The following is a 114491-nucleotide window of genomic DNA, read 5'->3' as shown; positions in this document are numbered from 1 at the left end:
AAAAAAAAAAAAAAATATTTATAATTATGGTAAAATATGGGGCCCCCAATTGTTTAAATAATATTTCCGGTAAAACGGTAGGCCCGATTAAATTTAAACGTAATAACCGTTATAATTTGTAAAAATAAAACCTTTTATTAATATAAAAATTTATTCCGGAAACGGGCCTTTTTTTATTAAATTTACCCACGGTCGCCTAAATATTTAAAACGTAAAATATTAAATTAATATTATTTCGTTAAATAATCCTAATATTACCGTAATTTTTTTTACGAACGGTAAATTTATTTACGACGGGTGTAACGATACGGGCCGCGGTTACGTAAAATTTATATAATATTCCGATTATTTGCAATATTCGCCCAAAAAAAATAGGGCCGCGGCTACGTTAAATCCATATAATATTCCAAATTTTCGAAATATATGCCCAAAACCAAAACGATCGGACGGTTAATTTCGGCGGGAATAAGGCCCAATTTATTTAATATAATACCAATAATATAATAATATTTATTCGCGTAAAAAACCCCGTAACCGTACCCAACTTTTTTACCCCCGTAATAATAAAAACGGTAAAAAGATTATTCCTATTTAAAAAATTAAATCTTTTTAAATAATATATAAAGGGTTTAACTTTTTTATCCCCGTAATAATAAGAACGGTAAATAAATTATTTTTACCCAGGGCGTTAAATCTTTTTAAATAAAATATAAAAAACGGATTATAAACGAAATATAAAATAATTTCGCGTTATTATAAAATTATATATATAATAAAAATATAACGGGGCAAATATTATTTTTTGGGAATTATAAATAAATTGGCGTTAACCTTTTTTGGGGTTTTTTTCGTATTTATATTTATTTATAAAAACGTAACGTAATATAATTATATATATATAATTTATATAATCGATTGGCCGTTTCCCCGTAATTTTTATATTATTACAAATACCGTAACGATTATTATAATCGGGCTATATTTTATTTTTTTATTAGGCCGTTAAAAAAATACCTTCGCCGTTGTATAAAAATAACGTTTTAACGTTTTCGTATATATTTATATAAAAAATATAAAAAATATATATTAATTTCCATAAATATTTTTTCGTAATATTAGCATTAAAAAAACCGTTAGGAAATTTTTAAAAATTCGCCGTATTACCCGTAAATATAATGGTAAATTGGACTATTAACGAAAAAAAATCGGGATTTTATATCTGTATTTTTACGGAATTATACCTGGTTCGATAATTCCGTTATTAATTTCGTATTATTAACGAATTTATATATAATTATAATATTTATCGTCTAATCCATTATCGTTTACGCCGTTCTTTTCCGTTTTAATTATTTAATTAATTGGCCGGTTACGAAAATCCTACAATATTTATATTTCCGCACTTTTTCGCCCGTTTTTATTAAATATAAAATTCGTAATTTTTTACACTATATTCGTAAATTTTAGGGAATTTAATTAAAAAATAATCGCCGTATTATTTAAACTATAAATATAATTATATAATTGGAAAATATTCCAATAAATTTTTTTTCGTCCAAACCCTATTATAAAAATAAACGAATATTTTGGCGAAAATACCGGTTTTTAATTATAATAACGCCAATTACGAAGGTAAATCGTATAAGCGTCGCGGGTTTGGGAATAACGTAATTATTATAAAATAAATACCCCATTTTTCCAATTATTAAAATATATAAACTTTTTTAAAATCTTTTTTAAATAATTTATACGGTTATTTTTTTATAGGTAAAGTTAGTAAAACCCCGATATTATACTGGTAAACGTTATAGCAATTTTTAAAATAATTTATTATATTGGATAATATCGTTTTTTGTATAAAATTTAAAATAACGCGCCGAAAATAAAAGGCGTTCGCGAAAACGTATATATTTAATACCTATTATTTTAATCTTTTTTTATTAATTATATCCTATAACGACCAATAAAAAAAAATTTATAATTTAAATATACCGAAAAGGCCGGTTTGGGGAAATTTTACCGGTTATAAACTATTATTTTCGTTTAAATTTAATTTAAATATATTTTAAAGGTTTATAAGGAAAAATCGCGCCTATAAATACGTCGAAAAATCCAACTGCGTAGTTTATAAATTATTACCATTTTTTCGTAATACCGCGAACGTTTTGGCTAATTTGGTTATAAATTTTGGCCTAATTGGTTTATATTTTGCGGTTAAATTTTAAATGTCGAAATACTAATAAAACGCAAAAAAATATACGGTTTTTTTAAAATTAGGCCCGTATACGGCTTTTCCAAACCTTTACTACAAATTCGCGGAATCGTTTAATATTAACGTTTTATATTATATTACGCGTTTTACGTTTTATATATTTATATTTATACCCAAAAATAAAATTGCAAATATAATTCGGATTTTGGATTCCGGTTTGGAAAAATCTTTATAAATTTTAATTTTATCGATTTTTGGTATAAATAAATCGTACCGAATAATAATATCGATAGCGTTTTATTTATTAAAATCCCGGAAAATAAGGTTTTTTATTAGGAATTGGCGTATTTAAATAATACGGTTTTTACTATTTATATATACGATAATTTTAAAAATTTAAAAGGCGGTTAATAGGGTAATATCCGAGGTTAAAAAAAAAAACGTTTATAATTATTAGCGAATAATTTACGTTCCAAATATTATATTATAATTTTTATATCGGGCCTATTAAAAGAAATACGGATAAATTGCATTATTTTTTTATAATAAAATTGGTCGAAAATATAAACTTTAATTTTTGTTATAAAGGTTACGGTATATCCAAATATAGGTACGGTTTTTAATATAATTGTATAAACTATACGTAATATAAAAAACGTTTTTTTAAAATTTTTCTACTGTAAAACCATATAAAATTCGTTAATAATAAATAACGTAATACGTTAATAAAAAATAGGATTTCGTAAAAATTTAAAAAATCGGTAATTGGTAATTTATTTTGGACCCAATAAAATATATATATATTCGCAAACAATATACGGATTTTAAAAATTATCGTATTATAAACGGTTAATTTTGGTAATTGGCCCGGGGTATTTATATTTATATTTATTATAAATTAGTCGATTAATTTGGGGTTAACGGCGGAATACCGTTATATATTACGGAATTATTTTTCCCCCAATTTGTTTAATAGGATTATTTGGATAATAATCGCGTTATTCCAAATAACGGATATAATTTGCAATATTAAATTTTTACCGTAATCCGTTTTCGCGAATAATATAACGTTTATTATATAATAAAAAACGCGGTATATATAATTAACTTAATCGTAATAAAGGATTCGCGGGGGGATATTAAATAATATTTATATATTTAAAAAACGTATAATAATTACAAAAATAAATTTGTATTGGAATATTGGGTTATTTAATATTTTGGTTTATTTATATAATTCCGGAAAAGTATTAATAATGGTTAAACCGTGGTTCGAACCGGTAACGAAATTAGGATCGTTTAAAATTGCGTTAATTTGGTTTAAAAAAAAATATATACGGAAAAATATTTAGGTATAATATATATATAATTTCGTCGATATAACGAAAGGTTTAGGGGAATAATAATTTTTTTTTTGAAAATTATACCGTATATACGCTATTATATCGCCCTACGAGCTAAAAATAATAAATCCCTTTATTTGTTAATAAATATTTTTATATATAGGTATTACCTTCGTTTTTACGATTTTTTATATATTATTTTCGACGGGTTTTATGTGGTTAAAGGAAAATAAAAGGTTAATATCGATATTATTAGCGGTTTGAAAAATACCAACCTCCATTTAAAAATAATAAAAGGCCTATATTAAATTTTTAATCGAGCGGAAATATCGTAAATTTTTCAATTTAAGGTAAAAACCCTGCTAATTCCTATTTTTAACGATATATTTAATTGCTTTTATTATACGTTATCGCGAAATTATTGCGTAGTAAAGCTGTTTAAAATGGCGAAATTACTTCCATTTGAGCCCAAAATAAACAAATTGTTCTCAGATCTAAACCAAAGTGATTTTTGGTTGGACCCACAGGTACAAGCAAAGCTACGAATTGAGCCACGGCTTAATTAGTGGAGCTCGCGTTTAGGGATGAGCCCTGAGACTATAAGACTAGGTCTAAGGTCGATTTGTCGATTTTCGTCGTTTGTAAAGGTAATTGCGCCAGTTCGGCGACCGACACTCCGTTATAATAAATTAAATAGAAATCCTAAAAATAAACGATTTGTACGTTAAATATAATAATTACCAAAATAATAAATAACAATTTATTTTATATTGTTAATATTTTGATTGGTGGAATTGGGAAATATATGTTTTTAATTGGTTTGTAAAGATTAATTTATAACAAATTTTGAAATTTTATTTAAGTTCGTTTATTTGTGAATATAATTTAGAAGTTTATACACCTGGGGGGTAATATTAGACGATTTATATTAAGATATAAATTCAGGTTAATATATTACGTAGTATAACGTATTAAATATCCGGGTAGGTAAATTAATACCCTGTTTTATATAATTTGTAATTTGTAATTAAAACGGTTTTATACTTTTACCAATTCTTTTAATATAAATGCCAGACTTTTAACAATTAAACAATTAATATAAGGAAAGATTTATATAAAATCCCCTTTTGAAAATATACTTTATTAAATATTTTATTTTTATTTTATATTTATTTTAAATAAAAGTATAAAAAAACAAATTTTATTTGCAAGATTTTATTTTTTAAATAAGATTATAAATATTTAATTGAATTAATATCCAAGTAAATACATAATTAATAATTATAGGGTTTTTACTTTATTTATACGAAATAAATAAAATAAAAAAGCGTACTAAATATATAAAATTAATAATTATTGTTTTATTATTTTATATATAACGGGTGAGTAAACTTAAACATAATAAAAAAGTCCGAGCTCGCGGCTTGTAATAATTTATTTTTCATATTATTACCATTTTTATTTAATTATACTTATTACATTTTGCAAATATAATATATATAAAATGCGTATACGGTGCAACCTCCGTTACGCGGTACTAATCGATAAAATGTCCTCAGATTAAAACGGGCGCGGTTTTTTCGGCCCATTTAATTGGTCGAAACGCCATATGGCTTTAAAGGTATCTGGTGCGCCCCGGTCCACCTCGGCGAAGTAGGGGTGGTTTATAATCTCAGTGCTCAGACTAGACCCCCCTGCGTTGCAGGGTGGACCGGGCGCTCCATATACCTTTTAGCCACACGGCTTTTCGGCCAATTAAATTGGCCAAAAAAATTAGTCTCAGTGCTTAGACTAAACCACCCCTGCTTCGCAATAGTGGACCGGACGTTTTATATACCTTTTAGCCATACGGTTTTTCGGCCAATTAAATTGGCCAAAAAAATCGCGCCCGTTTTAATTTAAAAACATTTTGTCGATTTTCGTCGCAAACGATATAAATTTTATTATATTGCGAATAATAATTTTACCCGTTATAAAAAAAAAAAAAAAAAAAATTTACGCTTTTATTACCCATTACCGAATTTAAACCAAAATTCCTTTTATTATTTTATACGAATAATTCGTTATATATTTTAAAAAAAAATATATCGGTAATAATATCGAATTTAATATTTACGGAAATATTCCTATTTACGTAATTCATAATATATTATTTTCCGTCGTTAAATTTAAATATTTTATTATTTATACTTTCGTTTTTTTTATTATTTAATCCCGTATTAAAAAATAAATAAAAGTTTACGCGTTTTTCGTATAAATAACGTTAATGTTTAAATAAACCTAATTCCAAACGCGATAATATTATCCCCGAAACCGACCCCGAAATCCTTTTTATCCGAAATATTTTTAAATTTTGGCGTAACGGTAACCAACGTACCAATTTTTACCAATTTATCCACGTTTAAATAATAACGCCAAATATTTATAATATTTTCCGTTCCGCCGCGCGACGGATATATTATTTTAAAAAAATATTAAAAAATTTTATTATTCGAAAACGTTTACGTAATAACGGGATAAAATGCCGTTTTAACGAAAAACAAAAATTAATTTTATTAATACCGCCTTATTTCGTTAAAAATTCCGGGGTTTAATATAATATTTTTTTAATTTTAAACGTTTTAAATTAATAAATTTCTAATTCCCGGGAACGGAAAAATATTTCGCCAAAAATATTTATAATATAAATTGGTTTAAATAAATATTCGATACGTTTTTCCAAAATATTTTAATTAGGGTTTTAATATTATTTGTATTTATAATATTATTATTTTCGCATTTTCGAAATTACCGCCCGTTTTATATATTATTATAAACCGCGAATTTACTATATTAGGCCCCGAATACCTTTTCCGAAATTATAAACCCCTTAACGTCGACGGATTAACGCGTTACGTTAATATTAGCCATTTTAATTTACGGATATTTTCCGTAAAAAAACAATTATTTATTACGCGTATTTACGATATATTTTATATATAACGGGGTTTTAAAACGTATTATAAATACGTTATCCGGGTTTGGAATATATTTATTATATAAAATTATTAAACGGTAAACGTAATAATTTATTACCGTTACCTAAATACGTAACAAATAATAATTATTTATATACCTAATACCAAAAATAATAATAATAATATATATATATATATAAACTAATTTGAAAAAAATCGCCCGTAATCCAACTTTATTTTTCGTATATAATAATTTTAATTTTCTGGAAAAAATGCAAAATTTTGGTTATAAAAAGTATAACCGAATATAAAATTTAATTTCGTACCTCCTTATATTAACGCCAAAATTTAAAAAATATACGTAATCCTAATAGTACGCCATTATACCTTTTTATTAAAAATAGTTATAAACGTTTAACTTTTTACAATATCCGGATATTTATTATAAAAACGCCAAATATTATATTTTGGGCCAAATTTGCGATTTTTTATTTCCCGATAACCTTTTTTTACCCGATATAATCCTATAATATCCTATATTCGTATAAATTATACCAATATTTTATTTTATCCAAATTCCCGCTGTTATAAAAAACGAAAAAGATTATACAAACGTTATCCAAATTTATAAAATCCTATTTTAAACATTTTTTAAATTTAAAAACCACCCATTTCGATTATTTATCCGTCCTAATCTTCGTTTATAAAAATTAAAAAACGATATTATATATCCGCGTTATATAAAAAACTTATATTAAATTATCCCAGTTTTTCGATAGGAAATAATGGATATTACCCGTATTAAAATTTTTCCATATCGAATTTAATTTTATTAATTATTTTTAATATATATATATATACCCATTATATTTATAAATATAACGGGATTGGGAAAAAATAACAAATTCCAAGAAAATAAAAAAAAATTTTACCACGTTTTACGGTTTTTATAAAATATTTTCCGTTTTTATATTTTATATATTATTATTACCGTTTTAATGTAAAATAGGCTATTAAAAAGGGATTATATATTGAAAAACGCCTTAAAACAGGCTTTTGCCGATATATTACCTAATATATACGCTTTTATAATAAACCGCGTTTATAATAATATATTTGCCGGTTATATTAACGGTTTAATGGGTATAGGATTATGAAATTTAAAACCCAAAATTAACCTTGTTTTCCGTACGTAACGCCGCTATTTACAAATAATCGCCTTTTTATAAATAATATTTAGCGCGTTTTAAAAAAAAAACTACGGTATATTAAAAACCATAATACCGCAATTAATCCTGTTTTTTTACGGGTATAAAACCAAAAATTATAAACCGGAAATATTATATTTAATTTGGTTATTGCGACCAAAGGTTATAAATTAACCGTTACGGACGGCGATTTTAAAATTAACTTTTGTAAAATATATTACGGCCGGAAACGGATATAAATTAACAGATTTGGCAATTAAATATATTAATAGGGGTTTCGTTTTAAATATTAAAAATAACCGCAATTTAACGTACGATTTACAAAAAACCTTTATAATTTGCGCAATTTTAAAACCAATCGCGAATACGTTACGCAAAATTTTGGAAAATATTTTCCGTATTCGCATTAATAATAAACATTATATAATATTAACTAATAACGATATTATATATTATATATATTTATTATTCCAAAATAGTTGGGGAAACGAAAAAAATAAGGTAACGCCCAATTTTAATTTTAACGCCCCCGACCTATTATATTTGGGTATAAAAAAATTAATAGGCGATAAATTAGCGGCGTTTGACCAAAAAATTGTATATTCCGATAACGTATTAAATCAAATAAATATTAAAAAAATAGGGAAATATTTGGAAAAAGGAAATAATAGGCCAAATGGGTTAAATATAAATGGAATAATAAATGTTAAAGGAAAATTAATTTACGGGATATACGTAAAATCCGACGAAAAAAAGGTATAAATATTTTAAAAATAAATAATACAATATAAAAAGCAAATTAATTAAAAATAAATAGGTTTTTATTTAAAATAAAACGTAAATAAAAGCCCGAAAATTACCTTTCCCGCGAATAACGAAATAAAGCAAAATACCGGGATATATATTAATATAATAATCCTAATTATAATAACCAAAATATATATTACCCCCTTTAAACCCTTAATAAAACGATAAACCGTTTTTCCACTAATTTTATCCCTTTTATTAAACCTTTTTATTATAAACCCAAAAATAAAACCAAATAAAAAAAAACCCCATTTGTAATTTTCGTTATAATAATATATATATATAAATTTTATTTTTCCACTAATAAACCCCAATACCAAATTATAAAAAAAAATAAAAACAAATTAAAAAAAATAAAACGTTTAACAACGGCCAATTTTTTTTTAAAAGTAAAATTTTTAGGGCCACGTTTTTTTTTGCGGGTAGGGGTCCGGGTAAACGAGCCAAACGTTTTTTCGCCTTTTTCCTTATTTTCGACCAAAACGGGCATATAAGGTTTTTTAAATAAATCGAAATTAATTTTATTATAATCGTTATTAAATTTGACCGATAAAAAGGGTGGAATAATAACGGTTAAAAGGTCGTATTCGCCGTTATTTTAAATATCTTTTTTAAAAAACGCGTTAATTTTCCGACGTTCAATTACCCAAATACTAAAATCCCTTATAAACGCCCCGATTACCCGCATATTTTCGGCAATTTCGTAATATCCGTTATTATTTTTAATCCATTTTATTAATTTAATTATAAACCTTTAATCCATAGTAGTAAAACCGAAATAAAATAAATATATACGATTAATATAATTGCCAATCGTATTACGTTTACCATTTTAATTTTAATATTAATAATTAATATAAATTGGACCAAATAATAAAATAAATACCGAAGTTTTTTCGATTAAATTTTATTTGTTAAACGGGGTAGGAATATTAAAAACGAATATAAAAATAAAACGGGAATAAAATTCGTTTATATGGCGCGTTTTATCGGAATAAAAATCGTTAAAACGTTATAAAAATTCCGTTATCCAAATAAAATAATTAAATGGCCAGGAAAATATAACCGTTATTATTTTGTACGTCAAAAACTAATTTATAATAGGAAAAACGATAATTTCCGGCAAACGTATACGCGTAATATATTCCAATAATATTTAATATATATTAATAAAATTCGCAAAAAAAAGATTCGGGAAATTAACCTTTCGGAATATCCGGTTTTTTACCCAATTAAAAAAGGTACCCCGTATTTCGAAAATTTTCCAAATAATAGGTTTAAATTAACCCAAATAAATTAACCGATTATAAATTTGCAATTAAATATTGGCGTTCCATATTAAAAAAACAATAATACCGGTATAATAATTATAATGCAAATTAAAACCGGCGTTCGAAATATTAATGTTTAAAACGTAAACGTTAAAGGTAAAATTCAATTCGATAAAATCGGTAATTATTTTATTACGTTCGGTTTAGGATAAATTAAACCGGATAATAATTACGCCGAAACTGGCTTTTTTTAAAATAATAACGATTAAATTAAAAAAATTAGCAATAAAATTTAAAATTATAATAATCGTTATATAAAAAACCAAAATTGGAATTTATAATAATTATTATAAATAAATAAAAAATAAAAAAGCGATTATAATTATTATTATAATAAAAATAATTTACGATTAAACCTATGGATTCGGCGTTATAATTAAAACGCGTTAACCCTTTTTTTTTCCTTTATATAAATTTCCATTACGCGGGCGATAAAAGGAAATTCGTTTAATATAAAATGGATTATTTCGGCCCTGTTAAAAAAAATAATATTCGGAAATTAATATAAATTTTCGAATAAACCTAATTAAAAGGACCGTCGCCGTTATATTAAATTAAAACGTTAACGGTAACCGATCCGAAACGGGTTTTTTCTTTTTACAAGTTTCTTTTAAGGTTTTATTGGACGTTACGGTATTTGGCTTTAAATTCCATATTTTTTAACGTTAAAATTTTACCCAATTCGGCCGAATTTGTATTCCGGATATTATTTTCGGCGTAAATTATAAATTAAAAAAAATAATTTATTATTAAAAATTGCAATAATCGGATTAATCCTATATTTAAAAAAAACGAAATCTTTCGCCTTAAATCCGCGTTATTCCCGTTTACGTTATTCCCAAATAAAACGGTATTAATATCGTTTATATTTTCGTTTACGAAAAAAATGGAAATATTTTTTAAAATAATTTTCGTATTTATTATTATATTTTTAAATCGGTAGCCAAATTGCAATTTTTTCGTAATAATATAATAAAAGGGGATTTTTTCGCGGAAATAAATAATAATACCGTTCGGTAACGTTAATTTAATATTTATACCGCGACATATAGTAAAAATACCGGTATAATAAATAATAAACGTCGATTTGGCGTCGGGCGTCGTTATAAATATAATAAATTCCAAAATACGAAGGTAAAAAAATTATTATTTTTAATTTATCGATTTAAATTCCATTAACGAAATTTTAATATTAAAATCGATATATAAAACGACGAAATAATTATTACCGTCCCAAATATACGTCGTTAAAAATATATTTTCCTAAAATAAACCTTTAAAACGGGCGAAAAAAATTTAAATTTTATTTTATATTAATATACCGGGTTTAATAACGTTTCTAATTTTATTAGTGGTCGAAATTACGGTAATTAAACCCCGATTAATATAAAATACGAGGCGAAATACGCGGTATATTATAAATTCCCGGTAACGGAAATATTAAATTTTATTTCCAATTACCCGTTAAAATAAAGTCCCAAAAAAAAATATACAATTAAACGTCGGATTTATTTGGTATTTTCGCTAATGGAAAAATCGCTTTTACGGCCGTTTTTACGTTAACGGGATTTAATAAAATTATCAAATTTAAATAAAATATTATTAAAAAATAAAATTGTAATAATTATTACGAAAAAAAAATTTATTGGAAATTATTAATTACGTCGAAATCGTCGTTAATTTCCTTAATATTAACGGTACGTAATTAAAAGGTAATATTAATAAATTCGTCCATATACCATAAATTAAATATTTTATTTATATTATAAATTTTATCCAATTATTCGGTTTCGCGGATAAAAAAGGTCGAATAAAACGTAATAATTACGGTACCGGCGGATTTAAAATCGGATTTACTAATAACGAATTTCGTTAATATTTTATAAAATTACAATTAGGTTAAAATAATAACCGCCCGCGCCGGGTTAATAACGTACGTTTCCGCCAAACCGTAACAATATTTAATATCGAGGGCAGGGAAATTTATTACGGCCTTTTTAAAAATTTACGAAACGAAATTAACGGGGACGATAATTAGGGTGGGAAAATAGCCGTTAAAATTTTAAATGGTTTTATCGTATAAATAATAAAAATATTATATATAAATAACCGTAAAATAAATAATCGTTTTGCCTATACCCATTTTATTTGCAAATAACCAATTTTTAAAAACCGATTATTCGAATTTAAAAAGGGTATAAACGTTTATAAATAAACAAAATTAATTTTTTAAAATTAAAAATTATAATAATAATTACAAAAAAAAAGGAAAAAACAAAATTAAAAAAACTAATAATTATAATTATAATTACAATTTTTATAAGTAATATATAAAAAACTTATTAACGAATTAATAGGAAAATTAATAACGACCGGAAAAAATATTGGGAAAATCCCAATTCGACCAAAAATATTTGCCTTTAATTTTTGGGTAATTAAGGCCTATTTTACCATTAACGTTTAACCCGTTAATAGGAAAATCGTTTTTAAAAAATCGCAAATTTTGGACGGTAGTTTAAATCGCGTCCGAATTAAATATCCGACCAAATTAAAGGTAACTTTTAATTAAAATGGAAAATTGGGTATAATAGGCCAATAATATTTTAAAAATCCTTACGCGGGCCTTTTCGAAAATTTTTTCGTTACCGCGGTTAATTTCGGCCAAGCAATCGGCGATAATCGATTGGGTTTATATAAAATTAAAAAAATCGGCCTATTAATTATTATTAAAAAACTTGGAATAAAATTTAATAATATTAATTTTAAATTTAATAATAATGGGATAATAAAAGCGACTTTCGTAATATAAATTATTAATAATACCCTTAAACGTTAGTAAATTTAACGGGTATATTTAAATTTAATCCGTACATTTTTTCTTTTTTTTTAACCGTCCGACTTCGGTAAATTTAAAACGGGACCAAATATTTACAATTAATATTATTATCGTCCTATTATAATAAATATAATTTAAAACCGACAAATTTATAACGTCGATAATTTAATTTATTCGCGAACGAATATCCAAACAATATTGGAATTTTATTAAATGGAAATTATTTAAAACGATAATATTATCGGTAATTATTAAATAATTAACCGCGGTAAATAGGGTAAACGATTATTCGATATTAAGTTTAAATAAATTCCGGTAATTCCCGCCGAAATCGCTAAAATTCTTTTTATTACCGACGATAATTTTACCCTACCGGTAAAATACGAAATAAAAAAAATAATAATAGGTTTTAAACCAATTGTCGATATAAAAACCGCCGTATATATAAAATTTTAAATCCGCGGGTTTAAATTTTAAAATTCCGGATCGGAAATTAGGGCCAATTGTTATTTTCCGTAAATAAAATAATATCGTAACGAAAATAATAAAAATTATAACCGGCCTAAATTTTTCCGCGAATATTTTTAAACCGGGGACGTTAATATCGCTTTAACGTATAAAAGGGAAAATGGCGGGTAAATATCGTTAAATAGCCAAATCGTTAAAAATAAATTTAATACCCTTATTACGGAATATATTTGGGATAAAAACCAAGGTTTTTTACCAAACGGGCATTTTATTACCTTTAATAAATTTACCGGGGTTACCGGCCTTAAAATAGGCCAAATAACCGAATATATTCGCCATTAAATAAAAATTAATTAAAAAATATAAATTATAATTATTATTACAAAAAAAAAAAACCAAAAAATTTAAATTATAATAATAATTACAAAAATTTAGAAAATTAAAAAATTTAAATTGTAATAATTATTATAATAAAAGGGGGAATTATAACCTATAAAATATAATAATTATTATAATTTCCAAAAAATGTAAAAAACTTTTACCTAAAATATTTATATATTATACCAAAATATTGGTCGTTTCGTAACCGAGGATAATTATAATTTCGTTTATATTCGACGAATTGCTATTAAAATAATATATTAAAATTTGGCCGTTAATACGCGTTTTCGCCGCGGAAATTCCAACGTTCGATTAAATATATTCGGGTATTTAAACGATCGGAATTTTTTAAATATTACGAAAAATATTATTTCCGGTTCCAAATTAAACCGGGGATCGGATATTATTATTAACGTTAAAACAATTAACGTAATCCAAATAAAGGTAAATATAAACCATTTTAATAATATTAATATTCCCGGTTTTACGTTAAATTATAATCGTTATCGCCGTCGGTATTACGCCTTTTTTAATTTAAAATTTTTTTTAAAACGGGGCGGACAAATAATCCAATAAACCGGTATTTTTATACGACGGAAAATAATATTCCGGTTAAACGTAATTTACCGGTTTATTATCGGGGTTACCGTCGGGTTTGGAACGTAATTTTATTATTTTCGTAAAAACGGTTTTGGCGGGTAAAATAATATTATTAAATCGTCGTTAGGGTAGCGGCGGTTTTTAACTAATACCGTTCGCGTTAATAAGGTTGGACGCGTTAATTAAATTAATACCGGAACTAATACCGTTTTTATTAATAAAATCGGGCGCGTTAATTAAACCCGTACCGGAATTAATACCGTTTTCGGTGGTAAAATTAGCCGGTTTATTAATAGTAAAATTAACCGGTTTATTAATAGTAAAATTAACCGGCGTATTAATAGTAAAATTAACCGGTTTATTAATAATAAAATTAACCGGCGTATTAATAGTAAAATTAGCCGGCTCGTTAATAATAGGATCGACCTATATATTAATAATATAATTGGCCGGTTTGTTAATAATGGGATAATTAACCGGTTCGTTATTAGTAAATTCGACTTATATATTATTAATTTGTTAAAATATATTGGAAAAACCCGTATTATTATCGTTAAAATTACCGGCCCTGTTATCGGTAATATTATCGTTTTTAAAATTAAGGATAAAAGGCAAATTTAACTTTACGTTTATCGTATTAAAATAATTTTATAATAAAACGCGGTTTTTACGCGTAATTTAAAATTTTATATTTGCCCGGTAAATTGGTTTATATTACCCCAAATTTTTTATATTTTAATTTAATACCTTCGTTCGGATTATTTTTTACAATATAATTATAAAACCGGTCGGTAAATCCGTATTTAAAAAAATATACCCGGATATAAATTATACGGGCGCGTTAATTTTTTGACCCTTTTTACCGCCTTTTTTCGGAAATATTGCGATTTGCAATCGTAATTATAATTATTATTATAATTTTTTGGGGTTTAATACAAAAATTGTAATTATTATTATAATAAAATTAATTAGGTTATTCCGGATTTAACCGAATAAAATTATAATTATATTACGTTTACGTTAATAAAAACCTATTTTCGTTATAATGGAACTAATCCCTTAATAATTAGGTAAATGCGGATAATTTTATCCAATTAAAATATATTTAAATAATGCCTAATAATTTTAATTCGGCTAATATAAAATATTTTTACAATTATAATAATTATTACGTTTAACGACGAATTTAAATATTGGTTTAATTATTACAATTTTAAATTAATAATTACAAAATCGAATTGGTAATAATTAGCAAATTAATAATAAAAAAAAAAAAAATTGGAAAAAAAAAAAAGGAAATATTTATAATCGTGGCAGGGTATAGGGCCCCCAATTATTTAAATAATATTTTCGGTAAGGCGGTGGGCCCGATTGGGTTTGGGCGTAATAACCGTTATAATTTGCAAAAATAAAACCTTTTATTAATATAAACATTTATTCCGGAAACGGGTTTTTTTTTATTAAATTTACCTACGGTCGCCCAAATACCTAAAACGTAAAATATTAAGTTAGCGTTATTTCGTTAAATAATTTTAATATTACCGTAATTTTTTTTACGAACGGTAAATTTATTTATAACGGATATAATAATACGGGCCGCGATTACGTAAAATTTATATAATATTCCGATTATTTGTAATACCCGTTTAAAGGGAATAGGGCCGCGGTTACGTTAAACCCATATAATATTTTAAATTTTCGAAATATATGCCCAAAATTAAAACGATTGGACGGTTAATTTCGGCGGAAATAAAGTTTAATTTATTTAATATAATATTAATAATATAATAATATTTGTTCGCGTAAATAATCCCGTAACCGTATCCAGTTTTTTTACCCCCGTAATAATAAAAACGGTAAAAAAATTATTCCTATCCAAAAAATTGGATTTTTTTAAATGGTATATAAAGGGTTTAACCCTTTTACCCCCGTAATAATAAAAACGGCAAATAAATTATTTTTACCCAAAACGTTGGATTTTTTTAAATGGAATATAAAAAACGGATTATAAATAAAATACGGAATAATTTCGCGTTACTATAAAATTATATATATAATAAAAATATAACGGGGTAAATATTATTTTTTGGAAATTGTGGATAAATTGGCGTTAATTTTTTTTAAAGTTTTTTTCGTATTTATATTTATTTATAAAAACGTGGCGTAATACGATTATATATATATAATTTATATGGTCGATTGGCCGTTTTCCCGCAATTTTTATATTATTACAAATACCGTAATAATTATTATAATCGGGCTATATTTTATTTTTTTATTGGGCCGTTAAAAAAATACCTTCGCCGTTATATAAAGATAATATTTTAACGTTTTCGTATATATTTATATAAAAAATATAAAAAATATATATTAATTTTTATAAATATTTTTTCGTGGTATTAATATTAAAAAAACCGTTGGGAAATTTTTAAAAATTTGCCGTATTACCCGTAAATATAGTGGTAAATTGGGCTATTAACGAAAAAAAATCGGAATTTTATACCTATATTTTTACGAAATTATACCTAATTTAATAATTCCGTTATTAATTTTATATTATTAATAAATTCGTATATGGTTATAATATTTATCGTTTGGTCCATTATCGTTTGCGCCGTTTTTTTCCGTTTTAATTATTTAATTAATTGGCCGGTTGCGAAAATTTTATAATATTTATATTTCCGCGTTTTTTCGCCCGTTTTTATTAAATATAGGATTTGTAATTTTTTACGCTATATTCGTAAATTTTGGGAAATTTGATTAAAAAATAATCGCCGTATTATTTAAATTATAAATATAATTATATAATTAAAAAATATTTTAATAAATTTTTTTTCGTCCAGGCCTTATTATAAAAATGGACGAATATTTTGGCGAAAATACCGGTTTTTAATTATAATAATACCAATTATGAAAGTAAATTGTATAGGCGTCGCGGGTTTGAAAATAACGTAATTATTATAAAATAAATGCCCCATTTTTCCAATTATTGGAATATATAAACTTTTTTAAAATCTTTTTTGGGTAATTTATACGGTTATTTTTTTATAAATAAAATTAATAAAACCCCGATATTATATTGGTAAACGTTATAATAATTTTTAAAATAATTTATTATATTGGATAATATCGTTTTTTATATAAAATTTAAAATAACGCGCCGAAAATAAAGGACGTTCGCAAAAACGTATATATTTGGTACCTATTATTTTAATTTTTGTTTATTAATTATATTTTATAACGATTAATAAAAAAAATTCGTAATTTAAATATACCGAAAAGGCCGGTTTGGGGGGATTTTACCGGTTATAGGCTATTATTTTCGTTTAAATTTAATTTAAATATATTTTAAAAATTTATAAAAAAAAGTCGCGTTTATAAATACGTCGAAAAGTCCGAATACGTAATTTATAAATTATTATTATTTTTTCGTAATACCGCGGGCGTTTTAGCTAATTTGGCTGTAAATTTTGGCCTAATTAATTTATATTTCGCGGTTAAACCTTAGGTGTTAAAATATTAATAAAACGCAAAAAAATATACGGTTTTTTTAAAATTAGGCCCGCGTACGGCTTTTTTAAACTTTTATTATAAATCCGCGGGATTATTTAATATTAACGTTCTATATTATATTACGTATTTTACGTTTTATATATTTATACCCATACCCAAAAATAAAATCGCAAATATAATTTGGATTTTAAATTCCGGTTTGGAAAAATCCTTATAAATTTTGGTTTTATCGATTTTTAATATAAATCAATCGTACCGAATAATAGTATCGATAACGTTTCGTTTATTAAAACCCCGGGAAATAAAGTTTTTTATTAGAAATTGGCGTATTTAAATAATACGGTTCCTATTATTTATATATACGATAATTTTAAAAATTTAAAAAACGGTTAATGGGGTAATATCCGCGGTTAAAAAAAGGAAACGTTTATAATTATTAGCGAATAATTTACGTTTTAAATATTATATTATAATTTTTATATCGGGCCTATTAAAGGGAATACGGACAAATTGCATTATTTTTTTATAATAAAATTAGTCGAAAATATAAATTTTAATTTTTATTATAAGGGTTACGGTATATTTAAATATAAATACGGTTTCTGGTATAATTGTACGAATTATACGTAATATAAAAAACGTTTCCCTGAAATTTTTTTATTGTAAAACCATATAAAATTCGTTAATAATAAATAACGCGATACGTTAATAAAAAATAAGATTTCGTAAAAGTTTAAAAAATTGGTAATTGGTAATTTATTTTGGATTTAATAAAATATATATATATTTGTAAATAATATACGGATTTTAAAAATTATCGTATTATAAACGGTTAATTTTGGTAATTGGCCCGGGGTATTTATATTTACATTTATTGTGGATTGGTCGATTAATTTGGGATTGGCGGCGGAATACCGTTATATATTACGGAATTATTTTTCCCCCAATTTATTTAATAAAATTATTTAAATAATAATCGCGTTATTCCGAATAACGGATATAGTTTACAATATTAAATTTTTACCGTAACCCGTTTTCGCGAATAATATAACGTTTACTATATGGTAAAAAACGCGGTATATACAATTAATTTAATCGTAATAAAAGATTCGCGGGGGGATATTGGGTAATATTTATATATTTAAAAAACGTATAATAATTAAAAAAATAAATTTATATTAAAATATTAGGTTATTTAATATTTTGGTTTGTTTATATAATTTCGGAAAGGTATTAATAATGGTTAAACCGTGGTTCGAACCGGTAACGAAATTGGGGTCGTTTGGAATTACGTTAATTTGGTTTAAAAAAAAGGTATATACGGAAAAATATCTAGGTATAATATATATATAATTTCGTTAATATAATAAAAGGTTTAAAGGAATAATAATTTTTTTTTTTTAAAGATTATACCGTATATACGCTATTATATCGCTTTACGAACTAAGGATAATAAATCCCTTTATTTGTTAATAAATATTTTTATATATAAATATTACCCTCGTTTTTACGATTTTTATATATTATTTTCGACGGATTTTATATGGTTAAAAAAAAATAAAAGGTTAATATCGATATTATTAACGGTTTAAAAAATACCAACCTCCATTTAAAAATAATAAAAAACCTATATTAAATTTTTAATCGAACGGAAATATCGTAAATTTTTCAATTTAAAGTAAAAACCTTGTTAATTTTTATTTTTAACGATATATTTAATTGCCTTTATTATACCTTATCGCGAAATTATTACGTAGTAAAATTGTTTAAAATGGCGAAATTATTTCCATTTAAACCCAAAATAAACAAATTATCCTTAAACCTAAACCAAAGTAATTTTTGGTTAGACCCATAGGTACAATAGTCTCAGTGCTCAAACTAGACCCCCCTGCGTTATAGTTTCAGTGTTCAAACTAGACCCCCCTGCGTTGCAGGGTGGACCGGGCGCTCCATGTACCTTTTAGCCACACGGCTTTTCGGCCAATCAAATTGGCCAAAAAGATCGCGCCCGTTCTAGTTTGAGGATATGTTGTCGATTATCGGCGCAAATGGAGGTTATCGCACAGTACACGCACTGTGTATGCACTGTGTGCGCATGAGCGATACAGTTAAAACACTGTGTATTTATTTATTAATAAATATTTGATTAAATAAAAATGGTAAAAATATAATAAAAATATCGTTATAAAGCTTGGAATTAAGGCTTTTTAATGGTTACAGCCTGATATTTATATACGTTATACAAAAATTAAAATAGAATTAAATAATAATATTATTATTTTTAACGCCCTATTTAAAAATTTATATATAAATAATAATATATATAAGTTTTTTATTTTTAAATAATAATTGGTATAATTATATTAGCCCCCACGTACAGTTTTTTTTTCCAAATTATCGTTCGTTATTTTTTTATTTATATAAATATACGTTAAATTTAATATTTTATATAAATATTTAATAATTAATATATTTATTAATAAACGGTTTTATAATAAAAAATGTCGATATAATAAACTTTTATATTAATTATATATAATAATAAAAAAACGTTTATTTTTTTATTTAATTTAAAATAAATATAAAATAGAATTTAAAAATATATAAATTTTATTAAATTTAAATATAAAATACGCAATTTTAATAATAATAAAAAAAATTTTAAACGTGGACGTTTGTTTATACCGGTTATTTAATCGTTAAAATTTTGGTGTTAATATCGTTAAAATTGGTAAAATTATAAACCCGTTTCAATTGCAAAATTTATTAAAAATATTTAATATTTTACCTATTTAAATATTTAATATTTTATATTACGTAATATATTAATAAAAATTTATATATATAATATCTACGTATATATTACCTTCCACGTACAAAAACTTTTAAATTATATTTAAAAATAAAAATATTATTAAAAGAAATCGAAAAAATCCAATATTTATTAAAAAACCAACCTCCATTTGAAAATCAAGGGCACCCATATCCCAATTCGACCAATATAACCATTAAAAATATAAATTAAATCGTTGTTAATTATTTCGTTAATTCCTATATCCAACGTATAAACCGTTTATTTTTGCGATTTTTATTTAATTAATTATAACGGAATGTCGGTCGCCGAATTGCCGAAATTACCTCCACTTGAGCCCAAAATGAACAAGTTGTCCTCAGACCTAAACCAGAGTGATTTTTGGTTGGACCTACAGGTACAAGTAAAGCTACAAATTGAGCCACGCGGCTCAATTGGTGGAGCTCGCGTTCAGGGATGAGCCCTGAGACTAGGTGGTTTAGTCTGAACACTGAGATTACACGGCGGGCGCAAATGGGCAGTCGTCCGATTAAAGTTTGGTGGTGGACTGGGAAATGGGGCGTTACTTGCAAAAAGAGCCAATGGGGACGGGGATAAAACCGGGGCGTCACGGCACTCGGGGGAAGGGCAAAAATAAGGACCAGGCCAATAAAATAAATATTTCACAGTTATCAGGTATATTGTTTGATTTTTATCCCCAGTAATTTACCTTTAAACCAGCATTCCGACGTTTCCTACCTAGACTTAAGTAAAAGTTTGGATCTAGATTAGATCGCTGCCCCTTGAAAATTTTATTGCCCAAAATAAAGATTATAGTCAGCAATATAAACTCTGCAGGTAATGATAAAAGTCTTGCCCCGGTAACCTGCGCTGGGTATAAATTAATGGAATGAGGTTTTATAAGTGAGGAAGCTATCTACGTATTGGCTGTGCTTCCGCCATATGTACTACTTGTAATATGCGCCTGGCTAGGTAGGCCGGTGCGCCGCCGGCATCAGCTTTAGGGGCTATCCCCTGACAGCTCCCAGTATAATACCCAGTATATATACATAATTTGACACCCACCACTTTGCTTGTAACCCTCGCATAAGTCTTTCCGGCTGCTAAGGCTTACGCAGGGGTTAGCTTAGCGAAAACCTTACATTCCATTTAGCTGAGCTTGGTCTTCTGCGACCCGTCAGCGCTAATCCTGTACTTATCCCACTTGACAATCTGGGACCAAGGGATGATATCTTTCACCGCAACTTGTTCTTCGATGGCGTGATTGTTTTCAATGCCGTCTTCGATATAGGCCTGGTTAATATCGATAGCATTCTTTAGACCCGCCGTCTTGATGTGATAAATCCACACATCCCTGCCCTTGAAATGCCTTCCAAAATATCCAACAATCCAATTGTAATCCTTGGAGGTCGAAATGAATGGATCCTGGTTATATCCTGGCTTGCCAGGTTCCATTTTGACGTGTTGGTCATAGCTCATAGAAGAGTCCTTGGCTTCACCAAACGAGCCGCCGCGCGGGAGGAAACCGCCGTCAGCCCTAATTGTATCGGGACTGCGAGCGTCGCCCCGGTAAACCGTGGGTGGGAGGGTTGCAGCAGCAAGAGCTGCAAGCATGCAAACGTTCAGGATCTGGTATTGCATTATGTCAAGACGAACAGAAGGAGCAAGAAAGAATATGTGCTGATGAGGATTGGAAGTTGAGTTGGGATAAATGAAACAATAACAAAGTCGATATGAGTGAAATGTTAATGAAAGGTGTACAGGTGGGATGATGACTGTCAAACTATTGTGAAAAATAAAGAACAGCTTGTTTTGTTTTATAGATAGACAGATAATGGAAAGGGATCTCTGCAACGACCAGCGCGCGTTATCAGATTTATAGTCGAGGACCAGGCAAAATCCTCCCCTGCCACCGTACATACCTGCGCGGGACTTCACCGGCTTAACTGTTCGCGAGAAGCTTCGAATACCTGATTTTCTTTTTTTAGCCAAATTATTACCAAAGTCGGCAACGTCCACAGAGTCCATAACACTGCGCTACTGTGCAAAGGGAAACATGTTTACCCCTACCACTCTAATAAAGCATCGACATCGCCACTGGCTTACTTAATTTTGTTCTTCATGGAAATAGTTCCAAAAGAGGCTCTAGGGGCATAAAGTTCAAGGAAAGTACCAGGCAGCGTAGTGGGGTTCTTCACTATGTTCGTGAAAATGGGTCTCGGTGAAACAATGCGATGAAAAAGTAAAGAAATGCAGGCTTTTACAGGGGTACATGAGATGCGGAATAACCCAGTATAATTTACCAAGTTTTGCAGCAAAGATTAACTACGGGACCAAGCGAAAGTTCTCACCATCCTACTCTTCATATATCCCCGGTCCTTGACCGACCTAACTGTGCGCAATCGAGTCCAACTGCTTTCTGCATTTCACGCTTAAGCCCCGGCTGTACTAAAAATGCATACGTTGTCAAACACTTATATCACATAGCGGATTAACAGGCTGGAGCCGCAGCGGTAACTAAACCACAGTTGGTATGTAAAGCTACTATTTATATACGTAAACAAACTTATTTAATGTAGATACGTGATAATAAGGAAAGGGTAGTATGGGCCACGCTCCGGCCTAAGATTTGTTTTCTCTTCGAACAGCTATTGCTTCCACGATTGCTAATAAAATCGCATAACCTTGAAACGTAATAAAATCTTGGTTTGAATAAGTTTGAACATAAGAACCTGCAGAGTTTTCGGCTAAATCTACAGGCGCGAGGCGTATATTGCGAGCTTCGCCGTGCCTGGCCGACTATTACCCTGGGCTCGTCCCACTTAATATATAAGGCGTTGGGAAAGTTAGGCCGGGTTTAACCGCGTTAGTTTAACATGTTATTGGTTGCAGTTACTATCTTCTCCTTTAATTTAAATCTTGGTAAATAAAATGTGATATGCTAAGGTTCTTGATATATGCCTGGCTATATAACTTGAACATATATGTAATAATATATTGTTAAGTTCTGTGGATATAAGTTCCACCTTTTTTAAAGAATAACCGGTTTATTAACGGTTTGCCTATATAAACGAACTTTAAATAGTTTCTCTTAGTAAAACATTCTATTATAATAACAAGGATGAAAATTACTATTGTAAACAGTTAATATAGCGTTGTGGGCCGTGTGTGTGTTTCCGAGTTTGGTAATATCTTTGTTTAAAAAAAGTAAAATTATTATTACAATATATATTTAACGCTCCGTTAAATTAACACAGGCCCACTTATACATGTACGGTTGTGAAATACCGTTTTATTTCCCTGGTATCGTGTTAATATTCTCCCTTAGAAACGTTTTTACACGCCAGGGCTAGGTCGTCCAGTTTTATTATTAACGTTTGGTAAAGTTTACCAGGGATAGCGATTTATTAGTAAGCTACGATTTGTTATTACAGCCGAAATTTATTATTTCGGCCGCGATCGGTTATTATAACGGCGACTTTTTATTAAGAGGGCAATTTATTATTAATTTAAAAGTTTGTAACACTTATATAGGATGGAATATAAATTTAATGTACGGTTGTATTAAATTTAAAACGTATTGGAGGCTTTCAAAATGCCTCTTACTTTGCCATGAATTTATTTAGTATATACACGAATATTATTAAATATTATATAATTAAACAATTTTATATAATGGTGTCTGAGTTCTTATAAAAACTCTTACTAACTTTATTTATTATAAAGTAACGAATTGCACCCGTAATAATAAATTATAACCGCGGTTAATTTTACCAAAAGTCAAAGGTTGACCTGGGCGATACTAACGCTAGTGTATATTAATTTCGAGCCTTGAAGAACTTCCCAGGGCACATTGTTTGGAAAGTTATATAATTCTTTCATTGTTATTTTCATATTACGGCTGTTACGACCGGGGTAAAGTCAGGATAGAAGTTACTCCACTGCCGCCTTTCGACGAAGATTTTAATCTAAGGAGAGGTAAGGAAATAAAAAACCTGTTAAATTCGACGGGACGCAAATAAAAGTCATTGTTTTAATAGGTCCTTTGTCAGGAATTAGGGCACAGGTTCAAAATTTAATAGTGTCAGGATTTGAATATTACCACCTCCAGAACTTATTTGGGTTAGGAAACCAGGATTCAATGGTAGAAAAAAGGAACGGTGTATTTTATGCCTTTATATAATTTAATTTGGACGTAAATTGAGATTGAGATCAGTTTACAAAAATACCTCTGGAATTAATTACGATAATTCGCATTTACACTAACAAATAAAATATAAGCCTTACTGCCAGCCGGGGTGGGAGGAATATTCAATTCGTATGACAAATATATTTTTATACAAACCAATTTAATTTACCACGGTGGCAGGCGAAAAAAAAACCACCCCTTGTCACCGTATATATATGCGTGGGCTGTTACCAACTTAACTGTTTGTGGGGAGTTTTAAGTACCTACCGTATCGGAAATTTATTTTTTTGCACAAATCTATTACCAAAATCGGGAATATCCACAATGCCCACAACGCTGTGATAATTGTTTAGGAATGGAGATTTTTACCCCTACCACTTTAGTAAGTAGTTATATAAGAAACGAATATAAATATAGGGGTTTTTATGCAATAATGCCAAAAAAACACTGCTTCCATATTATATTTATTTATATGGGCCTTCCCGGATGTTTAACTTAGCGGGAAATTTTAAGCGCCTAGACTTTCCTTTCTGGTTAAAAGAAATACCAAGTCGGTAGAACCCACGTAATCCACTTTATTATAGCGTAAAATAAAAGGAGAGTTTTACGTTATCCATTATAAAATATATTAGCATAAATTCTTGCTAAATGGCTTACAAACACGACAGTAATTTCCTTCTGTCCTTTTTTGACAAATGTCTTTATATTTTATACATATATAATTTTAAAGCGTGGTTATTTTAAAACAGGAGCCTGCTTAATTATAATCGGGCAAGCACTATTAAAAAGCTTTGTCTGTACAGTGTACAATATATATTAACTGCGCACCACATGTTTTATTTATACAGGGGTGACCCGAGGTGTATGCCCAATTAGCACACGTGTAACATAATTTGCTTATCTTTTATATAAAACAATTTTCAATCCTAGCATTATATAAAAATGGGGTTGATAAAAGCGTTTTCGGCATTATGTAACTTTTATTTCCGGATTAAAAAGACGTAAAATCGTGATAGAAAAACGTTTTATTAAAGTCGACTTACCGGTATTTGGTCCTGGATATATTACGTAAATCGCTAACCGTAAACCTGTATACAAAATATACATAATGTCGCAGTTATCAAGTATTATATATTAGAAAATAAAGCGTATTACAAAAATATTCACCCTGTTAAAATTAAGTAGAATTATGTTGTAAAATAACCACAGGCATTTTTATGTTAATTAACATCCAAAATAAGAGTATTTTACTAATCTTAATTAGGGGGGAGCGGACGGTATATTTGTTTAATTATAAAAGCAATAACTCAAAATTAAAATATAAGCTCACAAAACCTTTTTCAAGTTTCACGATAATTTGAGATCAAGTGGATTATGTTAATATATTAAAATGGTTGATAATAAAGAAGTTATACTTACATACATAATTACTATTTCTTTTTAAATAGGTTACCTTAAAATTTCAAAAAAAGCTCACGAATTAATATTAACACAGTTGAAAAATGCCCTTTTGTAAACCGCACAGCAAAAAGGGAGAGCTATTGGGGCTGTGTAAAATCCTACCTAGCCTTTTAATAAAGCAAGATTTAAATTCAAATTAAGTACGTAATAGTAAGTTCAATTCTTATTTATAGATTTAGGTCCTCGCCTGTGTTACATCTAAGGCGCATTAGGTTTGCATTTTAAGAAACTCATAGTGGATAACTGAAAGTCAAGAATGTGGCGAGACAATGAGATGGAATTGCCCGGACTTTCGTGGAGAGAGACGGGCCATTCATTAAAGTCCGGCCGAGGGGGGCACAAGAGCTTACAAAGTGAATAGAGGGTCACGTTGGGTACCCCTGTTCCGGCACCCCCTTTTACGGCACACCAAGATTTTCAACACCAAATCTACAAACAGAATTAATTATAAAACTATGAAACGGGCAACAATTCAATCGGTTCAAGTCTCTTCTAGTTTGCTAGTCCATTCGGCGTTACTCTGAGTCCCTATTTGTTCGCTGACTCATTTTGTCATGTTCTAATATATGGAAAAATGATTGTGACAAGACAGGTGAAAGTTAGTAATCGATCAAAATGCCAACATGATGGAAGCCCATAGCTCCCAAAATCTTCGCATACATAGTGGCGGAGGTTGTTAAGAGTAAAGTCGCCTGAAACGATTAAGGCTCTCAACCATGACATGGCCCAAGCAACTGCTTCTTGATTTGTGTATACTAAATCACGTCCAGGTCATCTCGTGCCAGCTCTTTTCACCTCTAGAGCCATTCGCTAGAGAATAGCATCTTGCTCCTAAACGTTTGATGTGCTTATTTTGTCATCAACCTCGGCTTTCTCGCTGCTTGTGTCCTCCTTTATCCATGGCGTACAGCCAGAGAACTCTACGGCAGGCTGCTGCAAATTCACCATCTCGTCAAACCCAAGATTTTACAACCCCACCAGTCAGCTTGGCGACCGTGGCAAAGACGCAGAAACTGCTGAGAATCCTTTTGAGATTAGTGAATGAATGAGGCAGCGTCTGTTTAAATCCAGATGCATTTCAATCGACGACCCCGCGATGAGTTTGCGCCTCCTCGATTTTAAATTCTATTAAAGCAGCATAATCGGACCGGACCTTGTGCCCTACCGGCTGTTTTCTAGAGCTATTGGGACCGAGGGCGTATCTGCATATGGAGCACTGCGTGTACATCGCGTTGGACTTGGTTCAAATCATGTTTTATATTACGAGGTCAAGCAAGACATGCACCATTAGATGCCAACTCGATGAGCATCGGACTGTGACTTCTGGGCCCACAGAGTGTTGCTGTTTGTCTAAGTTACGGACAAGGTGTCCCCTTTTGCGGGGTCCTAGAGCTGAAAGGGACACGGGTTCCTGTTTTTGACAACTATGGAGGCGTGACCATGAATAGAAACATGAGGGTAGAGACGTGAACGGCCTGGGGACCCATTGTGCAGGTTTGTCTAGAGGTTTGGTCTTGAGTGGATCTTCATAGTCTTCGTTAGGTGCCCATGTTCCCCAGAGATCATTGCGCCTCGTGACTACATCCCCTGACGAGTCGCCAAGGGATGGGAACGGTCTCCGCCATTGACACTCTCGAAAAAGTATCACCTTCGTAGCGGGACTTAAGCCCATTCTGAGGGACAGTCCGCTCGCAAAATGCATCCAACACCTCCTTGAACCGTCTATCGTTCACATCAGCCGCTTAAACATAATTCTTTCTGCGGGGAAGAGTTTTATTGTAATACTTCACAGCTATGCCGCTCAGCTCTTCTGCCCGTACCCGTTGGTTCTTTCCCCGTAGTTGCTTGGCCGCGCCAGGGGTTAAGCCTCCAAAGCGTCGGCGGAAGGATGGTAGCGGCATTTATGTGAAACACAAATCCTCAGGAGTTAGGAAGTCAAGACCCACTACGCGTCAGCTCGCGGTACCGGTGCTAAAAGCGAGAAGAAACAAAGAAATTAAATAACAGAGAGAGTGTGGGCATTGTAATATGATCTGAGGTGAGTTGGCCTACAATAAGCTGGATTTAAGGCAAACGCTGATTGATAGTTGAGATTTAGAATAGGCAGACGACGACCAACTTTATCGGGTATGCCAGGGTGTATCTGTCAAAAAGAAAAACCATGTGTTAGTTTTACTTCAACCGTCGGTGTGACGGTGTCACTGGCATCATAATCCTTTTTTTGAATATCTCTTCTGTTAAAACAAGAAAAGAAAAAGAATTGTTAAATTGAGCCAGGATGCATTGATTAGGAACAGTTTTACAACTAAACCTTGGCCATTAATGTCCACATAACGGCGTTCCCGAAACACCCCACCGCGGCATGACCTTATTGGAGCTTCGGACGCGCTGGCGGTTTGTTTTTCTAAATTTGGTTTATGCTGAGCATGCCTGAGCTTTTATAGATCGAGTGCTGCGAGTCAAAATTTCGTGGATTTGATGTGTCAAGTCAGCTGAAAGTGAGCAATCGATCGATATTCCGATATTGTGGAGACCCAAAAGATCCGAAATCTGCTGTCGCACGCGAGGTTGTTAATACTCCAATAACAAGGCGTTGTATAAACCTGTTTCCAGATTGTAACTCATGCATCTCACAGGAGAAGGGTAAGTTCCCACGGAAAATGGCCCCCATCCACAAGTGTTCCATTTGGAAAGATGCATGTTATGGATGTTTCCTAGAACCAGTTTGAACTATTTTTTCGAACCTTTTTTTAGCTTGGCGATCTGGGTGGTTTGCGTAATCTTTGCTGTTCTCCATGGATGTTTCCACCCAGTTTGTGCTTTTTCCCATGTCAACCCGGGATTCTTACCTCCACACTGCGAGTAATGATCATCTGTTCCACAAGGTGGCACAGTGCAAAGCGCGATCGGCTATACCTACTATATTAGGTATTGAATGCGCGCGCCTCGGTTTAATCCGACAGTCCGGGCTTCTAAACCTGGTTCCTGGACGGCAGTTGCACCCCTTTTATTGAATTTACCAGCATTCACATACCAGCAGTACATTAGAACGAGGCTGTAGTTGAAGCCTTTTCCCGTCGTTCGAAGAGCTGATCCCTAACCTACCATGCAGCAGGTGCATCAGAAAACAACAAGGGCCTGCAAGCTCGGGTGGAAATAATTATTGAGTTCTATGTTTCACATTTTGAAGCAAGTTCCCATTCCATTCCTCAGTACAGAAGTCTACTTTTCAAAATATGGAGGTGCCTAAATATGGAGGTGCCTAAATTATCGTTTCTCACTCTTCTACAACTCCCGCGGCTAGGTAATATAAAGAGGAAAAAGAAAACTGCCGTAATGCAAAAGCCCCACCGGAGGAATAATGTATCACTACCTCTCAACTTCCAAAGTAACGTGCCTATAATCGATAAAGCGGCGAGCGCTTAATAATGTCTGCCGCCCGCTCCGCAACGGCGTATAGTATTGCGACGGGATGCCCGGTAAGCTGCATTGGGATAATAGACATGTCCACTACTCGTACGTTGGCCGTCCCGTAGACTTTCAGCTCTGGGTTCACGACGCCGCCGAGATCCTTGGACATCATGGATGCGGTCCCGATGTTGTGGTAGGCGAGTCCAGCTATGTATATGTGTTTCCAATGAATTAGCCAGCCGCTATTTTGCCTATCAATTGGGTCTTCTAGACCTTGCGAAGAGTCACGAAGGTCAGCGGTGGGCTCACAGGTGGTTCTAATATATTCTCTCCACTGGGCGTCCGTAGCGTTCTCTGGCAGCACGTCCGGGCTCGGCTGGATGCGCCCTGACAGCAGCCCGCTCAACGGACCCGTTTTTGGTAGCTTCGCACCCAGCTTAGCGGCCTGGGCTTGGGCCATTGTATCAAAGTCGACGAGGTTGAGCCGCGGGTCGATCCTGGGCTCGTCGATTTTGGATACGTCAGACGAGGCGAGGTGGACACTGCCGCGCGAAAAGGGGAAAAGGGTCCAGTGCGACAAGATCAACGTCCCAGTTCCAAGGGTCATGGTGACGTATTCGGTCAGCGTCGTCGTCCCATTTCCCCCCGCCGCAGCGTCCCCGAAGACCAGGTCGTGCTGAGCCCGCAGAACCGCCTCGACGGCAGTCCTGTTTAGCAGCGCGCCGGAGTCGGCCGACGCCGAAACGATCTGGTCGGCCCAGCCCGGCAGTTCGTCACGGGTGCGGTTCGCAACGTCGGCGAGGTCGCTGCCGAATATGTCGGCCGGAGTGGCCCAGGTGTTGGATATGCCGACGCCCGTCACTTCTGCGATGGTGCCATAAACAAAGCGGTTATTCCCCTGTTCTTGGAAGTTTTCACCCACCCCTGGAAGATTTACCACGATGGGTATACCCAGGTTTTTCAAAATTCTGCCTCTTTCTCGTCAGTGTCTACTTTCGTCCTTTCCAAATATTTTCCAGCGAGAGGTCTAACGCACCCTGGATTCCCGACACCGGAGCTTTCCAAAACGAGCGGTGTCCTAAGTGAACCGGCCGAGAGGATTACCTCCTTGGTGGCCGAAAGGACAACTGCCTGTCCATCCTGATCCAGGTACTCGACGCCAGTGGCAGTAATGGACGCTTCAAAGCCACTGGTTATTGTATCTCCGTCTTTCCAAACCAAACGCCAAACCGTGCCTTTAATAATTGTCAAGTTCGGTCTGTCCTCCACGGGGTACCAATACCCCCGGGCCCCGTCCCAACGGATATCCGGCGGCCCCGCCTGGGCGGTGAGCGGGTTCGTCGAGACGCCGTGGTTGTTGCCACCACCCGTGTCGAGATTCGACGGAAGCCCAAGCTCCTCCCATGCGTCGCGCACCGTCGGTGTGAGGGTCAGGTTGGAAAAGTCGTTTCCCCAGCCGGTGCGAATGGGGCCCGATACGCCGTGGAAAGCTGGATCAAAGGTTATGCCAGATTCCTGTAGCCCCGGGCCGGGGATGCTAAAGTTTTCGGCAGCTAGGGAATAAGGGTATAAATTATCCCAATTCCAGCCCGGATTGCCGAGCTTTTCCCAGGCGTCAATGTCGGCCTTGTTGCTACGTATGAACGACATAGCTGGCCATAACAACATGTACTGGTCAGATTGCCATTTCGATTTAAAAGGAAGAGATGTAGGGAGGAAAAGGTGTAGTCAACTGAGGTACGTACCGTTAATGGCGCTGGTTCCTCCGATCGCCTTGCCCTGGTGATAAGTCATCGGTTCGCTGTTTATACCGACCTGGGGAACGGTTTTATAAGCCCAATCAATTGGGGTTTCAAAGGCCGACATATTGAGATAGCTAGTGACGAGCGTGACGTCGGGGTTGTTCCGCTCGTCGCCGCCGGGCTCAATGACAGCCACGCGCACGTTCGTCTTTTCTGAAAGGCGGTTCGCGACCACCAGTCCGGAGGTGCCGCCGCCAACAATGACATAGTCAAAGACCTGGTCCTTGGCTGTGACAGTTGCCAGGCAGGAGACAGTTTGGAGGAACAAGAGAGTTGCGTAACGGAGCTTCATTGTTGATCAGTCGTCCGCGGGCTTCTTGGGATGCTCGGGAAGCAGTTGCAGTAAACAACTTGGGGTTGCTTGGCTGTTGATTTTCTGTTGTCAAAGAGTAGAACTGCCTCTATTTATTGTGCAGAATTGACCGCAGTGCTGTAACATGTGGATATAAGCACGCGTCACCACCCATCCTATGTATTGTGCAGAATCAACTGCAATCTTTTGATCTGTCGCCATAAGCACGCGTCACCTACCTCTACCGGCACAATGCATTTTGTGAACCTCTTGGGACCCTAGGCCGGGTTGAGGTGATAGGTAGGTCAAGGGCGTCGGCGCAATGGAGTTGAAGGCGTTAGTGATCTTGGCAAAATTAAAGAAAAAGGTAAGCAACCGAATGGTAAGACGGCGTAACATAAGCGGCCAAACCGACATTGATTATCGGAGTGTAGTCCGGTTAGATCTTACAAGCCGCTTGAGCTAGATTATTTGCTCCAAAATGCTGCTTCAATCATACCGAAGTCTCGGAGAAGCCGGTTGTCGGATGGTCTGTATACCGAGCGTCAGCAATCTGCTGACATTGTCACTGTCTCGGCGATTAAGGGCCGCAGACCCCCAGATACACAGAGTGATTAACCTTGAAAGGGTACCTAGTATTCTGTGTCACGTCTCCAAAATCGGGGTAAGTTACATTTGGTTTAACAAAGACACATATCAAAGTGCCAGAAGCATCTACCAAAGCCGCCTGCAGGGATATATAAATCATCAAGGCAACTGACGGCTTTTTTTTGGTTTGCCAACGTCGCCGTCTACAAAGGCCCACGATTGCTACTTCAAGAGTCGTTTTTCTATTCGTTTGTTGGCGCTCCACAATATTAGTATTAGCTACCTCGAGTTGTGCCCAACATGCACCAGCCGCCGAGCCTGGTCAAAGTGTTTATGTGTGAGCGTCGGCTCCAACTCGGACAAAATATATGCCCATAGATGCCAGTTTTAGTCACGAAGGCTGCAGAGGCAAAAATGATGACCAATAGTCGTCTTGCTGTATTTCATCCAACTGCACAGGATCATTTTGGCGCTAGATTCGAAACTACCTCGCGGCCCTCTGCCCCCTCCATCCTCGAAACTATATAAACCCCAGCTTTCCAAGCCCTCTGCCCAGATCAACCCCTCAACACGATCTGGACCTCCACATCTCCCTGGCAGTCTGGCCAATGTCCAGCCTCGGCCTCCAACCGGGATCACTTTTGGTCCTCTCCGTCGCCGCCACACATACCCCTACGGCCCCCGCTCTCCGCCCCGCCCACCTGACCGGTATCTTCCTCCCCGACGCCCGCTGCATGCCCGCGATAGCATCGAGGACCGTAGTTCCCGTGCCGGCTGCCAAAATTTATACCGCGGAAGCCATGGTGTGGCTGCATTCCCCGCCCCTTTACCACAGCGCGCCGCCAACGCCGCAACGTGTCCCCGCGCGACGTCGACAACGTGCACAAAGTCCCACACGGCCGTCCCGTCTCGCGTCGCCCAGTCGGAGCCGTAAACGTAATGTGTATGCTCTCGCCCTTGAGGACGCGCGCCATTGCCAGGAATAAGTTTGTGGAAGCGTCTGCGGTAACCGTACCTCCACCGCCGCCGCGTGGATCTTCGTCTCAGCAAGCCGGATTCGTGACAGCCGACGGAGTTGAAGCAGCGCAGGGCTGTGATGGACCAGCCGGGGTCTGCGGCGGCGAGTTCGGCCAGGACGGCTTTGGAAAAGAGCTTGGTGCAGGCGTAGGGGGTTGTTGTTGTTGTTGTTGTTGTTGTTGTTGTTGTTGTTGTTGTTGTTGTTGTTGTTGTTGTTGTTGTTGCTTGGGGCAGTGGTGGTGCCGACGCTGTTAGTTGCTCTGCATGTGTGAGCGGATCCTCATCCAATGGCTTGCCTGTGCTCGCTGCTATTCCATATATAGCTGTGGTCGAGGGAAAGACGAAATGCATAACGTTATGGGTTTGGAGAATAGCGAGGAGCTCTATCAGGCCCGACACAATTTATCGTAGTATGCTAGCCGATTTGCGATGGATTCCGCGACTGCCTTGAATGCTGCAAAGTGTATCACTCCGGTGATGTGCTAGGCGGTTGCAGGTGAGGCTGCTGGTTCTGGCTATCCTCCTCAACCGGAAGAGACGTGAGGCTGGCACGATTAGAATTTTGTAAATACGTCGTGGTGTCGTAGTATCTCATCAGTTCTGCCGTAAGGGGACTGTGTGGTAGTCGAGCTGGTGGGAATACAGAGACGGGTTGCGCTGTCCGGCCGCATCGTCGTATTCCCTGGCGAGTTTTTCGATCCTGTCAAGGGCTGAAACATGGAAATTGCTGAGGTCGTCAACAATGGCGACGTTGTAGCCCTCTTTGAGCAACTTCAGCCTGGTGTGAGAGTCGATGTATCCCAGACCACGAATTACTCAGATGCAGTCTTCAGGGCCTTGATGATTGTGGCCGAGCACCACGAGATCAATGTAAGTCGGCCAGCAAGAAGAAGCCGCTTTCAAGTCCGAGCAACTTCTGGGAGGGGCCGGAGGGCTTGATGATGTCAAGGAAGATGGTGATTAGTTAGATGATTGTAATTCGTGTAATTGGGCCATGATTATGGTAGCGGCTGCTAAATTTTCTATTCCTCGCCTTTGCACTTGCGGTTGAAAGCACTTAGTTCGTTCCATTGCATTGGGCTCAACCGCAGTAATTACAAGCTGTTGATATGTCATCCACAAATGGTGTACGTGAGCGTTTATCTCAATGGGTGGCGTATCTCGGGAAATAACGGAGTCGGCTCTTTATATCTTTCTTTACGTGGTACGTGATAACCCCTATAGGTACTCACGATACCCTATTTCCACACTTGCGGGTGCATGAAAGCCCCCATTGATACCAAGGCGGAATTGTGTCTTTAAATTGCTCATTCTGACGACGGGATAGGCGTATTTGATAACCGCAACGAAACGTTGAGACCCGACACAATGGAACGCTTTACAGCGCCTTTCATCTCAACAATATCAGGACAAGTCAAGTCACATAACTACCATGCAACACCATCACCGTCATAATTACTATAATCATTTGCGCCACTATACACGCCACCCTTTGGACCCTGTAAAAACAACAGTGAGAACTGGAGTGAGCTCCGGTTGGGTTGAATGTTCGCCCGCGCATGCGTGCAATGCAATCGATTATATAAAAATTGCTTTGGGTTTATTTTCACACCGGCCAGCCTGTTGGAAAAAGAGGCATTCCATCGAGAAAGAAAAAAATGGTCTGTCAGCGGTAAATAACCTTCCAGTCCATATATCAATAGGCTCGGTAGGCGGTGTGATTTAGAATTTCTTTAGGTAACTTTACACCAAGTAGCTTCACTTGGGGTATGGAGAGACTTGGGCTGTACGCAAGTCGCGGTAGCTGAAGGTGACGTAAGCAAGCCTTTTAATATCAGGACCATCGAAATTTGATGATTGTGATTGCTGAATGACGAAAGATTCCGATAGCTAGTCTGAAATTCTAGTAATGGTCCATGTCAAGACCCGCGGAATACGCATATTCATTCCCAAAACCTTAACCTTAAAATGGTTACTTTGAAGACCTTCTGGACCTCAAATGCCGCCTCACTTGAGTCGTGGTGAAATGTTACGTGATGCGCATGCTCATGTGGTGTTCCCAGCATACTGACTTTTTATTGCCACACTTATCTCCTCATAAACATAGTGTCACATTATTGTGTCCAGTACCCTTATCATCGGAAGATGTGGTCCGATTGAGAAGGAGGACCTACAGCCGACATGCCTATAGTATTGGGACGATCCAGCTTCACTATAGGCGGAGATTCAAATTTCTTGGCTCGAAAAAAGTTCCGTCGGTTGGGACTGAACTGGTCAGAGACGAGATGGGACGAAGGCAGAATGGAAAACAAACTTTTCACAAGCACAAGGTACTGGGCCTAAAAGAAGCTAGATGCCGGTGCTGCGTTGTTAGTAGGCCTAAATCCATAAAATCAGATCGAGGTAGCTACATTGATCAAAACCGCATACGTAGCCAAACACTTGAAGGTACCACTGGGCCTTTGCAATGTCCAACTCGTCGTATGCCAAAGGTCATAAGTCCTCTAAGGAACAGTTGAACGATGAGAATAAAATAATAGAGACGCTTAGAGACGGCACCGACACCAAGGGGAAAGCCAAAGAAATCGATCCGAGCACCAGTGTTATCGACAATGTCGACCGAGGACCAGAAAAATCGGAGGAGCATTCTACAGTCCTTGTTGTCTTGACCATCGGGATCTGCCTCGTTGCGTTCGCAGTGAGCTTGGACAACACAATCCTGGGTACGTTTAAATCATTTACCTTGTCCTGCCAACCTGCAACTAACTTGCCCCAAAATGAAAAAAAAAAAACCCCAGCAACCGCAATACCACGCATCACCGCCGAGTTCGACACCCTCGACAACGCAGCATGGTACCGCAGCGCCTCCTTCGTCGCCTCGGCCGGCCTCCAGCTCCCGCTCGCCAAGCTCTACACCTACTTTGACGCAAAGTGGACGTACCTCGCCAGCCTCACCGTCTTCGAGCTCGGCTGCGTCATATGCGCAGTGGCAACCAACCCCGACATCTTCATCGCGGGCCGTGCCGTGTCGGGTGCGGGTGCGGCAGGGTTATACCCAGGCGTGGTGAACATTCTTGGACTGGCCGCGTCCGCAAAATTACGTCCCGTGCTGTTTGCCGTCGTTACGGGGGCCGTTGGGGTCGCGTCGCTGGTCGGTCCGCCAGTGGGTGGCATTTTCACCGACTCGTCAAGGATGACGTGGAGATGGTGTTTTTGGGTCAACCTGCCCATTGGAGGTGTTGCTGGTGCAATCGTTTTGCTGGCCCTCCGTCCACCACGGTTGAACCTGTGGAAAAAGACCGATACAGGCAGCAGCGACGGCAAAGCTCAACTGTCAGCAAAACAGCCCCTGGAACAAACCCAGCCGCTCACACAAAAGCTCCTAAAACTAGACCCGGTGGGCACGATATTCCTATCCGGAGCAACCGTCAGCCTCCTCCTCGCCCTGCAATGGGGCGGCACCAGCTACTACTGGACCGACAAGCCAGTCTGGGGCTGCCTAGCCGCCGCCGGGCTGCTATTGTCCTCTTTCGCCTTTGTGCAGCGCTACTTCCGCGACCCAGCCTCCGCCTCCATCCCGCCCGGCCTCTTCCGCTGCCGCACCGTCCTGACCTCCGCCCTCCTGGCCACAACCCTATCCGCCGCGCTGCTCGCGCACGTCTTCCTCCTCCCCTTTTACTTCCAAGCCGTGCGCGGCACGACGGCAACCGGCTCCGGCCTGCGCATGCTGGCGTACCTCGGCGCGGCGGCGCTGGGCGGCGTCGTGTTTGGCGCAGCCGTGGCGAGCGGCCGGGTCGGGCGGCGGTATGGGGTGTGCGCATTCGTCGCGACGGGGCTGTTCGTCGTCGGCGCGGGCTTGCTGCACACGCTTGGCGTCGACACGCCGCCCGGCACGGCGGCGGCGTACCAGGTGGTGGCGGGCGTCGCGGTCGGCGTCGCGTGGCAGGTGCCGTTCGTGGCGGTGCAGCAGCAGCAGCGGGCGGGGGAGCTCGGGGTGGGCGGGCACGGTGTCGCGAATGCGTTGATCGCCTGTGCCAATTCGTTCGGGGCTGCTCTGGGTATCTTCGTGGTTCAGAACATATTCTTGGGGACGCTGGCGAGTGGGTTGGGGGACGTTGCTGGCTTGACAACTGAACATGTCGATGCGATCCTCCGCGCGGGCAGGCTGCCGGGTATGAGGGATCCCGTGTTTATGAATCCTCTGTTGTTGCATGAGGTCGTGGCGGCTTTTGCCGCTGCTGTCGATGCCGCATTTGTCTTTCCTGTCGTCGCTGGTGTGTTTGCCTTCTTGGCTAGTCTCATCTTGCTGTGGTGATGGGAGAAAGCTGCCGACATGGGGGTAACTGTGGGGATTTGCGACTATTAGGTTAGGAAAGGCTGTAGTATACATTCCTTTCTTTCTTTGTATTACATTGATCGCTTAGAATAGACACAGCCTCTCCTTCCATCTGAGAATCCCAGGATGGACTGAGGTTGATCCAGTGCTCAAGGCTCAAGCAAAAGTTCCAACTCATCCTCCTCGTCAATTGCATACACCGTGGAGTTATCATATGCTGTAGCCTGTCAGACTTTCGTCTACCAGCCTAATGTGGAAGCTTATAAAGACATAAACTGTAGGACTACTTGTGAATTGAAAATCCTGAGCAAAGTTTTCGGCCAACAGACAGAGTCTCTGGTCACTGAGGATTTGCTGAAGGTGTACAATACGTTCACATCGCCAGATATCATTACTTTGTCACAGATTTCAAAGATTAGAAAGCAAATCAGGGCTATCATGCTCAGAGAAGGCTGGAAAATATTATGTTCAGTTCGACCAACATGTGCAACTGAGTGTCGTCAGGACCGGGAGCTTTTTCGCCTGTTCATTAGTCGCCCGTCAGTCACAGCCTATGAGATTAACCTTTCTCATCCCAGCTTCAATGCTTCATTTTCACGTTCGTCTCCTTGTTGCACGAGCCCCAGCAGAAGTGGACATGGACATCTCTGAAAAAAGTATCCCAATGCGAAGCGTGTTGTTTTGGTTGCATATGTTGTAATCTCTTCCCGGTTGTCATGACCGGTACCATGCCAATGGGATTTCACAATACCAGGATTCTACCTCCGGATCAGGCTCACCCAGCCGGCCTGCTGCGTTTTTATTTTATGCATAAAAACAGAAAGAGGAGCAAACAAGCAGGGCCTTAGTCCTCTGCGTAAAGAGTCCAATTTCGCACGTCGTCTGAACACGAGACGCCCAACGGTTCCTTTTCGACTGTAGCGGTACCTTCTGCACAAGTAAAGTTACTGTCGCAATCCCAAGGCAACAAGGAATAACCTATCTCTTGACTTTTGTCGTTAGACGGCTGTTATCAGCAGGTCAAGGTACAATATCCCTGGATTGGTTATAGGGACGGGGGCCTTTCAGCCTCGCTCAAGAAGTAGAGTTGAATGTCCATTTCCCAAGTGAAACCCTCGGTTTCTGTGGTTTCCTCCTGGGTACTGGGAAGTGGGTTTAGCGTAGCATTGGGCACCGATTGATCCCACGAACTCCTCAGTTTGCGGGGTAAAATATAGTTGATAGCTTATTACAGAATATTTGTGGGTTTTTAAAAGTGAAACAAAGGAGCAACGATGTTGTGTAGTTGAAAAGTAGCTTAACGCGGTTGTTGTTTCGAACAAGTACTTTCATGCGGGTCCTCGAGCCGGAGCAACAGAGCAATTCACATTCAACTCCATGTTTCCCACCCACACAGCAGTCGCTTGCAGCATGGCAATCATTTGACTGTAGCTCAAGTCCTTGGAAGTGGCGGGTTTGAAACATATTTTTGTTAGTCAAGCCAGGGGATGTGACAGCTCGAAGATATCCTGAAAAGGGAACACACTGAGAACCAATGGCAACTGATACGGGGGTGTAACTTCACTCTCGGGAACGAATCCCGCAGATCATCAGCAGTTATTGACTTCGCTCAAGCTGTATAGGTACCAACGGATGTCCGAGGCAGGAAGACAGGTTCCCCTGGGGCATAGAAAAATAAAAACAACAAACAAAACCAACATTTCGAGTCAATTCGCCAACTTATTTTGTATGTAGTTTCTCCGGAGATGTTCAAGCCAACTCAAAACTTTGCAACTTTAACACTGTACGGGATGAACTGGCTCCACCAACCTTGATCCCCTCCACTCCTTGATATTAACAACTACGGCGTACAGGTACATACCTTACCCCTACTCTACAGAGTACAAAGTACAGAGGCCTGTACAGCAAGGTGATCGAGCTAGCTAGTGACCAATATCCATCCATAAAAATACAAGATCATCTGACTTTTGGGTTGCCAAGAAAACCAGTGGAAATCCGATGCTTACGATCCCGAGGAGACTGACTGCTGGAGATGTGAAACGAAACACTCAGTGTAGCGCTTTAAGGGGCACCGTTGGGAGTTGTTTCAATTGTGAATCTTTATATGGTGACTTAGGATAAGTCAGTACAACTTTTTACGTTGCTTTTTAATCTTATCAAGTTATGTATCTGCTTTCCTTTTCTCATTTGCACACCATCTTCAAAAATGGTTCATGTCCAGCAGAAAACGCCGAACAAGGCTTTCGAATTTTGTTCGCTCAATCACGGCACCAAAACTGTAGAAAGACAATAGTTAGTCAGCAGGTCAGGGAGATCAAAGGGTGTACAGTCAGGTAATATAGTTAAAAATAGCCAGAGAGACGTAAAAAATGGCAGATTCGCACGCACCCATGACACTTGACAGCATCCCTAAGCTTGCTTGCAAACTTGCTCAGCACCCCGACCTCGAGCCCGTCAAATTGCGGCCGCGACCGGATGTAGTGCCAGGCCTGCACGGGCGTGACTTCGTGGTCCGAGTCGACAAGCTCGCCCGACAGGTTAAGTAAGTTGTCCATGACGGCGGTCGGCACATCCTGGCACATCATTCCGCAAGCGGGCTGGGACGGTGACTGGGCTGGCCACGATGACGTCGACGATGGGTTGCTGAAGTTGAATGCGTTACCTTGACCGTTGCCATTGTTGCTACCTGTCGAAGCCGTGATAAGGCAGGATGAGACAGTGAGGGCGTGGCCGTCGGGCTCGTCGGGTTTGGTCGGGTCGCCATGTAGATGGTCTAGACATGGTCGCTCAATTCTGTGCGGGTTTGCGGGGTTAGCCTCTGGTCTGACTCTTCCATGTTCAGAATAGCGAGTCTATATCATGTGACCTACGTCAAGACAAAGTCCATGCCGGCTCCCACAAGGTCTACATCGCACACACGAACGCCCGGAGCGGGTAGAGGAGCACCAGCAGGATCCCAACCGCCCAGACACACGTCGGACGTGCCGCTGCTATTCGGGGAGGAATGATTGCCGTGCTTATGTTGATGCTGGTTCAGTCGCTGCTGAATCGAGAGGGGATCCTGCGGCGGGCTGGAGACGACGCCACTCTGGTGTGAAAATGGAGAGCAGCGGTCAGACTCGGTGCCAAATGCGCTTGACTGTCCACTCGACTCTGTTTCTAGTTTGATTGCGTTCCGGGTTAGATTAAAAGCAACATGCTTACGGAAAGAAACAGATAAAGGCTGTGCCGCTGTTCGAGACGGTGGGATTGAAATCGACAAACCATCAAACTCTAACAACAACGATGAGACAAAAGGAATTCCGGGCTGGAAGGGTAGGGTAAGGCATAGGATATATCGGTGCATTACCGTATACGTTGCCATATGGTGATATAAATCCACCTGGCGACCCGATATCCGACCCACCCGGCGGCACGTACAGACCAGTCTGGCGCATCACTGTTGTGCACGACTGCAGGGTATTACGTAGCTGTTCAACCTGACGCATTAGATGAGCCTCGTTGCTCCTAACCCTCGAGAGCTCATTCTCGAGTGACCTGACATATCTGGTCTTGCGGTCACGGTAGGTCCTAGTGTGTGGTTAGCTTCAGCAAATGGAAAGGCAAGCTGAACAAAACCTGTGCCGGCTGCGTATCATCCATTTCCCACTGTTTGGTTTTTTGGAAACGGAATCAAAATGCATGGCAAGCAAAAAATAAGGTAACTAAGCTCAATGTTGAGATGACGTGGCGAACCGATCCGTGCGTCCCTTTGCGGGGTGGATGGGAGAGGGTCTTTGCTTACTTCTGGGCATCCCGGAGTTGATCGCGGCGGCGCTGGGCGCGATCTTGCTTGCTCTCTACAGAAGGGGAAAAAGATCAGGTGGTACGTTTGGTTAGTTATGAGGTCGATCAGCGATAAGATTATGGTGGATCGGCGCAGTCACATTAAATGGAAAGGTAGCACTGTATGCAAAATGAATAGAAAATAGAATGAACAAGACTTACCTTCAGGCTTGAAGATGCGGAAAATGTGGCTCGCCATTGCGACCTAGGATTGCTTGAGAGTGGGGGATCTTTTTGTTTTTCGGATGAGATGGAGTTTCAATCGGACCAATAGAAGACAAAAACGGGTAGTCGATATATAAACGAAACCCGAACGGAGAAATAAGATCAAAGTCAATTCTTTTTTTTCCCCTCTCTATAGAATCCGGGGCTTGAATTCTTTTTATTGGTTAAGAAAGCGAGCGCGAATCAGCCCGTGAGTTGCAATGGAATTGAAGAGGGTAGAAACAACTCAAAGACGTAGGTAAGGGAGCCGCCACCCACCACCCCCCCCGGTTGCACGATTTATTTTGTTTGCAGTTTAGTTCCAGAGGTCACGTGTGGCTGTGGATACCCCAGACGTAATGTCGAGTTAGCTTACAATAGTAAGCGCGGCAGGTTGTTGCCGTGGCAAGTGGGTTGCAAAATAACAGGGACCACAAAATGTTAGAGGTACTGCATCAAAGCCCTGGAAATATGCCTGAACTTCCTGTTCTCAACCTCGTGCAATTCATTAAAACCTTTTAACTATTGGCTTTTATGAATTGTAAGTAACTTTTCGGTGCATTTTAACCCATCTGTATTTTCCCTAGTTAATACCTTGCTTTGTCGTGATTTTATATGCTCGTGTTGTTTGCGGTCGCTGTAATTTCGCAACCAACTTGCGTGGGTAGGGTTCAGTCCATCTAATCATGGTCTGTTTCAGGCTTAATTTTTACCAACGCGGACATCTGACAGGGGTTTGTCTGATGAGAATATCAGGATTTCCTAATCGGGACATGTTTTGATGATGCTAGCACCACATGAAAAAAAGGTGGATCATGTCCCGCGCCTCCTGTCTGAGGATCGTCATACGCGTTAAACCCCACCAGCGTAATCAAAATTTCCTATTTGGGACGTGGAAATATCATCAATGTCCATGGGAACGCAGCATCAGTCCGCGTTTTTCTCGGTTGCCGCCGAATTTTAAGGTAGATTTAATGTGTGTATAAAGTCCTCAGTTTGCACACTTCTGTCGGGAAATCCAAATTCTTGCAAATCAGCACGACGCTCTAAGCTTACTTGACTCTTTACCTTCTCTCTGACTGCTTCCAAGTCCGTCGTTGGCATATTGTTTCCATTCCTTTTGAATACAGCGCCATTCCTCTTTCCCTCCAGTCAGTTCCAAACAGAAACCATCACTCCTAATCTCAATCACATCATGCTTACTTCAACAACCCTCCTCCTCGCTCTTGTGGCACAGGTCCTCGCGCACCCTGCCCAGAACCGTTGCGCGGGCGGTGGCGGCGTTAAGGGCGGCAAGGCCATCTACATTCTCTCCAACGAAAAGGACAATGCGGTGGTCGCTATGCCCATTGACAAGGATGGTAAACTGGGCCAGGGGGTCAGCACTGCTACCGGTGGTGAGGGAGCCAATGCCGTCGACGGCAATGGCCAACCCGCGGGCCCCGATGCACTATTCAGCCAGTCTGCTCTCACTGTCACCGGCATGGTAAGAAGACTTTGTCAAAAATCCATCGCAATGCTACACCGAACATCTCATGACTGATACTGACCTTCTTTCAACAGAACCTCTTCGCCGTCAACCCGGGCTCCAACACTCTTACCATGTTCGCCATCGACCCCACAGACCCGACCAGGCTCACCATGATCGGCAAGCCCACCACCATCCCCGGCGAGTTTCCCGTCACCGTCGCCGCTTCCAACAAGAACGAGGTGGCCTGCGTCGGTACTTCTGGCGCCAAGGCCGGCATCTCGTGCGCATCCTTCTCCGACAAGGGCCTCGGCGAGATGGACGCCCTCCGCGTCTTCGACCTCGGCCAGACCACACCCCCCAAGGGCCCCACCAACACCGTCTCGCAGGTCTTCTTCTCCCGCGACCAAAAGACCCTCTTCTCCACCGTCAAGGGCGACCCTTCGACCAAGAAGGAAGGCTTCATCGCTTCTTTCCCCGTCTCCGCCGCCAAGGTCGACTCCAACCTCACCAAGGCTACCCCCGAGGGCACCGCCGTGCTCTTTGGCGCCACCACCATCCCCGGCAGCAAGGACCTGTTTGTGACCGACGCGTCCTTTGGCGCCGTCGTCCTCGGCCTGGACCAAAAGAACCAGACCTTCTCGACCGTCAAGGGCAAGGGTGAGATCCAGGGACAAAAGGCCACCTGCTGGGCTGCCTTCAGCCCGGCCACCCGGACTGTGTTCGTCACCGACGTCGCCATCAACCGCCTGGTCGAGATGTCGACCGAGGACGCCAAAGTCCTCAACACGGCCGAGCTCACCAACGGCGACCCCGGCCTCATCGACCTCCAGGCCGCCGGCAAGTTTGTCTACGCCCTCAGCCCCGGCAACGACACCACTCCTGCTGCTGTTACCGTCGTCGACACAATGACCAGACAGCAGGTGCAGCATATGCAGATGGATGCGAAGCTTGCGGGCAAGAGCTCGATGGGCATGGCTCTGTTGAAGTAATTGAATCATCTTGATTGATTTCTTTTTAGAATTCAGGTTGGAAGGTTTTCTTTTGTGGGATAAATGATTTGCTGTTTTTCTTTTTTTTTTTTTTTGTTCTTTATGACTGCTTAAGTTAAGCTATTTTATACCCATAGCTGGTGTCGAAAATTGTAATGCAACATCAAATTTCTTTTCTTCTCAAATGGCAAGACACAAACCCCGTGGTTTGTCTGTAGAACAACCTAGGTTTTGCGTCTCCTTTGGGCTCCATGAGTGTCTGAACCCTGAAACCCGCTGATAAATCATGCTTCTCTTCATTGGTCCCCACCATTGATGAGCCTGTAGCCCTTGGCCTTGATCCGAGCAACTTCAGGGTCTGGCATCGCCCCGTTTTCGCAACGACGCACTCCTTCGGCCTACACAGTATCATTATCTTTTCTTCAGTTACTGTCTGCCATAGTCAGTGACGTATTCCTCTCAGTCTTTTAATACTTCCAATTCAAATACTGAAACTCCGTCAGCTAATTTATATCCTTTACTATAAACAAGGACCTCGGTAGGGCGGGGACTGCGCGCCAATGCACGAACAGCACCTCAAGGGGTATTGATAGAATGTTGGTCTCTACACCAAGTAGTATCCCTGAGGCTTTCGGCATCCTTTCTCTAAATTAAGAAAGTAATTTTCCATTGCCAATGCTGTGAGTAAAGTGCATCTCCTGATGCACCTAAGCGAAAGCCTATAGTTTAGGCTCAATACTAGTTATGTTGTGCTTTCATAATATAAGGGTTCGATCCCCTGAAATAGCCTGTGTCTGAATCCAATTATAACCAGGGAATGCCTCCCTGCCGAACGCGTATATGCTCAATTGAACCATCTGTCAAACCCTTTGCTTATCAATATTGCCATGAACGTATCGTTTATCGTTCCCTAGGGAGCAAACTGCCAACGAATTCCAAGCTCCTCAGCAGGTTGCAAATAGCGGCCCACTGCATTTTTAAAGCCCCGCAACGTTGCAAACATTCTTTAGACTTTCGCAAATACTGCGGGGAAGCTGTGATTGCTTTATTCTGCTTGCTACATTCTGTTAATTAGTGGTGTTTTCCATCACCTGAATATTTTCCACTGCGGCCAGGCGGATTCGGAAATCTTACGTACGTTGAAAGAAAACCTTAGTCAATCTTGCCCGCTATGTCAAGTTTGGGAAGGTATGTGTCCGGTGTCCTGGGGACTATCAATCTTGTCTAATCGCTACGAGGATATGCTGCTAAAGTAAAAACTAGCCACTCGATGGGGTTGAAAACTGGACAATGTATCAATGGTGAATCGGGGTGAAATCTTTCATTCATGCTTAAACCTGAATAGTATGTAGTCCTTGAATCTTTGAGAAGCGAAGCCAGATCTTCTGCGACAATTTGTGCCAAAGTATACCCAAATTCCCAGCCACGCATAATAATATCCCATGCACAATTACAGTCCGAAATCGTGGGCCTCTGACGACCATAAAAAAACTTTATCGATATTATTATCGTCGACCTTGGCGTACAGCTTTTCCCATTCGGTAATTTGATATATCGCCGAGCCTAAAGCAAACAATTTTTTTTTGGTACATATTTAATTACTCAACATTTTCCTGGGGTAAAGCCAGCCAATAACGCATTTCGTACGTATATTGCCCAAATTTTGGGTATACGCCTTCAAATGCAGCACTCGCAAAGTCGCAAAGCATAAGGTTCATTTTGTCAAAAATAAGGGTGTTTAGGGTGGAAAAATCGCCCCAAAAGATTTTGCAGGAGTGAAGATATTGGACGCCTTCGACCATAGTAAACGCCATAGTTAGGCATTGTTCGGTAAATGGTCGCATATTTGCTTCAATGAAACTCCGCAGGTCACATTCGCGCGTTCGATACGAAGCGCAACAACGTCGCCCGTTTTGCTTTTTTTTCAAGACCGAAACATTGTGTAATGCGTGGATGGTTACCGAGGGTTTGATAAATGGTATGTTCACGGGAAAGGTCCGCACTGGTATTCTCTGCTATTGACAGTTTTCCGTACTGTTCGCCGTCAAGCCATATCGAGTCTAATTTCCATACAGTGGTTTGTTCTGTTTTATAACAATATACGATTGAATGGCAGGTGTGTGTGATGGTTTCGACGCGACTGCAGACTAATTACGCTGTCTTTGACAGTGGTATTTCGTCGGTCGGAGTTCGTAGAATTTTTGGGAAACTTTATGTTTGTAAAGGGATAAAATATCAACAAATTTGCAGGTGCTGGGGCAGCGGTTTTAAGTTTCTTGCCCACGGGTACTACATGCTGCAGCTTTCCTGATCATCCTGCACTATCACAATCAATAAAATTATGAGGCTTCGAGGTAACGACGCCTACGTGAAACAGTGAAAAGTCGTGCCCAGGGTTTGCTAGCTGGCGTCGTAGTCGCTAACATCTGCCACGCTATATGGCAGTCTGTCTCGCAGTTGAATCACTCAATGCGACACCAATGAGCCTGCCGGCCGTATTTCCCGACGAATTGTCAAATATACGACTTTGCAACAAAACAGGAGGCATCTTGCTCCCCGACCCTTCCTTCCTCTCCCTCCCATATTCCCATCTCGACTTCGAGCGGATTACGTTCTATTTGACCGTTATTAGCGAGCATAGGCTGCCTACTTTGAGTGCGACACATCGTGTCCGAGAACGTGCTTCTGCTTGGCCTGCTCGAAACGGTGATGTTCGATAGCTACATGGTCCATGCGCGCAGACGATACTCTATCCGAACCTCTTGAGCTTACCAGCTCGGTAGACGCAACAGCCGGGACAACTCCAGTCCGCAAACCGCGTCGAGCCACAAATCGAAGGGGACGAGCATGGGGCGGGCACTTTTACTCAGGGCAGGCCTTCGGCTTCCTCCATATTTCGGTCCGAGCCGACAAACGTTGCTAATCTTTCGGCCGGTACCTTGCCATCCGCAAAAGGTATGACCACCATCGCCGGCAACTGCTTCTCCGACAGTGATCTTTTCTGGCAGGAGCCTTGGTTGGTGAGGTTAAGATACTCCTGTTGAAATCGAGTGCTTACTACGCCATTCGTCCACCACGCGATAGGTCGACTGTGGCTTGTAGACTTCGAGAGGGGGCCCGGGCGACGCGCTTCAGGAAACGTATAACCCATTTTAAACACGATAACCAGTTACACGATAATTAATTCTATATTTAAAAGCCAGTATAACCTCGTCAAATCATTTGTCTTTAATGCTTTGAATTATAAAAACGTCCTTTAGAAAATTGCAGTATGTGAAAAATTCAAATTGCATTTCCAATATAAATTCTACTTCGCAAATAACAAATGACCCTGTTTTTGTAAGGTTAAAAAACCACCAATGTTTTGGTAATCCCATAAGCGGGGTCGATACTACTTGTAGGGCCGCGTGTAGCTTTTGCGACAATATTTGTGCGTAAAACATGTATAATTTCGCTATAATCGCCGCAATATATGCTCCAGTTTGGCGCTTCGACAAATCCACAATGCCACGTTAGTGCACCCAAACCTGGGAAATATTGGCTTTGCATGCTCCCATTACGCCAGGCGGTTTTAACCTCCTCGCTAGTCAGACCAGTCTGGTTGGCGAGGGTCTGCATGGTAAGCTGTCGAAGTGAATCAAGAACACGCCTCACAAGATCCGACTTTTCGCTTTTTAGTTGCAACGCGTTGGTGCCGACAATGTGCTCGCCGCGCTGATCAGCAAAGCTTCAACCCAACCTCACGGCGGACTCGAAAGCCGTTTGGCCAGCAACATTAACTATTGTCGTATCGACTCCAAGTTAGAGCAGAGTCCTCGCCGCATCCTCATTGTCGTGGTTGACGGCTAGGTGAAGTGCCGTACACTCGTTCATGTCCACCGTGTTGACGTCAACCTTCATCTCACAGACGAGGTATTTGATGACGTCGAGATATCTGCCACAAATTGCGAGTTCAATGCGTAAATCGCCACTGGACGTAAATGAGCTCAACTTTGCTGGTGTATACGATGACGATGAGAAAAGCCGCAGGATGGCAGCATTGCCCATATGGATAGCGCGGTCGTATGGAGAACAGCGACCACCCATACTCGTAAAAAGGATCCGCGCCATGTTTCAACAAAAGCTCGGCGGTGGCCAAGTGACCATAATTTGCCGCTACCCACACTGGTGAATCCCCTTTTGGCGCTGCCGCATTTAAGTCGACTTTGTATTGAATGAGAAAGTTCAAAACTGCCGTTTGATTCGTGACTGCGGCTGCAGATGCGAGAGTGGGATACTTTGAGTGAAAGTTCGGAGAGGGTACCGCATAAAAATCGAAAAGACCCTTCAGCTGCTCAGTTTGGCCCCCGAGTGCCATTCCAATGATGCATCGTTCTCGCAAGTCGTCAGACATGCCATCCCACTTCGGCAAACTGAGATGAAACGGCCAGCTCCATTGTGCCGAAGCCAAGAGTGTTCGGCCAGGTAGTTTGACCGATTGAGCCAAGTCCTTGAAGTATGGCTCCGCCTCCTCGAATCGACTTTGGCCCAGGAAGGCTGTCGCTAAAGCTTCTTTGTAGGCATCCGTCTGTTCGGACGCAGCGGTTCTTCGAAGGGCCAGGATAACATCGCTGGCAAGGCAAAACAGGTCCTCGTTGCTGCGCTCGTAATAATCATCCAAAAGCTTTGCTGGCTGTTCTTCTGGAGAGGGATCCTGGGTTTTCCAAAGTCAAGCTCCTCCTGAGCCAACACCAGGAAAAAGGTTATGCTTTTGCCTAATTACGTTCAAAACTTCCAATATACGTCGTAATATCTTCGAGAAGTAATTTCAATTTTTGATTTTAGTTTTTTATTTATATATGACCAATATAAAAAAAGCAGTACCGCGCACTTCCTCAATAAATATTTGGGAAACTTATAGCCGGGTAAAAAGCTTTCACAGTTATTTTTGTGCCTCAAAAATAATCGTTGCCGCATAATCTTCCGGCGTTGCTTTCCTTTTTTTTTATAAATTTTTCACCGGGTGGACTTTAGCGCTGCTCTTCTTATCATTAACCGGCGGTGGGAATTCTCCCCTGCAATTTATTCTGCAGGAAGATTCTGAAGCGTCGGGTTCCCCTGCCCCCGCCCAAAAGTGGCAACAATTGGCGTAACAGTCTTCATAATTATCCGCGCCATCTAAAAAATATAATCGAGTTAATAAAATATGTTACGTAGTGTAAATAGTTCGAAAGGCCTCCATAATTCCTATTGCAAATTATAAAGCTTATACTTGCATGTTTCCCGACGATATAATTTAGCACTAATATCGCGGTTTTGGATAAAATGAGCTTGACTAAATGAAACCAAGGCAGCTATTATGATAGCTCGATTGGAAAGCATTTTGGCGAAAGTAATGCGTAAATACTAACCTGGAAGAACGAAAAGTATGATTCCAGGAGAAATAACTGTAAGAACGGACATAAATTAAATTTTGGCTTCGTCTTAAGATAAAATGCAAACTTCTTACATCTTTTCAGGATACGTTGAATGCTTTTAAACTATTTTAACCCTTGGGAATAACACTGAAAAATAAATGGGCTGGGCTAACATTAGACTATGGCATAAACTATATTAATTTCATTTTCGGTAATAATGTGATTATTTTTAGCGTTTTACAAAAGCTTTTATCCTGAAAACCTTTTACTGTTTGCGGATGCTTTTTAGGCCAATTTATTCTGCCAACACACCTGACTTAAACCGCTTAAGCATTATTACGGCGCTTTTATATCTGGGCTTTTTTACTTTTTCCAAAAAAAAACATGGAGAGCAAAATAAAACAGCGTGGTAGTCTCAGGGCTCATCCCTAAACGGCGCGATCCCAATTAAGCTGTGGCTCAATTGGTGGCTTTGCTTTGTACCTGTGGGTCCAAACACAAAGATCACAGCGGTTCAGGTCTGAGGACAACTTGTCGATTTTCGCCGCGTGTGGAGGTGATTTCGCCAATTCGGCGACCGACACTCCGTTATAATTAATTAAATAAAACTCGTACAAATATACGGTTTGCATATTGGATATAGCAATTAATAAAATTATTAGCAACGATTTAATTTATATTTTTAATCGTTAAATTAATTAAACTGGGATATGGGTGCCTTTAATTCACGTGTGGAGGTTGGGTTTTTAAAAAAAAAGTTGGACTTTTTTAATTTGTTTGAATTATATTTTTATTTTTTGCATATAATTGAAAAATCTTTGCCCGTGGGGGGTAATATATATATATATATTATATATGTAAATTTTGGTTAATATATTATTTAATGTAAGGTATTAGATATTTGGAATAGGTAAAATAATAAATATTTTTAATAAATTTATATTCGAAACGGGTTTATATTTTTACCAATTTGAACAATGTTAAAATTAAAATTTCAACGATTAAATAATCGGTGTGAAGAAACGTTTATATAAAATTAAATTACAAAAATATATAATACACATAATTTTATATAATAAAACGTAAAATGAAGTAAATATTATATTTTATTTTTTATTGATTATAAATTAATTAAAATAATAAAAGTGGCTTTATTTTTAAAAATACTTAATATAACCGTTTAATATATATTAATAAATATATTAATTATTAAATATTTATACAATTTATTTAATTTATTATATATAAAATAATAATATATAATAATTAATAAACGCGTTTTATACGTGGATATTAATAAAATTATACACATTGTTTTATAAAAATAAAAAACTTATATATGCTGTTATTTATATATAAAATTTTGAATAGGGCGTTAAAATTATATTAATATTATTTATCTTTATTTTAATTTATATAGAGCGTATATAAATATAAGGGCCTTATCATTAAAAAGCCTTAATTTGAATTTTACAACAGTATTCTATTATATTTTTAACGTTTTTATTTCATTAAATATTTATTAATAAAAAAATACACAGTTAAAAAAGTGTATCGCCGTTGCACATACAGTGCACGCACAGTGCGTATACTGTATAACCTCAGTCACACGCGGCGATAATCGACAAGATGTCCTCAGACTAGAACGGGCGCGATTTTTTCGGCCGATTTGATTGGTCGAAAAGCCATGTGGCTGAAAGTTACATGGAGCGCCCGGTCCACCCTGCAACGCAGGGGGGTCTAGTCTGAGCATTGAAACTAACAGCGTGGCAAGTATTTACGTATACCATTAGCATTTTCACCACGAAAAGTATTTGTCCAAAGGCCAAACCATTTAGCAATCACTTCCGGATAACCAGGAGCTACTGTTGAAAAATGGTCTACCCAATATTAACATTGAACAAATACGTTTCAGGACCTTTTTTCGCCATAAACTCCCCTATTTTATGACGCTTAACGTTTAATGCATGACGCATGACGCACAACGCACCGCAGAACGCATGTAGAGTCTTTTTAATTGAATCTTGCCGCCTGGGGCCCCTAACGTCGGCCAGTCCGTGTTTTGGCTGCTAGCTTTTTTTGTTAATTTATGCGATCTGTTTACCTTGGGCCCGAAACTTCCCGCAAAAGGTGGCCTAGTGCAAACAGCCGTTATAACAGCCAAGGTCTGGAGTAAAAACAACTACGGGCTAGCCTGAGGTAATTGTTAAATAGTCTGATCCTTTGTTCATCATAATGTCGCTCCCAAACATTGCAAAATCAGCGCGAAATGATTTCGAACTGTCAATTGTTGCTAGCCCATTAACCTTGGCAAGTTTACCTTTTGTCCCAAAAAAGGTTAATTATTAAAAAGAACAAGGAATAAGGCGATGATGAGGTAAGTTTAAAAACCTCCGTAATAACATATTTGGAAATTGGAAATCCGACCGGTATTTTTTAAATATTGGGATTGAGTTCCTCAAAAATAAAACAATTCTTACGAAAAACAGTAATTTTATGGCAGCATAGGGGAGCTGCGTTTGAAACTAAAAATTCAAGTACCGGGTACGTTGATGTGTTTTTACGGAAAGTTTCCGCGGTGTTACTACCGCTAACTCCAGTGACCTAGCCAGCCAAATTCGGCGACATTAACACCAGGTTCTTGACTTAATTTGTAAAGGTTGAATGTTGTGCAATGGTCCGTCTTGGAAAGTTTTTCTTTGTCTAAAGTTCTAGCCTATCTGTTTATTATAAAACATTAAACGTAGAAATACTACGTGGTATTTATTGAAGGTTCAGTGGAAGATTCACCTCCCCAAACCTTGAAAAACTTGTATATCAATAGCCACGCTGCGTCGCGCGGCGGAAGCGATACACAGTGCGGTAAAAACAGCACACCCTGAGCTAGTAACAGGAAACTCTATACACATGAGGTTAAAGTCAGCCGTAAAATCTGGATCTCTGGTGAGGTTAACGAAGGTCAGCGATCCGTCATTACTGCCGCGATGTGTCACTAATATGCACATACATGGAATTTGTACAGAGATTTTACGCAAGCATACAATATACTATACCCCTAATCCTAAAACGTATTAGCAGTTTTTGCCCGCTCCACAACCTGTAGCTGATTTACTTGATATTATATGGGGTTTACTATAGATTATGCAATTAAGTAAACGGATTGGGAGGTATATTTATTTGTATGCAGAACCCATTTACTCTATGTACCCCAAAGGGACGGATCGCTGCTGTAATGACAGGTCGCTGACCCTGGCCAACCTCACCAGAGGTTAAAGGTTCGACTAGCCGATTTTAGCCCTGGCGTGTGTGAGCCCTTATGAAACAATAAACCATTTTACATATAATAGCAACTGAGAAGAAAAGAAAATGGACTTCGATACCTCCATCTTGTATAAGATGGAAAGAAAAATGACAAGGCGTGGAATAGCGCAAACCACTGCCTAAATCTCGGGGAGAACTTGTGTATTTTGGCTGTGAGAATGAGACTTATTACCCCAACAGGTCACATTGCTCGCTTACTCTCACATCACCACCTACGAAGTAAGAACCAGGGTCCACGGCGGCCTCTCGATTTCGATCAGTTCACCAAAGCATTTTGTTTTCTTCCAGGACTTGTGACAAGCGGAAAATCTTCACTACTTGATTCCACAAATGATTTCGCTCCAAAGCCCTCGTAATCGCACTGCTGTGCACAACCCCGCGTGGGGAAAGGCCAAAGTTGTTGGCTTGACCCTTCAACATTCGCGGCGTAGGAGCGGCACGGGAAGTAAACCCGAATCCTCAACCAAAGAAACATGGCTTTGCGCATCCCGCATCCCCGCCATTCGGGATGCTACGCTGAATAAAGTTAAGCGTGAGGACGCGATCAAAGATGGTGGCTGTAACTCCTAGATTCTTTGCTGCACAATGGCGGCGCGGGATGTCAAATCTTATGCTCTTTTCTTGGCTGAACAGCCTGCGTATGCGCGTGTAAGCCCTACGTTATGGCCATCTCCGCATCCAGTATGGTCCCCGGATGGGTATTATTTCGCCCCTGAGCCATGGTTGGAGATCTGAATTGCAACGGTGAATGGAAATTGCGTTCGGGGTAAAACATCTCCCCGGAGCGTGGGACTCGGGTCATCCGTCGCCTTAGATATCTTACGGCAGTAAGCTTAAACACTCTTGGCCCATTGAACAGTCAGCAGCGGTTTAGGCTAATGTTACGAGTGGGTGACGCTGAGGGATCCTTTGACCACAGCGTCGGGGCTATTGGTGCGTCAAAAGTAGGAGTGATCCTCCCGGACGTACACGCATTATCATGAACCATCATGTTAGGTGTAAGCCTTGATGATGCACTACAATTGTGTCTTGTTTGGTGTTAGAGGCAAAAGCCTCGCTTGATGAATGTAATGGGAAAATGGTGGATGTTGACCGCAGCACTGCAAGCATTGTAGCGATGCTGTTTGGTTTCGGTCGAAATTTTGGACCCTGAAGGCTCGTTAGAGAAAAGTATATGAATGTGAGTGTATCTCCTTGACTTTCATCAAATACAAGTCCCTCAGAACTAGCTTCGAACAGACCTTCCAAGCCTTGACAACCTTCATACGCCTCCGGACAACAGTTCTCCAAGCACACGCAGATTCTGTCCAAAATGCGCTACACCACTCTCCTTACCACCCTCTTGGCTGTGGCCACTGCCACCCCGGTGCTTGTCCCGGACGTGACTTCTATCGATGAAGCCAGCAGAGGTATGACAGACATGAACTCATTCTCAGCGCACTTTCAGAAAACACCTTGTATTTGTTGATACTGACAGGTGTTCTTTTTATTCCCTGATCTCCTGGTTTAGCCGAGATCAACGCCGCCTGCAAGAACATTGACAAGTACTGGGAATGTGTCGACGTCGGCTGCGCGCCCATCGTCCCGGTGTGCATCGCCCCAGTCACCTGCTCCATTATCTGGTGCTGAGCAGTGAGGAGACACAGAGGTCGGATAGGGAGTTCTGGTGGGCTCTGACGAGTTTACAAAGCACCCAGAACGCCAGGGTCGATGGATACGTTGTGAGGCGTCAATCCAGCTGTCAAGACCTCGAACGTGTTTGTCTGAAATGAGCGGGTCAATATATTCTGGGTGCAAGTTGAAGCAGTAAAAGGCTTGTGGGTTCTTTCTTTTAACTTTAGGATAGCCTTTCAACAAGGTTAAGCTCTAATATGCGTGATATGACAGCGTAAATTTGTAATCTTTATGCTTTTGTCGTTGTCGTTTACCAGCCTCCAATACTAAATTTTAAAAGGTCCAGGAGCATAGTATTGATACCAAAGCTTGACGTCAACTTCGGACATGCTTTGATAAGGCAGAGGGTGACAAGGTAGAGAACAGAATATTATGATCAATTTCGCTAACAAAATCTTCCGTCAACCCGCCTGTGAGCTCATCTGCTAGGATAAATCAGCTTTGTTTAAGCTTTCCATGGTGCTCTTTCCCTATCTGTCTTCACACGCTTTTCCATAACTCAATACTAACATACAAGCTCAATGGCTTATTTGAGTCACGAATCCTTGGTATTCGGCAGTTTTGGTGCTTATTCCGGTTGATTTATGCCGTACTTGTGGAAATGACTTTCGATAGCCAATTTGCTCCAATGTAACCTCTCTCTCGCAATACGCCATTCAATCCTACAAGTCAGGATATAAATCAAAACCTCCTATCCTTTTTGCTGCACTGAAAAAAGTCTAACTCGCTATCATGCTAGTCTTCAAGAGGCCTTTAGGATAGGGAAGTGGCTCTCTGCTGCTTTTTACTCCTCATAGAGTTAGCACCGTGTTCACCTTGAACGCCAGCCCTCTCGTTACAAGAAGTGGGACTAATTGGGTCTTTACCGTTTGTTGGAGGAAACAAGTCCTGTTGTTGCAAACGAGCAACCATGGTATGCTTTCAAGATTTCACCCAAATACTTCTGTACTGGCGGAAGAATCTGGGTTTTGTTTTTCGTAACCAAGAAACCAAGTGGTAACCCACACGCTCATCCATATCTAGAATTCGCATCTCTCGCCAATTCTTGCAACACCGGCATTATGACAAAATGCGGGACTGGGCAAGAATTAAAGTATAAATCAAGGTTTCCCGCTATTTATCCGAACGCTTGGAGAGCCTTGCCCAAACGGTTATGGGCCGAGCGGCTTTGTTTCCCGGTGACGTCGTTTTTATTCGTATTTCTTTTCTAGGTCAGGGTAAAAGTGGAAGCTTGAATCTGAGGCGACAGGGCCAAAACGCGTTTTTTTTTCTATTCATTTCTTTTCCGTTTTTTCAGCGAGAAGACAGACTGAAAAGTATGCGCCAGCTACTAAAAGGCTGCTGCTTCGTCGTATCGAGTCAGACCATTGGGCAAGAAATGTCGATGCAGAGACACATGTAAAAAGGTCACTTGGAACTTGGAAATTGGAAGTCGAGAATTCGAGTGTGAAAGCTGCTCAGGTTCACGATAAAGTCCTACTTGCTATAAAAAGGGTTCCCGCCAATTCTAGACCAGAGGCTTCCAAAATCGCACTCAACTAAGCACCTTCACCACGAGCTGCAGCAACCCCCAATTATGCGGAGGCTTGCAGATCAACGTTGAGGTCGTCGGGGTGCTCGCAGTACTCGGAGCGAACACCCTCAGCGCGGCAAGTAGTATCGATCTTGATTTGACCCGAGAGGCTGGAACTACGAAGAATCAAAGGGAAATGAGTTAGCTGTCTTGTTCGCACACATACACACTCTTATTTACCAAAAGAAAAAAAAAATAGCAAAGGTTGAGTGATAGGGTGCCCCAACTTACGTGGTCTGGTGAGTGATGGTCAAGTTGTACGTGTTGGCTTTGGTGTCGACTTCGTTGATCTGGAACGAGTACTGGTTGTTCTCCACGCCGCCGTTGCAGGTGAATGCGGTCGGGCTGAATGCGAGGGCCCCGGAGCGGTTGACGGCCGAGCAGGCGTAGGAGGAGGTACCGGCGACTTCGTGCGAGGTGATGGTGAAGCTGATCTCGTTGACGACGCCCTCGACGAGCTGGTGGAAGGCCTTGAACTTGCCCATGACAACGGTCTCCTTGGAGGTCGGGGTGGAGCTGGCTTGAGGGGCCGGGGCAGCGATGGCGGCGCCGAAGAGGGCGACTGTGGCGGCGAAGTTGAAGCGCATCTTGAAGTGAATTGGTGAGAGAATTATTAAGATATCTTAAATCAATAAAAACCTCTTTTTTTTTCTTTGGTTGTAGCTTTGGTATAAGGACTGTGTAGTGTAGTAAGTGATTGTACAAGCTGAGACTGGCTTGGAGAGCAAGAAGATTGTAATGATCTACGATGGCAGGAAGCAGCAATTGTATTTATTTACAAAATATGGTTTCTACCCTTGCCAGGGGAAGCTAGGGGCATCGCTGGTTGTGTTTCCAATGATGTAATAATTTTAGATGTGGTTGGGGTGCTTGACTTGCTGTTAGGCGGGCCGTAGTTATGCGCGGGCCTCCAGATCTGCAGAAAAATACGAGAAACACCCAGGGTCTAAAGCAACTTTGTCTTGATCGATCCATTTTTTTTTTTCCAAACTGTAGTTTACGTGGCAATGCTGCCAAGTAGCTCTGCAATACCGGGCAGTGATCTACTCGCGGAAATTATGTGTCGATTCTCTTGAAAGCTGTGCGGGAAAAAGAATCTGGGGTTGACAATCATTGGGATTGACATTGTATCTCAGCATGATGATTGCTTCAAGGGCGTTCTATAATTAATCGATTAGCGGTTGCGGATCAAACGGTTGACGGGTCAAACGCGGGTTCCCGCACTTTTGATCCAGATGCCATTACATAATGCGAAACACTTGTCAAATTCAGCCCATGATCTGTACCTTTTTTGGTCGACATGTATGAGAGCAAGTTACAGTTACCATTAATTATAGTGCATCGAGGAGAAATTATACGTCGCCATTTCCTGAATTGATGGTCGGTCAATTCCCATTAGAAATGGATTCCACTTCTCCTTTTTCCGGAGGGGTTTGAGGGAAGAACCAGAAACTTGGAAACTGCGGCGAAGCTGAGATTATGTTCAAGGCGGCGCTGCTGGTTTGGGCTAGAAATCGACAGAAGGACCCGCAAAATACGGATTGTCAACTGCGCCACAACTTCATGCGTTAGCCGCAAACGCCATGACTCACGAGAGTTTTCCCCCTTAGCGCCTCACTCACCGCCACACCGAGGCAGGCAGGACATGAAGCTGGCTACCAGTTCGACAAGGGGTGAAGTCACGTGCTAGTGTATATATCAGCAAGACCGGCGTAATAATATGACTACAAACAATAATCAATACCCCCGGCACCAATAGCCTGATTTGATGTCTGTCTCTATTCAACGAGTGGGTTTTTTTTAGAAGAAAAGAAGAGAAAAGAATTCTGCAACAATGCCCATAGATCCGGTGGTCGTCGTTTTCAGGCTTTTGCCTAAGCCAACGCTGGCTGTGTTCGACTATACACAGAAACGGTAAAAGAATTCGATAGTTTGTTTGTAGTCCATTTATGGAATGTGCTTTATTTTTGTCGACAGAAAGCCACGAGGTGTATCCGCATACCATTTCGCCCCGGCTGCATTGAAGAGCCTTGTAACAGTTCTTGCACCAGCTTTACCTGTCACTCGGGTATTTTTATGAACTCTATATAAACTTGTCACGAAACATATTCCAGCAAGGGTTAGCCCCCTGGACTTCTTGGCGATACCTCTCAAACTGCATCAAGCATCTCTCGTTCTGTCCTCTTTTTCTTCTATCCCCGTGGCTGTTGCACGAGCTTAACAATCCAAAGGATACTCTTGTTATCCAAATACATGTTTAAACGAGTGGTCTGAACCTGAATCAAAGGATGAAACGAGGCTGGATAATATCTTCATAACATGCCATTCTCTATTGTTGGTCTACTAAGCGCCCCGTCGCCGCATAGACTGGTCAGTGTCACATCGATGACCACAATGGAGATTTTCCTTGTCCCATAAGAGAACTCAACAAAGTTCAGTTTAGCTGCCGGACATGCGAAAGCTCCCGAGAACCCGGAAGAGACGAAGATGCTGTTCTGGGCAGTTTTGCTGACGCCAAGTGCCTCAGCACCGGCCACTCTCCAACTCCAAATCGGAAAGGGGCCAAACCACATTGGATACGTGGTGTGTTACAACGCAACCCCTCGAGTCTTTGAGTTGTTCTTGAGCTACGGGTCACTTAAGGCCGTTTTGTGAGATGACCACAATTTTCCAAGGCTTCGTCAAGGAAAGCATCCCAACTACAACTTGTGGAGAGCTTTTTCACAAAGATGATGCGCCGGGGCACGCCTCTTTCACCAAAAGTCCGCGTAATGTACCGCCCGTACGATCCAGCATCTCTCTCATGCATCATGAACCTGGAGTAGTGGACGGGTGGTCTTTTGAATATCGACATTATCAGGTTGAAGGGTTACTGGGCGGGTTGTTACAAAACACGAGGCATGCTAGTTAAATGGTATCACTGGGCATCCGCTGCTCTTCTCATCTTTCAGCAATATGTCCTCCCCCGCAACTTGCTTCTTGGGCATACTAGTGAGGACTGCAAAGTCTGCGATGCGAGGCGGAAAACTGTTCAGATGACCTTGCGAGACACTCGACGTCGGAGACGAGCCCCCGGCCAGCTCGAGTTGGATATCACTCGGTCATGTCTTCTGCATTCTTATCGGGAGAGTCGCCATTCGAATATCTCAATGCTGCCCTCAGGCCTATACTTGCCCTCTGGCTGCGACCGTGAAAGGGGGACTTGGGATCCTTTTCTGGTAAGTTTTTATTGCCTGATGGAAAGAAAAGTGCTTGACGAACAGAAACAGGCGTTCGAGATCTCAGGCGTTTGCCCTACGACAAGAACTTGGAACAAAGTCTCCGGGGATAGCAGAAATATCATCACAGGGGCCGAAGATGCATCTCATCACCTATCGACAGGCAGAGTAAGAACTCATCATTCACATTGCCATCGATGGAAGCCATGCTTCCCATTCTATCTGGTCACTTTCTCTTAGTCAACCATATACCATGAGCAACAACAGCCGATGATTGATGCCACGGTCTCAACTGTCCTGTCGGCGTTGACAAAGCGCGCCGACTGACTTGGATGTTCTCAGCAGCAGGAGGCGGCGGACCCTCCAGCTATCGGCTTGGACAAGACTGGCGGCAGCAGCCTACCAATAGCAAAGCAAATGCGCCGGTAGAAGGCGTATTCTCAGCCACTCTATGCGTCCCTGGACGTCAAATTGCGAATGGGTCGGTCTGGGTGGACGAGGTAGATGGGTTTGGCGCCAACCAGACCTTTTGCACCGAAAGAAATCTCAGAGTTTCAGGGTCTGTTTAAGGTTTGACCGTGTCGCCATCCAAGCGATCGATGGGGAGCAGCGGTAATAGCGATTGCTCAGAGGACTTACTACATCACTGCGCAAGCGCGGCTCCAAGGGATGCCCCCCGCAAACATCCTCGAGCAAGCCACGGCACCGAGAGGCAGCGACTCGCATCACTGCAGAATCCTAACTCCTCCATCTTCAGATTTGCAGCGTTGGCGGGCAAAAGTGCGGCGTCGGGGAGCCTGCCAGTTCAGTCAACTGCTGGGATGGTAGGTCCAGGACCCGACATGAAGGGGGGGAAAGGTCATGTCAGATTGCGACATTGGGAATTTAGCAGGAAAGAAAATGTGCCACGTTATCCATCACCAACGATTGGTTATCCAACACCCTTTTCTCAACCACACAGTCTATACGTGTGGTACCGCTACCACTGGTAGTACCACCACCAATATTATTACCAACAGCAGCCAGTGGTTAGGTTTAGGTGCCTGGGATAATGAATGGCTGTTAGCGGTTAGGATTCGGATTATTTCAGGAGAGCGAACAAAAAGGTTGCGATACGTGTCTTTGAAGATTGCTACTGGGTGGACCAGACCACAAAAGGGTGCTGGCTAAGGAATCGTGGGTGATCGATAACCTAGCCCAAAAAATAAATCGAAAAAAAAGAAAGAAAAAAAAAGAAACATGAATCAAGGCGAGTGGCCGCTGCCGACATTAACCCAGGAAGGGGTTTTTTTTCCGCCTATTGACCTTACCGAGACATAGCCGAAAGCAAATCTCCCGGGTCTGAATCGAGTGATCTATGCACAAGCGTTCACCTGTTGTTTTCCTTTTGCTCGCTCACAATAAAGACCAAAGTGCTATGAAACATACAAATCAAAAGAAAATAGTCAACTCCACGCGCTGATCATTTGGACTTCTAGCCACTATTCCAAGAAACAGCTGTTTGCTGGGAGGATGAAAGCCCACTTAGTCTTCTGCAGTTCAAGGCGATTTGCAATCAAGTTCCCACGTGCGTTTCAAGATGCCAAGGCATGGCGACGAGTTAATTCTGGGGAACCTCAGACCTGTACCAGAGATTTCTAAACGGCGGCGTGGTAGACCACTGAACACAAGGTATACTGGTGGGTGGGGGGGTTCAGAAGTATCCATGCAGCCACGCGAAAGACATAATTGTGTGGGGTTAATTATTATTCAGCTTCTGGCTTTGCTGGGAAACCTGGCCATGCATTCATGTTCCTCTTTCATGAGCTTTTTGCTGCCGGTGAAGCCGAGGCTCATCGTAAAGTCTCGGGTCTGACTAGCTATAGTTTTAAAATTCGTAATAAATCTGGTACGCATACGACTCGTGAAGCACAGGACTTCGGGGAAAGGATCGCGAAAAGACGGAACCCCTAAAAAGGTAAGGCTTCAGGGGGCATTTCTTTTTTACAACGAAGATGGAACTTGGAAACAACTGTCAGTGGTGTTATTTTGTCTTTAGGGGCGCGGGGTGGGCACGCGTTACCACGTGGAGACGATAGGACCAACCGAATTTGGCAAGCGATCGACCGAAAAGCATGGTAACTTCAGCGTGCTTCGTTATGAGATCCGGTTTATCAAGGGTGGACCCTGTAGGCATGGATATATTCAATGTTACCTTGGTACTTAAGCGAAGAGAAAACGGCCTGAGCTAACGGTTCCTCGGCAGTTCGCTAGGACAATAGCGGCTCGATGCTCATCTTAGCAGTTCTGAGCGGCTGAAATCTTTTTTTCTTTTGTTTTCTTTGTTTCGTCCCGCCAGGCGGACCAGCAGGTCCGCTTCTGACCCTCTTTGTTATCAGCAGTAATTGGAAGCTGCCAGCCCTAAACAAGCGAAAGTGAGCGAAGCTTTTCAGCAGTATGAATAAATGAGTATGTATTTGATATATGAACTTTTTGGTGGGTAAGGGGAGGATAGCGAAGATGAGCAAGGCATTAAAAACTGGGGAGTTGTGCACAATGGTTTCACTACTAAGGTAACAGACCAGGCTAATTACTGAAGGAAAGCACCTTGTTCCATGTAGTTTAATATAAAAAGACAGATCTGATGATAAGGTGGACTGCGGAACGTACCGGTTATTGTTCAAACTCAAAAAAAAAGTAAAGGTTGCATTAATTGGACTATTCCAATCACAGAATTAAAAAAGTGTTAATGGTAGTGTTGCGTTGCACCGTCTACTAGGAATGCATTAGATGATGCCTTAAACATTCCTAACGTCCTAACGAGTCTTGCCAAGTTTATACGATAGAGAAGGCATAAATAACGAATGATCTACCGGTGGGCTCTGTCATCCCATAAATTTGTACCGCAGGCTGACATTAACAATGCAGTAGCTCTGACGGCTAATGCAGGGATGACAGCTCTTGTTGCTCCACAAATGCTTAGGCGACACCAGGTACCTGGTTACGGAGTACACTACATACAGAGTGGTAGGCTGAACTCTATTTTTCCAAAATACTTCTCAAAGTAGCCCATATGACCTCGGAGAGAACTTGGACGCCGAGATTTACCCCATATGTATCTTTGATTTGTCCGGATATCGTAAGCGAACCGGTGAGGGCAGGGACAGGCAGTTGCCAAGGGAGCTGATTGCTTGCATTATGGTTTTTTTTTTTTGCTTTCATATCTCTTCCCAAGGTGTGGGACTTACCGACAATTCAGCTCCAGTGGGGGCCCAGAGAGTGAGTGTCTGTGTCCGACAGACCCGCCAAGAATGAACCACTTTAACATCCGGTATCCCCGTGGTACGAGTCTGACAAGCATCGTCCTTGCATCGGTGTGATGTGATATCGAACGTGAATCAGGGCACGTATTCTCGACTGCGAGTAATGAGCCGGCAAAGGGTGGGATTAGATCAAGATGAAAAGTATCTTTTTTCCTCGGGGAATATCGCGTGCGGCCAGATCTAGTCCTTTCTTTTCTTTTTTCTTTTTTTTTTTCTGGCCTTGAACTTTCTTAAGGTTGGGGTGGCCCTACGAAAAAAGAAAGCAAACGCCATTGTCATAGCTGAGTGTGACTAGTCTAGTTTGGACCTAGACCTAGTTTCTCTTACACTTCCAGACCATATTGGTCTAGTTCAAGCACTAAAATTGTATTTTAAGACTGTAGAGTAGTACGAAGTAAGAGCTGAAAAGAACGAGAAGACGCACTTGTAAAATCGCAAAGCATACAAAGAAAAAAAAAAGAGAAAGAAAACTGGGTATGTTATCTATCAGAGTGGCTACCTTTGTGGATATTGTGGCAGTCCAAGCGCAAAGAACCCGCAAAGCCCCTCCTCTCCCCGAAAAATCGTGGCGACACGCCCTGGGTCTCAAGGTAACTATGAATGACACGCATTTTCGAAATCGGAAATGGGGCCCAGGAAGAGAAGTGGGATGGTTTCTGCCATAAGTAGAGAGTAAATATACAGCCCTGGGGCGCCGCCACGTTTGCTTGGCGGGAAAGTCTTTGTCTGGGTTGTTAGCAGCGATTCTTTTTTTCGCCGGCTGCAGAGCAGGCCTTTTACGGATTTTGCTTCTTATTATTGATATCTCTTTTTTCTTCTTTTTGGATCGCTGCTTTTCCTATTCAGCCCGACGAACTCCAACAACGTCTTTGTCGATCTCATCCGAATCCCGCCCCCGCATCGAATCTCTCGAGAAGGGTTTCCAAACCCATATATCCGCCCGTCATGGATTTCGTCTTCCCCGTTGAGACCGTCTCGCAAAAGGCCTTTATCGCATTGGCGGTGGTCTTTACTTTCATTGCCACAGCATCGCTTGGGCTGCGGCTTATGGCCCGTCGGATCAACCAGAGGGCGCTGGGTTTGGATGACTACTTGGTGCTGTCGTCATGGGTGCTTCTTCTCGGGTACCAGGGGATTAATATCTCAGGTACGACATCCGGTTCTCTCATCGGCCTAGGCATCAAGCTGACCTGAATTGTGAGGGAAACAGCCGTAATATACGGCGGCATGGGATTCCATGCCAAGGAAATCGAAACCAGATTCGGCATCGTGCCTGGTGAATCAAGGTTCATGAAGGTAAATATCATCCGCTCAACAATGTTCACAAATATCTCATCTTGTAAGCTTGGATATTAATTCTCACAAATTATTAGTACTTCCTTGCCATGTCGATAGTCTGGTGTGGTAATCTCGCCCTCACCAAGGTCGCCATCTTGGCACTCTACTGCAAGATCTTTACCATGCGCCCATTCATCATTGCCGCTCGCTGCGCCACTGCTCTTGTCATCTCCTGGTGAGTTCTTTTTTATTGTCACCAACATCTGCATAGAAGCCCACTATCGACCAGAATCTGACCAAACGATACAGCACCACCATCATGGCCATTGGATCTTTGACCATCTGCCGTCCCCTCGACTTTTTCTGGAACAAGACCATCGCCGACGGCTACTGCGGCGACATTTCAGCGCTATGGATTGCCACGGCATCCATCAGCCTCACGACCGACTTTATCGTGCTCCTCCTCCCGATGCCGCACCTGTACACGCTTGAGATCAAGCGATCCCTCAAACTCGCCCTCTTCGGCGCCTTCAGCTTAGGTGTTGTGTATGTAACCCCTCACGCATTTCCTCTATATACATCTCTCCATCCCCCCATCACTAACATTTCCACCACCCCCCCAAACAGCACATGCGTGATCGGCGCCGTCCGCCTCTACATGCTCGCACACTACGACCCGTCCGACCCGCCCTACAACGCGCTGCCCATGATGCTGCTGGGCTTCATCGAGCCGGCCATGGGCATCACGCTGGGCTGCGTGCCCGTGCTGCGCCCGCTCCTGGACCGCCGCCACTCCAACGAGCGCGTCCGCAGCTCCAAGCTCATCCCGCTCTCGTCCTACGCCGCCTCCACCGCCGGCGTCCAGTCCCGCGCCACCAGGTACCACCAGACCATCGACAGCAGCTCCGAACCGCAGCTCTACCCGCCGCCGGGCGCCATCACGGTCGAGAAGTCGTGGGACGTCTACAACTCCACTCCGACGCCGACCAGGGAGACGTGCTGAGGAAGCAGGAGTTATTTTATTTTTATTTTTGTCTCAAAAGGGTTTGCGAGACCTGCGCATTCAACGGGTCGCCTCTTGTTGCTACTTCTTTTCCTTTTGTATATTTTTGAGGGGGGCTTGGGTCTTATTCATATTTTCTTTTTTTCTGCAGGCGGGCTTTGTTTTCTTGGGAAATTTTCATTCGTATCATCCGCTATCGTTGTACATCAATGGGCGGCCACCTTGTTTTTCTTAACTCTTAAACTCTAGTTCAACCAAACTTCGTCTCGAAGTAATCTTACCCTTTTTTTTTCTTATCGAAAAAAAAAATTCATCCTGGAGATCACACAAATTTTGCATCGCATCGCTCACAACCATGAAACAGTTTGTTCACTGTTGGCCCACCAGCTCTCGGCCCCGAACAGACTAGCAGTCTTGAGCAAGAACAAAGAGAGAAACAAATGATAAAGAAAAAAGACCCAGAACCGACGTCAAAATCCCTGAGGTCGCCAAGAGAAGAACACAATTAGCCACTAGGGGGTAGGACGAACGGGAGCGCCCGTCGTGGCGCACCGACGAGGCCTAAAAGGCACGCGTGAGCAAACTAGGGCGCCACACGCCGCAAAGAACCCGTGCCGGGCGAAAGCATACTTTTTGTGTTGACTTTGTGATTGTTTTTTCTCGTCTTTTTTACCAAAGCTTCCAGCTTGTGTTGGCATGAAGGAAAGGAAAATACGGCTTTCTAAACAAGTCGCAGAAATTAAAAATCCCCATTTTGCCACATAAATCATCCCTCAGCGTCGTCACTGTCGAGATCCTCGAGGTCCAGGTCATCCTCGCCAAGAGAATCGGAAGCTCCGTCGCTGCTCCCCTCATTGCTCGCCTCTGAACACACCCCTGACGCCAGGTCCTCGAACTCGGCAACGCCCTCTGGGACCGTAAACTCGTGCGGCTCAATCTTGCCAAGATGTGTTGATAACTTACGGAATCGCAAATATCGCATAGAACATTATGTTTCTTCCACTTATGGCAGGGCAACTGTTCGGTGGGCACCTCAGTGGTCATTTCCGCGTCCTCTCCCTTCTTGCTAAAATCGACAACATCTGCAGAGACCACAGACGGGTAGTTTAACAGTGCGATTATCTCAGGCGACTGGTTAGTCAATTTTGCCAACTGCAGTGGCGTAAACTCTCCGGCTTGCTCTCCTTGTCCCATGCATCATGTTGTTTGAACGACTGCTCCATGTTCAAGCAGTTGAAAATTCCCCAACCCGTTGGCTGCAGCATAATGCAGTGGCAACCGCCCCATGGGCCCTCGGGCTTTGTCAACAGAGCAACCTTCATCAATGAGGAAGCTGATAATGTTCACGGTGGGGCTGAATGACGCCGCTGCAATTGCGTCCAGCATTGCACCTTTGGGGGGCAAGGTTTACGTCGGCACCACTGCGAACTAGCAGCCGTACGAGGTTTTCTCGCTGGTAGGATCCACTAGATTCATGATCCAGGACAAACACGGCCCTTATGAGTGGTGTACCAAGAAAGAGTTGGCACATGTTATTGACGTCCGCGCCAAGGCCCAAAAGAGTATGCACAGCGTTCAGAGCCTTTGAGTCAGACGAAGCATAGCCACACAGGACTTGTAAAGCTGAGCCTGTTTGTCTAGAAACAATTTCGGCGTTCAAACTGGGCTGTGCAACCAGCAGGTCGAAGATGGGCCAGAGTTTTCGATGTCCAGCTCGAATCAGAGGCGAGTTATTGCCCTTGTCCACTGTGTTGTAATCAGCCACGGCCCGAAGTAAAATCGAATGCAGTCTAAGTTGCTCTCTCTCCCGAAGGCCATGAGGGCTGTCGAACCATTGTGATCACGACTTTCAACATCGAGGAATCGGCGGAACTTAAGAATTATCTTCATGATTTCTGGGCTTGACGATATAGCCTTGTGTAATATACTCTTCCCGTGCTCAAACTCGATATCGAGTCTTGCCCCAGCCTTTAGGAGCATTCGAGGCTTTTTTGCCGACTGTTTGTAAAGTGCCTCTGCCAAAGGTGATGATGGGACTCTAGCTTGCACGACGTCCGGATCAGCCCCTGATTGGAGAAGCAGCTTCACAGCCACACCATCTTCTCCGTGGCTGCATGCGAGAGAAAGAGGCGATAAGTAAACTTGACGCCCTTTTTAGTATACCGGTCCCAGAAAATTGACTTTTGGCTTCGCATCCTGCTGGAGGAGCTCTTTGATGACATCGGTGTTTTTTGCCCATAAGGCGTGTCCCAGTGGTGCCCAACCTTCTTCAATGCCCGCATCAATATCGGCTCGCTGATCGAGAAGCCATCGTATGACTGGCAGGGTGGGTGGATCCAATTCTTTTCTGCGAGCCACCATCGACGCTTTCATGTTACTGGCTGAGCTGCGCGCATCGACGACCATACCATTCTCGACCAGGAAGTCAGCCATCTGTAAAAGTGACTTCACATCAAAGCGAGGGTGGCATTGCATAACAAAGGAGTAGCAGATCAAATGTGCTAAATGGCTGATCGACTTTGTATCCCAGTAGCAAGCGAATACAATCGCGGTTGCGTCCATAATTTATGTCGCGCCTGAGAGGTGACCATACGCCATCTGTATCGATTGAACTCGGGTCTTCTCCGGCCGCCATGATGGCTTTGAGTGACTTTGAACAGCCCAGTTCGCATGCTATGGCCAAAGGTCTGTCGTTATGATTATATTCTTGAGTTTTGAAGTCATCATAAATGGGATCTCGTCGTTGTACCCATCTTAAAAGCTTGGAGATCACTTCCCAGTTGCCGTGTAGTGTTGCAAAGCGCAATGCTTTCAGCAGGCGGCTGAAATCAATGATGGTTGGATGCTGAGCCAGAACTTCCCATAACACATCCAGATGTCCAGCTATGGACGCACCCTCGAGGCCAATGGCACGTTCTGCCGAGTCGGTAATATACTCGGAATTTGCCAGCAGGACTACCACAGTTCTGGTATGGCCCAAAACAGCTGCCAAACGCAGGACTGGCCCAAGTACAGCTTTTTCCTGTCGAGCTTTCGGCTTGTAGCTGTGGTTGAGCAATAGCATAATAAGCTTGTCCATATCTTGCGAGGCAGCTGCAAAGAGAATCCTTGTCAAAGGGTTACTCGTTGGCGAAGCCGACTGCAAATATCCATCATCAACGAGCCCTTCCAGAGACAGAACACTGTGACCTTCAACTTCAGTGCTTCGACGTTCCGGCCTGAATAGTGAACTCTTCGGGAGGAGTTTTACCAACTCGAGAGCAAAGTCTTGGTTACCAGCTCGAACTGCGGCAGCAAGGGTCATTTCCATGTTTGATTGCTGGCTGTCCCATACTATAAAATCATCCGACTTGAACTCTTGCATAGCCTCTTTTTTCAACGTGATTTTCTGGGCTACCTGGGCGGCAAGGCATTCGATCATTATTGAGCTGTATGACTCTGTATCTTCAGAGCATCTTTTCCGTGCAGCCTCTCGGGCTTTCCCGTAGTTGAGCAAGCCTATCACTGTTAGGACAGTGATTGGCGTTTGGGGGACTGACCCTTGACGTCTAAATGGGTCGCTCATTGCCCAAAATGCCTGAGCCCAGGGTTTAAGTAAGATGTCTTTCTCGTTGTCAAAAACAATTGGAATCAAGACCTTATCGATATGTTCTGGGTCAAATTGGGACAAATGATACGAGAGAGACTGCACCAACAACCCGAGAACCGTGTCACCTTCAAAATCCATAGGAGTGACAGCCTTAGTGTGGTCAAAGCTCCTCTGCCGTAAACTTTTGCAAAAGCTTTCATATGCCATGACCCTCTCAGTCAGTTCATTCTGAGTGCTACGTAAAGTAAGCATCGCAATGCAAAACTGAGATATCGATTGGTGTGAGATGCTTCGAGCTTGACTCCAAATCCATGTTGTGCCATGGTCATGCAGCTTGATGATCTTGGAGACCTCAGGTCTTATCGTCACAGTATCGTACTGGCAGCGGCCAAAGTCCACAAGCACGTGCAGCCAGTTGTGTATATTACACTGGGCTACCTGTAACGTGATCGAGTCGGCAGAAGCCCCAGGGTCGGCTTGCCTCGCCTCAAATGCTCTCTTGTACGCCAGAAGAAGAGATGGCTCTTCCAGAGTCACTGGCCTGAATCCGCACAGGATCAACCCCAAGACAAGTATCAGGCCATCCTGTCCATCCTTGGATCTCAGAGTCCGGTCAAGAACCAACTCCGGGGTATCGGACAAGCTCAGCGCCTCTGCTCTACTGGAAAATTGCAATAGGGTTTGACGAGTTGGGTTCCGTGGCCACTCAATATCAGCTTCTAGCATTCCAATGACCGAGCAACCGCATGTGGCCTCAAGTCCCTCTAGTCGTCTCTGGCGTTTTTCTATGCTTGCCCTCGATTCTGCAGTAGTACAATGCATTGTGAGACGTGCGATGAGGGCTTGGGTGTCATAAACAGATCTACTGTGACGAGTGCGACCAGTTTTCCTTGAAGCCAAAGTCGTAGTGGCTTCGAGAACCTGCAAGTCCGTTGGGCTACCAAAATTTGGCGTTGTTGTCAGGTGTAGGATCAATATCAAGGCTGGGCCATGGCAAAAGCTCATCCAAGACGCAGCTTGGATTGTTTGTTGTGATCAAAACTTTCAATCGCCTTTCCATTCGTGCCGCCATGCGGCTAAAGAATGCAATGAGCAGTTCACGACTGTCTGAATCACAGTCATCATAGCCGTTAAGCACTAAAAGAACTGTAGTTTCATATGGAAAGACCCAGAAAATAGTTTCCAGAACTGATAGGCATGATGTAGGGCTTGAACCATCTTGGAAGAGAAAGCAACACTCGAGGTTATTGATGTTGTTTGATTGCTGGAACCAGCGAGCGCGTTGTTGCCATGCATTGATTCGCAGGGATGGTAGTAAGGCTGCTATAGAAGACCGTTGTGAGTCCTTGGAATTGAAAGTGAACGAGTAAAAAAAAAACATTCTTGAACCACATATTCCCGCATATGCGGAAGTCCTGCTGCCCGTGGATTAGTATTAAATCTGCTAGGTTCCTAGTGGCCTAGAAAGAACTGCCGCAAAGGTGCAGTATATCTACGCCGGGCTCAGCGGCCACTGGCGGAACCTGGGGTTTCCATAGATAGGGAGACGCGTGGACTCCAACAAGCATTCTGTCTGCAAGAGCGGAGACGTCAAGGCCATGAGTGCTGTTTTTGTTGGCAGCCATTCTGGATCGGCAAACCAGTCCAGCAGGTCTAAAACAATGTTAGTTCTTCACCGTGGAAAAACCTCAGTCCAAGCCATGAACAACTGCGGGCTTGGCTTACCTCTGAATCGTTTGTTCAGAATGGCGATTAGGTTGACTTTCGACGAAATCTCGTCATGGGGATATAAGATCTCGTCAAATATACCCAATGTGGCTTCGTATTGGCCAAGGCAATAGCCCTAAAAACCTTATATATGTCAGTCGCAAATGCATGTCAGTTTTGGATATTAATTGACCAAAGTAGCGTGGGGGTTGCAATTCCAGAGGCTGATAATCTGCCGACATATTGTAGCCTTGCATCGCACAAATAGCCCGGTTGTCTCAAATATCGTTTCTTTCAAGATTTCTATCGATCGTGCTGGAAAGCATGGTAGTTTGCCATGTTGTCTGAACGCAACCAGCTGCAACAAGATTAACCATGTCCTCAAAGCTCTTGGTACGTGGACTAAGGGGCGAGCTTACTATTCGTGGTGTGTGCCAAAATATCCATGTGTACTTAGAGGTAGCGACAGTAGCCAAGGAAAAGGCCTTTCGATTGGTGATATACGGTCAGACTTTGAGCATCATATATAATATGAAGAGGATAAACTCAAACCTCTTTGACCAGAATCGACCGAGCTCATGTCCTATTAGAACAATGGCGTGCTTGTTGTTTGACTGTCACATGTCAGACTGAACGGGTTCAAAAGGCGCTCTTGGCAATATTCACCTCCAAGCCAGGCCTACTGAGGCGTAGCAATGCATCAAGCAGTCGTGTTGCTTGCTCATAAAGTGATTCCCGGATGAGTTCCACAGACGCAAGGCTTTGAATCTTGTATTCAAACTTGTACACCCTCATTTTGGTCCCTGTGATATGCTCCGAAAGGAGGGCTCGGGTTTTAGCAAGATCATCGTTAGACGATAAGCATGTAACATGAACCACACTAGTTTGAGTATTGAATATATTAGTAAACCAAAGCAAAGTAGTAGAACTAGTCTAGAAAGTAGCTTTTGCGTACTTGACAGTCAGGTCAGGCTCATTCTTGAGTGGGTAGCTGGTAGATTAAGCTCTCGCATCTTGGGGACAACTGCAATGGTGTTTCTACCACTAAGAAGGCTCCCAAGACCTACCCAAAGGCGAACCAGGGTGTCACCCGCCGTGCCCATAGTCGCGTGGAGGAGAATCCTTGGCCTGGCGCGACCTCGCTTGTCCCTATCTTCGACAGGCTTTACCCTCATGGCGTGAGGAGAATCATGAGCCTTCAGGTTGATGACGTGTCGTCTCTGCCACATTCTGACACTGCCATAGAGCAGGCAATAAGAGGGGAAGACTGGATGGGCGACAGGTTCTTTCGGGCCAACCAAGGCCAGAGCTTGACAAAGGTGTTTGATGAGTCTTCTCATAGTTTTATTTCGCAAGATTTAATGGGTGACAACGCTCGTTCCTCGGCTCAAAGCATTGTGGTCGAGACTTGGTATGCACTACCCCTTCTTTATTCTTTCATCTCCAGATCGATTGCCAATCTCTTTTTGCACTAGGGACTGGAAAAAGGCAGACCTCAGCACGAGTGTTATCTTGTTTCGTTCACCACAAGTTGAAAATGTTCACTTGTACTGGAGTGGGAACCAAATCGTGCTGCATGGGTGGGCAAGCTCTCAAGGGATACCAAGACTATACAAAGCTAACGTGGAGAAAGTGACCATCCACTGCTCCCCTGTGAGTAGCGCTTCCTAGCCCCTGAGTTGTCGAAAGCTACTCTGAGGCCAGTGAGCCGGTGGACTATACTAACCTTTTCTGCGTGAATCCTAGGGTCTTGAGCTGCGTAACCGCATGTAAAGAATGCTTGAACAACTACGAAATGACGTTAGACGAGACGACAAGCCTGAGATCAACATTGTCGACGATACTTCCGGCTGGACGCCTAGCTCCAACCCAGCCGACCAAAAGAAGACGGCTAGCAGTATTGCCGAGAATCACAGGGCAAATTTCAACACAGAACATACATGGGTCACGCATATGGAACATTTCCGCAAGATGCTCTGAGATTAGACGATACCAATCAGTCCAATTTATCCGCATCTTTCACCGCGGTCCACGAATGAGACTGAACGTGTCAAGGTCGCCTTGATAGATGACGGCATCGATGTCATCGACCTAGATACCTACGGCAACCGAGTCCAAGCTGCCGGTGATTCCTTTTTCCCGTCCATCAACGGGGCCAAAAGGCCCTGGAACCACACGATCATGGGCCATGGGACCATCATGGCCAACATGATTGCCCGTATTAACCCAATGGTTTCTCTCGCGGTTCTGAAGCTGTGGGATGAACTCGCTCCTGAAGGGACACGCATCATCTACCCGAGGCAGCCGCCCAGGCGATCCGTTGCGCTGTCCGCCGCAGAGTAGATATCATCTCCATGTCGTGGACAATCCGAACAAAGACCAGCATCACGGCTAAGCAAGAGCTAACCATGCCTACAAATGCAGCGAGGAACAGAGCCGAAGCTGGAGTACCAAACCCGGTCACAATCGACAGGCAGGCGATGGCAATCAGGGAATTGGAGCAAGCGATCGATGAGGCCGATGAAGCCGGTGTGATCATGTTCTGCTCAGCAAGCGACGACATAGCCGCGGGAGAAACGCTTCCATTCCGCCGTAAACCAAGCAAAATCATCCGCATCGGCGGTGCCATGCAATACGGCCATGGCGACCCCATCTTGGAGGATTCAGACAGCATCAGCTATTGTTTCCCGGGGAACCAGGTCGCCGAGGCGTGGAACCCGTTTCGCGGCGCGTCACAAGTGCGCTACCACGACGGCTCCTCGGTGGGCATGGCGCTGGCCGCGGGCCTGGCGAGCGTCATCATTCAGTGCGTCATCATGCTGCGCGACAGACACCCGGCCGACAGCGCCCAGCACCGCGACGCTCGGGGTCTGGTTGTGGCGTTGAGGAAAAGCAAGAATATGAGGCTGGCGTTCGACAGCGTGTTTGCGGTCAATGACGAGACCGAGGGTTGGAGGAAGAGGAAGTATCTGCCCGTGTGGGCGCTTTTTGGTAAGGCGGCTCAGGGGATGGAGAGTTTGAGGGATAATGAACGGTGGGGCGTGTTGGCCAGGTTGATGAAGCGGATATCTGACAGGATTGAAGTATATTGATGCGAGTCTTTTGCTTTTTTACTTACAAATAATACAAATATTTCCGGCATGTACTACGTACGTTGGGGTGGAGATATTTGTCGCATTAGATAATCCGATAGATCGAGTCATCACATGACAGCGAGCGCTGAATCAGCGTTAAAAGCAGGATAAAAGAGCCTCCGCGCTTTTTTGGCTAAATAACGCTACTTAACCCAATACATGGCTCTCCTACCCTATTAATTCTGCCTGCACGTATTCGTTAATATGCGTTAATTATAAGCCCGGTATAATAGTAAATTATTGTAATTTTTATTTTACGCAAATTGCGTTAAAAATTATATTAATAACGTTATAATAACTATTTTTTTTTTTTTTTACAAATTAAAGATTATTCCCGGAAATAGCCCCTATTTTCCCAAACCCATTAAACTTACCATAACTTCCAACGAAAAGCTCCAAAAATCGGCTATAATATTTAACTTTTAAACAGGGTGGCCAAAATGGTTTAAAACCTACCGCCAAAATACCGAAATTTTACGTATATAAAAATTAATAAACCCGAATTTACAAACCGATAAACCGTTTTTAATATTTGAAAAATTTATAAAAACCGTTACCGAACGGTTTAAATACGCCAAATTTAAAAAATATAACGCCTAATTTAAATTGTAAAATATAAATACAATTCCGTAAAAAACAACGTTACGTAATATTGTAAAAACGTTTTACGAAAAAGGTTAGCCAATATTAAAAATATTGGAAAAATTTATTAAATTAGCAAACCTTATTTTTTTTAAAATAAAAAACGCCGTAGATAAAATTTTCGAAAAAAACGAAATATTAAACAATTATATAAAAAAATAGTTTAAACGGGTTAATTTATTATACCAATAAATTATTAAAAACACCGATTTAACCTATTTTAATACGGTTTTATTTACCGCGTACCGTAACGGGTAAAATACGTTTTAAAAAACGGTTAAAATATTATAACAAAAATTTACACCCTTTAAATTATACGTTAAAAAACAGGCGATTAAAAATTACCGCGTTACGTTAATTTTAACGCGTATTATAAATAATAAAGCGAATTGGTTTAAAATTTACGATTCGGTTTACGAAAAAGTTCGCAATTACCAAATCGTTAATTTTAAAGGAAATACAGCAATTCGGAAATTCGTATAGGCCGGAAAACGTTTTCAACCTTTATAAATTATAAATCTACGTAACGAATTAAATAAACCAAATTATTTTATTACCTTAAATTACGTTTTTAAATAATTTAGGGGCGTATTTTATAACGATATTATTAACCCTTTAATGGGTGGAAAGCGTAATTTCGCTAAATTATACGCGACCTTTAAAAGATCCATTTTAAAATATAATTTAAAACCGATTCGCGCGCGGAATTACGATAAAAATAGGAAATTACCTATTTAAAAATGCTTTTACGGTAATAATCGTCGTTACCCCTAATAAATAAAAAATTATTACGTTTTAATTTACGCCTTAACCGGGAAAAACCCCGGAATAAAATTCCGCAAATTACCCTTTCCATTTAAATGCAAATAAATACGAAAAAAATTACGGAAAAAACGCTGAAAAAAACTTAAAACCAAATTCGTAACGGCCGGTATAATTCCGGAAAGGTGGGATATATTAAACGGAAATAATAAATTAATTTATATAAATAGGAACTTTGCCACAATTCTTTTAACGGCTTGCCTATCGATTTATAATAAATTTTAAAATAATTTCCCAGGCTTTTAAACGTATAACGTTAACGGAATTAGCGTTTTTACGTCGATAAACATTTCGTATAACCAATATTATGGTAATATATTATTTAATAATTACTATTCGATATATTTGGTAAACGATATAAAACGGTTAAACCCAAAATCGTTACGTAAATTTAAAAAAAATAATCCGCGTTTTATATTATACGGTATATAACGCGTACAAATTATTATTTATAATAAACGTACAATAAAAGGAATTTTTACCAACGGGACGGTATTAAAATTTAATAACGTCGCTTACGTTAAAAATTTTTACGTAAATATTATTTTAAAAGCTCGTTTAAAAAAAAAACGTATGGTATAGCGGTTTGGATTATATATTCCGTATTGGAAATATTAAAAGGAATATTTTGGTATATAGGTTAAAACGTCGAAATAACGTAATTTTCCTATAATATAAATTACCTAATAATTACCTGCGCGTTCCATTTATTATACCTATAAATTTTACCGGTATAATAAATTTTACAATAATTAACGGGTAAATAAAAACCCCTAAAATATTATCAAAAAATTTTATGGGAACGTTCGACGAAAAAAAAAATAATTCGTTAATTTGGTATAAAAAAACCGGCTATTTTGGTCCGAAAACGTTAAAAGCGTTAATTTACCGGGCTAAAAGTATAAAAATTAAAAAATTACCATTTTTAAAATATAAAACGTACGCCTAAACGTACGAAAAAATAATGGTTTCCAAACGTTTTCGGAAAAAACCTTACCGCCCCTATTATATAATATACCTAAATTTATTTTATTTTAAAAAATCCGGTATAAGGGAAAAATATTTATTATTATTTAAAAACGAATATATAAAACGTTTAACGGCCGTTCTATTTAACGGGAAAATTAATAACGAACTCGTTATTATTATTTTTGGGTTTAAATAATAAATAACGAGGTAATATAATCTTTAAATTACTAAATTTTTTTACGATAACGAACCTATTTTTATAACCTACGTTAAATATACTTATTACCAAAAATACTATTTAAATATGGGGATTAAAATAAAAATTCCCCCAATTAATACCCACAAACCTAACGGTTAAATAAAACGTTTAGGACAAAAGGTGATTATACGCGCGTTTAAAATGCGTATAACGGCTAATCTTCTAACGTTTTTATAGCCTAACGTGGTTATAACGGCAGCCTATTTAATTAATATAAACCCGTTAATAAATAAAAAGGGCTTTAACCCCAATAAGATTTTATTAGTATAATTTCAACGGTTTTTTAAATATTATACCCCTGTATTACATATTAAATTAAAAAAGGACCTACGCCTAAATTGGTTAGGGATTTACGTTTATAATTGCAAAATTTACGTATTAAACCCAATTAAAATAAAAAATATAAATAAAATAATGTTTAAAACGAATTTTAAAACCCATATTGGGTATTTGGTAGGTTATAGGGCCATTAAAATATACCATATATAGGTATTTTCGTTCGACAAAATTATTATTTTACGTAACGTACGTTTTAACGAATTACGTTTTTACCAAAGGATAATATAAAAAATTAAAAAAATAGGGAAATTTACCGATAAATACAAATTTTTAATTAATTAAATTTATAATCCAAAATTGGAAACCTTAAGGAAAGGGATTATTAAAAACCTAGGCCTATTAAAAAACAGGCCAAATTTTACAGCAAATCCAAGCGTTTTTATTTTTAATTTAATTATAAATAACGTATTAAAAATATAAAATCCGGGCGTTAAAACGGTAACCGCGTACGCCGGCGGTAAACCAATAATATTAACAAAATTTAATATAATAAACGGACCCTTTTTAAACAAAACGGTTAACCAATTAAAACCGCTTAAAAATATTTATATAAAAATTAACGAATTTAAAAAATATATTTTAATAATTTCAAAATATATAAATATTTTATAAAATAATAAAATAACGCGTAAAATAGGGGATAATAATACCGAATTTGGAATACGTATTCCAAACGGTATAAAATTTTTACCCGAAATATTAATTCCCCCTAATAAAGGAATTAATACGTTTATATCCGAAAAAAACATCCCGGCCTAAAAACCGGATTTCGTTTTGGAAAAAATAACGTAAAATTATCCAATACCGGATAAATTTAAAATAGGGGGTAAAAATACCCCCAAATGGCAAAATTCCAAAAACGTTTAAACGAAATAGCTAACCCTAACGCCAAAATTTTAAAACGTTAGTAGGGAATATTTAAACGAATTTAAACGATTTTTACGTAATTCCAAACCTATAATAAAAGCTTTAAAAACGGATATAAAACCACGCAAAGAACGGGGTGGGGGAAACGTACAACGTAAAAGGCGTACGGGAAACGATAAAGGTATAAATTTTGCAAATATTATATTTTTAATAAAAAGGATACAAATAAACGGAAATATAAACGTATAAATTAAACAAATATATAATTTAAACCGGATAATTGTTCCAAATTTTAAAATATGGTTAACGTTTTTTACAACGTTTTTACCTGATTAACAAAACGCGTTAAAAAACGGTAATTATAACCATAAAACCTTATACGAAACCGTTATAACGGTTATATAATAAAAAAAGCCTAATTTAAAAGTAAAATTATACCGAGATAATCTAATACCAATTTTTAAAACGTGGAAAAAGCTAATTTAATATCCAAACCACGCGCAATTTATATAAACCGCGTATTTAAAATGGATTATATTGGAAAATAAACAAATCTGGAAAATAATATTAAAATCGGAATGTAAAATAAAGCTAATCCCCTTAATATAAATATTTACGTACAAATTCGATAAAAACGGATATTTTAAACGGTATAAGGTTCGATTAATCGTTAAAAGCGATTAATAAACGCCTAATACGCTTAAAAATATTTACGCAACGATATTTACGGCGCGCAATTTTAAATTAATATTCGCGTTTATGGCGTATTTTAATTTTAAAATAATATAAATAAATATAAACAACGCGTTTTTTAACGTAATATTTAATATTAATAAGCCAATTTATTATACCGTTCCCGAGGGTTTTGGGAATAAAAATAAAGTATTTAAATTACGAAAAACGTTTTACGGAATAAGAAAATCACCCAAATTCTGGTACGAAAAACTGTTACAAACGTTTAAACATTTGGGGTTTACTCCCGTTGGGGATAAGCCCTGTATATGCATATTAAAATAAAGTAAAATTATAATAATTTTTTTTGTAGATAATATAATCGTTTTATATTCCAAAAAGCATACGTAAAAGGGTTAAACCGTAATTACAGGGTTTAAGGCCAAATACGAATTACGTTAGGGACCGTTTTTTTAATTTTTTGGTATATGCGTATTGCGAAATAAAAAGCAACGCACGGTTATATTATTATACGATTTTTATATTAAGAGAATTGCTATGCGTTTTAGGTTTACAAAAAATAAAGGCTATTTTCCAATACCGTTTCCAAAAGGTTTTATTCCAATATATAAATATAAGGCGATTTTAAAAAAAATAAAAACCTACTAGGAAATAATAGGGTTTATTTTATATATTATTATTATATTTAAACCGGACGTTACGTACGCGGCGTTTATTTTTTCCCGGTTTTTTACCAATTTAAACTTACTGTATAAACGTTTAACCAAACGGGTATTATAATACTTATACGGATCGAGGTTTTTAAATATAAAATACGGGGTTAACCCTTTAATTTAACACTTATTAATCGCGAATAACGCATTTTTTAATAATAATTTAAAAATTAGAAAATCGTTTAAAAAATACGTAATATTTCTATTCGGGGGTGCGATTAACTGGAGGGCGGTTACACAAATTACGGTAACGAATTTAACAATAAAAATTAAATTATACGCGTTATTTAAAGTGGGTAAAAAAACTATAGCCCTAAATAAAATTTTCCGCGATATATAGTTAAATTTGGTTTAGCTTTGGAGTTTATATTGTAATAATAAACAAATTATTCGCCTAATAGTCGATAAAAATTTACAAATTAATATTAATTTGCGCTATATAAATATTTAAAATATATGGTTTAAATAAAAATACGCGCGTGGCAATTTCCAAATAACGTATTTAGAAATAAATTTAATACCGGTAAACGGATTTACTAAATTATTTTTTATGGCCAAATTCGAATATTTTAAAATTTTATTTAACTTTTACAACGTATAATATAAAATATTAGGAAATTTACAAATATAATAAAAAGTACGGTAATAGTATAACGTATTTTTTTATTTATTTAAAAAAAAAAAAAAACCGGCGTAAAAATAATATAAAAAATAATATAAAAATAATAATTTAGGCTAAAACCCGCCCATTTAATAAAAAATTTATTAACCGGCGCTAACGCCGTTAAAAAACGTTATAAAATAAATGCCCGTAATAAATTAACCGTTTATAATTACCATTATTACCGCCGGTACGTTATTTACGAAAACCATTTTAAAAGTAATTTAAATATTACCAAATAATACCGTTTATACGTTTTACGGTACGATAAATACGTTAAACGCCCTTATATTGGACGTTAACGCAAATATTTTTTTCGTTTAAAAAATTGCCAATTTTTTCGTTTAAAATTCGGTCCAATTCCGGAAATAATATATAATTACGTTCCGAAAAAATTGGATTTTTTTAACGGGGACGCGCGGCGAAATAAAAAACGTTTGGCCCAATTTATACGCGGCGCGTTTAAAAGGTTTTCCAATTGGAAAAAAAAAAATATACCCGCCCCGGTAATTTTAATAACGCGGAAAACGCGTTTCGCAAACGCGGGAACGTATACCCGGTTAATTAACGTATAAACCGGTCGTAATTTCGGATAAATACGCTTTCGCGTATTTAAAATATAATATTTAACGATTTATAAAATTGTTAAAACGTATATAACGGGGGCGAATATAACGCGATTAAATATATAAAATTAATATAAAAAAAAGTTTAAACCGGCGAAAAAAATAAAATAAAAATATTTACGGAACGTTTAAAAAAATTTTTACCTATCGACGAATCGTCGGTTTTTTTTTTTTTTTCCTTATTTTTACCCTTTTTTTATTTTTTTTTTTTTTTTTTTTCCGGTATTTTATATATTTTATTAATAATAAAAACGCGTAAAAAAAGTATTAAAAACGAAAATATTTACGTCCGAAAATTTTTCGCTGGGTTAAACCCGAACGGTTTTGGCGGTAAAAATAGGGGTAAAAATAAAAATAGGGGTAAAGGCCGGTACGGTAACGGCGGCGAAAATCGCGTCGACGGCGGCGGCGGTAAACGCGGCGGCGGCGGTTTTGGCGGCGGTAATATCGTCGGCGGCGGCGGTTTTGGCGGTAATTTTGGCGGCGGCGGTAATATTGGTTTATTTATAAATATTAAAAATATTTTATAAAATAAAAATTAAAAGGGATTATATTAAATAAATTTCGGTTTGCGAAACGGTTAACGTTATCGCCAAAACGGCGCGTTTTGTAATATTTTTTCGTTTATATATTATATTAAAAACGTTTAATTAATTAAAAGTATAGGAAAAGTGAAAATTTATAAAATAAAGCGCCGAAAGGCGCAAACCTTTCGGTTTTTATTAATTGGCGTAAAAAACGATATTAAATTTAATAAATTAATAAACGTTTAACGAATATACCGCGTAACGTATTACGTATGGCGTAATATAACGCGCGGGTAAAAAAAAATTATAACCTATTTTTATTATTATTATTATTATTGTAAAATTATTATAACGATATTATTAATACGTATATAAACCAGTAAACGTAAAAGGGTTATTTACGATTTGGTTATTATAATATAAAGTAAAATTTAAAATTAAAATTACAAATTAAAAACGCGAACGGTTTATATAAATTAAAAACGTTTTTAACGATTGTATTCGATTTTATTATAACTATTTATACAATAAAAGGTATAATATTACGGATCCGGAACTATTATTTGGTAATTTACCGCCCACGTTTAATATAATGGTAAAATCGGATTGCGGTACGTTTTATACCGTTACCGTTATTTAATATTATTTTTTTTTTATTTTGTAAATAAATATACGTATTTAAAATACGGTTTAAAAAGGCTGTATTTGGGTTATGTTATAATTAATCCCTAATATAATATTAGGGGTTAATTGGGGGGTATGTCGCATTAGATAATCCGATAAATCGAGTTATTACATGATAGCGAGCGCTAAATTAGCGTTAAAAGCAGGATAAAAGAGCCTCCGCGCTCTTTTGGCTAGATAGCGCTACTCAACCCAATACATGGCTCTCCTACCCTATCAATTCTGCCTGCACGTGTTCGTTAGTGTGCGTCAATATTCAGCTGTGTTTGGGAAGCTGAGCTGCCTTGGCTGAATGCGATTGGGACCTGCAGTACAGGGCTTGTGCGGGGCTTACTGATGACGGATACGGGCTGGCGATCCTAATGTGCATTTGAGAGGACATAGTGATCATCTCAAATTTCCCTATGACTTCAATCACCTCGATCAATCTTTATGGTCAAATTTAGTAGTACAATACCTGTCTGTAAGTGGGTAATGCTTCATGTGTTATTGCCTTCTTGTTGAAGATTATTCAGACGGTCAGACAGTGCTTACTGAGCTACCCCGCCAAACCGCCAACAATATAGGGGAGCTCGTTTAATTGTTGAAAGCTGGAGGTTTACAGGGTTTATAGCTGGAGGAGTTTGTGGGGTCCTCAACGCAGCTGAGCCTAAACACAGAGCTTAAAGGAAGGCAATCCCAGCTATCCGCCCTACAGTACCCACCTTGTCACTACGCGCTCCCTGCAGCACAATCAATCGCGCAACTATCACAGCTGACGACATCTCCTTTCACCAACTATATGTAGGTATGCTCCGTCCGTTTCAGCCTCTGCCGGTCCGGCCAGGCGGCTAGCTTACAGCAACCCCAGACCTGTGCCCTTGTCCCGTGTTGCAATTGAGCATCGTCCCGCCCGCCCGCCATGTTCGCGTTCCTCCGACCCGCCCACCCACTGAAGACCAACAACGCGACCAAGAACCCCATCATCTACGAGGATGGCCGCGCATCCGTCACCTTTGCCGCGCCGGGCTCGGACTACATCATGACGCACCGCATCCCACCGACAACCAAGACCCACGGCGCGTCCATCATCGAGCCCCCCTTCCACTACCACATCCACCAGGACGAGTTCTTCCAAGTCCAGTCCGGCAGGGGCAACTTCTACCGCGGCCTGTCCTCGGAGCCGTTTGCCACCCTCTCCGCCGAGCCTGGCGCCCAGTCCAAGGCGTCGGTGAAGGCGGGCCGGTACCACCGCTTCGAGAACGCGAGCGACGTCGAGGACCTCGTTGTCGATATACACCTCACGCCCGAGTCGTACGAGAGCGAGCAGTGCTTTTTTAGGAACTTCTTTGGGTATCTGGACGATTGCAAGAGGGCTGGAACCGCGCCGAGCTTTTTCCAGCTCATGGTGTTTCTGCATGCGGCTGATACCCCGCTCGCGGTGCCCATCCCGCCAGAGTGGCTCGGCAAGGTCCTGAGTCGCTTGCTGCTCTGGGGTGCGGCGTACTGGGGTCGGTATGTTCTGGGCTACAAGACGTGCTACCCGGAGTATTACGAGGATTCAAAGTCTAGGTGAGGTTTTTACTGGTTCGGGGCGCGTGAGCTATTGTCACTTCTTGTTACAATGCATAGTTCCAGATCAAGACTCCCAAAATTTGCCTTCCTCCTCGCATGCTTCTTTACTTTGAGCAACGGTTGTTCTGTACAGACCGACTGGATGATTTTCCCTCCCAAGTTGAGGTAAGGCTGCCGAATGTTTATCAGGCTTGGCAGGTTTGCAGGGTATCCAGCTGGACTAGCTCAGGCGCTTGGGGCAGACTGGCTTGACTGGTCTCGATGCAGAATGCATTGACTGCCTACCATACAATTCCAAAGCCACCAAACAATACATCTCCCCGATTGGATCTCGTTGCGCCCTCCTCCCACATACCATGCTATTCCTCACCAATCCAAAGCCTTCGGTCATGGCTGATCCTCACATCTGCAGGGTTATTCTTGGGGGCTAAGCTGAAAGACCCAAGTAGACAAATTCGCCCATTGGCAATTGGTCTTGTTGGTGTTACCCTCCCATCCACTCTTTACACCTGCGAACCGGGCCTTTGTAGGCTCTAGGTTTCCTGGAGTCGCATGATGGATAGGCGCAAGAGGTTTCCCCCATCTGCGCCTTAGTATGGCTGCTATAATGAGATTAACCCCTCCCGTTACATTTTTCTCGCTTCTGAATCTACAGCCCGCATTTAGTTTCTGATTTGTCACACGCAAACTCTGCTGCAACTACTGGCTGTCTTTATTGTACGCAAAGCTATCTTGGCAATCGGTCGCAAGTTTGATGGTCTGTCTCGTTCTTAGATGCCCATCGCCAATATGTCGGACATCAAATTCACGGTTGGCTGGGTTGTTGCTCTCCCTTCGGAGCTTACTGCCTCCAGTCTCTTTCTCGAAGAGGAGTACGAGCTGGACCATCACGCTGAGGGCGACGACAACGTATATATATTTGGCTCGATAGGCAAACACAACATCGTCATGGCCGCACCAACAATGGGCAGGACCGGTACCAGTCCAGCGGCGCACGTTGTCGGCAACATGGTTCGCAGCTTCCCAGACCTGCGCTTCGTGCTAATGGTCGGCATCGCCGGCGGCGCACCGACCCAGAAACACGACGTTCGTCTCGGCGACGTAGTCGTCAGCGTCCCTAATGACGGCGCGGGTGGCGTTTACCAGTACGATTATGGTGTTTGTAAGCAGAAAGGGGCTTTCGAGGTATATGGGCACTTGAACGCGCCACCTACTTGCGTACTCAACGCCATTGCAAAACTCACCCGCAACTACGAGAAGAATGGTTTTGACTTGCGCGCACAAGTTGACGGGGTACTTGAGAATTTTACCCACCTTCAGGAGAAGTACTCCCGTCCACCGGTCGACGACGTGCTGTATAAGGCCAAGTTCACACATTCAAACAAACGACTCCGATCCAAGCAGGGCAGGAGGCATTCCAAAGAGAATAGCGACTCGGAAAATGAGAGCAGCGACTCGGAACGCAGCGACACCAACGACTGCAGCGCAGTTTGCGACGAGAAATGGATCAAAAAGAGAAAGGACCGCACACCCGACAAGAATGCCACCGTCGTACATTACGGACTCATCGCGTCTGGCAATACCAAGGTCGAAGACGCAGGTTTCCGGGACAAGCACGCAAAGGAAAATAATATTCTTTGTTTCGAGATGGAGGCAGCCGGTATTATGAACAGGTTCCCCTGCGTAGTGATACGCGGCATCTGTGACTACTGCGACACCCACATCAACAAGAAGTGGCAAGGCTACGCAGCCATGGTGGCTTCGGCATATGCAAGGGATCTTTTGCGGGTTCTGCCTGCAGCAAGCGTTGAACAGACACGGCGGCTCGAAGAAGAGCTTTTCAGTAGTTAGTGCAATATTATCTTATGTATGGTTACTTTCGTCCAGCTAGAACCTGACACTTTCATTCGTATCCGCTAGTGCACACGACGTTGAACAAAGTTCACCAGCAAAACGAGACCATGATTATGAATCAACTTCAGGAAAAGGTTGTGTCCTGGCTGTCCGCCCCAGACACATCCGTCAATGCGGCCAGCGCCAGCGAGAATCGACAACAAGGAACAGGTCAATGGTTCCTCGACAGCCTCGCTTTCTGCGATTGGAAGGGATGGAATCCAGACTCCCGAAAGTATTTGTGGTTGAATGGCATGCCAGGCTGCGGAAAAACTGTCCTTGTCACAACAGTCATCGATCATCTCGAGCAGCTTCACCAAAGTAAAGACAATTACATCACACTTAGGTTTTTCTACGATTACAACGACAAGAAGCTACAGAACGTGGATAGCATGGCACGATCATTTACCACCCAACTGTATCGGCATCTTTGCACACGTCGAAGCAACCTTTCCTTGGAGCTGGAAAGGCTGTACAACAAGTTGCTTCCCAGGAGAGAGAAACCGAGCGCACGGGATCTGGTACAGCCCCTCACAGCAATGTTCGAAGGGCCTCTGAAGGTTTACATGGTTCTCGACGCAATGGACGAGAGTGAAGAGAGGCAACGACTCATCGACTGGCTCAGAAACTTCCTTGAGGCAACAAAGGATCTGGCCAGCGTCAAGTTGATTATGACAAGCCGCCCGGAGACGGATTTTAACATCCAGATCCCCGGCTTGATTGGCGAAAACAATTGCGTGGCACTTGACAAGACCGCTATAAATATCGACATAGGTACATTTGTCGACTTCAACATCAACACCAACCCAAGGCTGAACAAGTGGAAGAACATTCCAGCCCTTCATGAAAGGATTCGAGATGAGCTTTGCAGAAAGGCAGATGGAATGTAAGTCCTAACCCTTTGTGGAATCCCTATCTTAGCTTTTATTTGTCTCTGACAGCTTTTCTCATCAGGTTTCGCTGGGCAGCACTGCAACTCAAGGAGATTGAGGAATGTTCAGACCAAAGTGAACTAGAGCACGCTCTAGCCAACCTGCCCAAGGATCTCAATACAACCTACTCCAGGACCCTCGAAAAGATCCCCAAACACCGGAAATCAAAGGCAATACGACTCTTACAATTTCTCCTGTATGCTAAACGTCCACTTACTCTGGATGAAGCTGTGGATATCCTTGCAGTTCAGCTTGGCGGTGGAAGTGATTCGGGGTTTCATCCCGATCGCAGGATGCCCGAACCTACCGACATTACCAAGTATTATCCAGATCTCGTTGCCATCACACGAGAGACAACAAAATTTTGGGTTTTCGGTAGATTTTACAAGAAACCCACCATCCGTTTGGCCCACTTCTCGGTCAAAGAATATCTTCGGAAACAAGCCGACTTCTCTGAAGGGGAAGCTAGTGTAAACATCGCTCGAACGTGTACAGCATACCTCCCCAGCTGTTATAAACACATGCACAGATCTCCACAAGACGATAGTTTGATCCAACTACAGCCATTTGACTTTGCTTTCAAAGACTACATAACAGACTTTCTGGGCGAGCATGCCCATCAAGCTGAGAGATTCTTAGCAGACAGTACATTCGTTGAAGAATTTTTCTCTCTCGTTGACCGGTTCTACCTAGAGACCAGTACAGTTGAGATTTCACCACACGCACCAATGATCGTGCATATTATTAGAGCCCCTTTAGTTTGGGCAAGTTATCACGGACTTTCAAGTGTATTGGAGCGCCTTTTAGCCACTCAAAAATGGGGAATTAACATGGAGGGAATAATATGGGACTACTTTGACCACGAAAGGCAAACGGGTCTATACTTTGCTTGCAAGAACGGCCACGAAAGCATTGTCAGGCTGCTTTTGGAGAAGGATGCCGATTTCTATGTCGGTCTACCTGTGAATTACCCCCTCAGAATTGCCTCACGTCAAGGCTATCTATCAATTGTCCAGCTGTTAGTTGATCGAGGGGCTGATATCATTCACCCCAAAGACGGATCAAGTTTGGATGTTCTTGAAACTGCTGCAGCTGCAGGCCACCTTGACGTGGTTCGATACTTTGTTGGTCGGTTTTCTAATAAAAGCACGATTAGAAGCATATTAGACGCCGCAATCGTCAAAGCGTCGTCAAGTAGGGGGCCGAGGCAGCTGGAGATTGTGCAAGAGCTTGCCAAGGCAGGAGGGGACATTCATGGTATAGGGTTGAGGAGTCCTAACGCTCTCGAAAAGTCCTCGTCGATAGGCAACTGGAAGGTTGTTCGTTATCTGATTGGAAAAGGTGTTAAATTGGACCGAAACGTGGGCGATAACGAAACAGCATTACAAAACGCTTCATTCCAAGGGAATTTTGAAGTTTGCCAACTTCTTTTGGAAGCTGGAGCCAAACTCGATAGTCGGAGAGGGGCTTTGGGGGCACCACTGCAAGTTACTTCGCGGGCAGGGAACCTGGAAATTGTTCGGCTTCTTTTAGAGCATGGAGCAAAGGTTAATATCTGGGAAGTATATGACGGAACGGCGCTGCAGGCTGCTTCAGTGGGGGGAAATTTGGAAGTTGCCCGGTTTTTGGTGAAAAAAGGAGCCAAAGTTAATATACGGGGAGGGTATCATGGTACAGCGTTGCGGGCTGCTTCGACGGGGGAAAATTTGAAAATCGCCCATTTTCTGTTAAAGAATGGAGCAAAGGCTGGTATTTGGGGGGCAGCTCTGCGGACCGTAACAAGGAGCGGTAATGTGGAACTTTTCCGGTTTCTATTGAACGAAGGAGAGAAATTTTGGATGCAGAAAACTCTTTCGCGTGTTGACCTACGCCAGCCCAGTCAACCACGCCCAAGGCCAGCCATCAAGAAACGTCTAAGCCCGAGGACGAAGAGCACAACACCCCTACACTTACGGAAGAAACAGTCGCTGGAGAAGACCCTGGAACGCATGGCGAAACATACTGCCGTCCGCTATCTGAGAGCATCGCCTCGCACGACCGTACGGGATGCAGGTTGGACGAAAGGTACACAGCAGGACGCGGCACGCCGGCGCTACACTTGGAGGAAGCAAAAGAAGATACGGAAGTCGAAAGAGATCAAAGGAAAACGGCGGAGGAAAATATCTGACTATTTGAGGCATATTAAGGGGTGCAGTCAATGGATTCTCAACCAAAATCCTTAGTCCAGCGATGCATGTTGTTTAGTCGAAACTGGTGCTTTTCAATAAAATTCCTTGGTAGATTGGTTTCTCATGACCCAGTGTTACACTATATGGACGGCTAGGTTTGATGTGCCGGGAGGCTTCGTCGTCCTGTCGCATGGTTCAGTCTTTACGCTTGAAATTCCACTTGGTAGCCCCTGTGCTGAAAGCAAGTAATATCGAATACATCCAAGCCTCCATCTTTCTTGTTGTGAAATCTCTCAACAGTTAGTTATATCAGGAGTGAAGCGCTTACTCATTGGGATCTTGCATCTTGTCGGCACCAACTAGCGCAGTTCGGTGCTCCTCGTCGTTTGGTGCGCTCCCGAAGTTTCCCGGTCTCATGTCCCTAGGTATGACCCTTTTGGGTTTATCCAGTACCTCAGCAAATACTCCTCGGCGGCAGCAGCGGATCCCACCTCCACGATACCCGGGCTTTCGAAATCACCCAACAGCTGGCACACCCACCAACGACAGCCCTCGTCCTCGTCCGAGAACCAGAACATGTCTCTCTCCTTCTCATTGATGGCCCCTATCACGCTCACGACGGTAATTTCCCGCGCAACTGTGAAGGGGAAAACATGCAGGGTCTCATCCATGTTATAGGGTTGATCCTTTGCAGAGCTCAGGAGGATCTTGCCACGTCGCCAGTCCCAAGGCGCCATGTCGATCTTCAAGCTAGAGGCTGGAGACGTCTGCAGGCATATGGTCCAGTGATTGGTCGATGGCTCCCCATTCTCGTCTCCTTCGTTCAGTACGTTACACAAGGCGCAGAGGTTGATGACCTGGATTTGTCGTTGACAGGTCGGCCTCGTCAAAATAGTCGGTGTCATAAATTGGCCCGATTGCATTGGCGTTATTGACTGATGGGAGTGTTGAGGTCGACATTATTGCTTCTTGTGTGTTGCACAAAAGGCAAGCCGAGTGAATGTGCAATGGCGATCGCGGAATGTATTAACCCCCGGCAAATTCGTGAGTCATCATGGCCTTTTGCTTGGTTTGGAAGTTGAAGCATTCACCGCCTCGAGCGACCTACCTAGAATCTGGAATTATTCGCAGCTTACACAAGTATGTGCCATCTGAGAATTTGGCGAAACAGGTACTCGCCTGTCAGCCTTTTGTCAATTGTTTAGCCACACCAGATATATAAAATCACAACCCGGCTTCTTCGGTATACATGGGTTAAAGGTGAAAAAAGAAATACCAAACACAGTCTTGGCATCATGGCAGCTGAGGCTGGTTTCAACGGCTTCACTGTATCTTTTTTTTTTCTGTATGGTTTACCGTACCACCGACTGGCCCATGGGCCACAGAGGATGATGTTGCTGGACGCCTTTCGCAAGGCGCCGATGGGGCTTCACGTCGCTTTAGCGTCGAGGCTGGGAACCACACCGACCGACAGATCTTCTATTGACTAATAGTAAATAAAGAAGAGAAGAAAAATTTGGAGAAAGTGTGGCGCTGATTAATTTGACGCACGAAGAGTCCAACTCTAGAAAGGTACCTAGGCGGCGTCTCATTGGAACGATATACTCCCACAACACACTTTCAGGGCCCAGTCGCTATCACCTCAAAACCGTGGGGAATGGTGGTTCCTCGAAAATCTAGATGTATTCCCACAACATTAAGGCTGAGTCCGCTCGTGGGGAGAGATGCGAGGTGTTGTGTCGCTGGGTAGCTTCCGCCTCAAGCTGATTGATGGTCGTCGCGAGGATGACGCAACAATGAAGCATTTTGTATGTCAACCTTAAAACAACCCCTGAAGCAAAGCGACAGTGATGATCACTTTCTCTCGTGTCACCTTGTGTCCAGCCAATGATACAGGCCCAATTCATAAGCTCAGACAGCTTGTCTTTGGAAATCGTAATCTACAAACGGACAGTTGCCGAGTAGTCGCGTCATCGATATCAATTGGGTGTTGTGTTTGAGGGGAATGGGAGCATTATGACGGGAGCTATCAGCGGGCACCAGCATACTTAAGAAGCTCCCGTGTAGCTCTTCGAGCATCTTCTGACCTGATCCTCAAAAAGCCAACAAAAAGGAGACCAGAAAGCATCGTATTGCAACACTCACAAAGGAAACAGCCGACTACAACTACAGCAAAAATGATCATTTCCAGGAGTGCAGCACTTGCCTCGGCACAGCTTCGAGCTGTCGCCCGTCCCCAGGCGCTGCTTCTCGGCACCAGCAGACCGCTCTATTTCCAGAGGCGATTTGCATCCTCATCGGTATCAGCAAGCTCTGGCTTTGTCAAGATCTCTGACGCCATCAAGAAGGACCACCAAGAGTTGGAGCAGTACTACAACGAGGTCATCAACTCGTCTGACCAAGAGCATCAACAAAAGTTTGGCAACCAGTTCACCTGGGAGCTGGCCAGGCACTCGGTCGCTGAGGAGCTGCTCGTGTACCCGGCCTTTGAGACCCATCTTGGAGAGGAGGGTAGGCAGATGGCCGAGGATGACCGCAAGCAACATCACGAGGTAAGACCAATCTGCCCAAAAGTCTCTTCCTCGAGTTCCGTGTGCAAGGGCCATGGCTAACAGTAGACATCTGCCACCAGGTCAAAATCCTACTCAAGGAATTCCAAAATATGCGATCCAGCGACTCGGAGTACGTGCCCAAACTGAAGGAGCTCTGGGCCAAGCTCTCCTTGCACATCCAGGAAGAGGAGTCGCACGATTTGCCGGCGCTGGAGAAGGCGATCGAGCTCGATGCAGAGGCGTCCGAGACGATGGCCCGCAACTTCCACAGGACAAAGATGTTTGTGCCGTCACGCAGCCATCCGTCCGCCGGCGAGAATCCCTACTTTGAGTCCGCCATGGGACTCTTGGCCGCACCTATGGATAAGCTGGCAGACATGTTCCGGAAGTTCCCGGACGCATCCGAGAAGGAGGGCAAGAGATAGAGAAGGGGGAATCGAAGTAATTGGGTCGGTTTGGGTTTGCTGGAGGTCACCGTCAAATACCCCCCCTGCTCCCCAGATCGAAGGTCTTGATGCATTGTAAAGGTGCGATGGTTGCAACGTTTTTCTGCGGAAACACGGGCGCTTGGCATGTACGAACAGAGGACAAAGTAGAATGGAGATCAGGATGAAGGGCAACTTGGACCTGTAAAGTTCTGCAAGTAAAGTCTGACCTAGCCAAGCTTTACTCTGCCAAGGATGCAAGGCGTACGACGCTCGAAGAATTTATCGTAAAACAAGGCAATTGAACCGAACAAATTATCGGCGGGAGCCGTCCTGCATAACATGCCGTTGTCTGCCTTACATTATCTTAACACGCTCTGCCGTCTTGGCTTTTTTGCTGGGGATTGGAAGTTTGGTACAAAACAAGTTGGAATCAAGCCATCGCGGAGAAGCTCGCAGCCGAGAGCGGAGCGGAACGGCGGAAGAAGAGAAGAGAAAGAGAGTACCTACCTACACAACAGAAGTAAAAGTAAAATAAGCACTTGCGCGTTTAAAAAAAGTAAAGATTAATCGAGAGCGAAATAAAACTGGGGAGGGTTTATACTTTTGTGCGGCGGATTCAGAAACGGATCGGATGTCAATTGCTTATCCGATGCATCTTTGACTGTTTGTTGGTTGGCAACGCCGCAAGCGCAAAGCCCATATTTCTATTTTCTAACTTGAAGTTCAGGTGTGTTGTCCAGCCTGTCTGTCCCCACTTATTCTTTTCACTTGGCTTTGCTTCTGTGGCCATCTCCACCACTTTCCCGTGGGACGTTCAACTGGTTTTTGGCGGAAACCCCACCCTCTGTCTGGCATGGGGGGTGTGGTCCCGGGCTCTTTAACAGCTGAGACAGCCAAACGGATTGAATTCCAGTTCCCGCGACAACCCTGAAATTCCTTTCCTCCCCCTCCAACGTAACCGCATGACGAAAAGGAACATTGGACGTCGCCGGGACCCGCAGTAGAAGGGGAAAGAGAAGAACAACCTGGTCCATACACAAACTCTACTCTACCTCGTCCGGCTTTGCACGTTCTATTTTCTCCAACATTGTCTAGCTTATTTTTTTTTTTTTTTTTTATGTCGAGACCGCCGACGTCCTGGCGACGCGACTCGCAACAGACGCGAAAATAGAGGATTCCCTTGTAAAATTTTCTGATCAATCATTTTCTGTCATTATCTTTTTTCCCTTCGGTACGAAATCAACACTGGAGCTCTACCATTCAATCTTGGAATCAACCGTCGATTTCGCCCATCGATAACACTTTAGCTCCGCCGACCGGGTCTCTCGATTGGCGCCAACGAACCGGACGGAAGGGCGTGGCGCTCCCACGGACGGAGAGAGGACGGATTAGAGGGCAATCCGGACTGATAGGATTACTGGTGTCGATTGCGGCATCGGTAACGCCAGGGAGGGAGGGAAAAGGGCAGTCGATATTTTTTTCACGGAGAAGGATCAGCACAGCAAGCTTCAAAGATGGCGCGCCCACGTATACCGTCACGGTTCGCCATTGCGTTACTAGCCGTCCGGGGCGTGGCATCGATCCTCACAACATTAACCATCATATTCCTGTTGTACATGACGATCATGCTCGACAAGACTTTTACATGGTCATACACTGCAGTATGTTTACCTCTACCCATCATCCTCTCTACCCCTCCACCAATCACACTGGTACTAAATTTTATATCCCCCATTTTCAGGCCATATTTGCCCTCATCCTCGACACAGCAGAGGCAGCTACAATCGCCGACCGCCAACGCACCGTACCCCGGATGCACTGGGGCGCCGTCGCCATCCTCGAGGTCCTCGTCCTCGGCCTCTGCATAGGCGGCTGCCTGACCCTCGCGCTGGCCGACCTGGCCGACGGCCTACAGGAGGACGGAACGTACTATGCCGACCCGTACCGCATGTACGCGCTGGCGTGCCAGGCCGCCGTCGCCGGGCTACACTTTTGCCTGAGCGTCATGGGCTGCGTCGAGCGGGTGCGCATCTGGCGATAGGAGGAGCCGGAGCGGATCCGCGCCCAGGCGCAGCGCAGGATCGAAGAGATGGAACGAGAGATGCTCGACCTGGCGGCCGAGCTGGACACCGCCAAGAAGAATCTGAGTGCGACACTCGCATGGTTTGTGGTCGTCTAGCAGGATATCACGCGGCAGAACGAGGACATGCAGATTCACATGGATGCGATGATCACGGAATCGCTGGATTATCATGTGAGATTCGCGTCCTGGCGGAGGAGGAGGAGGATTCGCCAGGCGTTGGATGCCGAGGCGAGCGAGGATGAGTGAGGTGTTCCTGATCCTCGAGGAATTGATTGTCGTCCTCGAAACATGCTGAGTTGGTGGCTCACTGCGAGGGGGAACACTCGTAATCATCGACGACCTCACTACACATAAGAGTCTTTGGCATTGGCACTGGCATGGCGATACTGGTTGCGACAAGGGATTCATTCCTAGCCGATAAACGAGGGCTAAATGTCGGCCACTTCAGCGACTATATCATATACATTGACCCATGGGGTCTGGATTTGCTGCATTATTCTCATCACTCGGAGCATTGTTAGGTAAGGACTATTCTACTGAAGGGACTCAACACCTCCCTAGATAGGGAGACTATAAACGCATAGATGGCTACGATAATGAAAAGCGATTTTGAACACTGTCCTGCTTCTTTTTTTTCCCCCGCTTGCAACACAGACATGTCAGGCGGCGTCATCTCCAAGCCACTAAAAAGCCTAGACCCGGGTCAGAACGAGACATGTTCAGCGGGATCGTACCGCACTGACGATCGAGCTAACGGTTTGAACGATGTCGTGTTTGTTGCACAGACAAGCATTTTGGAGCGTGCAAGCCGTCCTATCTTTTTGACTTCTTTCAATTGACATTTTTCGCCATCGGCCTTTCAGCTCTGCCCCACAGAGCTACAACTTAGCGGTCATTGGAAAACCCCGCATGAATTGTGGGTGGTCACCTTTTTTTGTTGGAGTCCCGCAGCCCGACGGCTTTCCGACAGTCGTCCCGTCTGTGCTCCAATTTGCCCCGGGGGGTGGCGCCGTTCTTCCAATGGCCCTCCCAAGCGTTGCGTCCCCAAAAACTCCGCCTCCCCGTCTCAACCCCCAACTGCTTAGCCCTTGGTTTTTTCATGACAAAGTACAACCATTTTCTTGGTCATTTTTTTTCCTTGATTCTTTTTTTTAATTGATGTTGAGATGATAACCAGATCTTGTATTGCTCGTGTGAGCCACGTGCCACAACGTGCATTAACCGTCACCCAGAGGTCATGGCGTTCGTACTCGTCCGCAGCTGCGAAGCCGAAGTCGACCGGTGCGTTGCCGTTGGAGGGATATCGCGTCTTGGACATGACGCGAGTCTTGGCAGGAGTAAGTCATTTTTTGTTTCTTTTTTGGCTGAAAAAAACAGACCTGCAACCCACTCAGGAATAGCTTAAGCTACCTTAGGTACCTGAGCTGAGGTCGGCTGCTACATACCTACTTTGCAGGTAATACTGGACGCTTTGCATGGAACATGTGCTGATCACGCAAAATTGCTGCACAGCCTTATTGCACACAAATTCTTGGTGATTTGGGGTAAGCATTTATTTGATTGGCTGCTTTTTTTTTTCTGTATGCAATTTGTTTGGGAGGTTTGACAAACAAATCATGTGTTCGTTTATTAACACAACCCAAATGCCACTCATCTCAGCGCTGAGGTGATCAAAATAGAACACCCGGTTCGCGGAGATGATACCCGGGCCTGGGGCCCTCCATATGCCGCCTACAAGCCAGACTCCCCTCTTGCCGGGACATCCCCCGGCGAGTCGGCCTATTACCTGACGGTGAACCGGAACAAAAAGTCCATAGGGCTGAGCTTCCAGGACCCAGCTGGAGTGGAGATCCTGCACAAGCTCATGGCAAAGTGCGACATCCTGGTCGAGAACTACCTCCCTGGTGCGCTGAAAAAGTACAACCTGGACTACGCCACGGCTGCCAAGATCAACCCTTCCCTCATCTACGCCAGCATCACGGGGTACGGACAAACGGGGCCATACGCCGACAGGGCCGGCTATGACGTTATGGTCGAGGCTGAGTTCGGTCTGATGCACATCACGGGCACGAGGGATGGGCCGCCCGTTAAGGTTGGTGTCGCCGTCACGGATCTTACGACGGGCCTTTACACCAGCAACAGCATCATGGCTGCGCTGCTCGCCAGGCAAAAGTCAGGCAGGGGCCAGCACCTCGACGTCGCGTTGAGCGACTGCCAGACCGCCACGCTCGCAAATATTGCGAGCAGCTGTTTGATAAGCGGGGAGAAGGACACGGGCCGGTGGGGGACGGCGCATCGTGAGCTTCCCTTGTCCTGAATATGTCTTTGCATACCCACCTGTTTCAAAACTAAACAAATCACAAAACAGCCTCCATCGTCCCATACCGAGCCTTCCAGACCCGCGACAGCGCCGTCCTCCTCGGCGGCGGCAACGACCGTCTGTTCGCGATCCTGTGCGACCGCATCGGCCGGCCGGACCTCAAGACCAACGAGCGCTACACGACCAACGCGCTGCGCGTGAAGCACCGCGCCGAGCTCGAGGAGCAGATCGAGGCCGTGACGCGCTCCCGCACCACGCAGGAGTGGCTTGATGTCCTGGCCGGCTGCGGCATGCCCTACGCGGCCGTCAACGATGTGCAAGGGGCTCTCAACCACGAACACACCATCGCCAGGGATATGGTGGTCGAGGTCGAGCACCCGAGCTGCGGCACGGTCAAGATGGTCAACACGCCCGTCAAGTATAGCGAGAGCACGCCGGGGATCAGGACTGCGCCGCCGACTTTGGGCCAGCATACGGATGAGGTTTTGGGAGAGATGTTGGGGATGGGCGGGGAGGAGATCGAGGGGTTGAGGGAGAGGGGCGTGGTGAGGTAGGTTGGGTCAGATTTTAGTAGTAAGATATGTAGGCATTGGATACTTGATGTTAGTTCTTTATAACGGAACTGACCTCATATCAGTCAGGCAGGTTCATTGAAGTGGCAGTTAGCACTGCATTGTTCCCATCGGCACTTAGTAGCTGCCCTTGCTGCCAAATAAACTTTAGCCTGGGGTATCCCTGCACATCAGCCCATCAGCCAAGACCCTTGTCATATTCTGTCACGTGCACGTGCATCTCACGTGAAATTTGTTTTTTTCGCTCTTTATTTGCAACCTTTCAACTAAGAACAAGGGAAGGAGACAACGGCGTACGATTCCATCAATTGACAGACGACATCACAACTGTTTGTTTTCGCATACCTACTTTCTGGATTCCCTCTTGCGAAATTTCGACTGTGCCTGTTCAGAAGTCTTCTTTTTGAGCAGATCGCCTTCTAGTGCGCAAGGATCAATACTGTGACCGAGCCACCCACATCCACCCTGGTTTTGACCTGCAAGATACATTGACAGGGGAATACCAGATCGAACAAGCCCAGACTGATACAGACGAAAACACTCAATTCACCTACATTTTTCGTCGACCTGTCTGATTTCGACGCTCGCTTTACCTTCCCTCCTTTCATCACGTAGCGGTGTGTTTGCCTACCGCTAGGCAGGTAGATGCCTTTCGGCAGGCGACTGCGAAAATGGCGGATTCCCACGAGCCACAGACCAATACTGCAATTGAGGGCTCCTCAAGCGTAGAAGCCGTCGCCAATCCCTCACCTGCTTCTAATGGGGACAATTCTGCTGCTCCATCACCAACATTGGCCGCTCCCAACATGGCGGAAGACAATGCATCACCAACAGCTACATCATCATTATCATCATCCACGCAAAATGTCACGTCTACGTCACAACAACTCCAACGGACTGAAACGCCTGGTCCGCCAGCAGCATCTGGAGGCGGAACTGCAGAGTCCTCAGCATCGACCAACACTCCGACGTCTCCAGGGCCGCGCTACCAGCAACAATTCTCTGCCGCGACGCAAATGATTCTCAACAGGATAAGGGGCCAGAGCACCGGCGGCACAAGCTCTGCTATAAGCTCGGCGGCTGCTAGCATGACTCCCGGCGTGATACAGCCATCCACCTTTGCGGACGCAAAGAGGCGATTGATGGACAGTATGAGCACTACTACGATGCAGATACCGGCTTCGACTGCAACGGCCGCAGCTTTTCCCATTCCAAGCTCAGCTGCGATAAACGCTCCCGCATCAACAGCAAGATTACCTGGTCAGAATGAGGAGAATGCGCGATTCGACGTTCTCCCGGACGCTACTAACTTAGCCCACCTTCCATCCGCTCCATCTGCCCGAACTGCTAGCATAAGCAAGTCTAAGGCAGCTTCGAGCAAGAGCGCAATTGTGAAGGTCAATGCCGGATATGCCCCAGGTCGGCATGTTTCCAAAGCCGCTGCAGCCGCAAAGGCAGCAAAGGCATCATCTGCACCTAGCACGCCCGCGCCCGGAGGATCGAAAACGGGCGGCGACAAGCCAGTGGCCCTTAAACGTGGACCTGGACGACCACCGGGAAGTGGCAAGCCGAAACCGCCGCCCTCTGGAAGAGGACCAGGAAGGCCACCTGGCTCGGGGAAGGGGAAAGGCACAGTTGCTAGCTCCAGCAATAAGCGTAAACGGAGCGTGAGGGATGATGCGGGACGTGACGGATCGCTGTCGTCGGATATTTCTGATACGGAATCACCGCGCATGGCCCCCGCGGCAACCGCCGTCAGTTCGACGGCCTCGACCCCACTTACGACTACCAAGTCCGGGCGACAGATCCAAAAGCCGGAGACATACAATCCTGTTCAGATGGACCTGGTTAGCTCGGCAAGCACGAGGAGGACATATCAAACACCAGAGTCCAAGACGGCGGCGACACCCTGCAAGGCCTGCGGTAGAATCGCCGATACAAAGACAAACCTGATTGTGTTCTGTGATGGATGTAACTACGCATGGCACCAAAACTGCCACACTCCAAACATTGACGACTCTTTTATCAACGAAATGGCCAAGGCGTGGCATTGTGTCGGCTGCGCGACCAAGGCGGGTGAGAAGAAGGAGGGTAAGAAAGCATCTAAGGCGGGAGCCCCCGCGGCGGCGGCTGAGCAGGCCGCTGTCACTGCTGCCGCTGCTTCCTCTGCCTCGACGAGTAGTCATAGCGTCGGGACGAAGAGCACCGGGAAGGTCAGCTGGATTAAGCGCACATCCGGCCAGGTGAGTCCTTTTGTCTATTCGCATTTCTGGCTGCGCTTATCACCGGTAAACATACGACGGATACTGATCTGATCATTTGGGTCCAAATACAGAAACGCGCATATCTGAGCAGTCTATCTCACGCCGACTTGGTCGAGCTAGTCATCCACTGCACGAATCTGCACCCAAATCTACCCATATTCCCTGCCGACGACACCGGCAGCGCCGTAGGGGTCCCTACAGGCCTTTTAACTACCCCCGCATCTGGTTCTGGCCCCCGCACGGTAACGCCTACCACTAGCCGAAACCCGGCCGCCACTATCAGCCTCTCGGCGAGACCGTCAGACGAAGGCATATGGGAGGACATGCCGGGCAATTACAACGCCTGGAAGCGGCCCGATGCCAACGGCGCACCCACAACACGGATCGGGGCGACGCTCAGGACATTGGAGGCCATGGCGAACGCGCACCTGGAGGATCCGGACGATCACGAATCGTTCAGCCACACTGTCTACGACGACACGGGTCGTGCGGTGGAGGAAAACGGTGTTCTGCTGCAGTTACAGAACCAGGCCGGCGGTGCCCCGATCCCGGTTGCGTAGGACGGCGGGAACATGCAGCGATTGGCGAACTAGGAGGAGCTGCAGCAAGACGATGGCGGAGGCGGCATCAGAGCTGGTGGGGATAGTCGTCGGGATGTTAAAGGGTCTACGGATGTACAGAGCCGTGAGTCGCCGTGCACTACACAGAGTGGGAGTTCAGCGCGTGTAAACACGCCGCCGGAGATGGGTATCGACGAGGACTACGAAGAAGAGGGTCGAGACGGGCAGCCAGAACACCTTTCCTACGCTTACGTCGTGCAGAATGGCAGTAGCCGTGGGACAAGGCCATTGGGCCCGGATGACCGGAGCGCCGAGGCACGTGCCTGGGATGGCAATGCGAGTGAATGGGGCAGTTTTGGCCAGGGCAGGGCTGCCTTGATGGGTGTGACGACGAGGCTCAGGCCAAGGAAGATGTGAGTTGTTTTTCGCTTTGTGTACTGCTCGGCATGATGGCCGTAATTACTGTACAGCGCTGTATATTGATTTTCTTGTGATTTTGGTTGTACTCTTCAACTTGGCTGTTTGGGCATGGGTGGGCTTTGTTTTTAGCGTGTTTGTTTTAGGTACGGGCGTAACATAAAGTACTTTTTTCTTCCAGGCCGGCTTCCCATGAGCTGAAGATCGATTTAGAGTTGGTTTACACATGAGAACATAAAGTGTAGCGATGCGACCTCCGCTCAACAGGCTGTCGTTCAGAGCAACACAAGCCCCGAAGAGGGATCTGACTTGGCACCACATCATCTCATCCGCACCAATCAGAGGTGACTATTTTCCCCAAATGCCAAGCATATCAACCAGAACCAATGCTCCAGCCCCCGCTTTCGGCCCCGCTGCCGAGATTCGTCCTGCTTGGAACCGGCTTGATGGGTTGAGGATTCTGGAAGTCGGCGGTCAAGCTCTCTTTGCTGCTGATGCTGGATAGCATTACGGGCATAAGGTGACGTGACCTCGGGGAGCATTCGGAACGGAGAGGCAGCGCTAGTGGGACGCTACAAAGCCTGCAAAAGCCTCGGCGGTCCTCACTACCGTATGCTTCTTTTGACGCACACTAACGAACACGTGCAGGCAGAATTAATAGGGTAGGAGAGCCATGTATTGGGTTGAGTAGCGCTATTTAGCCAAAAAAGCGCGGAGGCCCTTTTATCCTGTTTTTAACGCTAATTTAACGCTCGCTATTATGTAATAATTCGATTTATCGGATTATTTAATGCGACATACCCCCCAATTAACCCCTAATATTGTATTAGGGATTAATTGTAATATAATCCAAATATAGCCTTTTTAAACCGTATTTTAAATGCGTATATTTATTTATAAAATAAAGGAAAAATAGTGCTAAATAGCGGTAATAATATAAGGCGTACCGCAATCCGATTTTGTTATCGTATTAAACGTGGGCGGTAAATTGCCAAATAATGGTTCCGGATCCGTAATATTATGCCCTTTATTGTATAAATAATTATAATAGGATCGAATATAATCGTTAAAAACGTTTTTAATTTATATAAACCGTTCGCGTTTGTAATTTGTAATTTTAATTTTAAATTTTACCTTATATTATAATAACCAAATTGTAAATAACCTTTTTACGTTTATTAGTTTGCGCGCGTATTAATAATACCGTTATAATAATTTTATAATAGCAATAATAATAATAAAAATAGGTTATAATTTTTTTTTACCCGCGCGTTATATTTGTTAACAGGAGCCGATTTTATAAGGCTACCCTGTACCCAAAATAAATAAATAAACAAAATAAATAAATAAATAAAACGCATGCACGCACAAAGCTTTAAATATTACGTCTTTTTTACAATAAAACAAATAAGACAAATAAGTAATATAGCTTAGTGGTATAATTCATATAATAATAAATATAACAATAATATAAAGTGCATGAGTTCGATTCCCGGTATTGTCGCATTTTCTTATAAGTGCAATAAGTGCAATAAGTGATCCAGGTAAACGGTTCCAGCCAGCCCTGCGTGGAAGAACCGGTCACGTGGTTCTACCCCGCACTTCCGGCAGTCCGGATCGAAGAGATTATGCCATGGAATCGGTTAGTCTTAGGGCTTATCCCTGAACGCGAGCTCCACTAATTGAGCCGTGGCTTAATTCGTGGCTTTACTTGTACCTGTGGGTCCAACCAAAGATTATTTTGGTTTAGGTTTAAGGACAATTTGTTTATTTTGGGTTTAAATGGAGGTAATTTCGCCATTTTAAACAGTTTTATTGCGTAATAATTTCGCGATAACGTATAATAAAGGTAATTAAATATATCGTTAAAAATAGGAATTAGCAGGGTTTTTACTTTAAATTGAAAAATTTACAATATTTCCGTTCGATTAAAAATTTAATATAAGCCTCCTATTATTTTTAAATGGAGGTTGGCATTTTTTAAACCGCTAATAATATCGATATTAATTTTTTATTTTTTTTTAACCATATAAAACCCGTCGAAAATAATATGTGGAGGATCGTAAAAACGAGGGTAATATTTATATATAAAAATATTTATTAACAAATAAAGGGATTTATTATTTTTAGTTCGTAGGGCGATATAATAACGTATATACGGTATAATTTTTAAAAAAAAAAAAATTATTATTCCCCCAAACTTTTCGTTATATCGACGAAATTATATATATACTATGCCTAGATATTTTTCCGTATATATTTTTTTCTTAAACCAAATTAACGCAATTTTAAACAACCCTAATTTCGCCACCGATTCGAATTACGGTTTAACTATTATTAATATTTTTCCGGAATTATATAAATAAACCAAAATATTAGGTAACCCAATATTCCAATATAAATTTGTTTTTTTAATTGCCATACGCCTTTTAAATATATAAATATTACCCAATATTCCCCCGCGAATTTTTTATTACGATTAAATTAATTATATATACCGCGTTTTTTACCATATAATAAACGTTATATTGTTCGCGAAAACGGGTTACGGTAAAAATTTAATATTGTAAATTATATCCGTTATTCGGAATAACGCGATTATTATCCAAATAATCCTATTAAATAAATTGGGGGAAAAATAATTTCGTAATATATAACGGTATTTCGCCGTTAATCCCAAATTAATCGACCAATTTATAATAAATATAAATATAAATATTCCGGACCAATTACCAAAGCTAACCGTTTATAATACGATAATTTTTAAAATCCGTATATCGTTTGTAAATATATATATATTTTATTGGGTCCAAAATAAATTACCAATTACCGATTTTTTAAATTTTTACGAAATCCTATTTTTTATTAACGTATTACGTTATTTATTATTAACGAATTTTATATGGTTTTACAGTAGAAAAATTTTAAAAAAACGTTTTTTATATTACGTATAGTTTATACAATTATATTAAAAACCGTACCTATATTTGGATATACCGTAACCTTTATAACAAAAATTAAAGTTTATATTTTCGACCAATTTTATTATAAAAAAATAATGCAATTTATCCGTATTTCTTTTAATAGGCCCGATATAAAAATTATAATATAATATTTGGAACGTAAATTATTCGCTAATAATTATAAACGTTTTTTTTTTTAACCTCGGATATTACCCTATTAACCGCCTTTTAAATTTTTAAAATTATCGTATATATAAATAGTAAAAACCGTATTATTTAAATACGCCAATTCCTAATAAAAAACCTTATTTTCCGGGATTTTAATAAATAAAACGCTATCGATATTATTATTCGGTACGATTTATTTATACCAAAAATCGATAAAATTAAAATTTATAAAGATTTTTCCAAACCGGAATCCAAAATCCGAATTATATTTGCAATTTTATTTTTGGGTATAAATATAAATATATAAAACGTAAAACGCGTAATATAATATAAAACGTTAATATTAAACGATTCCGCGAATTTGTAGTAAAGGTTTGGAAAAGCCGTATACGGGCCTAATTTTAAAAAAACCGTATATTTTTTTGCGTTTTATTAGTATTTCGACATTTAAAATTTAACCGCAAAATATAAACCAATTAGGCCAAAATTTATAACCAAATTAGCCAAAACGTTCGCGGTATTACGAAAAAATGGTAATAATTTATAAACTACGCAGTTGGATTTTTCGACGTATTTATAGGCGCGATTTTTCCTTATAAACCTTTAAAATATATTTAAATTAAATTTAAACGAAAATAATAGTTTATAACCGGTAAAATTTCCCCAAACCGGCCTTTTCGGTATATTTAAATTATAAATTTTTTTTTATTGGTCGTTATAGGATATAATTAATAAAAAAAGATTAAAATAATAGGTATTAAATATATACGTTTTCGCGAACGCCTTTTATTTTCGGCGCGTTATTTTAAATTTTATACAAAAAACGATATTATCCAATATAATAAATTATTTTAAAAATTGCTATAACGTTTACCAGTATAATATCGGGGTTTTACTAACTTTACCTATAAAAAAATAACCGTATAAATTATTTAAAAAAGATTTTAAAAAAGTTTATATATTTTAATAATTGGAAAAATGGGGTATTTATTTTATAATAATTACGTTATTCCCAAACCCGCGACGCTTATACGATTTACCTTCGTAATTGGCGTTATTATAATTAAAAACCGGTATTTTCGCCAAAATATTCGTTTATTTTTATAATAGGGTTTGGACGAAAAAGAATTTATTGGAATATTTTCCAATTATATAATTATATTTATAGTTTAAATAATACGGCGATTATTTTTTAATTAAATTCCCTAAAATTTACGAATATAGTGTAAAAAATTACGAATTTTATATTTAATAAAAACGGGCGAAAAGGTGCGGAAATATAAATATTGTAGGATTTTCGTAACCGGCCAATTAATTAAATAATTAAAACGGAAAAGAACGGCGTAAACGATAATGGATTAGACGATAAATATTATAATTATATATAAATTCGTTAATAATACGAAATTAATAACGGAATTATCGAACCAGGTATAATTCCGTAAAAATACAGATATAAAATCCCGATTTTTTTTCGTTAATAGTCCAATTTACCATTATATTTACGGGTAATACGGCGAATTTTTAAAAATTTCCTAACGGTTTTTTTAATGCTAATATTACGAAAAAATATTTATGGAAATTAATATATATTTTTTATATTTTTTATATAAATATATACGAAAACGTTAAAACGTTATTTTTATATAACGGCGAAGGTATTTTTTTAACGGCCTAATAAAAAAATAAAATATAGCCCGATTATAATAATCGTTACGGTATTTGTAATAATATAAAAATTACGGGGAAACGGCCAATCGATTATATAAATTATATATATATAATTATATTACGTTACGTTTTTATAAATAAATATAAATACGAAAAAAACCCCAAAAAAGGTTAACGCCAATTTATTTATAATTCCCAAAAAATAATATTTGCCCCGTTATATTTTTATTATATATATAATTTTATAATAACGCGAAATTATTTTATATTTCGTTTATAATCCGTTTTTTATATTTTATTTAAAAAGATTTAACGCCCTGGGTAAAAATAATTTATTTACCGTTCTTATTATTACGGGGATAAAAAAGTTAAACCCTTTATATATTATTTAAAAAGATTTAATTTTTTAAATAGGAATAATCTTTTTACCGTTTTTATTATTACGGGGGTAAAAAAGTTGGGTACGGTTACGGGGTTTTTTACGCGAATAAATATTATTATATTATTGGTATTATATTAAATAAATTGGGCCTTATTCCCGCCGAAATTAACCGTCCGATCGTTTTGGTTTTGGGCATATATTTCGAAAATTTGGAATATTATATGGATTTAACGTAGCCGCGGCCCTATTTTTTTTGGGCGAATATTGCAAATAATCGGAATATTATATAAATTTTACGTAACCGCGGCCCGTATCGTTACACCCGTCGTAAATAAATTTACCGTTCGTAAAAGAAATTACGGTAATATTAGGATTATTTAACGAAATAATATTAATTTAATATTTTACGTTTTAAATATTTAGGCGACCGTGGGTAAATTTAATAAAAAAAGGCCCGTTTCCGGAATAAATTTTTATATTAATAAAAGGTTTTATTTTTACAAATTATAACGGTTATTACGTTTAAATTTAATCGGGCCTACCGTTTTACCGGAAATATTATTTAAACAATTGGGGGCCCCATATTTTACCATAATTATAAATATTTTTTTTTTTTTTTCCAATTTTTTTCCAATTTTTTTATTACTAATTTGCTAATTATTACCAATTCGATTTTATAATTATTAATTTAAAATTATAACGATTAAACCAATATTTAAATTCGTCGTTAAACGTAATAATTATTACAATCGTAAAAATATTTTATATTGGCCGAATTAAAATTATTAAATATTATTTAAATATATTTTAATTGGATAAAATTATCCGTACCCACCCAATTATTAAAAAATTAATTTTATTGTAACGAAAGTAAATCTTTATTAACGTAGGCGTAATGTAATTATAATCTTATTTGGTTAAATTCGGGATAATCTAATTAATTTTATTATAATAATAGTTACAATTTTTATATTAAACCCCAAAAAATTATAATAATAATCATAATTACGATCGTAAATCGCGATATTTCCGAAAAAAAGCGGTAAAAAAGGTAAAAGGATTAACGCGCCCGTACAATTTATATTCGGGTATATATTTTTAAATACGGATTTACCGACCGGTTTTATAATTATACCGTAAAAAGTAGCCCGAACGAAAATATTAAATTAAAATATAAAAGATTTGGGGTAATATAAGCCGATTTACCGGGTAAATATAAAATTTTAAATTGCGCGTAAAAACCGCGTTTTATTATAAAATTATTTTAATATAATAAACGTAACGTTAAATTTATTTTCTATCCTTAACCCTAAAAACGATAATATTACCGATAAAGGGGCCGGTAATTTTAACGATAACGATACGGGTTTTTCCAATACGTTTTAATAAATTAATAATATATAGGTTAAATTTACCAATAATAAACCGGTTAATTATCCTATTATTAACGAATCGGCCAATTATATTATTAATATATAGGTCGATCCCGTTATTAACGAACCGGCTAATTTTACTATTAAAATATAGGTTAATTTTACCAATAATAAGCCGGTTAATTTTACTATTAATATACCGGTTAATTTTACTATTAATAAACCGGCCAATCCTATTATTAATAAGCCGGCCAATCCTATTACCGAAAACGGTATTGGTTCCGGTACGGGTTTAATTAACGCGCCCGATTTTATTAACGAAAACGGTATTAATTCCGGTATTGGTTTAATTAACGCGCCCGACCTTATTAATACGAACGGTATTAGTTAAAAACCGCCGTTATTTTAACGATAATTTAATAATATTATTTTACCCGTTAAAACCGTTTTTACGAAAATAATAAAATTACGTTTTAAACCCGACGGTAGCCCCGATAATAAACCGGTAAATTACGTTTAACCGGAATATTATTTTCCATTATATAAAAATACCGGTTTATTGGACCATTTACCCGCCCCGTTTTGGAAAAAATTTTAAATTAAAAAAAACGTAATACCGACGGCGATAACGATTACGGTTTGGCGTAAAACCGGAAATATTAATATTATTAAAATAGTTTATATTTACCCTTATTTAGGTTACGTTAATTATTTTAACGTTAATAATAATATCCGATTCCCGGTTTGGTTTAAAACCGGAAATAATATTTTTCGTAATATTTAAAAAATTCCGATCGTTTAAATACCCGAACGTATTTAATCGAACGTTAAAATTTCCGCGGCGAAAACGCGCGTTAACGGCCAAATTTTGGTATATTATTTTAATAATAATTTATCGAATATAAACGAAATTATAATTATTTTCGGTTATAAAATAATTAATACCCTAATATAATATATAAATATTTTAGGTAAAAGTTTTTTACATTTTTTGGAAATTGTAATAATTATTATATTTTATAAACTATAATTCCCTTTTTTATTATAATAGCTGTTATAATTTAAATTTTTTAATTTTTTAAATTTTTGTAATTATTATTATAATTTAAATTTTTTAGTTTTTTTTTTTTGTAATAATAATTATAATTTATATTTTTTAATTAATTTTTATTTAATGGCGGACATATTTGGTTATTTGGCCTATTTTAAAGCCGATAACCCCGGTAAATCTATTAAAAATAATAAAATGCCCGTTTAGTAAAAAATTTTAGCTTTTATTCCAAATATATTCCGCGATAAAAATATTAAATTTATTTTTAACGATTTAATTATTTAATAACGCTTACCCGTTATTCCCTTTTTTATACGTTAGGGCGATATTAACGCCCCCGGTTTAAAAATATTCGCGGAAAAATTTAAACCGGTTATAATTTTTATTATTTTCGCCACAATGTTATTTTATTTGCGGAAAATAATAACTAATTTTAATTTCCGATCCGGGATTTTAAAATTTAAACCCGCGGATTTAAAATTTTATATATACGGCGGTTTTTATATTAACGATTAGTTTAAAATTTATTATTATTTTTTTTATTTCGTATTTTACCGGTAGGGTAAAATTATCGTCGGTAGCAAAAAAAATCCTAATAATTTCGGCGGAAATTACCGGAACCCATTTAAATTTAATATCGAATAATCGTTTACCCTATTTACCGCGGTTAATTATTTAATAATTACCGATAACGTTATCGCTTTAAATAATTTTTATTTAATAAAATTCCAATATTATTTAAATATTTGTTCGCAAATAAACCAAATTATCGACGTTATAAATTTATCGGTTTTAAATCGTATTTATTATAATAAAATAATAATAATATTAATTGTAAATACCTGGTCCCGTTTCGAATTTACCGAAGTCGGACGGTTAAAAAAAAAAAAAAACGTACGGACCAGGTTTAAATATACCCGTTAAATTTGCTAACGTTTAAAAATATTATTAATAACCTGTATTACGAAAATCGTTTCCATCGTTTTATTATTATTAAATTTAAAATTAATATTATTAAATTTTATTCCAAATTTTTTAGTAATAATTAATAAGCCGATTTTTTTAATTTTATATAAACCCAATCGATTATTACCGATCGTTTGGCCGAAATTAACCGCGGTAACGAGAAAATTTTCGAAAAAACCCGCGTAAAGATTTTTAAAATATTATTAGCTTATTATACCCAATTTTCTATCCTAACCAAAAATTACCCCTAATTTGGTCGAATATTTAATTTGGACGCGATTTAAATTACCGTCCAAAATTTGCGATTTTTTAAAAACGATTTTCCTATTAACGGGTTGGACGTCGATAGTGGAATAGGTTTCGATTATTTAAAAATTAAAGGCAAATATTTTTAATCGAATTGGAATTTTTCCAATATTTTTTCCGGCCGCTATTGGCTTTTTTATTAATTCGTTAGTAAGTTTTTTATATATTATTTATGGAAATTATAATTATAATTACAATTATTGGCTTTTTTAATTTTGGTTTTTTTTTTTTTGTAATTATTATTACAATTTTTAATTTTAAAAAGCTAATTTTATTTATTTATAAACGTTTATACCTTTTTTAAATTCGAATAGTCGGTTTTTAAAAATTGGTTATTTGCAAATAAAATGGGTATAAATAAAATAACCATTTATTTTACGGTTATTTATATATGGTATTTTCGTTACCTATACGATAAAACCATTTAAAATTTTAACGGCTGTTTTTTTACCCTAATTATTATCCCCGTTAATTTCGTTTCGCAAATTTTTAAAAAAGCCGTAACGAATTTTCCTATTTTCGACGTTAAATATTATTACGGTTCGGCGAAAACGTACGTTACCGACCCGGCGCGGGCGGTTATTATTTTAATTTAATTGCAATTTTATAAAATATTAACGAAATTTATTATTAGTAAATCCAATTTTAAATCCGCCGGTACCGTAATTATTACGTTTTATTCGACTTTTTTTATCCGCGAAACCGAATAATTGGATAAAATCTATAACGTAAATAAAATATTTAACCTATAATATATAAACGAAATTATTAATATTACCTTTTAATTACGCGCCGCTAATATTAAGGAAATTAACGACAATTTCGACGTAATTAATAATTTTTAGTAAATTTCTTTTTCGTAATAATTATTACAATTTTATTTTTTAATAATATTTTATTTAAATTCGATAATTTCGTTAGGTCCCGTTAACGTAAAAACGGCCGTAAAAGCGATTTTTTTATTGGCGAAAATACCAAATAAATCCGACGTTTGGTTATATATTTCCTTTTTAAAACCTTATTTTAACGGGTAATTGGAAACGAAGTTTAATATTTTCGTTACCGGAAATTTATAATATACCGCGTATTTTATTTCGTATTTTATATTAATTGGGGTTTGGTTACCGCGATTCCGATTATTAATAAAATTAGGGATATTATTAGGCCCGGTACGTTAATATAGGATAAAATTTAAATCTTTTTCGCCCGTTTTAAAGGTTTATTTTAAAAAAATATATTTTTAACGACGTATATTTGGGACGGTAATAATTATTTTATCGTTTTATATATTAATTTTAATATTAAAATTTCGTTAATAAAATTCGAATCGATAAATTGGAAATAATAGTTTTTTTATTTTCGTATTTTGGGATTTATTATATTTACGACGATATCCGACGTCAAATTAACGTTTATTATTTATTATACCGGTATTTTTATTATACGTTACGGTATAAATATTAAATTAACGTTACCGAACGGTATTATTATTTATCCCCGCGAAAAAATCCCTTTTTATTATATTATTACGGAAAAATTGTAATTTAATTACCGATTCGAAAATATAATAACAAATACGGAAATTATTTTAAAAAATATTTCCATTTTTTTCGTAAATAAAAATATAAATAATATTAATACCGCTTTATTTGGGAATAACGCAAACGGAAATAACGCGGATTTAAAGCGAAAAATTTCGTCTTTTTTAAATATAAAATTAATCCGATTATTATAATTTTTAACGATAAATTATTTTTTTTAATTTATAATTTACGCCGAAAATAATATTCGGAATACGGATTTGGCCGAATTAGGTAAATTTTTGGCGTTAAAAAATATAAAATTTAAAGTTAAATATTATAACGTCCGATAAAATTTTAAAAAAAATTTATAAAAAGGAAAAACCCGTTTCGGATCGGTTACCGTTAACGTTTTAATTTAATATAACGGCGACGGTCCCTTTAATTAGGTTTATTCGAAAATTTATATTAATTTCCGAACGTTGCTTCCTTTTAATAAAGCCGAAATAATTTATTTTATATTAAGCGAATTTCCTTTTATCGCCCGCGTAATGGAAATTTATATGGAAGAAAAAAAAAAGGGTTAACGTATTTTAATTATAACGCCGAATTTATAGGTTTAATCGTAAATTATTTTTATTATAATAATAATTATAATCGCCCTTTTATTTTTTATTTATTTATAATAATTGTTATAAATCCCAGTTTTGGTTTTTTGTGTAATAATTATTATAATTTTAAATTTTATTATTAATTTTTTTAGTTTAATCGCTATTATTTTAAAAAAGGCTAATTTCGGCGTAATTATTATCCGGTTTGGCTTATTTTAAGCCGAATGTAATAAAATAATTACCGATTTTACCGAATCGAATTTTATTTTTAACGTTTACGTTTTAAATTTTAATATTTCGAACGCCGGTTTTAATTTATATTATAATTATTATACCGGTATTATTATTTTTTTAATATGGAACGTTAATATTTAATTGCAAATTTATGGTCGGTTAATTCGTTTGGGTTAATTTAAACCTATTATTTGGAAGATTTTCGAAATGCGGGGTACCTTTTTTAATTGGGTAAAGGATCGGATGTTTCGAAAGGTTAATTTCCCGAACTTTTTTTTTACGGATTTTATTAATATATATTAAATATTATTGGAATATATTATACGTATACGTTTACCGGAAATTATCGTTTTTTTTATTGTAAAATAATTTTTAATTTACAAAATAATAGCGGTTATATTTTTTTAATTATTTAATTATTTTATTTAAATAACGGAACTTTTATAACGTTTTAACGATTTTTATTCCGATAAAATACGCCGTATAAACGAGTTTTATTCCCGTTTTATTTTTATATTCGTTTTTAATATTTTTGCCCCGTTTAACGAATAAAATTTAATCGAAAAAATTTCGGTATTTATTTTATTATTTGGTCCAATTTATATCGATTACCAATATTAAAATTAAAATGGTAAACGTAATACGATTGGCGATTATATTAATCGTATATACTTATTTTATTTTAATTTTATTATTATAAATTAAGGGTTTGTAATTAAATTAATAAAATGGATTAAAAATAATAACGGATATTACGAAATTGCCGAAAATATATGGGTAATTGGAACGTTTATAAGGGATTTTGGTATTTGGGTAATCAAACGTCGGAAAATTAACGCGTTTTTTAAAAAAGATATTTAAAATAACGGCGAATACGACCTTTTGGCCGTTATTATTTTACTTTTTTCGTCGGTCGAATTTAATAACGATTATAATAGGATCGATTTCGATTTATTTAAAAAACTTTATATACCCGTTTTGGTTGAAAATAAAAAAAAGGGCGAAAAAACGTTTGGCTCGTTTATCCGGACCCCTATCCGTAAAAAAAAACGTAGCCCTAAGGATTTTACCTTTAAAAAAAAATTGGCCGTTATTAAACGTTCCTTTTTTTTTTAATTTATTTTTATTTTCCTTTCGTAGTTTGGTATTGGGGTTTATTGGTGGAAAAATAAGGTTTATATATATATATATTATTATAACGAAAATTATAAATGGGGGTTTTTTTTATTTGGTTTTATTTTTGGGTTTATAATAAAAGAATTTAAAAAAAGGGATAAAATTGGTAAAAGGACGGTTCGTCGTTTTATTGGGGGTTTAAAAGGGGTAATATATATTTTGGTTATTATAATTAGAATTATTATATTAATATATATTCCGGTATTTTATTTTATTTTATTATTTGCGGGAAAAGTAACCTTCGGGCCTTTATTTACGTTTTATTTTAAATGGAAATTTGTTTATTTTTAATTAATTTGCCTTTTATATTATGTTATTTATTTTTAAAATGTTTATATTTTTTTTCGTCGGATTTTACGTATATTCCGTAAATTAATTTTTTTTTAATATTTATTATTCTATTTATATTTAACCTATTTGGCCTATTATTTCCTTTTTTCAAATATTTTTTTGCTTTTTTAATATTTATTTGGTTTAATATATTATCGGGACGTATAATCTTTTGGTTAAACGCCGCCAATTTATCGCCTATTAATTTTTTTATACCCAAATATAGTAGGTCGGGGGCGTTAAAATCGAAATTGGGCGTTACCTTATCTTTTTCGTTTTCCCAACTATTTTGGAATAGCAAATACGTATAATATATAATATCGTTATTAGTTAATATTATATGGTATTTATTATTAATACGGATACGGGAAATATTTTCCAAAATTTTACGTAACGTATTCGCGATTGGCTTTAAAATTACGTAAATTATAAAGGTTTTTCGCAAATCGTACGTTAAATTGCGGTTATTTTTAATATTTAAAGCGAAATTTCTATTAATATATTTAATTGTTAAATTTGCTAATTTATATCCGTTTCCGGCCGTAGTATATTTTATAAAGGTTAATTTTAAAATCGCCGTCCGTAACGGTTAATTTATAATTTTTAGTCGCAATAGCCAAATTAAATATAATATTTCCGGTTTATAATTTTTAATTTTATACCCGTAAAAAAATAAGATTAATTGCAATATTATAGTTTCCAATATACCGTAATTTTTTTTTTGGAACGCGTTAAATATTATTTATAAAAGGGCGATTATTTGCAAATAGCGGTATTACGTACGAAAGGCAAGGTTAATTTTAGGTTTTAAATTCCATAATTTTATATTTATTAAACCGTTAATATAACCGGTAAATATATTATCGTAAACGCGGTTTATTATAAAGGCGTATATATTAGGTAGTATATCGGTAAAGGCCTGTTTTAGGGCGTTTTTCGATATATAATCCTTTTTTAATAGCCTATTTTAAATTAGGACGGTAATAATAATATATAAAATACGGGAACGGAAAATATTTTGTAAAAACCGTAAAACGTGGTAAAATTTTTTTTTATTTTTTTAAAATTTGCTGTTTTTTTCCAATCCCGTTATATTTATGGATATAATAGGTATATACGTATACCAAAAATAATTAATAAAATTAAATTCGATATGGAAAAACCCTGGTACGGGTAATATTTATTATTTTTTGTCGAAAAATTGGAACAATTTAATATAAATTCCCTATATAACGCGGATATATAATGTCGTTTTTTAATCCCCATGGACGAAAACCAGGACGAATAAATAGTCGAAATGGGTGGTTTTTAGGTTTAAAAAATATTTAAACAAAATTTTATAAATTTGGATAACGTTTATATGGTCCCCTTTGTTTTTTATAATGGCGGAAATTTAAATAAGGTAAAATATTAATGTAATTCGTGCGAATATAAGGTATTGTGGGATTATATCGGGTAAAAAAGGGCTATCGGGGAATAAAAAACCGCAAATTTGGCCCAAAATATAATATTTAGCGTTTTTGTAATAAATATCCGGATATTGTAAAAAATTGGACGTTTGTAACCATTTTTAGTAAAAAAGTATAATAACGTACTATTGGGATTACGTATATTTTTTAAATTCTGGCGTTAATATAAGGAGGTACGAGGTTAAATTTTATATTCGGTTATATTTTTTATAACCGAGATTTTGCATTTTTTCCAGAAAATTAAAATTATTATATACGAAAAATAAAATTGGGTTACGGGCGATTTATTTTAGGTTGGCTTATATATATATATTATTATTATTATTCCTGGTATTAAATATATAAATAACTGTTATTTATCACGTATTTGGGTAATGGTAATAAACTATTGCGTTTACCGTTTAGTGGTTTTGTATAATAAATATATTCCAAACCCGAATAACGTGTTTATAATACGTTTTAAAACCCCGTTATATATAAAATATATCGCGAATACGCGTAATAAATAATTGCTTTTTTGCGGGAAATATCCGTGGGTTAAAATGGCTAATATTAACGTAACGCGTTAATCCGTCGACGTTGGGGGGTTTATAATTTCGGAAAAAATATTCGGGACCTAATATGGTAAATTCGCGGTTTATAATAATATATAAAACGGGCGGTAATTCCGAAAATACGAAAATAATAATATTATAAATATAAATAATATTAAAGCCCTAATTGGAATATTTTGGAAAGACGTATCGAATATTTATTTAAATTAATCCATATTATAAATATTTTTGGCGAAATATTTTTCCATCCCCGGAAATTGGAAATTTATTGGTTCGAAACGTTTAAAATTAAAAAAATATTATATTAAATTCCGGAATTTTTAACGAAATGGGGCGGTATTAATAAAACCAGTTTTTTTTTTCGTTAAAACGGTATTTTACCCCGCTATTACGTAAACGTTTTCGAATAATAAAATCTTTTAATACTTTTTTAAAATAATATATCCGTCGCGCGGCGGAACGGAAAATATTATAAATATTTGGCGTTATTACCCAAACGTAAATAAATTGGTAAAAATTGGTATATCGGTTACCGTTACGCCAAAATTTAAAGGTATTTCGGATAAAAAAGATTTCGGGGTCGGTTTTAAAAATGGTATTATCGCGTTCGGAATTAAATTCGTTCGAAAATTAACGTTATTTATACGAAAAACGCGTAAATTTTTATTTATTTTCCAATACGGGATTAAATAATAAAAAAAACGAAAATATAGGTGGTAGGGTATTTAAATTTAACGACGGAAAATAATATATTACTGATTGCGTAAATGGAAATATTTCCGTAAATATTAGGTTCGATATTATCGCCGATATATTTTCCTTTAAAATATATGGCGAATTGTTCGTATAGGATAATAAAAAGGATTTTGGTTTAAATTCGGTAATGGGTAATAGGGGCGTAAATTTTTTTTTTTTTTTTTTTTT

The 114491-nt window shown here is 39.6% G+C and overlaps 27 protein-coding genes across 27 annotated transcripts; 15 read left to right on the top strand and 12 right to left on the bottom strand.

Moving 5' to 3' along the window:
- Positions 1–21617: 21617 nt before the first annotated feature.
- PgNI_06544 (uncharacterized protein) lies at positions 21618–22109 on the bottom strand (the record flags this gene model as incomplete). Its single annotated transcript, XM_031126567.1, has 1 exon — positions 21618–22109. One exon carries the CDS (start codon positions 22107–22109, stop codon positions 21618–21620), a length of 492 nt encoding a protein of 163 aa, XP_030982593.1.
- A 7203-nt stretch (positions 22110–29312) lies between these two features.
- On the bottom strand, positions 29313–31679 carry PgNI_06543 (uncharacterized protein). Its single transcript, XM_031126566.1, has 4 exons — positions 31275–31679; positions 30566–31181; positions 29839–30497; positions 29313–29736 (listed from the first exon to the last, which is right to left on the bottom strand). The coding sequence occupies exons 1-4, from the start codon at positions 31621–31623 to the stop codon at positions 29516–29518; spliced, it is 1845 nt and encodes a 614-aa protein (XP_030982592.1). The 5' UTR covers positions 31624–31679; the 3' UTR covers positions 29313–29515.
- A 1140-nt stretch (positions 31680–32819) lies between these two features.
- On the top strand, positions 32820–33145 carry PgNI_06542 (uncharacterized protein; the record flags this gene model as incomplete). Its single annotated transcript, XM_031126565.1, has 2 exons — positions 32820–33014; positions 33047–33145. 2 exons carry the CDS (start codon positions 32820–32822, stop codon positions 33143–33145), a joined length of 294 nt encoding a protein of 97 aa, XP_030982590.1.
- PgNI_06541 (uncharacterized protein) lies at positions 32847–33579 on the bottom strand (the record flags this gene model as incomplete). The annotated part of the gene is made up of 2 exons (XM_031126564.1): positions 32847–32941; positions 33042–33579. The coding sequence occupies 2 exons, from the start codon at positions 33577–33579 to the stop codon at positions 32847–32849; spliced, it is 633 nt and encodes a 210-aa protein (XP_030982588.1).
- A 366-nt stretch (positions 33580–33945) lies between these two features.
- PgNI_06540 (uncharacterized protein) lies at positions 33946–34192 on the top strand (the record flags this gene model as incomplete). The annotated part of the gene is given in 2 exon segments (XM_031126563.1): positions 33946–34098; positions 34112–34192. The coding sequence occupies 2 exon segments, from the start codon at positions 33946–33948 to the stop codon at positions 34190–34192; spliced, it is 234 nt and encodes a 77-aa protein (XP_030982586.1).
- A 1503-nt stretch (positions 34193–35695) lies between these two features.
- On the top strand, positions 35696–37543 carry PgNI_06539 (uncharacterized protein; the record flags this gene model as incomplete). The annotated part of the gene is made up of 2 exons (XM_031126562.1): positions 35696–35951; positions 36027–37543. The coding sequence occupies 2 exons, from the start codon at positions 35696–35698 to the stop codon at positions 37541–37543; spliced, it is 1773 nt and encodes a 590-aa protein (XP_030983253.1).
- Positions 37544–39418: 1875 nt separating this feature from the next.
- On the bottom strand, positions 39419–41807 carry PgNI_06538 (uncharacterized protein). The gene is made up of 6 exons (XM_031126561.1): positions 41552–41807; positions 41349–41403; positions 40914–41134; positions 40435–40723; positions 39953–40357; positions 39419–39840 (listed from the first exon to the last, which is right to left on the bottom strand). The coding sequence occupies exons 1-6, from the start codon at positions 41586–41588 to the stop codon at positions 39765–39767; spliced, it is 1083 nt and encodes a 360-aa protein (XP_030982312.1). The 5' UTR covers positions 41589–41807; the 3' UTR covers positions 39419–39764.
- Positions 41808–42633: 826 nt separating this feature from the next.
- On the top strand, positions 42634–44215 carry PgNI_06537 (uncharacterized protein). The gene is made up of 2 exons (XM_031126560.1): positions 42634–43079; positions 43157–44215. The coding sequence occupies exons 1-2, from the start codon at positions 42789–42791 to the stop codon at positions 44051–44053; spliced, it is 1188 nt and encodes a 395-aa protein (XP_030982530.1). The 5' UTR covers positions 42634–42788; the 3' UTR covers positions 44054–44215.
- Positions 44216–45651: 1436 nt separating this feature from the next.
- PgNI_06536 (uncharacterized protein) lies at positions 45652–46262 on the bottom strand (the record flags this gene model as incomplete). Its single annotated transcript, XM_031126559.1, has 2 exons — positions 45652–46055; positions 46157–46262. Coding segments are annotated over 2 exons (510 nt in total), but the record flags the coding sequence as incomplete, so codon positions are not given.
- A 1295-nt stretch (positions 46263–47557) lies between these two features.
- PgNI_06535 (uncharacterized protein) lies at positions 47558–47902 on the top strand (the record flags this gene model as incomplete). The annotated part of the gene is made up of 3 exons (XM_031126558.1): positions 47558–47564; positions 47650–47672; positions 47732–47902. The coding sequence occupies 3 exons, from the start codon at positions 47558–47560 to the stop codon at positions 47900–47902; spliced, it is 201 nt and encodes a 66-aa protein (XP_030982527.1).
- Positions 47855–48163, bottom strand: PgNI_06534 (uncharacterized protein; the record flags this gene model as incomplete). Its single annotated transcript, XM_031126557.1, has 1 exon — positions 47855–48163. One exon carries the CDS (start codon positions 48161–48163, stop codon positions 47855–47857), a length of 309 nt encoding a protein of 102 aa, XP_030982529.1.
- A 5888-nt stretch (positions 48164–54051) lies between these two features.
- On the top strand, positions 54052–54659 carry PgNI_06533 (uncharacterized protein). The gene is made up of 2 exons (XM_031126556.1): positions 54052–54179; positions 54281–54659. Exons 1-2 carry the CDS (start codon positions 54083–54085, stop codon positions 54397–54399), a joined length of 216 nt encoding a protein of 71 aa, XP_030982480.1. The 5' UTR covers positions 54052–54082; the 3' UTR covers positions 54400–54659.
- Positions 54660–55875: 1216 nt separating this feature from the next.
- Positions 55876–56711, bottom strand: PgNI_06532 (uncharacterized protein). Its single transcript, XM_031126555.1, has 2 exons — positions 56249–56711; positions 55876–56133 (listed from the first exon to the last, which is right to left on the bottom strand). Exons 1-2 carry the CDS (start codon positions 56602–56604, stop codon positions 56019–56021), a joined length of 471 nt encoding a protein of 156 aa, XP_030982526.1. The 5' UTR covers positions 56605–56711; the 3' UTR covers positions 55876–56018.
- Positions 56712–56871: 160 nt separating this feature from the next.
- PgNI_06531 (uncharacterized protein) lies at positions 56872–57389 on the bottom strand. The gene is made up of 2 exons (XM_031126554.1): positions 57304–57389; positions 56872–57177 (listed from the first exon to the last, which is right to left on the bottom strand). The coding sequence occupies exons 1-2, from the start codon at positions 57343–57345 to the stop codon at positions 57061–57063; spliced, it is 159 nt and encodes a 52-aa protein (XP_030982515.1). The 5' UTR covers positions 57346–57389; the 3' UTR covers positions 56872–57060.
- Positions 57390–63482: 6093 nt separating this feature from the next.
- On the top strand, positions 63483–64818 carry PgNI_06530 (uncharacterized protein; the record flags this gene model as incomplete). The annotated part of the gene is made up of 5 exons (XM_031126553.1): positions 63483–63684; positions 63748–63833; positions 63911–64050; positions 64125–64361; positions 64443–64818. The coding sequence occupies 5 exons, from the start codon at positions 63483–63485 to the stop codon at positions 64816–64818; spliced, it is 1041 nt and encodes a 346-aa protein (XP_030982520.1).
- Positions 64819–65584: 766 nt separating this feature from the next.
- On the bottom strand, positions 65585–69133 carry PgNI_06529 (uncharacterized protein; the record flags this gene model as incomplete). Its single annotated transcript, XM_031126552.1, has 5 exons — positions 65585–65776; positions 66260–66564; positions 66651–66884; positions 67083–67251; positions 67412–69133. The coding sequence occupies 5 exons, from the start codon at positions 69131–69133 to the stop codon at positions 65585–65587; spliced, it is 2622 nt and encodes an 873-aa protein (XP_030983127.1).
- A 1178-nt stretch (positions 69134–70311) lies between these two features.
- PgNI_06528 (uncharacterized protein) lies at positions 70312–70807 on the top strand (the record flags this gene model as incomplete). The annotated part of the gene is made up of 2 exons (XM_031126551.1): positions 70312–70507; positions 70758–70807. Coding segments are annotated over 2 exons (246 nt in total), but the record flags the coding sequence as incomplete, so codon positions are not given.
- Positions 70808–70964: 157 nt separating this feature from the next.
- Positions 70965–71343, bottom strand: PgNI_06527 (uncharacterized protein; the record flags this gene model as incomplete). The annotated part of the gene is made up of 2 exons (XM_031126550.1): positions 70965–70994; positions 71182–71343. 2 exons carry the CDS (start codon positions 71341–71343, stop codon positions 70965–70967), a joined length of 192 nt encoding a protein of 63 aa, XP_030981758.1.
- A 547-nt stretch (positions 71344–71890) lies between these two features.
- PgNI_06526 (uncharacterized protein) lies at positions 71891–72457 on the top strand (the record flags this gene model as incomplete). The annotated part of the gene is made up of 2 exons (XM_031126549.1): positions 71891–72058; positions 72101–72457. 2 exons carry the CDS (start codon positions 71891–71893, stop codon positions 72455–72457), a joined length of 525 nt encoding a protein of 174 aa, XP_030981756.1.
- A 65-nt stretch (positions 72458–72522) lies between these two features.
- On the top strand, positions 72523–73206 carry PgNI_06525 (uncharacterized protein; the record flags this gene model as incomplete). Its single annotated transcript, XM_031126548.1, has 1 exon — positions 72523–73206. The coding sequence occupies one exon, from the start codon at positions 72523–72525 to the stop codon at positions 73204–73206; it is 684 nt and encodes a 227-aa protein (XP_030981761.1).
- PgNI_06524 (uncharacterized protein) lies at positions 72847–81432 on the bottom strand (the record flags this gene model as incomplete). The annotated part of the gene is made up of 2 exons (XM_031126547.1): positions 72847–73083; positions 81385–81432. 2 exons carry the CDS (start codon positions 81430–81432, stop codon positions 72847–72849), a joined length of 285 nt encoding a protein of 94 aa, XP_030981760.1.
- Positions 81433–81951: 519 nt separating this feature from the next.
- On the top strand, positions 81952–82605 carry PgNI_06523 (uncharacterized protein; the record flags this gene model as incomplete). Its single annotated transcript, XM_031126546.1, has 1 exon — positions 81952–82605. The coding sequence occupies one exon, from the start codon at positions 81952–81954 to the stop codon at positions 82603–82605; it is 654 nt and encodes a 217-aa protein (XP_030983322.1).
- Positions 82606–83141: 536 nt separating this feature from the next.
- Positions 83142–87814, top strand: PgNI_06522 (uncharacterized protein). Its single transcript, XM_031126545.1, has 3 exons — positions 83142–84450; positions 84525–85383; positions 85452–87814. Exons 1-3 carry the CDS (start codon positions 83379–83381, stop codon positions 87649–87651), a joined length of 4131 nt encoding a protein of 1376 aa, XP_030983320.1. The 5' UTR covers positions 83142–83378; the 3' UTR covers positions 87652–87814.
- Positions 87815–88010: 196 nt separating this feature from the next.
- On the bottom strand, positions 88011–88520 carry PgNI_06521 (uncharacterized protein; the record flags this gene model as incomplete). Its single annotated transcript, XM_031126544.1, has 1 exon — positions 88011–88520. The coding sequence occupies one exon, from the start codon at positions 88518–88520 to the stop codon at positions 88011–88013; it is 510 nt and encodes a 169-aa protein (XP_030981755.1).
- A 1254-nt stretch (positions 88521–89774) lies between these two features.
- On the top strand, positions 89775–90574 carry PgNI_06520 (uncharacterized protein; the record flags this gene model as incomplete). Its single annotated transcript, XM_031126543.1, has 2 exons — positions 89775–90149; positions 90230–90574. The coding sequence occupies 2 exons, from the start codon at positions 89775–89777 to the stop codon at positions 90572–90574; spliced, it is 720 nt and encodes a 239-aa protein (XP_030981754.1).
- A 1078-nt stretch (positions 90575–91652) lies between these two features.
- Positions 91653–95662, top strand: PgNI_06519 (uncharacterized protein). Its single transcript, XM_031126542.1, is given in 5 exon segments — positions 91653–92238; positions 92319–92600; positions 92619–92740; positions 94320–94957; positions 95029–95662. The coding sequence occupies 5 exon segments, from the start codon at positions 92092–92094 to the stop codon at positions 95532–95534; spliced, it is 1695 nt and encodes a 564-aa protein (XP_030982359.1). The 5' UTR covers positions 91653–92091; the 3' UTR covers positions 95535–95662.
- A 194-nt stretch (positions 95663–95856) lies between these two features.
- PgNI_06518 (uncharacterized protein) lies at positions 95857–98961 on the top strand. Its single transcript, XM_031126541.1, has 2 exons — positions 95857–97795; positions 97888–98961. Exons 1-2 carry the CDS (start codon positions 96224–96226, stop codon positions 98374–98376), a joined length of 2061 nt encoding a protein of 686 aa, XP_030982648.1. The 5' UTR covers positions 95857–96223; the 3' UTR covers positions 98377–98961.
- Positions 98962–114491: the final 15530 nt, after the last annotated feature.

This window comes from Pyricularia grisea, chromosome I, assembly GCF_004355905.1.
Source record: "Pyricularia grisea strain NI907 chromosome I, whole genome shotgun sequence".
NCBI lineage: Eukaryota > Fungi > Ascomycota > Sordariomycetes > Magnaporthales > Pyriculariaceae > Pyricularia > Pyricularia grisea.
This window is presented reverse-complemented; position numbering and strand designations above follow the sequence as displayed.

What these genes read in the sequence shown, in the direction of transcription:
- PgNI_06537 (XM_031126560.1), top strand. Translation starts at nt 42,789, where the DNA reads ATGCTTACTTCAACAACCCTCCTCCTCGCTCTTGTGGCACAGGTCCTC. An exon ending in CTCTCACTGTCACCGGCATG is followed by an intron (nt 43,080 to 43,156) that starts GTAAGAAGACTT and finishes TTCTTTCAACAG; the next exon opens with AACCTCTTCGCCGTCAACCC.
- PgNI_06519 (XM_031126542.1), top strand. Translation starts at nt 92,092, where the DNA reads ATGGCGCGCCCACGTATACCGTCACGGTTCGCCATTGCGTTACTAGCC. An exon ending in CTGAGTGCGACACTCGCATG is followed by an intron (nt 92,741 to 94,319) that starts GTTTGTGGTCGT and finishes CACTCATCTCAG; the next exon opens with CGCTGAGGTGATCAAAATAG. An exon ending in CCGGTGGGGGACGGCGCATC is followed by an intron (nt 94,958 to 95,028) that starts GTGAGCTTCCCT and finishes ATCACAAAACAG; the next exon opens with CCTCCATCGTCCCATACCGA.
- PgNI_06532 (XM_031126555.1), bottom strand. Translation starts at nt 56,604, where the DNA reads ATGCGCTTCAACTTCGCCGCCACAGTCGCCCTCTTCGGCGCCGCCATC. An exon ending in ACCATCACTCACCAGACCAC is followed by an intron (nt 56,134 to 56,248) that starts GTAAGTTGGGGC and finishes GATTCTTCGTAG; the next exon opens with TTCCAGCCTCTCGGGTCAAA.
- PgNI_06522 (XM_031126545.1), top strand. Translation starts at nt 83,379, where the DNA reads ATGCCCATCGCCAATATGTCGGACATCAAATTCACGGTTGGCTGGGTT. An exon ending in CGAAGAAGAGCTTTTCAGTA is followed by an intron (nt 84,451 to 84,524) that starts GTTAGTGCAATA and finishes CGTATCCGCTAG; the next exon opens with TGCACACGACGTTGAACAAA. An exon ending in TGCAGAAAGGCAGATGGAAT is followed by an intron (nt 85,384 to 85,451) that starts GTAAGTCCTAAC and finishes TTTTCTCATCAG; the next exon opens with GTTTCGCTGGGCAGCACTGC.
- PgNI_06543 (XM_031126566.1), bottom strand. Translation starts at nt 31,623, where the DNA reads ATGAAGCTCCGTTACGCAACTCTCTTGTTCCTCCAAACTGTCTCCTGC. An exon ending in AGGAACCAGCGCCATTAACG is followed by an intron (nt 31,182 to 31,274) that starts GTACGTACCTCA and finishes TGTTATGGCCAG; the next exon opens with CTATGTCGTTCATACGTAGC. An exon ending in AGAATATATTAGAACCACCT is followed by an intron (nt 29,737 to 29,838) that starts GTGAGCCCACCG and finishes ACATATACATAG; the next exon opens with CTGGACTCGCCTACCACAAC.
- PgNI_06533 (XM_031126556.1), top strand. Translation starts at nt 54,083, where the DNA reads ATGCGCTACACCACTCTCCTTACCACCCTCTTGGCTGTGGCCACTGCC. An exon ending in TATCGATGAAGCCAGCAGAG is followed by an intron (nt 54,180 to 54,280) that starts GTATGACAGACA and finishes CTCCTGGTTTAG; the next exon opens with CCGAGATCAACGCCGCCTGC.
- PgNI_06531 (XM_031126554.1), bottom strand. Translation starts at nt 57,345, where the DNA reads ATGGTAACTGTAACTTGCTCTCATACATGTCGACCAAAAAAG. An exon ending in ATACATGTCGACCAAAAAAG is followed by an intron (nt 57,178 to 57,303) that starts GTACAGATCATG and finishes GATTAATTATAG; the next exon opens with AACGCCCTTGAAGCAATCAT.
- PgNI_06518 (XM_031126541.1), top strand. Translation starts at nt 96,224, where the DNA reads ATGGCGGATTCCCACGAGCCACAGACCAATACTGCAATTGAGGGCTCC. An exon ending in TTAAGCGCACATCCGGCCAG is followed by an intron (nt 97,796 to 97,887) that starts GTGAGTCCTTTT and finishes GTCCAAATACAG; the next exon opens with AAACGCGCATATCTGAGCAG.
- PgNI_06538 (XM_031126561.1), bottom strand. Translation starts at nt 41,588, where the DNA reads ATGGCGAGCCACATTTTCCGCATCTTCAAGCCTGAAG. An exon ending in CCGCATCTTCAAGCCTGAAG is followed by an intron (nt 41,404 to 41,551) that starts GTAAGTCTTGTT and finishes CCCCTTCTGTAG; the next exon opens with AGAGCAAGCAAGATCGCGCC. An exon ending in GATGCTGTCAAGTGTCATGG is followed by an intron (nt 39,841 to 39,952) that starts GTGCGTGCGAAT and finishes GTCTTTCTACAG; the next exon opens with TTTTGGTGCCGTGATTGAGC.